The sequence below is a fragment of the Lepidochelys kempii genome, chromosome 5 (assembly GCF_965140285.1).
Source record: "Lepidochelys kempii isolate rLepKem1 chromosome 5, rLepKem1.hap1, whole genome shotgun sequence".
In the NCBI taxonomy this organism is placed as follows: Eukaryota; Metazoa; Chordata; order Testudines; family Cheloniidae; genus Lepidochelys; species Lepidochelys kempii.
The window spans coordinates 22,069,787-22,213,965 of NC_136384.1; the positions used below are offsets into that span (position 1 = coordinate 22,069,787).

Here is a 144,179-nt window from a genome sequence, read left to right on the forward strand (position 1 = left end):
GACTCCATAAATGGCCTTGTGGGGACTTGCATTTATGCACACTCCAGGGTATGCCCTCCCACTGACTTCAGAAATATGCCGGAGGCCACAAAATAGGCAGAATGATATGTGCAGTTGTTTGAGTGACTTACCTCGGTGGGCTCACTGCCTCTAATAGGCAGAAAACAGTGCTACTACTTGCCTCTAACCCCCAGCAGAATAAAAGGATATTCTGTGCTGGAAACCTGATTGGAGATAGATCTGAGCATAGATCCATATGCTGAAGCCACCCAGCGAATACATAGTGACAACATTGAATCAAATGGTTTTATTTAAAAGATCACTGTGAAGACATTAGTGCTACCAAATGTAATACTCTGGCAATCCAGTAGGTGCTGCTGGAGTGGCTCAGTGTAAATCTGGCACTCCCAAACTCCTGAGATTGAAAAATATCATTTGTTTCAAATTATACATCTTCCCCAGTGAGAAATGCCTGTCCTTTCTTTTACTCTCTCCTTTGGTGAGACTTTAGAGTCTTCAGTGTTCTTCCCTTGTCAGAGCAAAGGTGGCTCTCCTTGTCTGGATTTTGCACGGCCATCACTAGGGTTTAAAATGTCTTTCCTACACTGTGGCCTTGCCCCCTTCTTGGGGTGGTGGTAGCAGGGCCCATTCACACAGGGATATGACTATTGGGTTGTTGGACATAAGATCCTGAGGGGAAAAGGATACTGCCAAACTTACCTGGGGGTGGGTCTTTTGCTCATGGTTGGTGTTATGAATCCTGTTTGTGGTGTTTCCCCAATATAATGCCGCATTGTTTCCCTCCTTTATTAAAAGGCTTTTGCTACACTCAGACTCTGAGTTTGTGAGAGGGGAAATATTGCCTCTTAGAGGCGCCCAGGGGGGTGGTATGTAATTGTCCCAGGTCACTGAGTGGGGGCTTGAGCCGGTTTTGCATTGTGTTATTGAAACAGAACCCCTAGAAACAGAACCCCTAGAAACTGAACCCGGCCCTTGTTGCTGCCAACTCTGATGGGCAGAAGGGTTACACAAAGAATGTACACAAAGGCCTGTTTCCCTGAGTGCGATAGAAACAAACAACAGCAGGCAAATTGCTCAGAATTTCCCATGCCTGCCTTTCTAGCACATTCTGTGCCCAAAGAATTTTGTCCCTCTGCTCCCTGTCAGGGCCACACTCACGACTGATTCTCTTGTTGTCTGCTGGCTTTCTGCCTCTCTTACATGCACAGCTTGCCAAACAATCCCCCAACTCCTGTGTTTCAATCAGGGAACCCCTCAGCCCCCATGTTTTAGCCTCTGATCAGGCCTTGTCATGCAGTGCTTTACCTTGGCCAGTGGCTCCTCTTATTTGTAGTGAACTCATATAAAGTAGCTTAATTTTTCCTTCTATTTAGCCTGAAAAAAGGGTGCTTAGCACATTTGTTGGCTTTAACCAATACTGTGATTGTCTATGAACAAAAGACTTGCTTGATGCCAGTCATTAATACCTTTCAGCATAATAGTATGCTAATATCTCTGGTAAGTATTATCACAGTTCAGGGCAACTGCACCTGTTTCCCGCCTCTATGATCCCTCGAGGGCATCACCACTTGAGGCTCCCACTCCTCAGCTGTCACCTCTCTTGGGGTATGTCTAAACTACCCATCGGATCGGCGGGCAGCGATCGATCCACAGGGGTTGATTTATCGTGTCTAGTCTAGGCGGATGCGATAAATCGACCCTGAGCACTCTCCCATCAACTCCTGTACTCCACCGGAGCAAGAGGCTCAGGCAGAGTCGACAGGGGAGCGTTAGCAGTCGACTCACTGCAGTGAAGACACCGTGGTGAGTAGACTTAAGTACGTCGACTTCAGCTACGTTATTCACATTATTCATGTATTCAGTGTAGACCAGGCCTTGGATGGAGATCCACATCTCTCTTTTTCCCGACTGGGGTTTTTTTCCAGGCTGCACAGTTCCCTGCCTACACTGTGATGTCCCCATCAAGCCAGACTGTCTTAACAGGCCAATGTCTATGCTTTGCTGTAATTGCCAACAGTTACGTTACCACACAGTCCTTTGCAAGCAAGAACATTTATATTTAAGGTGAAAGCATTACAGAGAGCATCATAAAAACAATGCAAGTACCTACATGCATGCTAATAAGCTACCCAGAGATCACTCCCTAACTCCAACAAGGGATCTGAAAGAGTCAGTTCTTCAAACCCCACAAAGGATATTTCTTGTGGTTATAAGTTCATAACAGCCTGAGATCAGAACTGGCACCCCCATGAATAGCTTGGTCTTTCTTTTATACAGCTTGAGCCTTTGATGTTCAGATTCCAGGAACAGGTAATCAGCAGGCAGTGGTCCTCTCCTCAGGATGTAGCTTCAAAAGGCTGTGGTTTTGCATAACTGGAGATGAGAAATTTGCCTTCCCCATTCCCTAGAGATTCCCAGGAAAATCACTTAACCCTATTTGTCTCAAAAATCCATTTGTCAAGTTCTCTGGCACAGGGCCAGCTCTAGATTTTTTGCCGCCCCCCCCCAAGCAAAAAATTTGCCGCCCCAAGCTCCAAGAGCGCAACTGCCCAAGCAGAAAAAAAAAAAAAAAAAGAAAAAAGGGTGGCCAGAATGCCGCCCCTGGAATTGTGCCGCCCCAAGTCCTGGTCTGGCACATTGTTTAACATAGTTCTCTGAAGTTCATAACACTTTCCAGGTTTACATCACAACTCTTCGTTCCCCCCCTCCCCATCCCTCCTCCCCTCGGGGAGTTACCTTCGATCCTAGCTCACAATAATACATAAACTTTGCATTTAATACAATGGACTCCAAAGATACTTAAACTTAATTCAATCAGGTTTTTCAGGGATATTGTAGAAAATTGCCATATTTGTCACACGTATACTATGGAAAGCAGAGTTGTTATTGCTTAGGATTCCTTGTAAAGCTGTTTAGTCCTCCATTCTTCATTAACGAAGCATAGTCTCTCAGTGTAATGGCTAGTTTGCACATTCTTCTTAGCAACTAGAACAGAAACATTATTAAGCACAGTCATATCTTACCTGTTTGTACTATACTTGCACTCAGAATATCTTCTACAAGTGCTTCAAAAAACTTCTCCAGAGCCCTCTTGCTCAGGGCTTTTCCTTGTTTTGATGTTTCCAGACTATAATGCTTGAAAATTGGTTGGGTTTCTCATTTCTCAATAGGACAGTTTTCAGGTTACTTTTGATATTGTGGAGCTAGTGATTCTTCTGCAGATGGGAATACTGATTTCTTTTTTAGCCACCAGCCTTTAAGGGAACAAAAAAAACCCAAAGGTTTCTGGAGTTTGCTTGTGACAGTCTTGGGCATTTAAGTCCTATAGCTACAGGCAGTGCTGCTTAGATACAGCTTAGGCAGTGCCTGCACTTCCAGCTACTCACCACTGCCATATCAAGTTTCAGAGGAGCAGCCGTGTTAGTCTGTATTCGCAAAAAGAACAGGAGTACTTGTGGCACCTTAGAGACTAACCAATTTATTTGAGCATAAACTTTTGTGGGCTACAGCTCACTTCATCGGATGCATAGAATGAAACATACAGTACGAAGATATATATTTATACATATAGAGAAGGTGGCAACTTCCACCTTCTCTGCATGTAGTGTGACAAAGTTCCTGCTCTTCCTTGGTGGGTCTTGTGCTTATTGGTGGATTTGCTCACTTTGGAGCTTCACTGCAGCCATCAGCTTGGCCGTTTTTCTGAATTCACAGTCCAGGTCAGCTCCTCCTGTGTCTGACCAGGAGTTGGGAGGTTTGGGGGGAACGCGGGCCCGCCCCCTACTCCGGGTTCCAGCCCAGGGCCCTGTGGAATGCAGCTGTCTAGAGTGCCTCCTGGAACAGCTGTGTGACAGCTACAACTCCCTGGGCTACTTCCCCATGGCCTCCTCCCAACACCTTCTTTATCCTCACCAGAGGACCTTCCTCCTGGTGTCTGATAATGCTTGTACACCTCAGTCCTCCAACAGTCCGCGTTCTCACTCTCAGCTCCGAGTGCCTCTTGCTCCAAGCTCCTCACACGCACACCACAAACTGAAGTGAGCTTCTTTTTAAATCCCAGGTGCCCTGATTAGCCTGCCTTCATTGATTCTAGCAGCTTCTTGATTGGGTAAAGGTGTTCTAATCAGCCTGTCTTAATTGTCTCCAGAAGGTTCCTGATTGTTCTGGAACCTTCCCTGTTGGGAAACGGGATGTCCCTCGCTTGCTCCTTAGCTATTTGCTTTCTATTCTTTCCTAAAGCCCCCTGGCCTGGATTTTTCTTACTTTTTGAGCCTGCCTTAGTTCTCCCCGCCCCCGACCGGGCCAGATGCTTTTTCGTTTCGTTTCATCTTTCTGCCGTTTTCTGCTGCCGTTGAGTGCTGGTCAGCTGCCAACTTGCTGCCAGCACCCCTCCCCCACGCCTGCTCCCGGGCGCAGCTATTTGCCTCAGCTGAAACCCCCGGAGGAGGGGGGGAAGATTGCCAACCCGCTATCTGGAGGGGGGAGTGGAAGCCCCCAGACCCAGCCGTTTTGCTGTCAGCTTATTTCTGCAATTTTTCTCGGCCTGCCGAAAGCTTTGAAACACAGCCAACACAGCTGGAGAAGAAGAAGATAGCAGACAGAAGAAATCACCCAGAGAAGCTACAAATCATCGTGGAGGGGGCCGTAAGACTGAGTAATTTTTTGAATTATACTCTCGTGGGGGGAGTTTGACTGTGGCTTAATTGTGTTTGTGGCGGCACAGGGGGTGTGGCACGGAGCTGCCCCCCGATTCATCGGTGCCCCAGTTATTACAACTGTCACGGCCCCCTGCCATCCGTCCCTGCTGGCAACTTGCCATCTGCCTCGGATCCAGCTGTTTGCTTTGAACTTTGCCTTTTGGACCGGACATAACAGACGACCAAACGAGACTCTTTGGACAAACGTGCATGGGTCCACACCCCTCCCCCCCGGACTGTTTATCCCACAGCTTGCCCCTATCACTGGACCCCGATTCCTGTTTTTCCCCCCCTTCCAGTCCAACCCATTTGGTACCACCACCACCCCCGTCTGCAGCCCAGCAGGGAGGAGCAGTTAATCTGCTTCCCCCTCCTCCTTCCGGTGCCTCCCCATCTCTCCCTGCTCACAATGGCGGGGAATGAGAGGGGCGAGGCCCCTTTACCAATATCAGTTCTTCCTCCCCCCCCACCCAACCACCGAGCCCCACCACCACTGTCAAAATACCTGCCACCGCCCCCGCTGGGGCACCGGCAGCAGGAGGCACCGGGGCGATTACTGCCACTGCTACGTCCATCGCCCCCCCAGATTCTAGGGACTCCCCCCAGCTGGCCGAAAAGGCCAGGGCGGGAAGAAAGGAAAGGGCCCCGCTAAAACCACTAGGCCCTCCATGGCAGGGGCTGCCCCCACCGCTGTGGCCTTGTCATCGACCATGGCGCCCCCCCCCCCCCCCGCTGTTCCCTCCACCAGCTCTGTGAACATCCCTCCCCCGGCCCCCAGGACGTATGCCCGGGCGGTGGCAGGCTCCCCCCTGCCTGCCGCCTCGTCATCTCGCCCACCCACTGCCTCCGCTACCATCACCAGCAGCCGGGGCCCCTTCCCCACCGGTGTCCGTTGCCTCCTGGTGCCCGCCTCGCCCCACGTGGAGACATACGTGCAGGCGTTGGCGAAGGTGGTAGGACCCACGGCTATTGTGGCGGCCTCCAAAATGTATGGGAAGGTCGTTTTTTCCTTAGCTTCGGAGGCTGCCACCCAGGAGGCAGTGGAGAGGGGCCTGGCGGTGTGGGGGGTGTTTGTCCCCCTAGAGCCGCTAGAAGACCTGGGCATTCGCCTCGTCCTCACCTCCGTTCCTCCCTTCTTACCCAATGCTGCCCTGTTACCCGCTCTCTCCACCCTGGGGAAACTTGTCTCTGTCATCAGCCCTCTCCCGTTGGGCTGCAAGGACCCCACCCTCCGTCACATCCTTTCGTTCCGACGGCAAGTGCAGCTTCTACCGCCGGCAGCGGTGCGTGACGGAGAGGCGCTTGAGGGGTCCTTCCTAGTCCCCTACCAACGAGCCCGCTATCGGGTCTTTTACTCCACCGGAGAGGCCCGGTGCTACCTCTGCCGCTCAGCGGGGCATGTCCGCAGAGACTGCCCTTTGGCCCAGGGGGGAGGAGCACCCGAGACCCCCGAGACCCGGCAGGACATCGGCCCCGTCGTTGCCGACGCCCCTGGCCGCCCAGCACCTGAAACCAACCCTCCTCCTACTTGATCCACCGCTGCTCCCGTCCGGGCCCAAGAAACACCTTCCCTACAACGCCCAGGCGAGCAAGGGAGTCCCACCCTTGCTATTACCAATCTGGTAGAGCCTATGGAGGAGGGTGTGGCAAAGATATTACCGGGTATAGGAGAGGGCCCACCCCAAGGAGAACCCCCCGCCCCTCATGCTGCCTTACCGTTACCCCCCCGAACCCCTGAACCCCGAACCCCTGAACCAGCCCCCCAACACGACCCCTGCTAACCAACCCCCAGATGACGCTATGCAGGGCTGGACCCTAGTCCAGGGGAAATGAGGCAAGCGGAAGGCTCGAGTTCCGCTGCACCCATCCGATGCGGAAGCCCCCCGGAAGACCAGGAAGAGAGGCACTGATATCGAGCCTTCCACTAAGGCCATGAGTGAGATCCATCCGCTGGTGTCGGGAGGGGAAGACAGACTGGCATTGGAGGGCAGAATCCCCCCTCCACAAGAGACCCTCCCCTCCGAGACCCCAGAGGAAGCTCCTTTTGCCCGGATACCACCCGAACTCCCCGCGAACCCCGAGGCGACCGTTGAGGCGGGCCTTAGAGGAGAGGCCTCCGGGGTAGCAGGAGTTGGCCTCTCCTCCGTGTATGCAGAGATTGAGGCCCTAGATTTGACCCCGGTCACCCAGGGAGAAGATGATCTACTGCCGGCTGGCCTCGATCTGGGTAGCCTCACCCCAGCCCCCCTTTCCCCATGCTCCCTCCCGCTAATTGCCTTCCCGGGCGAGCGCACCGCAGAAGGTGGTCCACCACCTGATGCCATGGCCGCCAAGACCACCACGGAGCCAGCACCTAGCGTCACTGGGAGCCCCCTCCCTTACCCCTTAACCCTCGAGTCTGCTCAGGAGGCACCTTCTTTTAGCTGCTCGCTTCATGAAGTCCAGAGCCTTACCTCTGCCCCCGCCCCCACCCCGTCCCTGCCCAATTCCCCTCCTCCTGCAATGCTAATGCCGCTCCTGTGGTTATTTCTTTCCCGTCTTTTGCAGATTCCCCCCAGGGAGCAGTCTTTGCACTTTCTAGTCGCGACCCATTAGGAGTTGCAATTTTTTCCCTGCCATCCCCTTCCACCCCAAGGCGTGAAATGAATTTAATAACCCCAGCCTGTCAGACGCCCCGTCGGTGGTCCGCACCCTGTCTACCCGCCTTAGCGGACCACGAGGCTGCATTAAGAGCCCCACCAGGGAATACCCCGGAAATTGTAACCCCACCCCCCCATGAGCTGCGGCATGCACTACGGAAGTTCCTAGAACACACCCGTGGCGCTCGCAATAGGGTACAGCTGGCTCTTCGGCTATGGGGGGACTTTGACCAAATCCTCCAGGCCACAGGGGCCCTTATACAGGAGGGCAGGGGGCAAGGAAAGCGCAGTGCTGCGGCCTACGAGCGAGCCCGCGACTTCCGAAACGATCTACTCATCCACGGGATGGGTCACGGGTTGCTGTGCAACCCGCTGGGGGCCACGAACACCCCCACCAACAAGAAACCCCCACCCCCCCCAGCCCTCCGTATGACGCCTCTTATTATTGCAACCCTGAATACCAGGGGCTGTAGGATGGCTCTCCGCAGGTCCCAGGTGCTCTCTTACCTTCGGGAAGGGGGGTACTCTGTAGTTTTCCTGCAGGAGACCCATACGGGCCCGACCGCCGAGGACAGGTGGCGGCTGGAGTGGGGGGACGGGGTATACTTTAGCCACTTCACGACTTGGCAAGCTGGAGTGGCGACCCTGTTCTCCCCCAACCTACGGCCCGAGGTGCTAGGGGTCACTGAGGCTGTGCCGGGCCACCTGCTGCACCTTCGAGTCCATATGGAGGGGCTCATGGTTAATCTTGTTAACATCTATGCCCCGCAAATGAGCTCCAGGCGGCCACAATTCTATCAGCGGGTGTCTGACTTTCTCGGCACCCTAGATTCGCACGAGTGCCTGGTCCTGGGAGGGGACTTTAACACCACCCTCAAGGAACAGGACCGCTCAGGGGCCGAGCCGAGCCCGGCCGCCGCGAACTTTCTCCGAGGAATAGTCGAACATCACTCCCTAGTGGACGTCTGGCATGACCATCATCCAGATGACACTTCCATGTTCACTTTTGTTCGGGTGGAGGCCCATTGGTCACACCACTCTCGGTTGGACCATATTTACTTATCCCGTTTCCATCTTTCACAGGCCCACTCCTCCGCCATTCGGCCGGCCCCATTCTCCGATCATCATTTAGTCACCGTAACGGTCTCCCTCCGTGCAGAGAGACCGGGGCCGGCCTTTTGGCACTTTAACAACAGCCTGTTGGAGGACGAGAGCTTTGTGATGTCCTTCCGGGAGTTTTGGCTGGCCTGGTGAGAGCAGTGGCGTGCCTTTCCCTCGGTGCGGCGATGGTGGGATCTCGGGAAGGTGCGCGCCAAGCTCTTCTGCCGTGACTACACTCGGGGCACCAGCCGATGGCGAAATGCGGCGATAGAGCAGTTGGAACGGGAGGTCTTAGAGATGGAGAGGCGCCTGGCCGCCGATCCCGAGGACCCGTCCCTCTGCGGAGCGTGCCGGGAGAAGCGGGAGGAGCTCCGGGCCCTCGAGGACCACCGGGCCTGAGGTGCCTTCTTTCGGTCCCACATCCACCTCCTTCGGGAGATGGACCGCGGCTCCCGCTTCTTCTATGCCCTGGAGAAAACGAGGGGGGCCAAGAAACACGTCACCTGCCTTCTTGCGGAAGACGGCACCCCCCTCACGGATCCGGAGAAGATGTGTGGGAGGGCCCGTGACTTCTACACAAGCCTTTTCTCCCCGGACCCGACCGATCCTGACGCTTGCGAGGTGCTCTGGGAGGAACTCCCCACGGTCAGCGTGGGCGACCGAGACCGACTAGAGCTGCCTCTCACCCTGGCCGAGTTCTCGGAAGCCCTCCGTCGCTTGCCCACCAATAAATCTCCGGGCATGGACGGGCTGACCGTGGAGTTTTACCGCGCGTTCTGGGACATTCTCGGCCCAGACCTAGTCACCGTCTGGGCTGAGTCCTTGCAGAGTGGGGTCCTCCCTCTGTCATGAAGGCAAGCGGTGCTCGCCTTGCTGCCGAAGAAGGGGGACCTCCGCGATTTACGAAACTGGCATCCCGTCTCACTCCTTAGCACGGATTACTCCTTAGCACGCAATCTCGCTGCGGCTAGGGTCCGTGATGGCGGACGTGATCCACCCAGACCAGACCTATACTGTCCCGGGTCGCAGCATTTTTGACAACCTATTTCTAGTCCGAGACCTTTTGGAACTCGGGCGGAGAGATGGTCTGTCGTTCGCCCTCCTGTCTCTTGATCAGGAGAAGGCGTTCGATAGAGTAGACCATGGGTACCTCCTGAGCACTCTGCAGGCGTTTGGATTCGGACCTCAGTTTGTGAGTTTTCTCCGGGTGCTGTATGCCTCCGCGGAGTGTTTGGTTAGGCTCAACTGGACCCTGACTGAACCGGTCAGCTTCGGGCGAGGAGTGCGGCAGGGGTGCCCCCTCTCGGGCCAGTTGTACGCTCTGGCGATCGAGCCTTTCCTCTGTCTCCTCCGCAGGAGGATGACAGGGTTGGTGCTGCGGGGAGCCGGAGCTGCGGCTGGTCCTGTCGGCGTACGCCGATGACGTACTCCTCGTGGTCCAGGACCCGGGCAACTTGGCGCGAGTGGAGGCATGCCAGGCCATCTATTCAGCAGCCTCCTCCGCCCAAGTCAACTGGGTCAAGAGCTCTGGCTTGGCGGTGGGGGACTGGTGGCAGGTAAGCTCCCTCCCACCCGCGCTTCAGACCATCCGGTGGAGTGCGGGTCCACTGCTCTATCTCGGTGTTTACCTTTCCGCCACGCACCCTTCCCCGCCGGAGAACTGGCAAAATTTAGAGGGCGGGGTGATAGAGCGGATCCGGAAATGGACGAGGCTACTCCGATGTCTCTCCCTCCGAGGGAGAGCACTGGAGCTTAACCAACTAGTCCTGTCCACGCTCTGGTACCGGCTCAACACCCTGGCCTCAGCCCCCGGTTTCCTGACCCACCTCCGGAGATTGATTCTAGAGTTCTTTTGGTCAGGAATGCACTGGGCCCCTGTTGGAGTTCTTCATTTACCCCTGAAGGAAGGAGGGCAGGTCCGCATTTTCCGCCTCCAGGCCCTGCAGAGGCTCCTTTATAGTGCAGGTAGTTCGACGTGGAGCATATTGGCGCACGCCTTCCTGCGCCGCTTCCAAGGGCTCCGATACGACCGGCAGCTCTTTTATCTTTGTCCGAGAGGTTTTCCGTGAGACCTCTCCGGGCTGCCGGTCTTCTACCAGGACCTCCTCTGGACCTGGAAACTGTTTCTAATGACCAGATCTCCTCACGGAGCCCCTGCTACATAATCCCCAACTCCGTGTGCAGGTGGCGGAGTCCTGCTCGGTGCGCCAAAGTTTGGTCCTGGCGGAAGTCACGAGGGTCGGAGACCTCCTGGACTACGACCGGAGAGACTGGCTGGATCCTCTGACGCTCGCTCGGCGCATGGGGCTCTCCAGCCCTCGTACCTCCCGGCGTGTACTTCAGGAGGTGAAGGCCGCCTTGACCCCCGCTGCTCGGGCTTATGTCAACCGAGCCTTGTGCGACGGTGCACCCCGCCCATCCTCTACCGCAGGCCCGCTGGACCTTTCCATTGGGCCCCTACCCTGCCGATCCCAACAAACCCCTGACCCTTTCACTGCAAGCCGGCTGCATGAACTGCAGCCGGTCAGTTTTCAAATCGCACCACGGAATTATTTATACACACTCACGCTTCACACCCTTCACGCCCACACCCTGGTGTCCCGCCCCAATACAAAGTGGCAGGACCTCCTGCCACCCTTGGAGGGTGAGCAACCTCGGTGGGCCAGCCTGTATTCCACCTTGGTCCCGAGGCCCGTCGGGGACATCAGTTGGCGGCTCCTTCACGGAGCTGTGAGCACGAGCGTGTTTCTGACATGGTTTACCCCCATCCCGGATACTTGCCCTTTTTGTAATGTGAGGGAAACCCTGGAGCACATATATCTAGAGTGTGCCAGATTGCAGCCCCTTTTCCGTCTCCTCACAAATATTCTATTGCGCTTTTGGCTTCATTTCTCCCCGCACCTTTTTATCTATACACTCCCCATCCGTGACCCCACAAAATCACGAGACCTCCTGGTTTACCTCCTCCTAGCCTTGGCTAAAACAGCCATTTATAAAACCAGAGAGGGGAGGTTGGCCCATGAAGCGTCCCGCGATTGTGGGGCCTTTTTCCGATCCTCAGTACATTCACGAATCTGGGCGGAGTTCCTCTGGGCGGCGTCCACCGACTCCCTTGACACCTTGGAGGAGCGGTGGGCGCTGTCCGGGGTTCTCTGCTCGGTGACCCCGTCCGGTTCCCTCCATCTGACCGTTTGATTGAGGGGAAGAGCGAGAGACGCCAGCCCCCACCATTGCCGCTGTGGATACCATCATTACTGTCATCTAGGAGGGGTCCTATAATACATGGGTGTCTACCCCCCGCACCCCTAAACCGCCCACCCCGCAGCCGTGCCCATCTTGCCGGGCACTCTCAGGAGAGGGATAATCGGTGACACTGGGTGCGGCACTAGGTAACTCGAGGGGGTGGAAGACCACTAGTGTTGAGGAAGCCCCCCTGCTCTAGGCCACCAGGTAACTCAGGAGGGTGGAAGACCACGAGTGTCGAGGAAGCCCCCCCGCTCTGGGCCCAGGCTAGCCTGAACACTTCTCCCTCCTGAAAGCTGCTGTGTTATACCTTCTGTTTGCGTTGTTTTGTTGCATAGTTTGTTTTGTTTTCTTTGGTAACTCTTTGCAAGTGTTACACAATAAAATTCTTTTCTGTTTCAAAAAAAAAAAAAACCTTCCCTGTTCCCTTACCCAGGGAAAAGGGACCTACTTAGCCTGCTCTCCTGCTGCTGCCCTCTGACTTGGGCTTTCCTTGCTTTTTGCCCCAGCTTTTGGCTTCCCCCCCGACCGGGCCAGACGCTCTCCCACCTTTCTCTTCTTTTTGTTGTTTTTTTTCTTTTCTCTGCTGTTGGTAGAGTGCGGGCCGGCTGCCGGCTGGCTGTTAGCCGCCCCCCCCCCCCCCCCCGCCACCTGCCCTCGGACACTGCTGCCGCTCCAGCTGAAAACCCCCCCCAAGGGGGGGGGGCTGCTGACCCGCTCCCTGGAGGTGGGGAGTGGAAGGACCCAGCCCCCAGACCCAGCCACTTGCTGTTTGTCTGCAGACCCGTCTTGGGTTGAGAGAATTTCTTATCATCCGCTCCGGCATCCCTGGAGGATGCGAAAAAGAAAGTCCAAAGACAGAGAAATAGCCGTCTACCGGAGGAACATTGCCCGGGGAATCTACAAATTGCCGTGGAGGGGGCCCAAGACTGAGTAACATTCAAACTGTGCTCTTGTGTGTGGGGAGGCCTTGACTGTGTCATGACTGTGTTTGTAGGGACAAAGGGGGTGTGGCACCCGATTCATCTGTGTCCTCCCAACTCCCACACCACTATCCTCATCAGTGCCCCCTCCATCGTCATTGCTGGCTGTTTAACATCTGCCTCTGGACTTAGCTGCTCGCCCTGATTCCACCGTGTGGGCCAGAAGCACCAGCCAACCAAACAGGACTCTCTGGACAAGCGTACGGTGGTTCATATACCCCCCCTCCCCCATGAACTGCCCATCCCACAGCCTGTCCCTTTTTACCTGACCCCAACTCCTGTTAACCACCTGCCACCGCCCCCGCTGGGGCATCGGCAATAGAGGGCACCGGGGTGACCTCCGCCGCTGCCATGCCCACTGCCTCCCCAGACTCTAGGGGAGCCCCCCCAGCCATCGGGAAAGGCCAGGGCAAGAAGAAGGGGAAGCGCCCTGCTAAAACCACCAGGCCCTCCGTGGCAGGGCCCCCCCCACTGCTGTGGCCCTGCCACCGACCATAGCATCCCTCCCTGCTGCCCCCTCCACCGACTCTGCGGGTGTCCCTCCCTCACCCCCCAGGACGTATGCCCGGGTGGCAGCAGCCCCCCCGCCTGCCGCCTCATCATCTCTCCTGCCCACCACCTCTGCCACCATCAACAGCGGCCAGGGCCCCTTCCCCACCATGACAAGGAAGCACGGTGTCCAATGCCTCCTGGTGCCCGCCTTGCCCCACTTGGAGACCTACGTGCAGGCGTTGGCGAGGGTGGTGGGGCCCTCGGCCATTGTGGCGGCCTCCAAAATGTATGGGAAGGTCGTCTAATTCTTAGCATCGGAGGCTGCCGCCCAGGAGGCAGTGGAGAGGGGCCAGGCGGTAGGGGGGGTGTTTGTCCCCCTAGAGCCACTGGAGGACCTGGGCGTCCACCTGGTCCTGACCTCTGTCCCTCCTTTTCTTCCCAATGCTGCCCTGTTACCCGCCCTTTCCACCCTGGGGAAACCTGTTCTGTCATCAGCCCTCTCCCGTTGGGCTGCAAGGACCCCACCCTCCGTCACATCTTTTCCTTCCACCGGCAAGTGCAGCTTCTACTGCCGTCGGCGGCGCATGACAGAGGGGCGCTCGAGGGGTCCTTCCCAGTCCCCCACCAGGGGGCCCGTTACCGGGTGTATTTCTCCACGGGGGAAGCCCGGTGCTACCTCTGCCGGGCATCAGGGCATGTCTGGAGGGTGGGCAAGGAGGGGCACCTGGGATCCCCGAGACCCGGCAGGACATCAGCCCCATCATTGCCGACGCCCCTGGCTGCCCGATACCTGAACCAGCCCCCCCTCCTCTTCGGACCACCGCTTCTCCCGCTCAGGCCCAAGGGGCACCTCCCCTACATCACCCAGACGAGCGGAAAAGCCCCGCCCTCGCTGCTGACAATCTGGCGGGGCCTATGGAGGAGGGTGTGGCAGAGATACCACCAAGCATGGGAGAGAGCCTGCCCCAGGGAGAATCCTCCCTCCCTTATGCTGCCTCGCCGGCACCCCCGCAAGTCCCTGAGCCATTGCCTTTACCCCCTGATACGATCCCTGCTAACCAGCCCCCAGATGATGTCATGGAGGGCTGGGCCCTAGTCCAGGGGAAGCGAGGCAAGTGGAAGGCTTGAACTTCGCCTCATCTACCCGAGGCGGAGGCCCCCCGGAAGACCAGGAAGGGGGGCACCGATGCCGAACCTTCCGCTTTGTCCACGAGTGTGTCCCATCCAGCGGTGTCAGCCGGGAAAGATGTGGTAGCACTGGAAGGTAGTGTCTCCCCTCCACGGGAGACCCTCGAGGAAGCTCCTTCTGTCCTGACACTACCCGAAGCCCCCGTGAACCCTGAGGCAACCGTCTTGGCGGGTGCCAGCGGGGAGAACCCCGAGGTGACGGAAAGTGTCCTCTACTCCATGTTCGAGGAGATCAAGGCCCTAGATCTGACCCCGGTCGCCCAGGGGGAGGACGACCTTTTGTCAGCAAACCTTGATTTGGGTGACCTCACTCCACCCCTCCTTTCCCCATGTTCCCTTCCCCTAACTGCTGCTTTTGCTCCCACCTCCGCGGAGCCCCTGGACTCCTCCATCGACCCGGCCACTGATGGCACCCCACTGACGACCACCGAGCCTGCTTAGGTGACAGCTGGCACCACGCAGCCGGGACACGAGCAGCCAGGGGCACCCCCCATTGGTGCAGAGCAATCGATTTCCTTCCCAGGCGGCGGCCCAACAGAAGATAATCCACCTCCTGATGCTGTGGCCGCTAAATTCACCATAGAGCCCGCGCTCGGTATCACTGAGAGCTCCCTCCTCACCCCCTTAACCCTCAAGCCTGATAGGGAGGCGCCACCATCCAGCTGCTTGCCTCCTGAAACCCAGAACCTCGCCTCTGCCCCTGCCCCTACCCCGCCCCTACCCTATCCAGTCTACCTCCTGTGATGTTATCGCCGCCCCCGGGGCTGTCTCCTTCCCTTTTCCAACCGATGACCCCCAGGGAGCGGCCTTTGCGTTCTCCTGCCCTGACCCATTAGGGGCTGTTATTTTCTCTCCACCGCCCCCTATCGCCCCAGAGCTTGAGGCGGGCCTAGAAGCTCCAGCCCATCAGGCACCCGGTTGGGGGTCCGCACCCTGCTTGCCCATTTTAGTAGGCCACGGGGCTGCACCAAGGGCCCCGCCGGGGAACAACGGGGAAATTGTAACCCCACCCCCCCATGAGCTGCCAGGAGAGCTGCAGAAGTTTTTAGAGGATGTCCGTGGCTCCTGCAACAAGGTACAACTTGCTCTCCAGCGATGTAGGGATTTTTTTCAAATCCTCCGGGCCACAAGGGCCCTCAAGGGGGAAGGTAAAGGGACAGCGAAGCAGGATGCCGTGGCCTACTGGCGGGTCCACGTCTTCCGACACCAATTACTCACCTATGGGATGGGTCAAAGACTGTTGCGCGGCCCGCTGTGGGATGCGAGCGTCCCTGCCAGTGAGGATCCCCCCCGGCCCTCCCCATGACACCTCTCACCATCACAACGTTGAACACCCGGGGCTGTAGGATGGCTCTCTGCAGGTCCCAGGTGCTCTCCTTCCTTCAGGAGGGAGGGTACTCTGTGATTTTCCTGCAAGAGACCCATATGGATCCGACCGCCAAAGATAGTTGGCGGCTGGAGTGGGGGGACAGGGTCTACTTTAGCTATTCCACGATTTGGCAGGCTGGAGTGGGAACCCTGTTCTCCCCGACCTACGGCCCGAGGTGCTAGGGGTTGCCGAGGCCGTGCAGTGTTGCCTGCTGCATCTCCAGGTCCATATAGAGGGGCTCGTGGTTAACCTCATTAATGTCAATGCCCCGACATCGGGCCTGGAGTGGCTGCAATTCTATCAGCAGGCGTCCGCCTTCCTCGGCACCTTAGATTCTCACGAGTGCCTGGTCCTGGGCGGGGATTTTAATACCACCCTCGAGGAGCGAGACCGCTTGGGGACCGAGCAGTGCCCGGCCGCCGCGGACGCCCTCCGGGAGATAGTTGAACATCACTCCCTAGTGGACATCTGGTGTGACCACCACCCGGATGACACTTCCACATTCACCTTTGTCCGGGTGGAAGCCCATCGGTCGAGCCACTCCCAGTTGGACCGCATTTATTTATTACACTTCCATCTCTCATGAGCCCACTCCTCCAGCATTCGGCTGGCCCCATTTCCTGACCATCACCTAGCCACCATGACAGCCTCTCTCTGTGTGGAGAGGCCGGGGCCGGCCTATTGGCGTTTTAACAACAGCCTGTTGGAGGATGAGGGCTTCATGACATCCTTCTGGGAATTCTGGCTGGGCTGGCGAGGGCAGCGGCGTGCCTTTCCCTCAGCGCGGCGATGGTGGGACCTGGGGAAGGTGCGCGCCTGGCTTTTCTGCCGCGACTACACCCGGTGCACCAGCCGACGGAGACATGCGATGACAGAGCAGTTGGAATGGGAGATCTTAGAGCTGGAGAGGTGTCTGGCCACCAGCCCCGAAGACCCGCTCCTTTGCGGAGCGTGCCAGAAGAAGCGGGAGGAGCTCCGGGCCCTCGAGGACCATCGGGCCCGGAGCGCCTTTGTTCGATCCCGCATCCACATCCTTCGGGACATGGATCGCGGCTCCCGCTTCTTCTATGCCCTGGAGAAAGCAAGGTGGACCAAGAAACACGTCACCTGCCTCCTGGCAGAAGACGGCACCCCCCCTCACGGAACCGGCGGAGATGTGCGGGAGGCCCGAGCCTTCTATGCAAGTCTTTTCTCCCCGGATCCGACTGATCCTAGCGCTTGCAGAGTGCGTTGGGAGGAGCTCCCTATGGTCAGCGTGGGCGACCGAGACCGGCTAGAGTTGCCTCTCACTCTGGCCAAGTTCTCGGAAGCCCTCTGTTGTATACCCACTAATAAGTCTCCAGGCATGGACGGGCTGACCGTGGAGATCTACCGCATGTTTTGGGACGTCCTTGGCCCAGACCTAGTCACTGTCTGGGCCGAGTCTCTGCAGAGCGGGGTCCTCCCTCTTTTGTGTAGGCGAGCTGTGCTCGCCTTATTGCCGAAGAAGGGGGACCTCTGCGATTTACGAAATTGGCTTCCCGTCTCGCTCCTCAGCACGGACTACAAAATCATAGCAAAAGCAATCTCGCTGCGGCTAGGGTCTGTGCTGGCGGACGTGATCCACCCAGACCAGACCTACACCGTCCCGGACCGCAGTATCTTTGATAACCTATTTATGGTTCGGGACTTTTTGGAACTCGGGAGTAGAGATGGTCTGTCGTTCGCCCTCCTGTCCCTAGATCAGAAGAAGGCGTTCGATAGGGTGGACCACGGGTACCTCCTGAGCACTCTGCAGGCATTTGGCTTCAGACCCCAGTTTGTGGGTTTTCTCCGGGTGCTGTACACTTCCACAGAGTGTCTGGTTAAGCTCAACTGGACCCTGACTGAACTGGTCATCTTCGGGCGAGGAGTACGGCAGGGGTGCCCCCTCTCGGGCCAACTGTACGCTCTGGCGATCAAACCCTTCCTCTGTCTCCTCTGCAGGAGGTTGACAGGGTTGGAGCTGCGGGAGCCAGAGCTGCAGCTGGTCCTTTCGGCGTACGCTGATGATGTGCTCCTCATGATCCAGGACCCCGGCGACTTGGTGCGGGTGGAGGCTTGCCAGGCCATCTATTCGGCAGCCTCCTCTGCCCGGGTCAACTGGGTCAAGAGCTCTGGCTTGGCGGTAGGAGACTGGCGGCAGGTGAACTCCCTCCCACCCACGGTTCAGACCATCCGGTGGAGCGCGGGTCCGCTGCTTTACCTCGATGTTTACCTTTCTGCCACACACCTTTCCCCGCCGGAAAACTGGGAAAATTTAGAGGGTGGGGTGATAGAGCGGCTCTGGAAATGGACGGGACTACTCTGATGTCTCTCCCTCCGAGGGAGAGCGCTGGTGCTTAATCAACTAGTCCTCTCCATGCTCTGGTACTGGCTCAACACCCTGGTCCTGGTCCCAGGTTTCCTGACCAACCTCCGGACATCAATTCTGGGGTTCTTTTGGTCAGGAACGCACTGGACCCCTGTAGGGGTTCTTCATGTACCCCTGAAGGAAGGAGGACAGGGCCTGAAGTGTCTGCACACTCAGGTCCATGTCTTCCGCCTCCAGGCCCTACAGAGACTCCTCTATGGTGCAGGCAGTTCGGCGTGGAGCACACTGGCACATGCCATCCTTCGCCGCATCCAAGGGCTCTGATATGATCAGCAGCTCTTTTATCTCCGTCCGGGAGGTCTTCCGCGAGACCTCTTGGGGCTGCTGGTCTTCTACCAGGACCTCCTCCGGACTTGGAAACTGTTTTTAACGACCAGGTCCGTGGTAGCCACCGAGGGGGTAGATCTCCTCGCGGAGCCCCTGCTACACAACCCCCAGCTCCATGTGCAGGTGGCGGAGTCCTGCTCGGTGCACCAGAGCTTGATCCTGGCAGAAGTCACGAGAGTCGGAGACCTCCTGGACTATGACCGGGGAGACTGGCTGGATCCCGACGCTCTCCAGACCTCACACCCCCTGGCGCGTACTTCAGGAGGTGAAGGTCGCTTTGCCACCCGCTTCTCGAGCTTATCTCGACCGGGTCCTGCTCAAGGGCACGCCCCGCCCACCCTCTACCCCAGGCCCGCCGGACCTTTTAATTGGACCCCTGCCCCGCAGACCCAATCGACCCCCTCACCCCTTCACTGCGAGCCGGCTGCATGAACTGCAGCCGGTATGCTTCCAAACCACGCCAAGGAAACATCTATACACGCTCATGCTCCACACCCTTCATGCCCTCACCCTAGTGTCCCACCCCGACACAAAGTGGCAAGACCTTCTGCCACCTTTGGAGGGTGAGCAGCCCTGGTGGGCCAGCCTGTGTTCCACCTTGGTTCTGAGATCCGTCGGGGACATCAGTTGGCGGCTCCTTCATGGATCTGTGAGCACGGTCACGTACTTGGCGCGGTTCACCCCCGTCCCAGATACTTGTCCCTTTTGTGGTGTGAGGGAAACCCTGGCGCATGCATATTTGGAGTGCGCCAGGCTGCAGCCCCTGTTCCAGCTCCTCACAAATCTCCTATTACGTTTTTGGTTGCATTTTTCCCCTCACCTTTTTATTTATGCACTCCCCATCCGTGTCCTCACAAAGTCACGGGATCTCCTAGTTAGCCTCCTCCTGGCCCTGGCTAAAATGGCCATCTATAAAACCAGAGAGAGGAGGTTGGCCGATGGAGTTTCCTGTGACCGTGGGGCCGTTTTCCGATTCTCAGTCCGTTCACGTATCCAGGTGGAGTTCCTCTGGGCTGCGTCCATCGACTCCATTGATGCTTTTGAGGAGCGGTAGGTGCTGTCCGAGGTTCTCTGCTCGGTGTCCCCGTTCGAGTCCCTTTGTCTGACCCTTTGATTGGGGGAGAGAGTAAGGGACCCCAGCCCCAGCCATTGCTGCTGCGGACACCACCACCTTAGAGGGGTCCTTTCACACATGGGTGCACGTGCCCCCATCCCGGATTGTCCACCCCACAGCCTGCCCCTCTTGTTGGGTGCTTTCAGAGGAGGGAATTGTTGGTGACACTCGGGCATGGCGCCAGGTAACTCGAAGGGGTGGAAGACCAAGAGAGTCGATGAAGTCCCCTCACTCTGGGCCACCAGGTAACTTGGAAGGGTGGAAGACCACGAGAGACGAGGAAGCCCCCCCGCTCTGGGCCCAGGCAAGCTTGAACACTTCCCTCCCCTGAAGCTAATGAGAAAACAATTGTGATTGGTTGCTGTGTTACACATTGCATATTCTGCTGTTTTTTCTTTGTAAGTGTGTTATGCAAATAAAAAATATCTTTTGCTTCAAAAAAAAAAAATTCTATAACCATCTGGCCTGACCCTGTCACAGTATATATATATCTATCTTCTTATGATATGTTTCATTCTATGCATCCAATGAAGTGGGCTGTAGCCACCTTCTATGTATGTATATTTATATCTTCTTACTATATGTTTTATTCTATGCATCTGATCAAGTGGAAAGCTTGTGCTCTAATAAATTTGTTAGTCTCTAAGATGCCACAAGTACTCCTGTTCTTTTTGCTATATCAAGGTAACTTGAAGAAGAATCCTCTAAGGGATAGAAAGTATTTCTCAACTATCTATCTAATCTATCTATAGTTTGATCACCATGGTATTTAAGTACCAGACAATAAATTAACAAACCAATGAGTGTGCCCTAATGGCTGTATGCTAGAGTGTGTGTGTTGTAATTTTTATTTATTTATTTATTGTGTTTAATTCCTTTCTTCTTGCCTTCTGTGTCTTCCACTCCCATTTGCTACTAGATAGATGTCCTAGGGAAGTGGCTATTACTAGGGAAGGCCTTGTCAAAAGCCAGATCCTCTACTAGCAGAAGTACCTGTTGCTGACAATAGGTTTCAACAACAGCTATTTCAACAATAGGTTCAGCAATGCGCAGGTTAACTGCAAACCCACTTATCATTATTTCAGAAAACTGTGGTTCAGATATTCTCGGTGTTGGTTTTAACTGCAGTTTGTCACCATCTACACTTACATTTAAACTGTATGCAGCCCTTAAACGGTGTTGAGCCTGTTGCTGATACCTTTTGTCAGGAACTGGCCCATCAGAAATGATGGACATGTAAGGCTGGGTATAATCTGCAAACTGAAGACCCTACAATGAGACCACACTTTCCCACTAAGGTCTTGTTTATATCGCTAAAATGGTGTGTTTTGAACCTCAGGGTAACTCTCACATGTGAGCTATCCCACTTTAAGACTATAGCAAGACAAGGCACTTTAGGTTTACTATGAGGTACACTCGCTTAAGTCAGCCCTATACCTCAGGCTGGGGTTTACCTCGCTTCGTTTACTTTGTAGTAAAACTAAAGTGCCTTTTTTTCACTGTGTTTTTACTTTGGGATAGCTCATGAATGTGAGGTAAAAAGCTCACCTTTTTTAGCAGGGAAGCCAAAGCCTATGTCGTCTAATGGCTCAATATACACATGGAACAGGAGAGGTGACATGAATGAGGGAAGCATCAGGGCAGACAAGCAACTGCCCAGTACTACTTTCAGAGATCTCTCCAAAAGAAAGGAATAAAGAAACTCAAGCAACTCTACCTACCTTTACTGTCCACACATGAGTTAATGGTACCTCAACGGTAATGAAGGAAGCTTACAGATAGTTAATTACCAGGAAGTGGTTGTGAACCAACACAATCAGGGTAGTTTCCATGCTATGACCAGGCCTAAAACCAAACTCACTGGTTCTGAAGAGACCAACAATGGCTCCAGCAACTCTAACTGCTTGGTGACTTGATGTCACCAACAAAGAGAGACATGGTTCTGACTCAGGCCTGGTTTACATTAAAAGTTAGGTTGACATAACTATGAAGCTCAGGGGTGTGAAAAATACCTAACCCCTGGTGTAAATGCAGGTAGGTCAATGGAAGAATGTTGACCTAGCTGCTGTCGCTCAGGAAGGATGGAGTTCCGCCAGCGACAGAAAAACCCCTTTCATTGCTGTAGGAAACTTCCACACTATGGTGCTACAGTGGCATAACTACAGCACTGTAATATCTGTAATGTAGACATGGTCTCACTGGTAGCCTGCAACTCTCCATGAATTGGGTACATACAAGGCCAATTTACAGGTGAAGAATAATGTTGCTGAAATGAGCTGCTATTTGCACTGTAAAAAACAAACGAAATAGTATTTCAATTCACATAAGTACGGTAGTGCAATCTCTTACAAATGTAGAATTATGTAAAAAAAAAGTAACAGCATTCAAAAATAAAACAATGTAAAACTTTAGAGCCTACAAGTACACTCAGTCCTACTTCATCCAATCACTCAGACAAACAACTTTGGTTACAATTCGCAGGAGATAATGCTGCCTGCTTCTTGTTTACAATGTCATCTGAAAGTGAGAACAGGTGTTCGCATGGCACTGTTGTAGCTGGCGTTGCAAAATATTTACGTGCCAGATGCGCTAAAGATTCATATGTCCCTTCATGCTTCAAACACCATTCCAGAGGGCATGCATCCATGTTGATAACGGGTTCTGCTCAATAATTATCCAAAGCAGAGTGGACTGACGCATGTTCATTTTCATTATGTGAGTCAGATGCCACCAGCAGAAGGTTGATTTTCTTTTTTGGTGGTTCGGATTCTGTAATTTTCAGATCTGAGTATTGCTTTTTTAAGACTTCTGAGAGCATGCTCCACACCTCGTCTCTCTCAGATTTTGGAAGGCACTTCAGATTCTTAAACCTAGGGTCAAGTGCTATAGCTATGTTTAGAAATCTCACATTGGTACCTTCTTTGCGTTTTGTCAAATCTGCAGTGAAAGTGTTCTTAAAACGAACATGTGCTGGGTCATCATTCGAGACTGCTATATCATGAAATATATATGGCGGAATGCAGGTAAAACAGAGCAGGAGACATACAATTCTCCCCCAAGGAGTTCAGTCACAAATTTAATTAACACATTTTTTTTTAACAAGCATCATCAGCATAGAAGCATGTCCTCTAGAATGGTGGCCAAAGCATGAAGGGGCATATGAATCTTTAGCATATCTGGCATGTAAAATACCTTGCAACGCCGACTACAAAAGCGCAACATGAATGCCTGTTCTCATTTTCAGGTGACGTAAATAAGAAGCAGGCAGCAGTATCTCACGTAAATGTAAACAAACCTGTTTTTCTTAGCAATTGGCTGAACAAGAAGTAGGACTAAGTGGACTTGTAGGCTCTAAAGTTTTGCATTGTTCTGTTTTTGAGTGCAGTTATATAAGACAAAAAATCTACATTTGTAAGTTACACTTTCACGATAAAGAGATTGCAGTACAGTACTTGTATGAGGCGAATGGAAAAATACTATTTCTTTTGTTTATCATTTTACAGTGCAAATATTTGTAATCAAAAATAATAATATAAAGTGAGCACTGTACACTTTGTATTAGGTGTTGTAATAGAAATCAATATATTTGAAAACGTAGGAAAACATCCAAAAATATTTAATAAATTTCAATTGGTATTCTATTATTTAACAGTGAGATTAATCACAATTAATTTTTTAAAGTTAATTGCATGAGTTAACTGCAATTAATCAACAGTCCTAGTTTATTCTTATTACTGTTTGCCAAATTCATTCAAATACTTGCTCTAAAAAGTGCCAAACTCACTATGGATCAATATTGTGCCTGTAATTAATTTATTGTGCTAATCACTTATTATTTTGATTAAGATTATAAGCAAGTTAAGGTCTTGATCCTGCAAACTCACATATATGGGTGGATAATCTGTCCCAAGTGAATGAATCTGAAGAACTAGGGCCTTTGTAAACAAATCTTCTAATAAGAGCATCCTTCCATAAGATGATACTTTAATGTTAATTTGGTATCGCTTATTGCATCTATGCTGTTTTTGTGAGTCTTACGTGGAATGTTACTGTAGCATTCATGATTATCAAGTGTGTATATGACAAATTTCTATATACTTGCAAAAAATGCAGAAGTTCATGCCAAAGTATATAGAGTAAAATAGTAACACCTATTTCAAATGTAATAATGCTATTATTGTGATGTTATAATTAGTCATTCATATGTAAAGCTTCAAAGACGAATTCTGTACAATTGTACAATATGCTGTCCCACTATCAGAGAAAAAGGATCAAACAATGAAATTAATGGCAGGCAGCTTTCCAATGAACAAAAAGCTATTTCTTCATGCAGCCTGTAGTCAGCTCATAGAACTCATGCCACAAGAGATCAGTCATACTATAGAGTAATTTTTTGAAAGAGGTGGGATAATTTTATGATCAATAATATTTGTAGTTAGGGAACAATGAAGTCAATATAGTCAAAAATTATATGTTTTGTTTAAAAAAAAAAGAAGTCAAAAAGCCAAGGGGTTTATAACAGCTAAGATTCAAAACTCTATTGAAAATTGTAAGCACCAGCTTCTATGAGCCAGTCCTTAAGGTTGGATTTAAACATTCTCCTATAACGCAGAAAGTGAGACTGCCAAGAAACAAAAGTGAAACTGTTTTCATTGTCCAGTGTACACAGTAAGTGAAAAGCAAATGATTTGCAATAATGTTAAAAAGCATGTGCAGATATTTTAAGTTTCCTGCTAGTGTATTAATCTACAATGATACTGATAAAAAAAAACACATTTTATTTTACAATATGTAATTTCAACCGCCCACGTCCCTTCATGAGTGGCAAAATAAGTCTAATCAAATCTCATGTTTAGGGTGTAAATTAATTACTGCAGGAGTCAGAAAAAAATAACCCCTTTCTCCCACCTTACAGCAAATAATTATAATTCTTTATTCTTACATAGCATCTTCCGTCTAGGGACGTCAAATAGCTTCACAAAGCTGTAAAGTGTCCCTGTGAGGAAAGGAAATATTGTCCCCATTTTACGGGTGGTGATGAAACTGGTACAAACAAGTTTTTGCTTTGTTTGTGGTTATAGCAAGTCACTGCAAGAGGTGAAAACAAAACCCAGATCTGATTCCTGTCCTGTAAAAACTAGAAGACCCCTCTCTGAGAGTAGAGGCTTTTTAACATAGGTAATGATTGAAGAAAACAGAAAAGATTGTGAAAGGAGGAAACATACTCCCCACCCCAATTTCCTAGTGAAGTCAGTGGGATTTTTCTGTTCTGAATGTCAAACGTCGAGTTCTCAGTTTCCAGCTGTAAAAACCTCTGTGAACATTAAAGAAAAAATCAGATCCTGCTTGTCTCACTGCTCATTTATTTTTAAAATGAGTATCTCTGTAATTGACATTTTAGCCAACACCATTTTCAGTCTTCAATTTGGAAAAACCAAAACCCATGAATCGCAGCTGGTAACCTATATATATATATATACTCTTTGTCTGGGCCTGCTCAATCTGGTTCCTAAAGAACAAGTTTTATTTATTTATTTTTTTAAAGCCCCCGAAATTGCAGATCCCCCGTTAAGCCAGCAGTGCACATGAGCTCCCCTTGTCTGCGATTTAGCCATGTATGGTTGACTTTTAACTCCTTCGCCCTCTCTCTGGCTCTCCTCTGTCCCCCAAGGAGTCCCTGACTGTCAAAGGAAATGCGCCAAACACACCTATAAAAGCCCCTAACCGCCTTCCCAGCAAGGGAGAAGCTTAAAATCGGATCACACGGGAGATCTCTCCCATCTCTCCACAAGCCACAGAGGCACCCCCCCACCCCCACCTTTTCCTCCAGTCCCAGCCAGAGTGTCTCTCTCTCTCTGCCATTATGTTCAACCATCTTTTAACCAGGCCTCTCCGCAGGCTGCAGTGTCCGTGAGAGAGGCCTGAGCCCTGTCTGCCCGAGGCCCCCCCGTGCAGGAGCTGCCCCCCACGGGTGCGGGTCGCTGACCCTGCGGGGCAGCAGCAGGTCTGTTTGCATGGGGGTGCGGCATGTGCATGCAGCGGGTTCGCTTTCTCCCCACGGCCCGGCTGCTGCTGCTGCTGCTGCTGCTGCTCCCACGCGCGCTAGGCCCCGCTGGGCTGTGGCAGAGCGGCCTGGAGTGCGGCAGCCGCGGCTCTCTCCCCGGGCCCCGCGCTCGCCGCCGCCGCGGTAGCCGCCGCCGCCGCCCAGGGGGCTCCCAGGCGGCGCGAGGCCGCCGGGGGGCGGGGGCGGGGGGGGGGAGCGGGGAAGGAGGAAAGGGTGTCCCCTGTCTTCCACCGGCGGGACCCCTCCGCCACGGGGAGGCAGCCGGCGCCAGCGCGCAGGGCCGAGGTCACCCGAGCGCTACAGCTGCCAGGGCTTGAGGGCTGCAAAGTCCAGCACGACAGGGGGGTGGTTAGCGGCTCCCAGCCGCGGGAGGGGTTAAGGTGGGCGCCCAGGGGAGCGCCCTCTCCTCCAGGCAAGGCCCCTGCGGCCCCCAGCACCCTCTGGGGTGGGGTCCCTGAACTGGTCCAGCCCCCACCCAGGCCTCAGCTACGCTCTGAACAGGAAGGGGCTTTAGCTTGGTGCTGGAGACCATGTAGGGATTCTAGTTTGGGAACGGCCTCCCACCAGTGCGGAGGGAGATGGGGACCAGGAGTGCGGAGGGGACTGTGGTTGGGAGCCCCCCAGCGCAGGGAGAGGAGATGGGGACCAGGAGTGCGGAGGGGACTGTGGTTGGGAGCCCCCCAGCGCAGGGAGAGGAGATGGGGACCAGGAGTGAGGAGGAGACTGTTGTTGGGAGCCCCCCAGTGCAGGGAGAGGAGATGGGGACCAGGAGTGTGGAGGAGACTGTGGTTGGGAGCCCCCGCAATGCAGGGAGAGGAGATGGGGACCAGGAGTGCGGAGGAGACTGTGGTTGGGAGCCCCCCCAGCGCAGGGAGAGGAGATGGGGACCAGGAGTGCAGAGGGGACTGTGGTTGGGAGCCCCCCAGCGCAGGGAGAGGAGATGGGGACCAGGAGTGCGGAGGGGACTGTGGTTGGGAGCCCCCCAGCGCAGGGAGAGGAGATGGGGACCAGGAGTGCGGAGGGGACTGTGGTTGGGAGCCCCCCAGCGCAGGGAGAGGAGATGGGGACCAGGAGTGAGGAGGAGACTGTTGTTGGGAGCCCCCCAGTGCAGGGAGAGGAGATGGGGACCAGGAGTGTGGAGGAGACTGTGGTTGGGAGCCCCCCCAATGCAGGGAGAGGAGATGGGGACCAGGAGTGCGGAGGAGACTGTGGTTGGGAGCCCCCCAATGCAGGGAGAGGAGACTGTGGTTGGGAGCCCCCCCAGCGCAGGGAGAGGAGATGGGGACCAGGAGTGCAGAGGGGACTGTGGTTGGGAGCCCCCCAGCGCAGGGAGAGGAGATGGGGACCAGGAGTGAGGAGGAGACTGTTGTTGGGAGCCCCCCAGTGCAGGGAGAGGAGATGGGGACCAGGAGTGTGGAGGAGACTGTGGTTGGGAGCCCCCCCAATGCAGGGAGAGGAGATGGGGACCAGGAGTGCGGAGGAGACTGTGGTTGGGAGCCCCCCAATGCAGGGAGAGGAGACTGTGGTTGGGACCCCCCCAGTGCAGGGAGAGGAGATGGGGACCAGGAGTGCGGAGGAGACTGTGGTTGGGAGCCCCCCAGTGCAGGGAGAGGAGATGGGGACCAGGAGTGCGGAGGAGATTGTGGTTGAGAGCCCCCCAATGCAGGGAGAGGAGACTGTGGTTGGGAGCCCCCCAGCGCAGGGAGAGGAGATGGGGACCAGGAGTGCGGAGGAGATTGTGGTTGAGAGCCCCCCAATGCAGGGAGAGGAGACTGTGGTTGGGAGCCCCCCAATGCAGGGAGAGGAGATGGGGACCAGGAGTGCGGAGGAGACTGTGGTTGGGAGCCCCCCAATGCAGGGAGAGGAGACTGTGGTTGGGACCCCCCCAGTGCAGGGAGAGGAGATGGAGACCAGGAGTGCGGAGGAGACTGTGGTTGGGAGCCCCCCAGTGCAGGGAGAGGAGATGGGGACCAGGAGTGCGGAGGAGATTGTGGTTGAGAGCCCCCCAATGCAGGGAGAGGAGACTGTGGTTGGGAGCCCCCCAGCGCAGGGAGAGGAGATGGGGACCAGGAGTGCGGATGAGATTGTGGTTGAGAGCCCCCCAATGCAGGGAGAGGAGACTGTGGTTGGGAGCCCCTCAATGCAGGGAGAGGAGATGGGGACCAGGAGTGCGGAGGAGACTGGTTGGGAGCCCCCCAGTGCAAGGAGGAAATGGAGACCAGGAGTGCGGAGGAGACTGGTTGGGAGCCTGCCATTTCAGGGAGAAGATGGGGGTCAGGGACGCAGAAGGAACCATGAGAAGGAGAAGGGATGGGGTGAAGGGTGTGGAGGAGACCATGGTTAGGAGCCCCCCACTGTGGCTGTGAGGGATGTGGAGGAGACTGTGACGTGGTTCCGAGCCCCCCAGTGCAGGCAAGGGATGAAGATGACCGGTGTGGAGGAGACTGAGGTTAGGAGCTGCCCCAGTGCATTGAGGGGATGGGGCGAGGGACACAGAGAAGACTGGGGTTAGCAGCTGCCCCAGAGTTGGGAGGAGATGAGTGTAAGGCATGTGGAGAAGACTGTGGCTATGAACCACTTCTGTGTGGGGAGAAGGTGGCATGAGGATCAGAGACAGACAAGACTTTTGTCAGGAGCTGCTTCTTTAAGAGGAAGGGTTGGAGGGAAGAAAGCGCCATTAGTTATACCTCTGGGGGGATTGGTTAGGGTGGTGCAGAGAAAATCATGGTGAGGAGCCACCTCACTGAGAGCATGGGAAAGGGCACAGAAAAGATCAATGGTGGACAGGACAGCAATGGGGGCATAGAAGATCTTGATTTGGAGCCACCCTCAAGTGTGTGTTGAGGAAGCAAGGCCCTGGATTGGAGGATGGCAGAGGAAGCGGGGAACTTGGTTAGGAACTATCCCGGTGCTGAGAGGGGTGGGTGCAGAAAAGGCCTTGATGAGGAGCCATTCTAGACCTTTGGGGAGTTGAGTGGGTTGGGAAGACCTTGATCAGGACAGAGTCACATTTGGGGATGGGGGTTGTGGGAGATGAGAAGACTTTGGTTAGCAGCACCCGCTCCCTGCCCCCTGTGCTTTGTGAAGGTGTGGGGGAAGATCAGACCTTGGTTAACAACTCTTTTCCACCAGAGCCTAAAGAGGATTTAGAGGCAAAAGAAGTCACCACAGTGCTGTTGGGCGTGGGGAGAAGTGATTTCTTGTGGAAGCGGATTGTGGGGTGGGGAGAAAAATCATCTGTGGAGGGGAGAAAGCACTTGTTAGCGTTGCCCCAAATACTGTGAAGAGATGGGAGGATGGGAAGGAGAGGACCTTGGTTAGCTGCCACCCCAGAGCTGCCGGCATGAGGGGGCAGGTATGACGTTAATCGGCAGCCACCCTGTACTGTAGGGAGTGGAGGCAGAGAGGACCTTGGTTAGCAGTCACCCCAGTGCTGCGGCCGAGTCTGCCTTGTGCAGCAAGAGAGATCCTATGAGGATTTTTATTGCAGTCTCTTTGTTAGCTACAGACACACACGCTCACAGCTTTCAGCCAGGTTGTGGGAGGTAAGTGGGGGAGGAGAGGAAGGGAACGTTTATGGGGTGGAGTTGGGGTGTAAGGATGTTTGTATGCAGTGGGGATATGATTGAAATAGGGGGACATGATTGAAATCACCCCCATATCCAAAGAAGAAAAGAGCCCCTGCAATTTTCAGGGACTTGTTGGCAACTCAGCGAGGGTTGCCATAGCTTTTTATGTAGGGTGACCAGAACCGGCTGAAACTGGTTTGAGGCAGATCAGCTCCTGAACACAATGCAGTCACTGAGCTACTACAGTGGGATAGCTTCCTCCCTTCATGGCAGCCAAAAGCAGAGGAGCTTGCAGAAAGATACCATCCCAAAACAGTATGTGAATGCACACTTTAGACACACTGCACTGGTATGTGGCTAATGTAGTCATAAAGGATTCTTTATATAAATTTACATATTTGCAGTAACTGAGATTACTTTAGCTTTTCATTCCTTTTTATGTTTAAAGAATGGGCAAGAGCTGAGATTTATGACCCTTATTCAAATATTTTTGGTTTGCAAGGGTGGGACACTGGTTAAACTAAATAAAAATGGATTGAATGATTTGTAATTGTCGTTATGCTTGTGACTGAAGAATGCTGCTTTGCATGCTGTTTTATTTACAGGGTGTTGTCTTACGGTTTTCTTCGTTATAAGATGTGAAGGGGGGTGCTGTGTCTTTCTTAAAGGCCAAAGGAAACAGTATTGTTGTAGGATTGTGCATAAAAGCATTGCAAAGATGCTGTAAGGCATACTCTTTTTTTTTTTTTTTCTTGTAGGCCTATTGATTGGGGCTGCCTTTAACCCTTTCATATTTGCAGAGGTAATGCATCTCTGACAATAACTGAGCATTGGCTAAAAAATCTTTCAAAGGTCAAGGTTCACAAGGTGAGATATGGTATTTTGAGTATGACTATAACAACAGTATGAAGCTACATGTATACAAAAACTAAATCTGACTTCTGATTGCACACCTGACACATTAGTGAAGAAACAATGGTTTCAATGTAGGTGAAGAAATACTATTAACCTCATCCAAGTTTAATGGGATTAAAGCTATTGTTTGTAAAGACTTACTGATACCCAGGCTAAATACAATATCTTCATTTATATATCTCATAGATGAGGATTTTTTCACTATTCAGTCATACAGAATAGGCCTCTGAGTGACAATCATAAATTGTGGACCACATGGCAGTGAACTATTCTGCATTGCAGTACAGCATTACACATTTTGAATGTTCCATCTAATTATTTATAAATTGATTGCATGGCCAAATCTAGGTAGCCTACTTATTATTTCTGAATTAACAACTTTAATGTAATACTGGTATTTTATATATGTTTTATGTATAGGTGTATAATATATATAAAATATACTAAGTTGATTGTGTTTCTTAAACTGTATTACACCGAGAGGATTTTGCAGCCAAGTGGAAGGATATATTTTAGAGCTTTGATAGCGTTCCAGTGGATTATTAGTGACATAAATTATAATATTGAGCAGTTATGAAATAAGAATAGGAAACCGAATGGGCAGTGCATCAGCTGCTAAGGGATGACTGCTTTTAACCAAAGCTTCACAGCAATGCATAATGGACAGGATTTTTTTGTCATCTAAAAAATAAATGTGTACTTAGATTTGAGCTGGCATTTGCATCTTAAACTGAAAGCTGGAGGCTTCAGAGAGAGGGAGAGGGGGAGAGAGAAGAAAGCAGTAATGATTATAGCAAAGGGAAGAACAAAGGCTGTTAGAGCTTACACACTGGAACACTAAACATTTTGCCTTGGGGATTCTTTTGCTAGAACTGTTACTTCCTAAAACAGGAAATCAGTAACTCTCGAATCTTATCCAGTATGATTTTCACAAAGCTAACCAGTCCTGGCTGTAAGCTGGTTTTATAAATCTACAGTCAAGAAAAATATGGAGGAAAAATATTGAAATATTCTAGTGTGAAATGAGGTTTTTTTCTTTGTGTTCAGCAGAGTAAAGTAGACAGTCTTAAAAGCCTTGAGAATTTTTGGATTGGGTAAGTTGTATGGTGGCTGTTGATAGGCAGGGTGTCTATATCAAAGAGTGACAAATATATAGGAACCTTTTTATTTCTGACTGCAGTAGATTACATAACGTATTTGGAAGTGAATTGTGATACAATGAAAGTGGCATGTTAAATGTTTAGCCAGAAAATATTTTATATAGTTTTATATGTAGGTATAATATATTGTGTTTCTCAAATTTGATAGGGTGAATAGCTTGCATGGTGGAGTAAAATGCCTAACAAATCACTGTGCTATGATTTCTTTTAATAGTTTACATAATTTCTGAGTGCAGAGGTTCTATATTTGACTATAGACATCTGTAACAGAATTATGCTTGCAAACACGAATCCATGTTGCATAATAGGAATAGTATTTATTGCTGATGATGATGCATGCTCTTTTCCAAGTGTCAGCTAAAATTCATATGGTTACATGGGAGCACCTTTCATTTCATTTTTTCCCACCAGAATAGTAAACTATTTTAAAACTGTAGGTACTTGAATTGAACAAAACTCAGTGTATGTGTTTTATTTGGTTTTTGGCACTAGTTCTGCGTTATCCATTTTTTATTTTTATTTTTTGCAACGGATGTCTTATTTACATTTGTGAGGAAGTTTATACTGTAACATGAGAAACCGGAATAGATGCTGGTTTATATGGTACTTCTGGTGGCTTTGTTTTTTCCACGTAGGCCAGCCTTTTCAGTTGAAAATGCTGCTTAATGTTAGAAGGTTTGATCCTCTGTATCAGTAATCCTGAGCTCATCTTGGATTGAAGATTATCTTGGGTATTTGATCTTGAACAGAGGGATAATGATTTATCAGGTTCCAGGTCTCCTTTGAATGAAACAGCTAGGTTTCTGTTTCTTGGAAGTATGACTGTAAGGTAGAACATACATATGCATACTGATTCCTGGAACTGAATGTGAAAATATTGACCCTTATGTTTTCAGGGCCTGTTCTCTTTGCTGGTGTTGCGCAGACAGGCCTTGCCTGATTTGGAGTGCTCTCACTGAGATTCCCTGTAGCTGCTTCATGTTGCTTTTGAGCAAGAATTACCATCCACTTTGGAGAAGAGTGTATTAGTCTGAGTGGAGGAAATAAATGGAAGAAGGAGTAATTAGAATATTATTCCTTTTTTTTTCATTAGATTCAGGATATCCAGAGCTGTTAAGTTACCATTATAAATTCTTATGTTCAGGTGTCTGTAACTTAATGTTCCAGCCCATTTTACATACAAAAGATATCAGAGTAGGAGAGAGCTATTTTTGTAATAATCTTTCAAAACAGCATGCAAAAAAGAGAAGTTTTTGGGATTTAGATGGTTTTGGGGCTTATCTTCAGTTTAAGGAGAAACTATGGCGGCTGACAGACCCAAAACTTGATGTACCGTATTTAATCAAATTTGTTAGCAAAATGTAGGCAATTTTATGTCTGTCATCTTCCTCCACTGTTTTACTGTGGAGGTGGTCTGCTCAGCTTCAGAGGGTGGGGGGAAAGCAGTGCTTTGTAATGGCTTAAACTACAGCACTAATCCCCAGACTGTAGGGCAGGGGGTGCAGAGGACCGTTCGTGGGAGGGCATGGCAGGTCAAGGCTAGCCCTCATTGGGGGGCAGGGAGAGAGTGCAACCCAGCCCCGCCCCACCTCTGCTTTCTCTGCTCCCAGCCCTGTGCTGGCCCCCAGCCTCAGCCCCCTGCAGCAGCTCCAGCCCTGTCCCCGCCCTCAGCCTTGGCCACCAGTCAGGGCTCCGTTCCCAGCCCCAGCCCTTCCCCCAGCTGCAGCCCCATTCTCAGCCCCCTTACTCCTGTTCACGTCCCGTCCCCCCCACCCCTCCCCGGGAGCCATGGCCCCGCTCCTGGCCCCAGCTCCTGGGGATGGTGGTGCAGACAGGGGTACCTTCCCCCAAAATTGGAGACCACTGGCCCAGAGAATAGAGCACTGAACCAGGAGTTAGGATGCCTGAGTTCTGTTCCTGGCTTTGCCGCAGACCTGCTGAATCACTTTGGGCAAGTCACTTCCGGTCTCAGTTCCCCCATCTGTAAAATGGGGATAATGATACTGACTTCCTTTCTAAAGTGCTTTGAGATCTACTGGTAAATGCTGTGTATTATTATCATGTTAGTGAAAAATCTGCTCTCTGGCTGCCAACCAAAGTTTGGCAATAGCAAAGTTTGAAAAGCCGCATTTGGTTCTTTTTGACTAGAAGAATGGGACATGGGCACACAAAGCATATACAGAAGAGAAGAACCAAAATGAGGGATAGGTATTTAGAAATGTGGCACCCTTCCTACTATACTCAGAGGAGGAGGGCTCACCAGCTGGGAAGCCAGTTGGTTAGGTTCTGTGAATATTAACCTGATCCTGAGTAAGTAATGTACAGTGTACTATGTTACTGTTCTGTTGTAACTTTGCCTTAATAAACAGTACAAAAGACAATCCCAACAACAGCAAAAACACAACCAAGAAGTAGGCCATTAGGAGTGAGAACTCCAGATAAAACTCCAGAGAATTCCCCTTCTTCTCCTTTCACTTTCTTCCCCCTCTGTCTCCACCAAGAAGTTAATTCTGCATTAACAGCCCACTTTGTAGACAATTGATGATTGGAGGTGGAAGAAGATTTTCAAGCTTCCAAAGAGTCATAAACCACCAGTGAGATTTTTTTAAAGTAGAAAATATCAGTGTGTGATTTGATTTTTAAAAAAAAAAAATATGGAGGCTTTGTTAGCGTAATTATAACAATTGTGAAAACAAAAACTAACCTTTCAACAAATCAGACATTAAAAAATTCCAAGATATAGTACCCATCATTTAAAAACAAAACAGCAATTGCCAACAGTTAGCTATTATAAGCATAGGAAATTGTTGGCAAGTGGCAAACTACTGAAGTTCTCTTAGAGATCCAAAACAAAACATCGTTTTGTGATAGTGGACCGTTGTTGGCTTGCCAGTGCTTGGTAGTCCATAGCTGTAAAACTCAGCTAAGGTGTATATGCAAATAGTGGTCTTGCCGTACCTTATAGTAAAGATTTCATAGATTTCGTACAAAGATTTCGTACAAAACTTTCGTATTTTTAAGGCCCCAAACCTGAACCCATGAGCAAAGACTGATTGAAAGAGCTTTGTCTCTAGGAACTACAGAAAGCTAGGGGAACATAATGCTGATTTCCAGCTCTCTGCTCAGCCTGTCTGGAGCTGCTGTTGCACCCTATGTGAAGAAATGGATGCAGACCAATGCCTCTTGAGGCACCCAAATTAGTTGTGCGTCCCAGTGGACGCTATTATGCATAGACCTACATCCTTGGCTGTTCTCTCTGTTAAATTATAGAAATACACTATGGATATATTCTGTCTGGCATGGATACCTGTATGTGTCTGGGGTCTCCATAGCTTCACTGTCCCAACTATAGACTTCCGATGCTTTCATTCGTAAAATGTTTTCTTAAAATGGCACATTACTTGAGCTCAAGTCTTCATTATTTTTACAAAATATATCACAGTACACTGTGAAGTATTATAAATAAATAAAACCAAACTACAATTGTCAAAATCAACAAAGTACATTTTGTGATGCATTGTCTTTGTTAATTGTTGGCTTACAGTACTTGCTTATTCACAAAATGTCAGTAATTGACAAATCAGTCTCCCAGGTATTAGTGTGGATTAGCAAGGTTCTGCTGTACTTCAGAAATAGGGTAATACAGATATGAGTTAAAAAGAGAGAATATTAAATTTTTGTTAAAGCAATTTTTATCCCATCATATATATTTGATAGTTTGCTTTTAGCGTTGCCTTTAGTTTACAATGCCACACAATAATAATCTGGGAGTATAATGTAGTCAAATCTCATTCCAGGGGAAGGTTAGTGATAGAAAGGTAAGAGAGGTGTCATTTGATTTGTAAACTCTACAGAAGCATAATTTCAGTGGTGTCACCCTCCGCAGCATGGCAGGAGAGATTTTCTGTCTCCCCTGGCTCTCAGCTCCATGTCTCTGGTTGCTGGAAATTTTGGTAATACAATGTCGTGAGAAGTGGGTCGAGTTTGGTATTATTCAAAAGCCATATCTCCAGTGCAGTGGTTTTCAAGCAGGGGTCCGGGGCTCCCTAGGGGGTCACAAGCAGGTTTCAGGGGCCTGGGCAGCCTGTGACTCCTCTATTTGGGGAAGCTGTGGCCCCATCCCGAGGCCCACTCCTGCTCAGCCTCTTCCCCTGGAAGCCCTGCCCATGCTCCACCCCTAGCCCCGCTCAGCCCCCTTGCCTGCCTCTTGCGCCTGATTGTCCCCTCCCCAAGACCTCCTCCTGCCGCTCGCATCTCTTTGCCCCCTCTCCCAGACACCCCCCCCCTGCCAGCCAGCCAGCTAGCTGAGCCAGTCGGCTGGCCACTCACGCAGGCTCCCCTCTCTCCCCCAGTCTCCCCTGCCCACCAAAAGAGCCAGGCGGTTGCCTGTTCATTCGCCTCTTTTCCCCCTCCCCTAGGGGCTCCTCGCTGGTCGAGACAGCTAGCCAGCCACTCATGCACCTCTTTGCCCCCTCACTCAGAGCCCTCCCCCAGCCTGGTCACAAACATGCGCGTGTGTGCCTCTTTGCCCCATCTCCCCAGCTGCCGGCCAGCCAGCTAGCTGGCCACTCATGTGCGTGCTCCTCTTCTCCCCCAGTGCCCTCCAGCCAGCTGTCCACTCATGCACTTCTTCGCCCCTGCTGGCCAGTTGAGCCAGCCAGCCTCTTCACCCCCTCCCGCAAGACTCTCATGCAGGTGGAGCTGAGATGGGAAGAGGACAAGTGGGACTGGGGCCTTGGGGGGAAGCCCATGAGGGACTGCAGGCGGGGCGCCCACCCTTTCAGTGGCGGTGTGCTCCAAAGGTGGCGGGCAGGCTGTTTGGGGAGGCTTAGCCTCCCTTGGCCTTTTATATCTGCCGCCTATGTTCAAGGGTCCACCAAGCATGACTAACGTTAGACTTGCTAGGGTCCAGGGCAGACAGCCTAAGCCTTACTGAATGGGACTGCAGCCTGGGGCACCGAGCTCCACCAACAGGGATTGAAGCCAAAGCCTGAGCAATGTAGCATCAGAGTGCCCCCTGTGGTGTGGGGCTCTGGGCAGTTCCCCTGCTTGCTACTCTCTAAAGCTGGCCTTGTCTTTTATATGCAGAAAAAAGGTTGATGGAGAGTGGTGAAACACTGGAATGCATTACCTAGGGAGGTGGTGGAATCTCCTTCCTCAGAAGTTTTTAAGGTCAGGCTTGACAAAGCCCTGGCTGGGATGATTTAGTTGGGGATTGGTCCTGCTTTGAGCAGGGGGTTGGACTAGATGACCTCCTGAGGTCCCTTCCAACCCTGATATTCTATGATTTTGTGTGGCACAGGTGGGCTGTGAAGTTTTTATAACATGTTGGGGAGAGTCTCAGAAAGAGGTTGAGAACCCCTGCTCTGGGGAACACAGTGGTACCAGACATGACAAACCAAGAACAATGATGTAGTTATATATCTGAGAAAATGTTATGTTACACTTTAACACAGGGATACATTGCTTACATAAAAAAGACACTGATCTTTGATGATCCTAGGGAAGTTAGCCTTGACATGTAGGACTGAACACATTTATTCATTAAAGTCAACTTCGGTATTGTCTCCATATAGGGCACCACTGCTAGACATGTTGTCACACTGATACTCGTCCGAGCCCCACTTGTACATCTCTGTACAAGGCAGGCTGCTGACCAAACATTAGCAGGGGTGGTGAGCATCTGGTGTTTGCACACAAACACTTGATTAGCTTAAGGATTGATTCGGAAGCACGTGGTATTTTGCACATAACTGGTGTGATCAGTCCATCCTCCAAGACACATCAATGGCCAATAGGGGAGGGTAGTTTTGGATGCGCTTGATTATCCTGGAGCTATTCCATTACTTGATGATTTGCCTCCCCTTGTTGACGGCAATTTTTCTCTTTTTGTCTGCTTCTTGGAAAACATCCACCAGTGTAGCTCCGCAAGTGTCATAATATTGGTCTTCAAATGGTAAACTCAGCAGATGAACATCTCCGTAGCATTTATGACCTCATCAGTGACTGTCGTAGCCATTCCGAGCATGTTTGGAGTGAAGAGAGAATCTCTGGAGGCTGAATCAAATGCTTTCTAGTAAGATAATTCAGTCTTTCCAACAGCACTTGTAGTCGTAGATTATACACCAATGCACCCAGTTGTCGTGGAAACCTCTTTTTCACTCAAGCACTGGTACATGAGGTTCTGTGATAAAATGACAGCCTTGGCTCCATTTGCTTGCTGTCATACTTGGTGGTGCTGAAGTCACTGCAGCTACTGGTGTACCACCTAAAGAAGAACTACAAGTCATGCAATATTATTTTTTTGAGGTTTGGCATCAGCTGTGGATCCCTGAAACTCATACGTACCGCAGGACAAAATGCTTTTCCATAAAAATTTAGCAGCTGCAAACAGAGTCTGCATATAACTGTTGACGTCAGCACTTTCTTCCGCTTTTCATAGCACCATGTCTTTTGTGGCTTTTAAGGATAAGCGCTGTGATTCATTTCTGTGGATAGGGTCGCTAAAAGCTATATCCATATCCCATAGTTCATCTTCAATAAGTGCTTTAAGAGCCTTTCTGCTAAGCATCTGTTCCTCTTCAATCCAGCTCAAACCACATATTTCTCTGTACTTAGCTTCTGCATCAGCTATTGCTATCACTTTTCCATCCATTAGAGACTCTGTGAGGCAATTTTTGAACTCCAGCTGAGTCGCACAGTTTGCAGTAGTAAAATCAGCAATTGTTTCTGTTGAATTTTGCCTTTTGACACATCACATTACATACATTCTTGATATCATACTCGATGTGATACGCACTGTCCTAGGCGTGGACACCTTTTGGGTCAGTGCACTCACTTTACTTTCCATGCAACATTCTCCCTAAGAGTGATTTCACCAGCGTCACATGTTGAAACCGTGTTTAATGGAGGTCTTTGGGCTTTCGGCTTACTGCAAAAGAAACAGGTGTTCTTCTCAAAACACGTGCCCTGGGACGTTGTATAAGATGAGTCTCGCCAATAGCAGGCACTTTCTATGTCATCTTCAACTTTTTCTTGAAGCTCGATATATTGCCTCTCCAACTGTACCAAATTCAGTTTGTGTGCGCTGCTTGTAGCATGTAAGGTGCCACCAAACAATGTGTTTAACCTGGTCTGCTGCAGTGGTATTCTCCAAAGATTCAGCTACTAGTTGGTATTCTCCAGCTCCCCATTGACTCCTAAAAATAGTCAAGGCCAAAGTAAAAACAAGAATTTTGTAATCAGTTACTTTGGGATTGTAATTAATTATGTCAGATATGTTATGTAACTATGTGCATGCTATTTGTGGATGGATTCCCATAATTTATGGCTGGCTGCTGATGTCTTAACCAGTGCCTCATTACAACTCTTTTGGCATAATAAACAAAGCTGATAATCAGTACCACTGAACCATTTCTATTTTGCCCATGATGGCTGTGACCTGGCGTGCCTGGGGCTGACCTCATTGAAAATGCCAAGGTCAGGGCAGGCTGCAATAAGTAGAGCAGATTCTCACTAAACTTGTGATTAACATTGCAGTTACTAACTCACTAACTAGTCACAAACTGTACTCCTGATCTCCCACACGGGTTATCAAGAAGCTGAAAGAAATCACACAGCCTCCTTTATTGCATTCCAGTTCTCTGACTCCCAATCAGCACAAAGGTCCAGTACATTGAGAAGTTATTTAAAAACTTTGCTCACAATACAAAATGTTCTTCTGACCGCAAAGGGTCAATTGCGTTACCAGGTCAATATTAGTTCGGATCTTACCCAAAATACTACACTGCCAGCCAATCCTTTAGTGTTTAGAACTAAAGAAGAAAAAAAGAACAAAAAGAGAGTTGTTAAGTAGTAAAGCAATCAAAATACATACATAAGACTTCAAAGTCCATATATTAGGTTCTTAGCAGCATTGGTGAGTTTGCAGGCTTGAAAGTCCCTCTGGAATACATCCACAGCGTGGATGGGTCATTCAGTCCTCTGTTCAGAGCTTCAGTATGTAGAAAAGTTACTCCAGAGGTAAGAAGCAGGAATGAAGACAAAATGGAGACGATCCAGCTGCCTTTTATAGTCCTTTGCCATGCGGCTTGTATGTCCTTTGTCCCAAACACAAGCTGCCCAGCAAATGGCATGGAAAAGCTTTAAAATTCTCTGTCCACAGGCATACCATATGCAGCAGACTGGATTAGATGAACTCTCAAAGTCCCTTCCAGTCCTACAATTCTATGTCTTACAGGATATTTATTCATAAAGAGTAACATATTTGGTATCTACAGAAAGCTTGTAACTTGTCAATATTCATAGTCATTGTGAGATGATTGTATGGGTAACATTTAAGGAATAATGTCTTTATACTGAAAGTATGTTTTATGGACTTAGAGTAGAAATTAGTCACCAGGAGATGTGTCTTGGTGGTGGCCCATACTGGCAAGGGAGAGGTGTCACCCCCTTCCATCTGGCCAGTGATCCAGTGCCAGACTCAATTGTTTAGCCTTGCAAAATACTAAGATTTTGAATAGGAAACCATCAGAGGAAACGACAAACAATCAAAATTACTTAAAGGTATAAGAGAAAAATTACAAGAAGACAGAGGTTCGCCCTGTTTGTGAATAGAAACAAAAGGCTGTTTTCAGTATAACAGGAGAAACACATTGTGAAGTGGGGATTCTTTCATAAACATTTGGATCCTGGTTCTTGAGAAACCAGACAGCTCTGCAACAGATTGAACTTTGAGGGGGGAAATATTCTTTATCAGATATCAATAGTTACCTTTCCTAAGCTTAGCCCCTAGTTCCCATGTTATGATTTTGTTGTGTATTGTAACAATTTGTTTCCACCACTCTTCTCTTGTTTCTCGTTAAATCTTTATTTTTTCTTAGATAAACCTACTTTTGTTTTATCATAAATGTTCACAAGTGCTGTATGGTTTACAGGAGCAGTGGTTTAAAGTAAACTTGGTAAACACTGCCCCTTTGGGTGCACAGAATCTGGAATGTATATGCATAGCCAGTGTCAAGGGCTGAACATCACAGGGGAATGATTGAAAGGGACTCAGGGATTTGGGTGTACCTATTGTTAATCTGCAAGGCGAAATTAGGGCTAGCATAGCCTAGAGGAGATGGCTTGAGAGGTTGAAAGGCAGATGGTGTCAGGGAGCTGACATCAAACTATTCCAAGAAAGACTCCCTCCAGCTAGAGAAAGGGCATAACAAGGCAATAGGTAACAAGGTGACACACACTCCTGGGTGCCCCAAGAACCACCATACCTCTTTCCCCATGAATCTAACCACGTTACACAGCAGGATGGATAAAAATCAATGATTTTTACTTTTTTTTATTTAAATTGGATTTTTTTTGATAAAATACTTTTTGAGGAAAAAAACTTATCTAAAGATAGTTTTAATTAAGGTACATTATAGCTCAAAGATATCTCATCATGGAATAGGGATTATAAATTCTAATTCTATAGTATGAGACAATATATTAATGTAATGTTTAAGAAAAGTTTTGTAAATGAGTTCTAATAGTTCATGGATTAACGACCCAATCTTGTGGGGTTCCACAGGTTTCTGTATAGATTATTTAGGTTAATCTTTCTATCTACCCAATGGAACTCAGTGCTCAGTCTAGAAGATACCATCAGAGATGCTTAATTTTGCAGTTCTCAAACTGTGGATTTGTGTCTCCAGAGGTAACATGCTTGTTAACAGCAAAAATGTTTTAAATAAATAAATAATATATAGAGCTGAGAAATAACAGACCTCAACTCTATTGTCCCTCTGCAAATCTGTGTAGATAGAGTCAATCCCTTACTTCTCTCTAAAAGTGCAAAGTTTCAAAAAGTTCAATGAATAGAAGATTGTTGGGGGCGGAATAGATTTGGACAAGGAGAAGAAGTCAAGGTAAATGTGAGAAGCGAGGGACATATGCTTGTTTTTTTTAAATATTATATGTTTACTGTTGAAGAAAAAAATCCAGAATATTTAACGTTGTTGTTTTAGTTAAATAAAACAATTTAAATGTCTCTCTAGTGATGTTCTCCTCCTAGTACAGCATGGCAAGAAAATCCTCCAAATATTAATGATTAACCTGTTGAATTGGAGATATTTATGAAGTCATTGGGAGGTGAACTATCTGCTTCAGTTACCTTTGGTAAATGAAATAACCAAACAATCATTCATTTTCTGATATTGCTGTAAAACTAATCTGAAAAGTTTTCAAAATAAATCACTGTTTAAAAATGGATAGTGTGTACCTTCTAAAAATTAAACCTATATCTATCTCTGAGTTGTGAAGAATATGTATTAAGGTTATAACAAACAACAAGAATGCACTTTTATATAGAAAATCATGATTAAATCGAGTCTTCCTGACTAGTGATTTAAATCAAATCCTCCGTGTTACACAGTCTCTCAATCCTTCTTCTGGCTCCCTCTTTTCTGCTCCATGAAGTATATCTTGTCTTCACCTTCCATGCCCTACATAGCTCTGCCAATACCTACATTGTAACCCCATCTCCTTATTCAAATACCTCTTCAATCTGCATATCTTTTGCAATTCCCACAAGAAGTGAGTCTACAATTGTTATGGTAGAGAAAACGGCTTGAGGCATTCAAAATGTGCATATGCCTACACCAATTTTTTTTTTCAAATTTGTAACTCTTACCTTTATCCCCTTCCTCACCTGTTTCTCTCCTTAACAGTTGTTCTCCAAATTCATATTATGTCTAGAACTATGCTGCTAATTATTTAGGGCAGAAACCACGTTTTTCTATTTGATCTGTAAAGCAACTCAGCACCAGTTTGAGTATTGTAAAAATAATAAATAGTAGTAGTGTGCAGAGAGCTTACCAGTGGCTAGCTTGAAGTGTTGTCAAATTGGGAAATTTCCCAGCATAGCTATGCCAAATAAGTTATTTTAGTGTAAGTATACAAGTATAAGTACCCATGTGGACATTCTACTCTGGAATAAATTCAGTTTTATCAAATGTCCCCACAAAGAGCTAGAACAATGTACCTTCAACAGAATAACTATTCCCATGTAGCTGTGTCGGGAAATTTCCCCACATAGACGTGCCCTATCTCCCAGTTAGATCATCAATAATGGATATCACTTCTTAACACCAGCCTAAACAAAAGCAAATATGTTACCAGTGACAGCTGATCAATAGTTCTGATGATTTGCTGTGAAAGGCAAGTACATTAAGGCAAACAAAAGCAGTACGCTAGTTTTCATGAGCTATCAGCTAGCATAACTTCTCCAGGAAATAGGAGTAACCACAACTCAAACTGTGATTCAGCGTGGTTTGAAATACTCAGAAGGCAACTAGGATATGGAAGAGGCCACTTTAACCTCAATCAGTAATACCTCTCATCCCTGCATAACACACAAGCTCCTTCTGGCTTATCAAAAATCCCACAATTTGATACTATGGGACAGCCAGAAGAGACAGGTTTCAGAGTAACAGCCGTGTTAGTCTGTATTCGCAAAAAGAAAAGGAATACTTGTGGCACCTTAGAGACTAACCAATTTATTTGAGCATAAGCTTTTGTGAGCTACAGCTCACTTCAGAAGAAACACTGCTTCAGAAATGCAGCTATTACAATAAGCAGGATTTTTGCTCTCTCTCCTAATAAAAGTTATTTACCCTACCCATAGTACCAATAAAGTGATGAAGTCAGTTTCCTTAATATTTTTGCTGAAGTGCTAGTGTGTCTCAGCTTCAGACGAATTTGCACCAAGCAACAGAACCTAATATAATTCAACATAATAAACAATTATTAAACTTAAAAAACAAAAAATCAAGTTTGTCTGTATGCATAAATTGCAATGAGTAGAAGAAACTTTAAAATCAGCCTCTCAATTTGCACACGTTTTTCAAAAACTTCTGTTTTTCTTTAGAAAACAGAAATCTCAGCAAGATACTTCTGGCAAAATCTTCCCAATATTAAAACTTTTAAATTAATGCTCACTGCAAAGAAAATCATGAATTACATTTATGAACTATAACTACCTAATAGTTGATTATTGCCTAAAACAGTTTAAAAATGTATCATGCCACTCAAAAAAATTTGTTAAGGATATTCAGCTATATTTCCTGAATCACTAAAAATCAAAAACATTACCAGTTGTTTAAAAGTGTATTCTCTATGCCATTATCTAAATCACTGATGACGATACTGGACAGAACTGGACCCAGAACTGATCCCTGCTGGACTCCACTTGATATGCCCTTCCAGTTTGACTGTGAACCAGTGATAACTATGCTCTGGGAATGGTTTTGTAACCAGTTATGCACCCACCTGATAGTAGCTCCATCTAGGTTGTATTTCCCTAGTTTGTTAATGAGAAGGTCATGTGAGACAGTATCAAAAGCCTTACTAAAGTCAAGATATACCACATCTACTGCTTTTCTCCAATCACAAAGCTTGTTACCCTGTCAAAGAAAGCTATTAGGTTGGCTTGGCACAATTTGTTCTTGACAAATCCATGCTGTTACTTATCACCTTATTATCTTCTAGATAGACACAAACTGATTGCTTAATTATTTGTTGCATTATCTTTCCAGGTACTGAAGTTAAAATGACTGGTCTGTAATTCCCGGGTTGTCCTTATTCCCCTTTTTATAGATTGGCACTATATTTGCCCTTTCCCAGTCCTCTGGAATCTCTCCCGTCTTCTGTGACTTTTCGAAGATAATCGCTAATGGCTCAGATATTTCCTCAGTCAGCTCCTTGAGTATTCTAGGGTGTATTTAATCAGGCCCTGGTGACTTGAAGACGTCTAAGTAATTTTTAACTTGTTCTTTACATATTTTAGCCTCTGATCCTACCTCATTTTCACTGGCATTCACTATATTAGACATCCAATTGCTACTAACCTTTTTGGTGAAAACTAAACCAAGAGTCATTTAATGCTTCTGCTGTTTCCACATTTTCTGTTATTGCCCCCCTCCGCCCCCATTGAGTTACAGGGCTACCCTGTCATTCATCTTCCTCTTGCTTCTAATGTATTTGTAGAATGTTTTCTTGTTCCCCTTTATGTCTTTAGCTAGTTTAATTTTGTTCTGTGCCTTGGCCTTTCTAATTTTGCCCCTACGTCCTTGTGTTATTTGTTTATATACATCCTTTGTAATTTGACCTAGATTCCACTTTCTGAAATGTGTTTGGTCTTGTGGGTTTGTCACATCTGAGGTGAGAGACATTTGCAAAGAATAGGGGACCCTTTGCCAATGATTTTTATGTCACGGGGGCTAGTTTTAGCAACTGTTTTAGATGGACAGGAAAGAGAGAAGATGACGTGGATATGAAAGAGACTGGAGAGGAGGAAGTTGCAGTAATTTAGATGGGAGCAGATCAAGGAATAAAGGTAATTTTAGCTGTTGGGATAGAGAGAGAAATGTTCAAAATGTGGAGGGGGAAATGCAAACTTTGTACTCAGTTTGGATGAGAGGACAGAATGAAGGGCAGGAGATGAAGATCACACAGAGATTTCAAGTCTAAGTGACAGGGAGGATGGTGGTGATAATAAGGAAGGAAAATGGGGTAAGTGAAGAGGGTTTAGGAGAAAATGAGCTTTATTTTTGACCATGTTACACTTAAGTGGTTAGGAAAATATCTTGAAGGGAGGTTGCTGAGGCAGCCTAAAATTCGAAGTGGAAACACAACACAAGTCAGGAGTGGAAAAGGTAAATTTGCAAGTCATCTTCATAGAATGGTAACTGAAATTGGGTGAGCAAATAATGTTGCTCAACTATAAGGTTTAGAGGGAGAAGAAGGGGCCCTGAACCCATGTAGGTCCCACAAAGTGGAGAGGGGCGAAGGCACTGAAAAAGCAGTTGGTGGTAAGAAGAAAACTAAAGAAAGGACAGTTTTACAAAGGCTAGATAAAAGGACAGGATATCAAGGAGGGAAGAAGATGATCAGCTGTATCAACAATAGTGGAGGAATGAAGGAGAATAGGGACTGAGCATATAGGGCCCAAGATGTAATCAAGAAGTGATTCTTAGAGACTATTCTTATTGAATAGTAATTTGAGAAACACTGAAAGAATTGGAAAAGAAAAAAGGTTGTTTAGCATAACCAGGTTCACAGAAGTTGCAATCAGTCGTGTCTGCTTGTAAATGAGAGGGCAGAACCAGACCTCTGAGCTACAAGTATAGAGCTAAACCCATCCACTGAGGAGGCTGCTAGGTTATTCTGTTTCCATACATTGGGCTGACAGATCTCCTACAAAGCATCAGGCTGTTTTATACCGATTGCTTCAGTTTTCCTCTTTACAGATCAAAACAAAACCAAAAAAAAACCTTTTCAGTTTCAACGTTAATTTATAGTAGCTTGGCCTCATTCCTGGAAGACTGTTTTCCCCCAGTCTCCTGTCTGAGGCACTGCACCAGTACTGTCGCTCCAGCTCTAAGTGAAATCTGAGACAAATAAAAAAGCTAGGACACAACAATGCTTTTTTTGTTCCTTTCCCCTGCTCGAGTGTTTGAAAGGATAGTTTTGTTTGTTTTGCTCTTAGGACTAGAGTCCCTCCAACTCAAACCAGTCCAGCCACAGAGCTTAGGGAGGAGTGATGGAGAATCCCTTTAGTAAATTCAAAATGCCTTCATTAACCCCTCAGCATGGAACCCCCACACCAGGGAAAGAGCTACTGCTACTAAACCGCCTGAGAGTGTTTCAACATGGAATATGTGAACTTCCTCCACTTCAGATCCACAACAGCTGTGATAAATCAACATTTCAACACAGGTTCTAGGAAACCAGGGCAGTAGTGGTAAGGGCCCCCAGTCATAGATTTCCTGCTGCAGCAACTTTCTTCCCATACCAAGAGTCAGCATGGTTTTCTGCCTTTCTATCTTAGCAGCCATGTAGGGGGGGCCCCAGAGGATCCAAAGAAATGGAGTGTTTCCAGTGGCAAACCAGTGAATTCTTGCCCAGGTTCCCACTTTCCGTTTCTATAGATAGCTCGCTGGGGCTTGCTATCTTCTTTTGATGCTACACTCATACCAGAGATTTGCTTCAATGGAACTTGTGTGATGAACTGAGTTAAAATGATAAACAGGAAGAAAATAAAGAGGCAATGAAACAGCAAGGCAGTATTTTCCCTTCAGCTCAGAAATTGACCCTTTTCATGCTGTTCTCTGGATGTAATTACTTCAGATCAGGCACTTTCAAAGAAACAATGTGAACAGTCATGAACATTTACTACATACATAGAAGCAAAGGAGATTTCCTTTTTCTCCCAGAACGTGATGCTGAAGATTAAACATTGGTAAAAGATATGAAGGCCCACAAAAGGGACTTTCTACCAAAGAGCCTGTTGATAGGTGAGTGGACTCTTCCCTGAAAATAAAGAAGCAGTGAGAGGCAAAAAGGCATTCGTTAAAAAGTGGAAGTTAAATCCTAATGGGGAAAATAGAAAGGAGCATAAACCATGGCAAATGAAGTGTAAAAATATAATTAGGAACGCCAAAAAAAAATTGAAGAACAGCTAGCCAAAGACTCAAAAAGTAATAGCAAAAAAATGTTTAAGTACATCAGAAGCAGGAAGCCTGCTAAACACCCAGTGGGGCCACTGGACGATCGAGATGATAAAGGAACACTCAAGATTATAAGGTCATTGCAGAGAAACTAAATGAATTCTTTGCATTGGTCTTCACAGTTGAGGATGTGAGGGAGATTCCCAAACCTGAGCCATTCTTTTTAGGTGACAAATCGGAGGAACTGTCCCAGATTGAGGTGTCATTAGAGGAGGTTTTAGAACAAACTGATAAATTAACAGTAATAAGTCACCAGGACCAGATGGTATTCACCCAAGAGTTCTGAAGAAACTCAAATGTAAAATTGCAGGACTACTAACTGTCGGCTGTAACCTATCATTTAAATCAGCTTCTCCCAAATGACTGGAGGATAGCTAATGTGATACCAATTTTTCAATAGGGCTCCAGAGGTGACCCCAGCAATTCAGGCCGATAAGCCTGACTTCAGTACCAGGCAAACTGGTTGAAACTATAGCAAAGAACAAAATTGTCAGACACATAGATGAACATAATTTGTTGGGAAATAGTCAACATGGTTTTTGTAAAGGGAAATCATGCCTTACCAATCTACTAAAATTCTTTGAGGGGGGTCAACAAGCATGTGGACAAAGGGGATCCACTGGATACAGTGTATTTAGATTTTCAGAAAGCTTTTGACAAGGTCCCTCAGCAAAGACTCTTAAGAAAAGTAAGCCGTCATGGCATAAGAGAAAATTGGTTACATGGATTGGTAACTGGTTAAAAGATAGGAAACAAAGGGTAGGAATAAATGGTTAGTTTTCAGAATGGAGAGAGTTAAATAGTGGTGTCCCCTGGGGTATGTACTGGGCCCAGTCCTTTTCAACATATTCATAAATGATCTGGAAAAAGGGGTAAATAGTGAGGTGGCAAAATTTGCAGAAGATCCAAAACTGCTCAAGATAGTTAAGTCCCGGGCAGACTGCGAAGAGCTACAAAAGGATCTCTCAAAACTGGGTGACTGGGCAACAAAGTGGCAGATGAAATTCAGTGTTGATAAATGCAAAGTAATGCACGTTGGAAAACATAATCCCAACTATACATATAAAATGATGGGGTCTAAATTAGCTGTTACCACTCAAGAAAGAGATCTTGGAGTCATTGTGGATAGTTCTCTGAAAACATCCACTTGATGTGCAGTAGCAGTCAACAAAACGAACAGAATGGTGGGCATCATTAAGAAAGGGATAGATAATAAGACAGAAAATATCATATTGCTTCTCTATAAATCCATGGCATGCCCACATCTTGACTACTGTGTGCAGATGTGGTCGCCCCATCTCAAAAAAGATATATTGGACTTGGAAAAGGTTCAGAAAAAGGCAACAAAAATGATTAGGGGTATGGATTGGCTGCCATATGTTGAGAGATTAATAAGACTGGGACTTTTCAGCTTGGAAAAGAGACAACTAAGAGGGGATATGTTAGAGGTCTATAAAATTATTACTGGTGTGAAGAAAGTAAATAAGGAAGTGTTATTTACTCCTTCTCATAACACAAGAACTAGGGGCCACCAAATGAAATTAATAGGCAGCAGGTTTAAAACAAACAAAAGGAAGTATTTTTTCACATAGTGCACTTAAACTGTGGAACTCCTTGCCAAAGTTATTGTGAAGGCATAGATTATAACAGGGTTCAAAAAAGAACTACATAAATTCATTGAGAAATAGGCCCATCAATGGCTAATTAGCCAGGATGGGCAGGGGTGTTTTCCGTACCCTCTGTTTGCCAGAAGCTGGGAATGGTTGACAGGGGATGGATCACTTGATGATTATTTGTTCTGTTCATTCCCTCTGGGGCACCTGGCATTGCCCACTGTCGGAAGACAGGATACTGGGCTAGATGGACCTTTGGTCTGACCCAGTATGGCCGTTCTTATATCCCCGGGGCCTTCAGCGTCTTCTACCTTTTTTTCCCTGAGATCCTAGAATGGGGAGATTCCCTGTGAGAGGTCTCACCACACACTGTCAGAAAAGCAAGCTTAATTCATATTATCCACTTCACTGGTGTTACTCTCTGTTACGCAGTGGTCTCTTGAAAGCATGCAGGCACTCTACTAGAAGATCAGTATCCAGGCTTAAAGAACTCCTCCATTCTTTGGAAAACTTCTGAGGGAAAATATTTGAGCGATCACTAGACAAAGTAGTGGCTGAATTTTGAGAAGGTGATAAAATGCTTCTCATAATTCAAGTAGTATGAAAGGGACTTTAAGTCCTTTTACAAAAGCAGGAAGTCCTTTGCTGGGTAGTCAGAAAAGACAACCAGTACAAAAGAGGGAAATCAAACATGTCTAGAGGAGGTAGGACTAGGAGAGATCTCATTCTGTATCACCCCCTCTGAAGTGAGACAGTCCCTGATCTGAACACTAAATGGCCTGTCAGCACTTTGGACAGGTGGGTTCAGTAAATAAACAAGAATGGATATGCTATAAAATTAAATCAGTATCTCCAAACACATGTTGTATTTATATACTGCACCCCAAAATCTGTGGAGAGCAGACATGAAGGAAGTTGCATTTCAGGGGAATAGTCCTCCATTCTAAGACTGGGCAGAAATGAGTGGTCTTGAATTTCAAACTTTTTCTCTTCTGTTAATCTGAGATACATATCAGTGTTTGCACACCATGCAGAATATATTGCAGATTTAAATATTTTTAAATATATTCAAATATTTTACATTCTAGGTGCTTCCACTTGCTCTCTCAGATGCACTACGAGTCTTTACCAAAGCACTTGTAGCCTTAGTGGCGGCCCTCAGGCTTTTACCTGTCTCCTAATTTGGGCTCCATTCATGGATAAAGTGAAGGCAGATATTCTGTGAATAATCCAGTTCTTGGGAGATCATGGTTTCCTGACAAATCAGGAAGTCACTTCATCCCTATTGTAATGAACATTGCAAACTGCACATCAGGGCAGGGCAGAAGTAGAAGTCAGTGGTCTGGCCTGCAGGCAGATTGTTGTTGATTTTATCCTAGAACACCTACCAGAAATCATGCTTGGAGGTAGAGCTCTCCATGATGAAGGAATCAGGAAGGGACCTTGAGATAAAAGGGAAGAATCAGGGTTCAAATGCCTGGCTGCTGTGATAGGGGCAAGATGTAATTTAAGCTGGGAAGGTATTGGTCCCAGATGCCTGAGAACAACAGTCTGCCTCAGAGAGGGAGGAGCAGGAGCAGTGCTTTTTTCCTGAGGTGAAGGGAAGCTACAAACTTTTCATCCACTCAGCAAGTGAGACTACTGGCCATTTGCATGTATGTGGGTTTTTCCCATCTGAGCTGCGTTCATAGATTGTTTGAAAGTCCAGTGAATGGGAAAGACCCATAGTAGGAAAGGGTGAGCCTGAATGTGAGATACAAAGTAAACTTTGTTTTGCCTGATGTTTTTCACTAAGCATTCAGGCTCACCATTCCTTCCCACCTATACTGGGAATTGATCTACCTTCTTTTGATAGACATTTAGAACTATGCATTATGTACTCTTTTGGTGAAGTTTAAACATTTAACCTTAACCATGCCTAATGTTACAGCATGCAAGTTCTTTTGAGCTATTTTTCAGCTTCAGAAGCAAACTTAACTGAGTTCTTAGTGAGGGAAGAACAAAATTCCTGTTTTGATCTGAGTCTTACACAGTATTTTATCTGAGAACTTTTAAATGGCTTTTACTTATTACGCTGCTATTGTCATATGTAAAAAGTTCAAAACATATAATTAAAAGAAAATCATAAACTAAGCAGATTTTAACTTTGTAGTTTCTTTGACAAGCATAAAAATAAAAATCTGACTTGGATACATTTACAAATATAGTGTAATTTACAGTAAATTGAGTTATGGAAAACTCAAAGGTAAGGTTGATTTTTTTTCGTGATGCTGTATATGGGTGTTGTTTTACACTGATTTCTGCAGCCTTTTATGTTAAATCTTTAAAAACAATGTTCTTAGTAAACTGATATTTTTCTACTGCATCTTGGATAACTAAATTCCCAAGGATATTAATAAAATGCCTTTACTCCATTGGACAGTATGTCTGCGTGGTATCTCAGAAGTACAGTATTTAGTTTTAATCCAGCTGGGCTGTACTTCTAATACATCATTCATTTTCTTTATCCTAAAATAAATCACTATATATTGTGACAAAGTTCCTCCTCTACCTTGGTGGGGTCTTGCGCTTATTGACAGATTTGCTCGCGTTGGAGCTTCACGGCAGCCCTCAGTTTGGCTGTTTTTATGAACCCACAGTCCAGTCAACTCCTCCTGTGTCTGACCAGGAGCTGGGAGGTTTGGGGGGAACGTGGGCCTGCCCTCTACTCCAGGTTCCAGCCCAGAGCCCTGTGGAATGCAGCTGTTTAGAGTGCCTCCTGGAACAGCTGTTCGACAGCTACAACTCCCTGGGCTACTTCCCCATGGCCTCCACCCAACATCTTCTTTATCCTCACCAGAGGACCTTCCTCCTGGTGTCTGATAATGCTCGTACTCCTCAGTCCTCCAACAGTCCGGGTTCTCACTCTCAGCTCCTAGCGCCTCTTGCTCCCAGCTCCTTACACACATGCCACAAACTGAAGTGACCTCCTTTTTAAACCCAGGTGCCCTGATTAGCCTGCCTTAATTGATTCTAGCAGCCAATTAGCCTGTCTGTCTTAATTGTCTCCAGAATGTTCCTGATTATTCTGGAACCTTCCCTGTTACCTTACCCAGGGAAAAGGGACCTAGTTAACCTGGGGCTAATATATCTGCCTTCTATTACTCTTCTGTAGCCATCCGGCCCAATCCTGTCATAATATTTTAACACTGAATTGTTATCCAAAACATTTTAAATGGTTCTCTTTGTAGAAGCAAAAAGGTCTGTGTTTGTGAAATTGTGCATAAGATATTTTGTGCCTATAGTCTTCTTACCAGTGGTTTTGATAATCTGCATCATAAAATCAAAAACACGGGAGATGGAAAAAGAACTGCTGGATACTTAGCAGTGAAATTTTGTTGCTTATGATGTAGTCAATAGTACTTTCTTCATTTAAACCACATCTTCTGTTCCTAAAGTGGATTCTGTGTCTGGGGGTCAAAATCAGAGCAGTCACTCTTTTTAGTTTGGGGTGAGTATTGCATCCTTGATTCCCTTGCCAGATTGTATCTCCAAAGCCAGAATCTTGTTGGTTCCTGACTTTTCATACTGCTTAACATTTTTACCTCCCCCTCCCCCTCCAACCTTCCCCAAATCAGTTAAATGGATATTTTCTTAAATTTCTAAAATTTTTGAGGGGTTAGCTAGTAATTGGTGTCTCTCCTTATGTATTCTCTTTGAGGAACATCAGTATTGTTCTTCTGGTAAGGCAAGTTTGAATCATGGCTGACAATACATAGCACAAAGTTAAGGGGCCTAAGCAGCATGACAGTTTCCTTCTAGTCATGTACTAAAAGCGAGTTCTCCATTAACATGTTGTCCCTCCCTTTGGTGGTGCCAGCCAGGGCAGACTCCATGCTAATTGGCAGTTCAGTAAAGACCTTGCAGATCAGAAATGTAACTGAGTGCCGGTCTACGAAGGGAGTTCACGGAGTTGAAGCGCACTAACAGATCCACTATACATAAGCAGAAGTAATAGCTTGCAGATATCTTTAGTTCTCAAAGTCTCAAGGATCTGCTATAGTGGATGTTTTAGTAGCTTTTTTGTCCCCTGCCTCCTTTACGGATGATGAAGAGAAGGTCTATATTTAGCATTAAGGAAAGGAAGCAGTGTAGCTGTTTGGGGCAGGGACTGTCTTTTTATTCTGTGTGTACAGCACCTTGCACAATGGGATCCTGGTCCTTGACAGGAGTTCCAAGGCCCTATGATTATACTATTAATAAGTTACTCAAGGCTTCAGTTATTTTCCTTTTGCTTCCTGCTGATGTATGGTAAATGATTATTCTAATTTATTATTTTCATCCATGGACATTTTACATATGGCTTTGTGTTCCAGAATTGTTAAACTGGCTGTGTTTGCCAAGGAAGAAGTAGATTTTTAAGGCCAGGTGGGACTGTTTAACTGTTCTGTTAATCTAGGCTGAACTCCTGCATGATGCTGGCCAAAGAACCTCACCCAATAATTACTATTTCAATCCAATAACTTCTGTTTGAGCTCTAGCGTATCTTTAAAAAAAATCCAGTCTTGATTTAAATAGGTAGGATTTGTGCTAATGAAGATTTCATTCCTCCCCTTCCCCTAATTCCTCCTCTCTAATCTCTGCGGTCCATTCTGCAATAGCTTTCTTGACCAAGCCTATACAGATACCAACTGCTGCCTCAAAGGTAGAATTGCTGCAGATGCAAATCTCCAACTCCCATCTCTGATTCTTAAAGAAACAGTCTAAGGCCAAGAAAACAGAAGACCGGATGAAAAACAAAAATGTCCTAAGTGATTTGGATGAACTTTTAAAATTGTCTATTTTCATTTATAATTTAAGAGCCTATCCTTGGCTCTAGGCACTTTTAACTTTTAAATAGAACAATATATAAAATTCACATTATCACATTCGACACAGTCAGTGCCTATGAACCTGTAATAACTCCCACATACATTGTGACTTCATTCTCTCCCTCAACTAGCTCCCTTCCCAAATGTCTGTGAGCATTTATGGACTTTTCAGCCTGGATAATCAACAATGTTGGGATCTGAGAGACCGAGTGGAGCAAGTTCTTGAGTCTAGGATGCTTCCGGAAAAAAATTACCTGCTAGAAAGCCCCACCAATTTTTTTAAAACAAAGTGGGCATGAGTATCTCCACTGATCTAAAATGCAGAGGTTTATTCTAGTCAGAGAAATTATCTCAGATAGGAGGTTCCCAAATTCTTTAGGGTTTTAAGTTTTTTGAAAAGTCCTTTAAAGTCCACTCTGAAATCAACAGCCAGCCAGAACACCTCTGGGAGCCTTGATACTATGTGCTCTTAGTGAGAAACACAGCCAATAAGTGGGTTGCCACATTCTGCGCTAGCTTCAGTTTCTAGATCAGAGGTAGGTAAACTACAGCCCGTGAGACACATCCGGCCTGCGGGACCCAGCTGCCCGGCCCCTGAGCTCCTGGCCGGGGAGGCTAGCTCCCGGCCCCTTCCCTGCTGTCCCCGCTCCCCCGCAGCCTCACCTCGCCCCCAGCGCAATTCTCTGGGCAGCAGGGCTGTGAGCTCCGGGGGCAGTGCAGCTGCAGAGCTCGGCCTGACCCGGTGCTCTGTGCTGCATGGTGGTGGAGGTGGCGTGGCCGGTGCTCCAGGCAGCGCAGTAAGGGAGCAGGGGGGGTTGGATAGAGGGCAGGGGAGGGTGGGGGTGTGGATAGGGGTCAGGGCGGAAACAGGGGGTTGAATGGGGGCAGTCAGGAAGGAGGGGAGGGTTGGATGGGGTGGCGGGGGGCAGTTAGGTGCACGGGTCCGGGGGTGGTCAGGGGACAGGGAGCGGGGTGTCTGTGGATGGGGCAGGAGTCTCGGGGGAGGGTGGCACGACCCCCTCCCCTAACCAGCCCTCCATACAATTTCCGAAACCCGATGTGGCCCTCAGGCCAAAAAGTTTGCTCGCCCCTGTTCTAGATGGTCTCAAAATGTACCTCTGTGTAGAGCACAGCCTGTTAATATAGTCTTGAGGTGGCAAAGGCATGTATTGCCTTAGCAAGGTCCTCAAATGAAAGAAAGTCAGTCATCTTACCATAACAGATGGAAAATATGGCTACAGCTCCTAACTGAATAGCCAAGGATCTAGCAAGATCGTTACATTGCGAATGTTCATGCAATCTTCAGGTTTTTATGGCTGTCTCTTGCATCTACCAGCGTTAGGTTTATCTGGATTGAACATCAGTCTGTTAGCTCTCCTCTAAGCCCCAATTTTATGCAAGCAGTAGGAAATGTATACAGAAAATTCTCTCTGGAACATCAATTGCTAGGAGTGAGAGACATGGTTAAGGTAGAGAAAAATTATTTTGGTGTCCATGATAGTTGATCTTGGCCCAACTCTGCATTTCTGTTTGCAGTATTTTCATGGTAGTGTCTAAGCTGTTTATTCTTTCTGACTATCATCATTTTTGTTCTGTGAACTTTTTTTGTATCTTCCTGGTAATGAGGGTCCAGTACTGAATTAATATTCGAGACATTGCTGTATCAAAGCAATACTGAGACTACTAACATTCCTGGTTTTTTACATGAAGGCTTTATGTCTATATCTGCAAGATAAGGGTGTGATTCCGCGGTTCGTGTACACATACACTAGGTCTTACGAAGCTAGTACAAGTATAAATAGCAGTGTAGCTGCAGTAGGACTGGTAGCAGCAGTGGAGGCATGGTTGAGCCGTGCTGAATACATACCCACCTGAGTGGGTATATACTTGGCACCGCTGAGCTGTGCCTTTGCTGTTGCTGCCAGTGCTACTGTGGCTACATTGCTATTTGTACTTGTGCTAGCTCAATGAGAGGTAGGGTAAGTATCTGTACACGAGCAGGGAAATTACACTCCTATATTCCAATGTAGACATAGCCTACAACATAAAGATGCATTGTCCTCTTTTGCTACCAAATCACATTGCAAAACCAAGATTAATTTGCAGTCCAGTGTTGACCCTCAGGGTACGTCTACACTGCAATGTAAGCCCAGGGTTAGTCTATGAACCTTGGGTTTGCAAGCCCAGGCCTTGAGCGTCCACACTACATATTGATTCTAGGTTTAGAATTTCTGGAGCTGGGCCTCAAACCTAGGGCTCCAGCTTCCGAAGTGCAGTACTGAATCAGACCTGAGTCAAACCACTCTATCCCAGGCTTCCTAGCACCCTCTCCAGATGTGGCTGCTTTAGGCTTTGGTTTATTGCTCAGCATGGGAAAACCTGGCTGTCCACCAGGCATGTACAAGAAATTCCCAACAGATCCTGCCAAGTTGTCTTTTGGGTCTGCATTCCCCGGCAACAGGAGCCAGTAACATTGGGAGGAGCCACCATTTGAAGAGCTTCTCTTGCTTACGCTTTCACTCCTGTTTCAGCAAATGGGCAGAGCATCCATTAGATGCCATTGGACGTTCTGGCAGCAGATTATGGTGGAGGAGGAGGATGACAGACATGGAAAAATGGAACTGGCTGATGCTGTTTGTGGCTCTTGGTGTAGCTGTTGATGTCTGTGTAGATAAGCATTCCTGGAGCCCAGCCTCAAGCACAGATTAATGGGATCACATCATCATACAGAGTGACCAACAATGGAATGACCAACAATGGGTCCAGAACTTCCTCATGAAGAAAGTTACATTTCTGGAGCTTTGTGAGCAGCTTGCCCTCCAGCATCACAACGCATGCATGATGGCGGTCATACCAGTCAAGAAGCAGGTTTCTGTAACAGTCTGAAAGCTGCCTTATACTTCAGACTACTACAGGTCCATCACTAACAAGTTTGGCCTTGGAAAGTCATCTATGGGTAAAGTGTTCATGGAGGTTTCAGAGCGAATCAGGTGTGTGATTTACGCAAACAGGCCAAAACAATATTCCTGAAGTAACTGGTGGTTTTGAGAGAATGGGGTTTCCAAACTGCACCAGGGCCATTGGCTGGACTCGTGTGCTCATTGTTTGCCCTATTCAAGGAACACGTGAGTACATAAGCTGCAGAGGGTTCTACGTTATGAACCAGGCCCTTGTGGACCACAGGCCAACTTATGGATGCCAGTGTGGGCTGCCCTGGAAAAGTTCATGATGCCAGCGTTTTCCGATGGTCAGGAGTCCTTAATGGACAGACTGGGATACTGTTCCCACCAAATGGCATTGTCATAAATGGAGTCACTGTTATCCTGGGGGACCCCACATATCCCCTTTTGCCTTGGCTATGAAACCATATCCTGATCTCAGAGAGACCAGCAAAGGAGCATTCCGTTACATTCTTAGCAGATGCAGATTGGTGGTTAAACGTGCATTTGGAAGACTGAAATCCCACTGGCACTGTTCACAGACACATTTGGAAGCCTGTGTCATGAATGCTGTCCATATTATTGTGGCTTGCTGTACTCTTCAGAATACTTGTGAAGCCTTTTGAAGCCAAAGGTGAGCCATGCACCCGTCAATGGAGCTATTATAGTAATGGATTGCTGAACTGGTACACTCAACCAGAAAGTTCACTTATCACAGCTAGGACAGGATGCATCTAGGCACACACATCAGGGATGTTCGGTGCTCACACATCATGGACTCACGGGCTAATGGAAGAGGGAGTATAGTACATTTATGAATGTGCTTGTACAGTCTTTACATCTTGCAGTGAAATGTATGTGGGAGGTTGATTGCCGTGCATTGTAGTTATGAATATCATGACAGCTTATGAAGTGGCAGGAACTGGATTTTAGATTATGGCTTGATGTAGAGAAATTTATTGAGAAATAATGATTGCATACGACTTCCCAGTTGTGCCTTTTCATGTGATAAGCTTTTATTTGAAGTACACGTTACATGATACAATGCAGTGATGCCAATAACATTTCTTAATAAAATAAACTTTTTATTTTTTGAAGATTTATTAGAAACACACAATATTAAACCATTGCCAGACAGACCAGTTGATATTAACACACCAAAACACCAGCAATAAATCAACAGCAAAACCTTAAACATGAATAGTGCAAATTTTTTGGAACTGGTTCCACTGTCAGCTCTTACTGTTGAGTTTCCTTGGCCCCCTGTTCTCCTTTGCCTTTCTTCCGCGTGTAGTGTGCACTTGGCGGCACAGCAGGTGGGTGGAGCTGTTCACATGGGCAGAGGTCAGCAAGTGGTTGTATGTATGCAAGGAGGAGGGGGCCAGCATGGGCTGGAGAGCTGCATGGCCCAGCCAACCACAGAAATGTCCAAAGTGTTCCTGGTCTGCAGCACATGGAACCGCGGAGGGGGACTCCAGCCATGGTGCAGGTGCAGCAGGAGGCTGAATTCTGATGGCTATAAGCATAAGCAGCCTCTCAAACAGGTCTTTCGGCTGAGCTCTATCTTTCTTCCTCAGCTGATATTCCTGCTCCAGAAATGCTGCAAACCTCCCATATGTGCTGAAACTCTGTCCTCTCACTCTGCAGTCTGTCTGTGCCTTTCCATTTGCCGCACATCTTTCTCCCTCTGGTATTGCACCTGCTTGTTGGCCCTGTCCAGAATGTCCACCATAAGTTCATCACAGAAACACATCTGCTTGGACCAGTCTGTGACAGTTCTGCATCCCAGGGGCGTGCTAGAGTAGGCCCATGCTGCTGAGGTGGTAGGACCATCAGAGATTGAAGGACCATCAGAGCCTGAAGGGTTTAAAAGCAGATATCAGACTGCATTATTGTTTGTGCTTCCTAGAGAGGTTCAGTGCCTCGTGAAACACCAAGCTAATACTTTTGTAAACTGAGCTTCTATAGATTCTGAGAGGAATGCCTCAGCTCCCAGAAGCTTCTTAGACAAAGTTCAGTTAATCACAGTGAAAAGACTGCGCAGACAATGGTAAGTTACAATTTACTATAATTTTTGTTTTAAAATTACAGACCTGCTTGGCCTTTTGGGGATTGTTGAAGGGCTGGTGTAGCTTTCTACATAAACCTTCTCTATGCTTTCAGGCATTCCACATTCTTGAGGACATCAACAATCCTAGAGGTCCCAGAATGGCGAAGGGGGATTTTATTCCAAGCTGCTGGTGGCAAGACAGCTGTGTATAAGACAGAGGTGTTCCTTGACAGAGGAGCATATGGATGAGTGGAGTGGGCTGATGACCTACAGAGGAGGGCCTAGGAAATATACCCTTCCCTGAAATTTGTCTGCCTATCTGGAGTCCCTACTACGGGGGAAAATAGCTTCTTCAGTGCCCAGGATTGGATCAGAATTCATGAGGGAATCAACGGGATGCTACGCAAGTGTCCACATGGATAATTGTCTCCCTACAGCTCTGTACAGCACTCGTAGGCTACTCTGAATGCATCTACTCAGGAACTACATGCAAACACACCTGATAATATGGATTCTCAGAGAACTACACAGTTATTCCCTCCTCCCCCATCTTCTTGGCACATTTCAGGACTACGTACAACCTCCTGGTTGTACTCCAGACATTGATTTTTGTCACCCATGGACTACACTTAACCTCCCTCACAGCAGTCAATTTTTTGTTTACAGGCAGCTCGTTATGATGTGGCATGCCTGATTTGCACAGTGTGGTGTATTAAAAGGGAAAGCAGTATACAGTTCTTATTTTACACACCACGGCACATCTCTGTAAGCATGTGCGAGTTTCTAGTAAACATTTAGTTTTAAGTGCTTGTTTCGCTGTTCTTTGCGCTTCCTTGAATTCCACGTGGTGTGTGTCTAGATGGGCTTATGCTGCTGCCTACGGCTTGCAATACATTTTGTACTGGGTTATAAATAGGAAATTCCTCCCTTCCCTATGTTAATAACAACAAACATGGAGCCAGAAACTTAACAGGCTCAGGGGCTATTTCTCCCTTTTGCATTTCTGATGCTGGTTCCATGGCAGGCAGCTCCTCCAGGGAAGCATTAAAAAGCTTCTCCACATAGGGACCCAGAATGTGTTGCAGCTACTCCAGCAGCAGAGCCTCCTTGGCGACCATTTTGCTCACAAATCACTTTGGCAGCCTCATCTGGCACTTGCCGGCTCCCCTCTGGTCCTATACTGGAGTTAGGGATTAGAAGGTTGCTGTCCTGGCTGACCAGGCTGTCTGAAGTGTTCATGTCTCAGTGCAATACCCACCACCTGCTGATCTGTGTCAAGCTCTAGTTGAATAGAAATTCAGATCAATTAAAAATGCATAACACCAGTATTTTAAGTATTTTTGTTAAATAAAACTACCTTAAATATGCTGCATACATAACAAAAAAAATTATGAAAAATGTCTTTGCATTGTAAGCTAACTGATTTATTAAACAAAGAAGGTATTGTCTATAGTTAATGAATTGAACTGATTGTTTCTGGTCATCATGTCTTTCAAGATTTTAAAAAGAGTAGATCTCATCCTCTCACACCTTTTTTTTTTCTTCCATAGATTGGAAGAGGAAAATAAATCCCAATTGGTTTCTTAACTTTGAATGAAATAATCATTGAATTTAACTATTTGAATAAACAAATTATTTTCTGTGCTCCTGCAGAAGAGGCTACTACTGTCAAAAGTTGATTTAGCACTTCAACAATGTGATCCCAGGTGCTTAGCCAGTGACTTCCTCCAGTTCAGTGCTGAATGCTAATTTTTTGTATTTAATTTACACAATTTTAATATTAGAAGCTTAGGCCATAAATAGGTTGTCGGTTGCAAATTAATTTTAAATAAGTTTTTAAATTTAAAAACATTTATTTTAAATAAAAATCCAGAATTGATTTTTTTTAAAAGCTTGATTTTTATCCACCCTGTTTTCACTCTAATTCCTGCTTTTTATTCATAGTAGGCCTGTCAAGCGATTAAAAAAATTAATTGTGATTAATCGTGCGATTAAAAAAATTAATCGTGTGATTAATCGCACTGTTAATAATAGAATACCATTTATTTAAATATTTTTGGATGTTTTGTACATTTTCAAATATAGTGATTTCAATTATAACAGAATACAAAGTGCACAGTGCTCACTTTATATTTATTTAAATATATTTAGTGTTCATTACAAGTATGTTAAGCATATCTGGCATGTAAATACCTTGCAAGGCCGGCTACAAATGTCCCATGAGAATGCCTGTTCTCACTATCTAGCGACATTGTAAATAAGTAGGCAGCATTATCTCCCGTAAATGTAAACAAACTTGTTTGTCTTAGCGAATGGCTGAACGGGAAGTAGAGCCTACAGGTCCACTCAGTCCTAAAGTTTTGCATTGTTTTGTTTCTGAGTGCAGCTATGTAACAAAAAAAAAATACATTTGTAATATTGTACTCACAATAAAGAGATTGCACTACAGTACTTGTAAGAGGTAAATTGAAAAATACTGTTTATTTTGTTTATCATTTTTACAGTGCAAATATTTGTAATAAAAAGTAATATAAACTGAGCACTGTACACTTTGTATTCTGTGTTGTAACTGAAATCAATATATTTGAAAATGTAGACAAACATCCGAAAATATTTAATACATTTCAGTTGGCATTCTATTGTTTAACAATGCAATTAAAACCGCGATTAATTTTTTTTAGTTAATCGTATGAGTTAACTGTGATTAATTGACAGCTCTAATTCATAGGTATTTTTACAACCTTTTTATTATTCCCTAATTGTCCAAACTTTCTTTCTGTTAAAGACAGATGTTAAAACTGAGTTCACATGCCTTGCCATTTTTAGTCGTCGTCATTGCATTTGGTTGTTTTTTCTCATTAGAAGTATTCTCCCTCCTCTGCTATATTTGTGAAAACCCTTTTAATTCTTATCTCCTGTAGCTATTGGCAACTTGTTCTTCTTTCTCTGGTGTCACTGCCCTCATCACATGACATCTGTCCTACAAAGAGAACCATTTCTTCTCTCTACCCAGTTTTCTCTATTGTCACCTCTGTCATTCCCCATTCCTTTTTTTGAGGACACCGTTAATTCTGAAAATTAGAGCCATCATACCACTCTTGGCCTCCACCCATCCCCAAGTTAACGATGTGTAACTTACTCTTTCTCAATACAGGACAGGAAATAGTGATCTTATCTCTTTAATGACGTCATTTCCTACCACCTCCTCAATCCAATATCTCCTGCCTCTTCCTTAGCACTGAAACTACAATCCTTACTGTGGTCATCCACTCCCCCCCACTGTTCTGATCTTGGCTCCCTTACACTTCATTATTTTCCTGTTTGACCTCAGTGCAGTGTTTGACATTATTGGTACATCCTCCTATGTTTTAAACATGATGCTGGTATCTGATATTCTTTTGTCTTTCTAATAGCTATTGGAACATGGACTATAGGTTCGCTAAAGGCTATCCTTGAAAATTCCAGCTATGTTCACTTCTTTGTGTACTGTTTCCAACATGGATGTCCAGAGTCTCTTCTGTCAGAGCACAAAGGATTTCTGAAATCCTATGCTGCGACTATGAAGAAAAGATTATTTACCTCCACAGTAGCACTTGCAAAGTCCATGGCAACTGAACTGATCTGAGGTGGCAGGCTAGTAAACGTAACGTGGTGATGGCTGAGCTTATTTAGTAGTGAGGAGTTTCACTGTTACTCTTTTTAAAAAGAGTTTTGTCAGGGTTTGTGTATAAAATAAAAATTATTGCTTAGATTAAATAATTGCAACATTTAACATGAAAATTCTACTTTATATTAAAACTTTCCTTTAAACCCCTTGGAAAGTCTCCAGCCTCTCTCATTTGTTTGTCTGCTGAGGAACCAATTCCACTGTCACAGATATCAGCCATTTCTTGCCATGGAATGGCTAGTTGTTGGCTCACCAAGAGTGATGTACAGTGAAAGTGCTGATGCTCCCTGGCTACCCAAACCCTTGTAGAGCCCTATTACAAGTAGACTTGCAGATGTGTTTCTCAGATGACTGCCTGCCACATGAGATCTAAATTCCTGGGCTGTACAAGATTGTCTCCTGATTTTCATAGCACATAGGGTTTTCCATGTTAGATCAAACCAAAGATACCTCAGACCCAGTAGTATCCTGTCTCCAGAAATGGCCTATGCTTGATGTTTCAGTGGAATGTAAATACCCAAGCATCAGTAAGATATCTGGACATAGATATCTTGGATCTTGCAGTCTTGGATTCAGTGTGGGTGGGCTGGTGGGTAGAAACTTCCTTCCTGATACTTGTAGCTATCAGCTGAATGGTAGAAATGTGGGTTTCCAAAAGTGGCAGGATTGGACCCTCAAGTCACTGTACAGACAAGATGGCAATTTTCCTGGTCTTTAGATTTTTATATTATCTGCCTGCCTTTTGAAGGTGTCCTTCACTAGTGTATCGGGGCACCAAACCCAGCTATTAGATATGCATTATTTTGTTCCCAAACACTTGTTTGGGAACTTACTATAACAAGACTGTAGCCCATCTCAGGATGGACGGTCAGTTCATCTATAAAAATCACATCTCAACTCATCTTAAAAACTTTTAAGGGAGCCCAGTCATGTGGTGACATAAAATGAGTTACAGAAACTGAACACACATGTTTAAATGTCACAAGCAAATAATTCTGTTGCATCTCGGCCTTGATTATCTGAAATGTAGTCCTGTCCCCCACCCCCGTCATCTTTTCTAACTGTGGTCTGGGGAGCCTTCTGTGTGATCCATGGAACATAATCTGTCATATTAGTGAAGCCTCTGTCACTCTTCAAAGTAGTGATGATTTCTTCCAGATGTGGCCCAAGACAAGACTTGTAGGGCTGTTCTACATGGGGGACATTTTTCTAAAATTCTACTCTCTGTTTCTAAAACTAGTTAAGCCAAACAGATTTTAATGGTGGCTGAAGCCTTAGTATAGATTCATTTTTAGATCCTGAACCATTTTTACTGGTGTCAAAAAGCAGATTTTGAATTAAGTGTCAAATTTAAGGTGAAGAGCAGAATTCTCAGCTTTTGCAGTTAAATAGCTGAAGAGAACTGTATAGCAGTGAGTAGCATCAGTACATCTGAAACAAGTATGGGGGCCTAAGGTCTCTGTTACAAACTTTTAAAAGTCTTGCCCTGTTTTATGTTTTTATTGCTGTACATATACCTAAGCGCTCTCTTGTGGTAAGTTTGAGAAAGATAGTGGAGGGTTGACTTCATTGGAGCTACACTGATTTACATCACCTAAGGCTCAGACCTTTGAATCTTCCTCGTATACCAGTAATGGAAGATATAGGCATGGGCTAGCTCAGCTGGCTGATTATGTGGAGAATAAAGTGCTGAGGATAAAGGCATGAAACAACGTTTTGGATATTTCAGTACAGATGGAAGAACCAGAGAGGCAGGAAGGCTACTGAATAGTCACAGAGCTGCATGCTGTAGTTCCTGTATGCAGAATTATTGTTTTAAAATAAGAAGAAGAAAAAACCTATTCAAGCAGTCCTATCCCATTTTTCGCCTTCAGAAACAAACAAACAAACGAGTCCCCCAAACAAAAAGGAAAACCCCACCACCGCCACCACAATAGCCTGGTAAATTTGTTTTTATTTTATTTTTGTTTAATAACTTATTTATTTTACTTGTATCATGTCCTGAGTTGTGCTTCAGTAAACCTAATCTGAGCAGCTGGCTAGTGATATCTCTCCATGAGGGGATTAAGATATTGTAAATTCCACTGGAAACCAAAATCTGTGTATATGGTCTGTAGGAGATCCTATGAATTTGTGGCCCAGCATCCTGTATTTCTCTGGTTGGGTTGTCAGTGGAATAGTTGAGAACTACTGTGTCCTTCCCACAGAAACATCTTCCAGTTGACTTTTAGCCATCTGTGATGTAGTATTTTGTTCAGGGTTAACACTAACAAAGCTGGAGCCCCTGCAAAGCCATTTTATTGTTTCCCTTTGCATACAAGGCCCAGAATTTAATAAGCAAGCTCTTTCCACCCCATGCTGTGACCATGGCCTGATATGGGGTGGGGGAAGGGAAGTCTAGGTATTATGTTTAGACTAGGTATATGTATTTGTGGGAGGAGTTAAATGAGTAGTGAGTGAAGATTTCTGGTTCAGAGGAATGTGTGATTTCCCCTAGTGATAAATGGATGATACTCACTAATAGTGCCCTCGTTCTATAAGTAGCACCTTGTTCTCCACACCATGTATCCATCAAAGCACTGATTCACAAGCAATAAACATGTCACTAGTACTTCATTCTGTCTCAGGTGGGAACCCATGCCCTGACCCCTCCTGCAGATGTGGCAGCATTGTCTGAACCATCCCTGGTCTTGTTAACTATATGTAACAGGACCAAGTACTCCCTTTTAATTGTATCCTGTCAAACAGCTGGTTTAATGGTAGCAAGCAGAGCCCTCTGCGTATCTTGCACAGGAAGTAAGCATGCCACTAAGTTCAAGCTCCTGACCCTTTCTTATCAGGTTTTCAGAGAGTTAGGACTTGTGTGCATGGGGAAATTGACAGGCAGCTATAATGGAAAATCCCTGCATAGACTTACTGTTCTGAAATAAATATGACTTTATTCTGAAGTAACTACTCTGCTTTGGAAACAGAGTAGTTATTCCAGGCTAAAATCATTTTTATTCTGGAATAGAGTGTCTACATGGGTGAGTTATTCTAGAATAGTTAAATTGTAGTGGACTAGCAGTAGCAGAATAACTATTTCAGAATAGTCGTGCTGGTAATTTTTCCTGAATAGACAAGGCCTTTGCAAAGATTCTTCCCAGATGCTTATGAATTTGCACAAGGCAGATCTCCTATCTCAAGCACTAGGTATTCTAAAGGCTGTAGTTGAACTTTTGTCCATCTGAAGCTCCTAGGACAAACCCTGAGATTAGTTTTTGCTGCTTTGTTACAATCTGAGGGTCTGCTTCCTTATAGACAAAAATGTTCCATTTTCATTAAGGAAAACTGGCTTGTCTGCCCAGTGTAGACCAGATATCATTACTTTACAAATGAGGTCAATATGGTATTTTAGTCTAGGGTGTGTTTGTTTAAAGACCATCTGAAAAATGTTTCTGCATTACATTCACTGGTCAGGCAAATAGTGTTGGTATGCTATGTGTTTAAAAGCAGCTCAATTAACAGGATTTTAACCCTAGAGTAGAGGGGGGCAAAAGGACCTTTACAGGTACTCCTCATACTCTAACCTTGTGAAAATGTTCTGGGGGCAGTTAATTAATAATCCACCCTTTTGTAAACTCAAAGGAATTTCAATCTGCCTAGTTTTTGCAGAGAAAAAGGAAAGATTGCAGGGCAGTGTCACAGTTAACAAAGGGCAACCACCATAACAAAAGTACTTAACAGTCAATGGGACTACTCACAGTACATAAATTTAAGCATGTGTGTAAATCTTTGCAGGATCGGGGCCATAGTGGATGACTGAAAATAGTCTGGAAAATAGCTTACTGAGGTTAACTGTTTACTGTGAAGACAGTTCAAATGTCCAGTACTGCAAAGACCTCATGACCTTAATTGATTCAGTCACTAGATATGCTCTGTTGCTGTAGCCATGTTGGTCCCAAGGTATTAGAGAAACAAGGTGGGTGAGGTAATATCTTTTATTGGACCAGCTTCTGTTGGTGACAGAGACTAGCTTTCGAGCTACACAGAGCTCTTCCTCAGGTCTGGGAAAGGTACTCAAGAGGGTCACCGATAGTTTGATCTTGTATTTAGCTGTGACACAGTTGAGTACCATTCCCAGACCTGAAGAAGAGCACTGTGTAGCTCAAAAGCTTGTTTCTCATTAACAGAAGTTGGTCCAGTAAAAGATACGACATCACCCATCTTGTCTCAGTCAGTAGATGTCAAATAATGGGCAACACTCCTCACTCTCTACTCCTTTGCCTATTTAATTGGAGTTGAATTTATCAACCTAAATATACTAAATTGGAATTAATCCTGATGGAACCTCTTTCATAGCTGTAATGAAAAGTGAGTATTCTGGACATTCACGTCATATAGAAGATAGTGTGATGGAACAATGCCATTTTTTAAGAGTGCATTTGATCTACAGTCTTTGGGTATGTTCAGTGGTTTGACTAACAGTGAAAAGTACAAATGTGCAAGAGATCTAGGTTTTTAAGTTCCATAATGTAGAGGTGTCTGGCTTTAAGCACAGGAGTAGGGTGCTTTTGAAAGTAAAGTGTAAATCTAAAATAAAAGGGAAAATTATAATCCCCAAAGGCTTCTTTTGTGCTGGTCTCACAGTGTAATCATTTGGCATGTTCGCTTCGACCTGGACAGCTACTGGATAATTTCTAACCTCTGAAAAGAAATTGTGATTTATAACATTTCTATACATTCATGGATGAAATAAGTGTGGTAACACTTCGCAAAAACATTTACAAACTACGTATAGGGGCATTATTTTTATTTATAGATAGATAGATAGATAGATATAGATATATAGTATTAAAATATGGTTTTGATGTTTAAGGTACTGATATAAAGATTCTGTGCTCTTTTTACAGATTTGCTTCCAGACAAATACATGACCATGGGGGATATGAAGACCCCCGACTTCGACGACCTTCTTGCAGCCTTTGACATCCCAGACATGGTCGATCCTAAAGCAGCTATTGAGTCTGGACATGATGATCATGAAAACCACATAAAACAGAATGCTCATACAGATGAAGATTCTCATGTGCCATCATCATCAGATGTTGGTGTGAGCGTCATTGTGAAAAATGTACGTAATATTGAGTCTTCTGAAGGAGTGGATAAGGATGGCCACCATTCCACAGGCAATGGCTTACATAATGGTTTTCTAACAGCATCTGCTCTTGAAAGTTATGGTAAAGATGAAGGGAAGTGTCTGAAAGAGGAGGGGTCAGCTTCTGAGGCTACTCTGAAAGAGTCAGCTTTCAACCAGTTTAGCCCAATCTCAAGTGCTGAAGAATTTGATGATGATGAAAAAATAGAGGTGGATGATCCTCCAGATAAAGAAGAGATGCGTGCAAATTTCAGAGCAAATGTGTTAACAGGATCAGTTTCTCAGCAGGAATATGACAAACTAAAGATGCTTGGAGGGGAAAACTTGATTAAACCTGGAATTCCAGCTTCAAGTAATATAGATAAAAACAAAGGTGTTAAAAGAGAAACAGAAACAAACTCTGTGAATGTAAGTGTCTATGAACCATTCAAAGCCCGAAAAATAGAGGACAAATTGATGAAAGACAATTCTGAAAAGCTGCTTGAAAACAGGGTACTTGATGGAAAACTAGGTGCTGAAAAAGGTGAAACAAATCTTGCCAGCATTTCACAGTCCAAAGCAAAGTCATCAGCAAAGCTTTCTTCATGCATTGCTGCAATTGCAGCACTGAGTGCTAAAAAGGCAGCTACAGATACCAGTAACGAATTACAGTCTACTTCAAGAGAATCTTCTCCATTACCAAAAGACATGAATGAAAGTCCCCGGGCTATTGAGAAATCACCTGAATCTCAGAGTCTTATTGATGGTGCTAAAAAACCATCTATAAAACAACCCGATAGTCCCAGAAGTGTATCAAGTGAAAACAGCAGCAAAGGGTCTCCATCTTCTCCTGCAGGGTCAACGCCAGCCATTCCAAAAGTTCGCATAAAAACCATCAAAACTTCTTCTGGGGAAATCAAGAGAACAGTTACAAGGGTGTTGCCAGAAGTTGATTTGGACTCTGGTAAAAAGCCAGAGCCAACTGCTTCCATGGTAGCTTCCATGACATCTCTCCTATCCTCTCCAACTTCTGCTGCTGTTCTTTCTTCTCCTCCTAGGACACCTCTCCAGTCAGCAGTTGTCACCAATGCTGTTGCATCTGCAGAACTTGCGCCAAAGCAGGTCACTATTAAACCTGTGGCTACTGCTTTTCTCCCAGTTTCAGCAGTTAAAACAGCAGGATCACAAGTGATTAATCTGAAGCTTGCTAACAATACTACGGTGAAAGCCACTGTAATATCTGCTGCTTCTGTGCAAAGTGCCAGTAGTGCCATTATTAAAGCTGCAAATGCTATACAGCAGCAGACTGTTGTGGTGCCAGCATCAAGCCTTGCCAGCGCTAAACTTGTGCCAAAGACAGTCCATCTTGCCAACCTTAATCTTCTGCCTCAAGGTGCTCAAACCACCTCTGAACTCCGCCAAGTGCTAACAAAACCTCAGCAACAAATAAAGCAGGCAATAATTTCTGCAGCAGCCTCACAGCCTTCTAAAAAAGTGTCACGTGTCCAGGTGGTGTCATCTCTGCAGAGTTCTGTAGTGGAAGCATTCAATAAGGTGCTGAGCAGTGTTAATCCTGTCCCAGTTTACGTCCCAAACCTCAGTCCTCCTGCCAATGCAGGTATAACATTACCAACACGTGGTTACAAGTGTTTGGAATGTGGTGATTCGTTTGCTCTCGAAAAGAGTCTGACACAGCATTATGATAGGAGGAGTGTGCGAATTGAAGTGACATGTAACCATTGTACAAAAAATTTAGTTTTCTACAATAAATGCAGTCTTCTTTCTCATGCGCGTGGACATAAGGAAAAAGGAGTTGTAATGCAGTGCTCACATTTGATTTTAAAACCAGTCCCAGCAGATCAAATGATAGCGTCTCCTTCAAGCAATACTGCTGCATCTTCTACTCTTCAAAGCCCAATGGGAGTTGGCACACATACTGTAACCAAGATACAGTCTGGCATAACTGGAACAGTAATATCAGCCCCAGCAAGTACACCTATCATTCCAGCTATGCCTCTAGATGAAGACCCATCAAAACTCTGTAGACATAGTCTAAAGTGTTTGGAGTGCAATGAAGTTTTCCAAGATGAGACATCTCTTGCTACACATTTCCAGCAGGCTGCAGACACAAGTGGACAAGTAGAGTATCTTATGTTTAAATTCCAGTGTTTCAGCAATAAGAATAGGAGATCTGAATGTGTTTTTTGCTTTCACTTAAACATTCATACCTCATTTGAGAGAAGTAATAAATGCTTGAAAGAATATTTTAAAAATAGGAAAAAAACCTGCAAGCACAAAATAGTGAATGTCATTGTTTTCAGAATTAGAGTGTACTTTGTTGGAAAAATCTGATTTGATCCAGGTCTTAAAGTTTACATCTGTAAGGGTGGTGGAGGTTTTTAAAATTAAGATTTAGCGAAGTTTCCAGGACTTTGGAGTGGAGCCCGCGAAGCAGCTCCGGAGCAGTGGAGCTGCAGGTTTTTGTCTGGAGCCAGAGTGGAGCCGGAGCACAGCTCCAAAGCCCTGGAAGATTCTGAGAACTGTGCCCTGAGATACTGAAATCGGTAATGATATTCACTGAGAACTTGTAGTGATCCTTTTTTATGCTTTGGAATTTAAATATACAATGGAATCCACTTAATTGGCACCCTCCTTAACAGCACACGCACTTAATGGGAACGATTGTCTTATGGTTGATTGTGTCTTTGATTTGATTTCAATTTCTATTACTTATAGTGCCGTAAGTGTGCTAGGCGCTTATTTGGGTGCTACAGTGACTCTAGGCAATGAATAAATGGCACACAAACTCTATTTAAATGATGTGCCTGCTGTGCAGGCCTTCTGAAAATAGGAGTGAAAAGTGGTGTTTGCTAGCATATATTTCCAGCTGTGTGCCCATTTGTTTTCTTGTTACTGCTTTCTTTCTCTCTTATGATTGCTAAAATGAGTCAAATTTATCTTAATATAGTATTTTTAAAATGTTGTGTACATTGCATAATTTACATAAACTTATTAAATAAAAGTGAAATAAACCAATGCACAGTGTAGTCTATAAGCCTCTGATAATTGAGACCATTGCTTAATTGGCATATTTGGATTTTCCCTGGGGTGTGCCAATTAAAAAGGATTCTACTGTATTTCAAAGCATGTGGCTGGCTTTCGTGTTGCAACTTCCTGTTATGTGTGAATGGAAAGCCAGTAAATACACTCAGATCGCCAGAGACAGGAGTGTGGGTATAACATTCTTCCTCTTATGGGCAATGGCAGGGATAGACTTGCTGAGCTTTTGCACTTAGTAAGAAATCCTCTGATACAGTACAGAGTACAGGACAGTACAGACGCAGGTGGCTTTTACAAGGGCCTCCATATTACTTAAGACACATTGTGGGACTGTGCTGGTAGGATGTCTGTGAAGCAACACTTTGTACACATCACCTGAAGTAGCCCTGCATATAAAGGTAGATGAGTGTGGAAACACTGAATCCAGGATTGCGTGAATTATATGACACAGTAGCAGATGCTATTCCAGCTATTAGCTGGGATAATAGTTACAAAGAGCCTGCAGTGAAATCTCATGGCCTTACTGTGGCTTGATATGTGTGGATTCCCACCCTTGGAATGCTATAGCGATCCCTGCATAAAGTCTGATTATTTAGGCTTTGGGCGAAGAAGATGGAATGGTGAATTTTCACCCTTTGCTCCCACTATAATTTTGAACCAAGTGTTGAACCAGTTATTGGCATGGTTGACTCTAAATATATTTTGTGCCCATGCGCAACATAATTAAAACTCCGTAACTGGTCAGCTAACCCTGTCAGAGGCCTAGGCTGGCGTACAGTTGGCTTTTTTGTAACTAATCCATTACTATTATTTATATTATGGTAGTGCCTAGGAACCCCAACCAAGGCCCCATTGGGCTTGGCACTGTAAAAGCAAGTAAGAAAGAAGACATTCCCTGCCCCAGAGAGCTCAGAAGCTACATATCAGACAGGACATGTGGAGTGCGGGTGGGCTGGGAAGATGAGGTAAGGATAAAATGAACAGAGTTGAGCAGAAAAGCATGAAAAAAAATGCTGGTCCATCATGCCGGGTTTTTGTTGGTGGTTTTTGCCAGGGTGGGCAAAGAAACCAAATCATGTTTGTATAATCGGCATGGCTTGTGCTGTTTCCTCCCAGTTGTCCCTAAACTAGGATGTTCTCGCCTAATGTGCTGCTATTCTGTGCTGTGTGCATGTCTTTTGGACACATTTTCCTCTGCTGAGGCCTATGGGACAGCTGCCCAGATTTCCCCAGAATGTATTAATATAAACATGAGTAAGCAGAATCAGAAGTGTGGACATTCAAATACAGTTATGAAGGCAGAAAAGCTGCTATAGGGACACAAACTAGACTGTATTGCATATAACCTGTGAACAACTTGGCTGTCTCTAACTGGTAACAAAACCTCTAAAAGTTTAAGTGTTGACAAGGCCTTAGTGTCTGGCCATGTGATGTTCTGTTTTCAAAGAAAAAAAATCTAAGCATTTTAGCTACATCGGTCTCCATTATTTCAGTAAGCCACTGCAAGGGCAGAAAGTTTTAATTTTAATTCTTTTTTTTTTTTAAAGGACACTGATAATAAATAGCTTTTAAATATTATAAATCTCTGTTGTTTGCAAAATCCTCTTTAAAAAAAATGAATTATTTTTCCTATTTATTGTAGTCTTTTTCCTTTGTCAGACATGGTTGCAACCTCTCTGACCACTTTTTTATATGTGTGCATTATTACATTCAGTAGTATTACAACTGAGATGGAATGCCCAACATGAAAGCAGCTTAAAAGAACACTACCACTTCAGCAACAACAGTATATCACATTTTTCTGACAAGATATGTTTTTGTGCTCTATCATCAATCAGTGTAAGCATTGTTGTCGGAATAGTGTTTGTTGCAGAAGGACATTGTCTAGGTATTTATTAATCATTTTTGAATTTTTCTCTCTCATTATAATATCCCTTTAGAAACTTGAAAGAGAAATATTATTTCTTTATTGACTTTTGATCTTCCTTTTACCTAGCACTGGCTTGTTATTGTAAAGTTGCTCAAGAATGTGGGTTGCTAGACTGACTTGTTTCTTGGGGCAGTGGGGGGGGTGGAGAGGAGGTCAGAAAAGGTGGATTGATTTGGGGGGAGCCGGGAAGAACATGTGGAATTATTTGGATTTTGCAAACAAATAGAAAGCACAGTAACTCCTATTTGGGGGTTACCAATCTTCACAGTGTGCTTTTAACTGTTCTTGCAGTGCAGTTAGCACAAATGTTGTGTTTTGGTTTAGTCTAGATAACAATTTTTTCTTTTTAAAAATATTTCTCGGAAACAGGTTAGAAGGTTTCTTTTAAAAACTATCCAAAAAAATCCACCGGTCTAACGGTTTGAACATGGAGGTCCTTCTCCACATATTATAGGAACTCTTCCTTATTATTTTGTGAAAGATCCACCCAAACCACCACGGAAACGGACTATGTGTCTAATACTGTAGATGAATACGTGAATAAGGGCTTATCTACATGGCAGTATAGCACTACGTCAGTTTGAAGTAGGTACCATTTAGAGCATGCCAGCAGGGCCTATGTGGAGCATTTAGAGTGCTTCACAAATTACACCCGCTTAGAGTTATTTGCCACAGTGTGTAGACAAGGCCTAACTTTACTCATGTAAGTAGTCCCATTGAACTCAATGGGCCCACTCATGTGTAAGTGCAGGATTGAGTCAGTGCGCTGTATGGAGAAGATAGTGAACCTGAAGTAATAAAATGTTCAGGTAAGATAGGCTTAGAGGTATAACTGCATAGCGCTCATGGAAACTATGTAGCCCACCCCTTAATATGACTTAACTGGTCTTGTGGGTTTTTATTTCTCCTCACCACCATTTTCCCCCCAAGCCTCTTCCTCCTTACTCCTAGATCCGAATGCTTGTAATGCTTGTCACACTGAGAAAAACATGGTTTGCTCTTATGTGGGTTGGAATGATAGATGTGGAAATTCAGGCTCACCTTAAGCCCAACGTAAAGTGTTAAGCAGAAGTGTTGGCTTGTAGAATTCCCTGGTAGTGTCTTCTTGTAAGCAGCTACAATTACACATATTTTCTACACTTGTTAAAGTAGTAAACTGCCTACTTTGACAACTAGTATTGCTGGAGTTTCGTGACATTCTGGAGTGTTAGTGTTGTAGACTAATTATGCAAACTGCTTGCTGGCACTTCTGAAATTGAGGAATACTTAGTGGGATTGGTAACGGTGTATGGCTTTTCTGTGGCGTAACATCCGGGTTTTCTTTTGTAGTGCTGCAAACAAAGATACTTTGGAAGGAATATGAAAAATCCATATATTTCTATTATTGGAATAAGAAGTTTTGTTTTGCCATTTTCTTATGTAATCAAAGAATACTCCAGATTCTCCACTGTTGTATTACTGCTTGTTAATACGTAGATGGCAAAAGATAAATTGTGGCAGTGGTACTGAAGCTCAATAAATGTGGTAAGAACATTTTAAATAGAGTTATGGTTAGTCAGGCTTTTGCCCTGAAGCCTGTGATGAACACAAAATTAAAACCCCACGTTAGTTCTATTAGTAATGGAAGTCATAATTCAGTGTTTCAGGAATTATTTACTGGGACAATTAAGAACAAATATTTGGCTTTTTAAAGTGTGTGTGTGTTTGTGTGTGTGTGTGCGTGTGTGTGTAAAATGAGGACATTTTGTGGCACATGCTTAGAACAAGGCCATGTTCCAACATATAGGGCCATCAGGATTATAAAGTAAAGTTTAAGAGTGAGCTGCATGAAATTAAACTCCCTAATTCAGTGTAGAGTTCAAGATACTTCATTTTAACATTCTTCTTTAAAATAAAACTATATGTAATTTTTTTCTGGGTTTGCATGGGTCCTCAAAACCATTTAGACTGAGATCCTGCATTATGAAAGGAATAAAAATGAACTTTGTCTCTTGTCAGGTTTCTAAAATTAGAGAGTAGTACAAAATAGCATCTTTAAAAAAGAATTCCTTTACAGGTGAAATACTGGCCTCATTGAAGTCAAAGGCAAAATTCCCATTAGCGTCAATGAAACCAGGATTTCATCTTATATATTTAGGGTCTGATCCTGCAATCCTACTCAGAGAAGCAATCCTTATTGGAACATGCCTGTGACCCTGGTGGAGAATCACCATAATATTAATAAAAAGTATATTCCATGTTAGAATAAGCATAACATTCTCAAACTGTTAAATTGTTTGAGGGATTACTTTGGTTCATGGTATTTACTAATATTCTTTTAAAAAACAAATTAACCCCTTTATGTTATTTTTCACAGTAACTATTAAGGGCCTGTTCTTGTAGTTAGTATCAAAACTCTGACTTAAGTGGGAGCAGGTTTAGGCCCTAACTTTACATGGGTGCATAGACTCAATTGCCAATAATGATGAGTCAGCACCACATTTAAGCTACTTATAACTAGGGCCCTACGAAATTCATGGTCCATTTTGGTCAATTTCACGGTCATAGGATTTTAAAAATTGTAAATTTCATGATTTCACATATTTAAATCTGAAATTTCACAGTGTTTTAATTGTAGGGGTCCTGACCCAAAAAGAAGTTGTTGGAGGGTCGCAAGGTTATTGTAGAGGGGGTTGCGGTACTGCTACCCTTACTTATGCGCTGCTGCTGCTGGCGGCGGCCCTGTCTCCAGAGCTGGGTGGCTGGAGAACGGCATCCGCGGCCCAGGAGCCCAGCTCCGAAGGCAGCGCTGCCGCCAGCAGCAGCACAGAAGTAAAGATGGCCTGGTGTGGTATTGCCACCCTTATTTCAGAGCTGGGCCGCCACTTTCCAGCCACCCACCTCTGAAGGCAACGGCGCAGCGTGGTATGATATGGCCACCCTTACTTCTGTGCTGCTGCTGGCGGGGCACTGCCTTCAGAGTTGAGCACCCGGCCAACAACTGCCACTCTCTGGCCACCCAGCTCTGAAGGCAGCGCAGAAATAAATGTGGCAACACCTCAACCCCCCTAAAATAACCTTGCAACCCCCCACAACCCCCTTTTGGGTCAGGAACCCCAGTTTAGAAACGCTGGTCTTCCCCCGTGAAATCTGTACACAAAAGACCCTGATGTGTTTTTCATGGCTGTGAATTTGGTAGGGTCCTACTTATAACATTCTACTATTGTGCTTACAATTGCAAGTTTGATTCTGCTGTTATGACTAGAATTGCAACATACCGTGAGGGAGCAGCTTTGGACTTTACTATGAAACACAGAATTATTCAAAGGAAAATGGTCCAGAATTAGAGGAGATGGTCATTTTCATATTATGCCTACCATTTGCGGGGGACAGACTCTTTTACAGCAAGAATAAACACACTGTGTTGTATTATTTCATAATTACAATTTTGTTTAATCAGTAGTTCAATAAGTCTGTCTTTAATACAAATTGACAGAGGATTTTTTGTTTTGCGTTTTAGTTCATTACTTTAAGGGTAAAGTTTTCAAAAGTCTTATTTTCAAAAGCGCCTACATCACTTAGGAGACTCGATTTTATTTTCAGAAGTGCCTAAGTCCCTCAAGAGTATAAGTCCCACTGAAAGTCAAGGGGCACTTTTGACAATTTGACCCTAGAATCCATTACAGTAGAAATTGAACATTTTAAAAGTTATACTTTCTCACGGACGATGACCTCCTTACTCTAATTTTTTTTCGTGAAGAAAAAATAGAAATACCAAAAAGCACCAGAAGCCCTGTACATTAGCTATCCATTATTTATGTATATTATAGCTTGGTTTAAAGTGTAGGACGTAAGAGATTTACTGGTTTTGGTTTTTAGTTTAATTTCAGGCTTCAGCTTGGGGCTTGTAGCTTTCTGCCTTGGGTCAATCACTTATTAATTACTTTTTATTATTTTATTATAACCATCTTGTTATTAAAAAACAAACAAAGTATTAAAAAGAAGAATTAGGGATCCTGTTCTGCAAAGACTTAACATCCAGTACTTAACTTTAAGCATGTGAATAGTTCAGTTGAAGTCATTGGAACTATTCATGTGCTTAAAGTCAAGCACAGAGCATAAATCTGTCCAGGATTGTAGCCTAGCTATTTAGAGATGCTTTTTTGCATTTATGTAACTAAAACCTATATGGGCCAGATTCACAGGTACCCTTCAGCCTCTTTGTGCCTCTTCAGTGATGGAAAGGAGCTGTAAATCCAATTTAAATCTGTGTTTACATCCGATTTACATCATTTGCATTCCATCACTGGAATGGCACAAAGCAGCCAAAAAGTGCTCATGATTCTGACTTAACAAGTGATCAATCATGTACTAAAGGATTTTAGTTAATTAGTTACTTTGAAAACCAAAAATAATTGCTTGAGATTGGGAAAGTGGCTATTGCACTTACAGAGACTCCTTTAAAAAAAAAAAAGCTTTAGAAATGTTTTACATAAATTTAATTCTTATTTACATGTGCAATACTTACAATGCATACACAATACTCTGGTCTTGTGGGTAAATATATTTAAAACCACCTTTTTAAAAAAAATTAACACCCCCCCCATTAAGTGGTACTCTGAATGTTACAATTAAAAAACCAACATAAGCAAGGAGATCTAAAAGTAAAGATAACACACCATATTTAAGTTTATTTTGGTGGCGTAGATTTTTCTGTGGTGCTCTGAGTTAAGAGCATAAATATAGTTCACATGGACCTTTAGGCTCTTTCACAGTGCCAGAGTGGTGTGTAAAGGGGACTTTATATCAGGCCCAGAATGTCCAATTTAGAGGCCTCTGTTTTACAAAGGGATCCAGGAGTAGGGCCTTCATTTGAATTTGCCTGCTCTTGTTGGTTTATATCACAACCATAACACAGGGTTTTTTTAAAATGTGCTGTAATGTTTGACAGAAGAAAGCATATCATTGAACCAAACCATTTGTTTTATCTATTTTGGTTTATCATTTAGAAGACTTGCAATATCTGCCAGATGCTGCTTCCTAACCAGTGCAGTTTTGCATCACACCAGAGAATTCATCAGCATAAATCTCCATATACGTGTCCTGAATGTGGAGCAATCTGCAGATCGGTCCACTTCCAGACCCACGTCACTAAGAACTGCCTACATTACACACGAAGAGTTGGTTTTCGGTCAGTATGATTACACACGTGTAACTAAAATATGTTGTCAGTTTATATATATGTATATATATATGTAATGGGTTTCTTTTATGTTTTTCAAACTTAAACTGAAATAGTTTCTCTTTATTGTGACAGTTGCTTGCAAGATGCTGCTTTATTATTTTAAAGTTGTCATGGCTACAGTACTATTTGTATTACACATTTTGGGATAAAAATTCTTGCTGGGTGTCAGCTATGAATTTGGGCATGTGCTTATGTATGGTACTCAATCAGAATACTACTAATTTCATGCAGCCATGAGATGTCATATTAAGGCATACAGTTTCTAAGCTAATGAATTCAGACGTTTTACCAATTTAGTTTCTTTAAAAAAAGACGTAAGCTGACTTTTAGATAGTCTTGGTAAAATAATGATAATCTTTTCCGTATTTACTGCTAGACTGTATCTTTAAAGCACTGATGGGTGTACTCCACCTGTCTATCAGATACAGGAGGCAACTTTATTGAAGTCTTTCTGCCTCTCTTGTTCTCACTCTTTTTCCCCAGTTGGGGAAGTCCAGGTTCCCGCTGCTGGATTTACCATTACATTATATTTTAAACCAGTTCACATTGTCCATCAGAGAGTGCAACAGTCTGCTACTTTGGCTCTTTGTTGAGAGTCTTTAATTCCTGTTTCAGAGTGGTAGCCCTGTTAATCTGTATCAGCAAAAAGAACAAGGAGTACTTGTTTCTAAGGTGCCACAAGTACTCCTCGTTCTTTTTAATTCCTGTGTTTCCCCTACATTTTCTGCTGGGAAGCAACTGTCAGTGGAGTAACAAGAATTGGAGGAGTATCAAGGAAACCTCTAGCCTTTCACTGACCAGCCTTGAAACTCTGTCAGTCCCTAGATTTCCACCAACACTCAGAGCAGCACCAAGCCAACAGCTCAGAATAGCCTCTCTTTTCCCAGCTCCTACAGCAGGCCTCTGCATAGCACTTCAATATAGTCTTGCAGTCGGTCTTAACTGGCTTCCTAAAGATAGAGTGGTGTGATTTAGAATCCCACCAGCCGATAGTATGTCTTCCCCTCAAGCAAACACAGTTCAGTTATCAGGATGGCTGAAAAGTTTTCTGTTAAGGTTACTCTGAGGGGAGGATGAAGCCCTTTTACTGCATCTAGGCAGATGTTGTGGCAGGATCTTTCTGGTTTTGGTGACCTGGGTAGGTCAGGCCAAAGATTCAACTCTCATCTGCCCCAAAGTATCTTTGGATTATTCTCTCTCTCCTTCTTCCCCGTCTCCTGAATAAGCAGGGGGTGTTCGGAAGAAGGGGAAGGTTTTTGACGTGTCTTCCATCCCCAGCCCATTCCCTTCCTATACCTCAGTCACCTGTGGGACTCAGATGCAACGTCTTCCTCAGAGACACCTGGCCTCTACCCATATGGCCGTTGCAACGAGAAGACCCCCTCATAGTCAAAAATCTACTTTCCACAATGAATCAGGACAATGGTGCTAGATTATCCAGGATTTCTCTTCAAAACCCTATGAGAAACTGTGTGAACCCTTCACCACAATCTGCGTCAAAGTTCCTTTTCTCCTCTCCATCCAATGATCCTAAAACAAAAATATCTAAGACAATCAAGAATCCATCTTCTCCTCATTAGAACCCTCAGAATCAACACCAAACTTGCTCTTGAGGAAGGATGTATTTCCTCCTGCCTTTCCAAACAGTGTCCAATAATTTAAGGAAGCTGTTTGATGCCAGTGATCTAGACTAGCTGATTGAGCTAATTAAATTGAGGAAATTCAGCTCACTTGACTCAAGCTGGATTCTCTCAAACTGAGGGGAAAAAAGCTGCTGCAACAGTGAGTCCAGGAGGGGGGACCTGGACCTGAGGGGGACCCAGATCTTCAGCAGAGCTACTTTTGTATTCAGGCAGACATGCAGACTGTAGTCAGCAGTGGATGCTTATAGTTGTGGATTATTTTATTTATAAGGAAAAAAACTCATGGAAAGAAAAAAAACCCTCTTGAATGTGATATCACTAGTACATTAGAAGTAGAACTAATATGGAGTTAAATGTAAAAAGATGATGATACTTAAAACTTAGTGTTGTGGAGAGTTGTGTGTCTGTAGTTAAGATGGAAGGTCGTTTTCATTTATAAGTTTCATTTGAGCCCCTCCCATCTTTAACAGATTTAAGCCAAATCACCTGAAATTTCACGTATATGTTGTTATGCTGAAGTAGAGGTTTTTTAGAAATTTGGAGGTATCTCAGAGACAATGTGTTTGTGAGATAAGAGGGCTCAAAAATTGTGCTTTCCTTTTCAAAAAAAGTTTCCTAATTCTTTTGGCTTGCCGTATCTGAAAAATGGCATATGTTTCCTATATCATCATGCTATCTCTCTTCCATAAGATCACCGTATCTCTAAAAGGATATAACAGACATAGAAGGAGTTCAGAGATGGGTAACGAAAATAATTAGAGGCATGGAAAATCTTCCATAAGAAGAGAGATTTAAAAGGTAGGAACTGTTTAGTTTAGAGAAGATACGAACAGGTAGATACAAAATAATAAATGATATAGTGAAGGTAAATTGAGTGAATTTACCCTTTCTCTCCTAATATGAAAAGAAGGGGACAGTTAATGAAATTGGAAGCAAATTTAAAACCAATAAAAGGATATTTTTAAATGCAATGCATAATTGGCCTGTGGAACTCGTTGCCAACAGATTAGTGGGTGTCAAAAGGATTGGACATTTATATGGCTAACGAGAAGTTCCATAATTATATTAGATAGAAATAAAGTTTGGAAGGGATATAAACCTTCATTCTTCAAAGTGAACTTCCAAAAGATTGGGGTTAGTAAGAAACTTCCCCTATAAGCAAGTTATTCCATAATTGTCCACTACAGGGTATTTTTGGAACTTCTTGGAAGCAGCTAATACTGGAGAGAGGACACTGGACTAAATGGGCCATTGACTTGATCTAGTATGGAAATTCCTGTGGTCTTATATTAACTCAATTTATGTTACTTGCTTTGCTGTAGATTGAATTGGGGGAAGGTGTCAGAGACACTAAGATTTCAAAGGCATATTTTAGAAAAATATTTTCAGAATTCCAACCTGATGTTTAGAAAGGATTGTAAAGCTCCTGCGTAGTCACCCTGAATTTAAGTTTACTCTTCTCTGTCCAAATATTGATTTGACTATGTACAGAGAAAAATCACTCAGTTAAGAAAACATTTTCATTAAAATTAAACCTGAATAAATATAGTAAAGTTGTTATTCTTGTTGTATTTCATTTTTGGTAGCTTCTAGATTGCAATATGGTTCTTCATACAATCTACTACTCCTGATAAAAATGTGTTTTCTAGGGCCTATAGGGTCTAAAAAGTTCTTATTTATAATCAGCAGATGGAATAGATTCCACTGGCCATTCTGTCTATTGCTGGCATAACGCTATTATCAAATCTTGTCCTCTGGCTTTAGATCTTGCAAATTAATTATTATCTTTTTTTCTTTTTTAGGTCTATAACCACTTTGTTTCTGTTGGATCTTAATGTGTGATTTGTACTTTCCAGTATTACTGTAGCCGTGTCGGTCCCAGGATAGTAGAGAGACAAGGTGGCTGAGGTAATATCTTTTATTGGAACAATTGTCTCTCTCACCAGCAGAAGTTGGTCTAGTAAAAGCTATTATCTCACCCACCTTATCTCTCTGATTTGTACTTTGTTAACCAATCAAATCATATTATTGTATCAGATTGAATACATAATCCTCCCTCCTCCACCTGCCTAAAACCCAGTTTTGATTCCACTTATTTTAGTACACTTTTGTGTTATGTTAGATTGACTCTTTTCCTCTTCTCTTACAGCTGTGTACATTGCAATGTTGTGTACTCTGATGTGGCTGCACTCAAGTCTCACATTCAAGGTTCCCACTGTGAAGTCTTCTACAAGTGTCCTATCTGTCCCATGGCATTTAAATCTGCACCCAGCACACATTCCCATGCCTATACACAACACCCTGGTATCAAGATAGGAGAACCAAAGTAAGCAATATTAATCTTTTGCTCTTACTCTAATGCTATATTTTAATAACCAGTACAATTACATTCTCTGTTGTATTTATAATGTTAAAAGTCACATACTGCATAACCCACCATTTATCATACTATTGATAATGTGTGGAGTACGTCACATTTTCTAGTCATTTATTTGGCAAGGATAAGATTTCCATGAACATAACAATAAGATTTTTTTAACCATAGCACAGAAAACTTGATACACTGCAGCCAAGAAACTACCTGTATTCAGTCTTGCTCAGTGGTTTTTTTTTCATTGTTAAACTAAATGATTTTAAATCAGCTGCATTTTTTATCATGAACTAGAGTAACAGTAGTGACAGTCGAAACGATTAACGTATTTGCTGTTTTTGAAGTGTGTTGAGACATTTATAATTCTAACAGAGTACTGTTTCCATCTAATGTTCTATTTGCAGGCATAAACCTACAATCTGGGGAAAACATGATGGTCACTGACATTTATTTCACAACATAACACAAGAACTAGGGATCACCAAATTAAATTAATAGGCAGCAGTTTTAAAACAAATAAAAGGAAGCATTTCTTCATGCAACACAGAGTCAACCTGTGGAACTCCTTGCCAGAGGATGTTGTGAAGGCCAAGACCATAACAGGGTTCAAAAAAGAACTAGATAAATTCATGGAGGATAGGTCCATCAATGGCTATTAGCAAGGGTGGGCAGGAATGGTGTCCTTAGCCTCCGTTTGCCAGAAGCTGGGAATGAGCAACAAGGGATGGATCACTTCATGATTACCTGTTCTGTCCATTTCCTCTGAGGCACCTGGCGCTGGCCACTGTCGGAAGACAGGATACTGGGCTAGATGGACCTTTGGTCTGACCCAGTAGGGCCGTTCTTATGTTCTTATACTATTATTCATTAATTAGTAAAATAATTGCAGGTTTATGCTGTGATATAATAAAGGTATTTTCATAACTTTTTACAGTGCAATAATATTATTGATAAATTGACATAACAATCATCAGTGTCTGACTTGATTCTGATGTAAAACTTAGAATACAATGTACAGGTGAATCAGCAAGTATTTTGCTTACAGTGATAAGTCATCCATATTACAATTGCTTTGCAGGACAAAAGTGTAATATTATGGTTTTGTGGAAATGGTCTCTAATTTAGGATGAAGAAAAGGAGTACTTCTGGCACCTTAGCGACTAACCAATTTATTTGAGCATAAGCTTTCGTGAGCTACAGCTCACTTCATCGGATGCATACTGTGGAAACTGCAGAAGACATTATATACACAGAGACCATGAAACAATACCTCCTCCCATCCCACTCTCCTGCTGGTAATAGCTTATCTAAAGTGATCACTCTCCTTACAATGTGTATGTGTATGTGTATGATGATCAAGTTGGGCCATTTCCAGCACAAATCCAGGTTTTCTCACCCCCCACCCCCATACACACACAAACTCACTCTCCTGCTGGTAATAGTTCATCCAAAGTGACCACTCTCCCTACAACGTGCATGATAATCAAGGTGGGCCATTTCCAGCACAAATTCAGGTTTTCTCACACACACACACACAAACTCACTCTCCTGCTGGCAATAGCTCATCCAAACTGACCACTCTCCTTACAATGTGTATGATAATCAAGGTGGGCCATTTCCAGCATAAATCCAAGTTTAACCAGAACGTCGGGGGGAGGGGGCGGGGGTAGGAAAAAACAAGGGGAAATAGGCTACCTTGCATAATGACTTAGCCACTCCCAGTCTCTATTTAAGCCTAAATTAATAGTATCCAATTTGCAAATGAATTCCAATTCAGCAGTTTCTCGCTGGAGTCTGGATTTGAAGTTTTTTTGTTTTAAGATAGCGACCTTCATGTCTGTAATTGCGTGACCAGAGAGATTGAAGTGTTCTCCGACTGGTTTATGAATGTTATACTTCTTGACATCTGATTTGTGTCCATTTATTCTTTTACGTAGAGACTGTCCAGTTTGACCAATGTACATGGCAGAGGGGCATTGCTGGCACATGATGGCATATATCACATTGGTGGATGTGCAGGTGAACGAGCCTCTGATAGTGTGGCTGATGTTATTAGGCCCTGTGATGGTGTCCCCTGAATAGATATGTGGGCACAGTTGGCAACGGGCTTTGTTGCTAGGATAGTTTCATGGTCTCTGTGTATATAATGTCTTCTGCAGTTTCCACAGTATGCATCCGATGAAGTGAGCTGTAGCTTATGCTCAAATAAATTGGTTAGTCTCTAAGGTGCCACAAGTACTCCTTTTCTTTTTGCGAATACAGACTAACACGGCTGTTACTCTGAAACCTGTAATTTAGGATGCAAACACCACGAGCCTTAAACAAATTAGAAACTAGTATGATGTCTCTCTGATTATGTTAAATTTGGTCCACACTTTCTCGACTGTCAACCATGTCAACCAGCATTCAGAGGTACTAGAGAAATTGGAGTAATTTTTTACATACATCTAGTCCCTCAGTTCTTCTCTCCCAAGCTCCTCTATATAGCTCTGCCTTTCAAACTGAACAGAAAAAGCCCTTGCTTTCCACACCTTCTAGAATGCACTCTAGTTAATATAGCTTTTCCATTTAGTGTAGCTTAATAATCATTAATATTCCTCAGCACTGTTATTGCACTTTTCTCCTTCATAATGCTTGCCTGACAAACCAGAAAAGATACGGATAGTGTTTGGTAAATGCTTAACGTATTGCAGAGCAGTTGACTCAAGAGAGCTTGTTTCTTTCAGTCACTTTTGCTCGCAGGGCTGTCAATAGTCACTTTTGGCAGTCTCAGAAATACTAGGTAGTCTCAGTTCATTGGTTTCATGCTGTTCTGTCAGGGAAGAATTGTCTATGGCCTAAAGTTCTCCCAGGTAGGCCATTTCATGACAAGATGTGTTTTTTCTCCAGGAGATGTTGTCCCCCATCAGTCTTTTCTACCTGGCTTGTCTTCACTACTAGCCACAACCTTTGGGAGTGCTGAGCTAGGCTTGCACCTTCACAAGACCCACATGTCATCAAGAAAAAGAGAATTCCAACTGCAGTTAAGTGAGAGAGGCCCACCATTAAACAGTCTCCAACCTTGCCTGCCAAGGTCAAGGCAGATGCACCTTGGTCTGTCTCTGCACGTGCCTTTTTTGATGCATAACAACTCCTCTGTTAAATGGGGAAGCATTATTTCCAGTTTACTACAGAGGGGCTTAGAGAGAGATTAAGTGATTTACCCAAGGGCTGTGGGAGAGTTAGGATTTGAGCCTCAGGATCCTGTTTTTAGAAATATGAGAGTAAGCTCCAGCTGAACTCAGTGGAATCTACATACCTCCTAAATCCCAACCCAGTGCCTTTGCCACAAAGCTGTCATTCCTCTCCCTGCTTTCTCCATTGTTAGGTAGGGTATTAAAATATTCAAGAATTCTGCGCTATCTTACCGCTCTGAAACGCAGAGAGCATGGCTCTATATTTCAATATCTTGCATGCTCAAAAAAACCTCAAGGCAGCAGAGTAAAAGAACAGTGCAGCATCCATCGTTATGTTTAATTTTAAGCCTTTTAAACTTGACACTGTCCTGTTTAATATTCCAAAGTATATTTTTATTCTTCAGATTGTTCAAACCTATATTGAAGCAGAATTTAAACTAATGTATGGGCTCTGACCCTGAATTCCCATGTTTCCGTTGCTGCGAATTATGTTCCTTTTTAGCAAGATGGCATCTCTGACAGTAGGCTCAGAAATGCCAACATTTAATTCAGAAACTTTTAGATTGCTGTGCTGAACAGTAAGGAAACAGTTTTTAGTTATGTGATTGATTTTCTTTTTTTTTTTTTCGTAGTAGTAGTAGTAAAAGCCAGTGTGACAGAGTGCTAAGCAAGAACAGCTGATCCAGCACTCTGGTCATAGCAGCTCTAATCAAATAATGCAGAATGGGGCTGGTTAAACAGAGCTGTGCCTAATTTGTGGTGGAGGAAAGCTGGAAGGCTAATTAAGGTATTAGGCACAGGAAGGAAGTAGAGGGGAGAAAGCAGGTAACAGGGAGAAGAGAGAGATTTCCCATCCCTGCTTGGTTTAGCAGTTGGGGGCTCCATAGGACTGTTGAAGCAGAGCTGTATATAGTATGAAGGTATGGGGAACCCACATTGTAAATAAACTACACAAGATGTTTGACTAGCACAAGGGTCTCTGAGCAGTTTGTAAGCTGGAGCAGAGGCTGGAGCCAGAGGGCCTTCTCACAGCCAGCAAAAAAACCCTAAGATCAGAAATTACAAATGACTGTTTCACATTGAAGGAGTTCAAAAGATTTCTTGAATTAATCTTGACCGTATTGAGCTGTATCAGGTCATGTTCACAGGTTAATTCTTTTGAGCTGGCTCCCCTATTTGTGGATATGAAATGACATGCTTCTTCTGAGTATGAACTGGTGTATCATTAGAGCCATATGCAGAAGGAAGAACATGCATTTTTGTGGAATACATTTGTAGAGCCCTGTACAGAAACAAAATTTGATATCCGATCTGCAAACATGGTTCGTGGATATAAAGTGGATCTCCACAGATTTGCAAAGCTCTAGATATAAAATTTGGATCCGTGTCTATCCGTGATCCGTAAACATGGTTTGTGGATATAAAGCAGGTATCCGCGGATTTGCAGGGCTCTATACATTTTTGTATTATAGCAAATTATTTTAAGAATTAACAGTTGGATTTTCTTAAAGTGCTAAGCTTTTTCCCCTCTAAACGGACCCTTCACAAACACCTGCAGATGATATGTTATCACTAAGGCTATGTTTTAATCACGGGTATTTTTAGTAAAACTCATGGATGGGTCATGGGCAGTAAACAAAAATTCACGGCCTGTGACCTGTCCATGACTTGTACTTTACACCCCTGACTAAATCTTGGGGTTAGGGGTCGGCCCAGGCCTGCTGCGGGTGCTGGAGGGGGGCAGCCCAGGGGCACGCAGCCTGGGAGCCCCGCTGGTGCTGGGGTAGGGGGGGAATTGGCTCCCTACCTGGCTCCGCACCTCCCCAATAGTGGCGACATCCCCTTCCCTCAGTTCCTAGGTGGAAGGGCAGCCAACCAGCTCTGCCGTTCCTGTTGGTTGGGAACTGTGGCCTGCAATTCCTCTGGGAGTTGTGTGTGCTCAGCACTGCAGAAAATAAGGTGTGATGGATGGACTGGTCAGGAAGGATTTATAGATCTGTCCTGAAGACAAGGGCTGGAGCCACCCCTGAAACACCTGTCCAGGAATGAATGAAGGACCCTCCTCTGGCTGAAGTGGAAAACAGGCTTCAGGCCTGGGCTCTCCTGACACAGGGTTTTGTGTGTCAGAGGGAAAGTCTGATAGGCAAGGGCCTGTCCAAACTGAACTAGGAACACTGGGAGCAGCCCAGCCTGGACAGAAGTGGACTTACAGTTAGTTGCCTTATTGTTCCTCCGTTTGTTACAAAAGTGAAACCCTAGGATGGAGGTGAGTTTAGAACCTACGCAGGGATGTGTACCATGTTTGCAGCTGTGGCAGTCACCGGCTCATGCAGTCTGTTTTGTTTGCAGGAACTAATGGAGATAGAGCATTAAGTAAGACACTGTATGCCCTTGGCATTTAGTGAAATTGCATGATTTATAATTGTATTACTAATGTCTGTTTATCAGAACAGATGCAGCAAATAAGATATGATTTCACTTCTTAAATTTAATTTTAACCTGTTTTATGAAAAACCACATTAGGTAGAATGGCTTTCAATAGGTACAAATGAGATTATTTTAATATGGGGAGAAGGAAGGCTTTTTCAATTTTAATTCTCCACACACACACACACATCAGTCTCATCAGGGATAGCTTAATTTATTTTATGGGCTAAAGAAGCTCCTCTGTGACTTTTTCTTTGTAGCTAGTATGAGCTCTTAGGAGTAGCAGTAAGATTTTTTTTATTGGTAATCTCCTTTTAAAGCTTGGAGAAATTAATATGTATGGAACCAATTTATTAATAACATTAGACTGTTGGTACACAATATAGGACATTATTGCACAAATTATCATGTATATAGACATATAAATTATTGGAAGGAGAAATGCCATATCCTAGTAGAGGATTGTCTTTTAATGTGATGTTCAGGTATCTGCCTGTAGATTCCATGTTTATGTGTTCTACGGAAAATTTTAAAATTTCTATTGGCCAGATTTTCACAGATTGAAATAAGTGCATTTCCCACATACAGTTGTTGGTGCATAATATTTGTGAGGAAATATTTAGCATGTGCATGCATATTCACTGACCTCAACTAGACTACTCATGAGCTTTAACTAAGGCATGTGTTTCAGTATTTTGTTGAATTGGGGCTACAGTAATTTAAGTCATGATCGAGCATAGCCCTTAAATATATGCTTTAGTACTTTGTTTTGATCATGGCCTTAGCTAGACACATTTGGTATTGACTCACATTATTTGTTTGATTCACAAATGTATGTGCTCAGTTGCATATACCTAACTTTGAAAATGCGGCTGAAAGAAATATTTTGTAATGAATTGGATCCATGTGTCTACCATGATACAGCATACCATACAGAATATCTGTATCAATTTAAATTAGTAGAGTTTATTCTGAAAATAGATGACTTGGGAATTTGGACTCCTATCAAGAAGATTTTGAACTTCTGCGAAAGCGGAGCAACTTTAACTTAACTTAAATGTTTATTTAAAATGTGAATATTAAGAATCTGATGTTTTTAAAGAGGTGTAATAGTCTCAGTAGCAGATTTATTTTCTCCTATCAATATTAGCTGGTTTTGCTAATGAGCACTGTGTTGCTCCATTACACATGAAGTGATTACTCAAGGATTAATTTACTTTAAATACAATGAAAAGATCAGAAAGCAAAGCAAATTAAAAAGTACTAACATAATATGCCACCATTTGACAATATATATAATCCTGTAGTCGCAAATGTATAGATTAGGGGCCTGAAACAGACTTCCACTCAAGTCACTGGCTATGGAACTGTACCCTAGATCAGTGGTTCTCAAAGCTGGTCCGCCGCTTGTTCAGGGAAAGCCCCTGGCGGGCTGGACCGGTTTGTTTACCTGCCAAGTCCGCAGGTTCGGCCGATCGCGGCTCCCACTGGCCGCGGTTCGCCACTCCAGGCCAACGGGGGGCTGCGGGAAGCGGCGCCAGCCAAGGGAGTTAGTGATGGGTATCAGGAGTCAGGATTCTAATGTTCTGTCTAGTGTGCTGCCATGGGTGACAATCATTTGGAGGGTCAGTGCCGTGGTGTATAACCTTGTTCAAGTCTCTTAACCTTCCTGTGCCTCAGTTTCCAAACCTGGTTATAATTATTAATTAGCTTTGTAAAACCACTTCATCAGAGATGAGTCCCATCACAAAATATGGATATCTGATACATGCCATCTATTATTGATGGAAATACACATCTTCTTTACAAAATGTATGAATAAATGAAAATTACAAATACTCTTGCTAGTGAGTTGTTCTTTATATTCTCACATTAAAATGAAGAATGCTGAGAATAAAATATTACCATTTTAAACTGCTTTTCGCTGTTGCATTTCTGCTGAGCGAGGCCATCACCGGGAGTGTGCACCCCCTATAAAGTATAGAGCTACACAGTAGCTCCCGGTGTGCCCAACGGTGGAGGGTGAACACATTGCCATGTGAATCCTTGGGTTCTCCCCATTCCCTATGGATGCATTATGGGCACAGGTGCTACTGCATCCTTAAGACTTAAGTGATGCGCATGGAACATGTCCAAAATAGCTCTGTGGCCGGGGAAAGATTCCTTTGCTCTGCATCTCTCCAGCATTCTGCTGAGGTGCTCTGACTGGGCACTGAGCTGAGATTTTACTTTAACAGAGTTAGCTCTTCCAGTAGTTTAGGGACAAAATACAACCAGTACCAGTAAGATTCAACTGAATATTTATTAACATTGGAAAATTATTATTAACATTTTAAAAGTAAATTTTAGAAGCGTTGATGATGAAAAAATGTCAGGGGACTCTAGATACTTATACTTTTCTGTAAAGTGGCTACTACTGCCACTGTCAGAGGATATTAGATTAGTTGGACCACTGGTCTGATTAAATATGGCAATTCCTATGCTTGTTTGTTATTTTTCCCTTTCAAATGCCATTTGCTTTCTATTCTTTTTCTAAATAAAAATTACAACAGTTCTGAAGAAATAAAGGGTATTACATGGGCTTTATAAACAGATATATGAAAAAGAGGATAAATTTTGGACCTACCAATCTTAACAGTGTTTTTTTATTTAAAAATTACAATAATTTCTTATAGAGCCAAACATGTAAAACAAACAAACAAAAAATCATGAAAAGAAAACCTGTGCATAACATCCCATGTTGTTTGAAGAATCATTGGCAAAATGCAACCAGCCTCAAACCATTATTATGTAGTATTAGTTCTTTCACTTAGACCAGAGGGTTACCCTCTCAGTGAACTGACTTGATCTCTCCATTTCATTAGCACATCCTAGTTTCATTCTGGTTTATTAATTATTGGTAGGGACCTTGACAGAGTCAGAATTCTGCTGAAATGATACCCATTTCAAGATTAATTCATAATTTTTCCTTCATTTTGGGAAACATTTTTATGCTGTCATTTTAACTCACCTTCAGAGACTGCTGTTACAATGTCCTTTACTAATTCAGCCTGTTTTGGTCCTTATTAATTACTATCTTAGATTCTTCACCATTCTTTTTATAAAGTCTGGATGAATTTATGCATTACTTAATCATCAGCTGACTCATCATAACGTGCTTTTGTTGCTAGTTAACATCTTTATGAGAATATTGTAATACAGGAAGGAAGTTGATTCACTTGCTATTAAAATTACACAATTGGCTTTTCCTGTTTCCAGCAGTCCTGCATCAGCAGTGCTAGAAGCTGTGCTTTGGTCATTTCTGTACAATGCTTTGAAATAGGTAGCCGATGAAAAATTTTAAATTGCCAAATAGAAAGGCTGCGTTCCAGTGAAATTTCAGCTTCAGCGAGACACTGGAGGGATTGGACTAATAGTTTAAGAAGTGGAGAAGACTCATCTAAGCCAAAAGTGAACCCTACTTTAAACATGTTAACATTTTTGATCAAATCAGTAACCCCTTCAAATTTGTGCGTTTGAATTCCAAAGTCAGGTAGATCAACAGCCCTTTTGTTTTAAATGTGAATTAGAGATCTAAAGATATATACGTTGGGAAAATCTTGTCAGAAGCATTTACTGGTTTTATATATAACGGTTATAAATAGATGTAAATGTGCCGTTGGTTTTGGATTTTAATACTGTTTTTCTTGAATGCTGCTTTACTTTCCATTTTGAGGATTATTCTTGAATTAGTTGTATCATTTTCATTTTTGATTTTCCACAACAGACCAATATGTTCATGTATACATACATTTGGTCTCACCTGTGATGAGAAGAAATTTAACAGTGATTCCTGCTGATAAATGATCAGGATGACTGACTTTTATTTACTGAACTTCTTCTATTTTTAGAATAATATATAAATGTTCCATGTGTGACACTGTGTTTACCCTGCAACCCTTGCTGTATCGCCACTTTGATCAACACATTGAAAACCAGAAGGTGTCTGTTTTCAAGTGTCCGGACTGTTCTCTTTTATATGCACAGAAGCAACTTATGATGGATCATATCAAGGTGTGTGGGCATCTCCTTTCATTTGAATCCTTGTACAGCATTTGTCATGTTTAAAGCATTACACATAATCATCTCAGAAAAGCACAAAATTATGAGAAAACCACAGAAAGTAATAGGTGGTAGTTATTCCTAAAGAGTAATTTGCAGTTAATATCTCTATGCAGTTAAAATATAGAGTCTATATGTTCTAGTCACTAACTAGATTTCTCTGTGTGAATGTTAGTATTTTATATATTGCCTGTGAGTGTGTGTACTGCATGCAAGATGATATATTATAAAAATACTGGTTACAGCGAGATTTATGGCCCCAATCCTGCTAAGTGTTGGCATCTCCTACAGTGTGAGCTAAGTATCATCAGCTCTTGTTGAAGTCCGTTGGGAGTTGATGGTGCTCAGCTCATTACAGAATCAAGCTTTCTGTACTCAGAACTCACTGATTAGAGAAGCATTGTGTTACTTGTATGGATGCAGAAATACATATACCCTTAGAAGGTAAAATAAAACAGAATATCTCATAACTGTATTTTCATAATAAGATGATTTATTGGAGAACTCTGGCTATTATCCTTCCAACCTGTGTTATTAAGAGACAATAACTCCCCCCCACCACACCCACCCGGCTGCAACTTGTTAGCCATTTATTTTAAATATATTGCTTTACCTTATTTTTAAAGTACTGGAGGCCTTAGCGACTCTTAGATTCCTTAAACCACAAGGGTGTGATTCATCATTGCCCTGTACCTTGTGTCATCGTTTATGCCATTGTAAAGTGGTGTGAACCAGAACAGTGGCATTTGACATCCACTTTGCGTTTCCTTTACGCTAACATAAATGACTTAACAAGGTGCAGGGCAATGGAGAGTCAGACTCATAGTCTTTGCTGAAATCAGCACGGTGAATGTCAGCCTGAGCTATGGCACGTACTACCTGGGAAGTGGCTGAGATTTGTGCTGAAGGCGAGAACAGCAATTCTGAGAAACCAACTCTTTTAAAAATACACAATATACCCTAAAGTTCTTTCTCGTCTACACCCAGGTAGGGGAGGAGACTAGAAATTATTTTTTTCTTTAAATTCCTGTTTTTTCTGCTGAGAATATGGTGCCATAAGCAACTGGATCCCAGTGAGACAATTGTATTCCAGAAGAACTGTTTTCAAATATTGTGATTAATTATTATCACTCTGATAGCTAACATTGTCTTAAGTTAAAAATGTGCAGAATACTTCAAAGTGAGCAACCATTTTTACACCTTTCCTCCACACGCCAGAAATTCTTTTTTTTCATTACCTTTCATAGAGTTTTTGTCAACTTGTAGTGGGAATAGATTTCATTATATTAGCTAGTACTTTATTTAGACATGCTAAAAAGAGTTAACCTTTCTTCTTTTTGGATGTCAGATGGGTGAAATGAAAGTACCTTATCTTTTTAGTCACCGTTTTTTAATGAAACGTTTTGGTTTTGAAAGTAAATGGCATTAATTTCTGTAGAGACCACTTAAACAGAAAGACAGTTCTGTTCCACAGCACAGCTGAGTATGACATTTGCGAAGTACCTGGCAAACAGTCCATGGGAATCATCTGATTATCCTACAAAGAAGAGCCTGATACTGAGATAGTTTGGCTTTGCTAAAGTATCAGATTTATATCCCAGTATCAGTTTCCTCTGGTTCAACAACGTATTGAATGGTTTTGGCTGCTGGGACTACTTGCTCAGCCCAGCTATAAGATAGGATGATTATATTTGGAGTGGCTGGACATGCAAACCAGCAAGGCAAAGGTAATGGACAGCGTAAGAGACCCTGAGAACACTAGCAATTGGAAGGCAAGGCTTTCATATGTGAAGGTAATCTCCTGATTAGCAAATTCACGGTTCAAAGGGATTATTAACTGGGTTATCTAATCTTTCAAAAGCCATCTTTACTTGTATCTTTTTCCCAATATTGCTGTCCAAACTCTGTCAATGCAAACACGTTTTGAATTGTTTACAGGAAACAATAAGCTAGGTTATATATCAGGTGATCCACATTAGGGAAGACTGACCCACTTTATTGTGCAAGTAAAATGAAAAATTAGAGTTAATCAGGATAAAGAAGGCCTTTTTAGAAAGCTCCCCCCCCCCCACAAAAAAGCAAGTTAAACCTCTCACTCACACAGCTTCACTTAATGTAACTGTAGGCAGCCATTGAAGATAACTACACTTTGTCTATGGATTTTTATGTTGCTTGTTTGTATTACAACCTTGTTTTTATTTAAACATTGTTTTGAGTGTCCTTATATTACAAGTGATCTAATAAATAGATTTCTATCATGAGGGGTAGAATGAGGTAAAGCCTTTAGTCAGATCATTTTTTACATTTTAGCCACACCAACAGCAAACTTGTGTAACATTTTTATTTTTTATATTTTAGTCTATGCATGGAACATTGAAAAGTGTTGAGGGGCCACCAAACTTGGGTATAAATTTGCTCCTAAGCACTAAACCCACAACTCAAAACTCAGCCAGTCACAACAAAGAGGATTCAAAATCCATCAACGGAACAGAAAAGCTGGAGAAGAAATCTCCCTCTCCTGTAAAGAAAGCAGAGCCCAAAAAAGTAACCAACCCTGGCTGGACGTGCTGGGAATGCGATCGACTCTTCACTCAGAGAGATGTGTACATATCCCACATGAGGAAAGAGCATGGAAAGGTAAATTACTGTAGCTTCCAAATTAAATGAATTAATGCTAAAATAGCAACAGTTACTTTTTTTCAAATTCAATAGACCTTTATAAATAGAGGGATAATGTTTCTGATTATTTCATTTTTGTGCTCTATTTTTTTTCTTCCCTGTTCTCATATCCATTTCCTTTTATGTTGCTTAGCTTTTTAAATTTCTACTGAAAGACTCTCATCGCCCTCAGTTAATTGTAGGGTTATTTAGTCAATACCAAAGGTTGTTCAAGAACAGATGGAATAACTGAAAAAAGTTCCTATGAAATTTTTCTGAGTCAGCTAAACTAATTTCTGATTCTCTTTCCATTCCCCTCACAATTCTTTAACAGTTTGGTTCCAGAGGACATAATTTTTTTTGTTTTTGTTTGGCCAGATGAGTGTGGTTGTTGTAAATTACAGACTTACGTTACATGTTGCATTCCTCATGCATCTTTGACTGCCTCTTCTAGATCTAATAACCTTTAGAGCTAGTCAAAAAAACAAGAAAAAATCCACCAAAAAAACCCCATTTTTCTTCTTCGAGTAGCGTCCCTATGGGTGCTCCTCTTCAGGTGCCCATGCACCTCTTGAGCCTTTGATCAGAGATTTTCCGTTAGCAGTGTCCATTTGGCCTGAACATTCTCCGAATGCTTCCTCATGCCAGATACCGAGAATATACAGGGATGTGTGGTTGAACCCCTGTCAGTTATTTCTCAGCCACCTTGGCCTGAGATAGAGCCTCAGAGGGTCCGCCTTGAACACGCCTCTGTTATCTTGTATGCAGTTTTTTCCTATCGTTGTTTGTTTAGTTAGTACAGGTTAGTTATTAGTGATAGTTTTAGTTAGAGATATGTAATGGAAGGATTATTTTGTTCCTCTCCTTCCCCTCAGGGAGCCTTATTCTCCAGACAGGGCATGCCTGGCTCACCAAGTTTTATACTCCGCAGAGAGGCTCTACCTGTTAGTGACAGCCATTCTAAGTGTGTCCATTGCTTGGGTGAGTGCCATATCTCCCAGAAGCGAAGCTTCTGCCTGGCTCTCAAATCCAGGTTAAGGAAGGAAAGGGAGATTAAACTCAGACTGTTGAGGATGGAACGCTCCCTTTGACAGCTTTTGAATCAGGCTAGAAAAACCTCCCATACATCTGTCTCTGGACAGATCCAGCTCTCCTTCAATCTCCACAAATACTTCCCCTTGGAAAAGGGAATATTTTGGAGGCTTCAGCTAAGGTTTCTAAAAAGAGGAGTGCAGACTCTCATCTTAAAAAGCCAGCTCCAAAAAAGCCCAGATCTTGTTCGAGGTCTATGGTCTCCAGAGCCTCAACCTCTTGGCTTAGTACTGTTGAGTTGAAGAACTCCTCCTCCAGTACTGGTGGAGCTGGAAAGTCCCAGAGCTTGAAGGAGAGACATGGCTCCGACAGGGCCACAGCACAAGAAGAGCATGCATAAGCATTCCAAACTGACACTATTGGGCTCAGCCCTCCACCAGTACCTACCCATTCAGCACCCTCGGAACCAAGCAAGCAATGGCTCCAAACACCATTGATGCCTACGTTGTTAGGGCCCTCCTCCACCATAAGCTTTGGCTACTGCATCCTCAGTACCGTGTCAGTACCATTCCCCTACTTGGTACCACAAGAGTTCAGAGTCCCCGCTTTCTACAACCCTAAATTAATCTCTAAATCTAGTGCTTTATGTAATCCCATTATGAAAATGTAACTAATACTAAGTGTAAACAAAGCAGTTTTTTAAATAGAAAATCTCGCAAAGTAGTACTAACTGTTTTTTCCAGGGGCAGTAAAAAACATGATTTACCTGGTAAAAACTACCTCTGGTAAATACCATGCCATTCTTGCCACCCCAACCTGAGACCTCAACCTGGTACTCAGTTACCTTATGAGACCTCCATTTGAACCAATGGCAACCTGTTCACTGCTCCATTTATCTGTGAAGGAAGCCTTTTTAATAGCCATCATGTCAGCCTGTAGGATCAGAGAGATTGGAGCCTTGATGGCAGATCACCCCTTTATGGTGTTCAAGCATAAGGTATATTTATGTCCACACCCTAAATTTTTACCTAAGGGTACTGTTGGAATTCCACCTTAACTAATCATAGAATCATAGAATATCAGGGTTGGAAGGGACCTCATGGAGATCATCTAGTCCAACCCCCTGCTCAAAGCAGGACCAGTCCCCAACTAAATCATCCCAGGCAGGGCTTTGTCAAGCCTGACCTTAAAAATATCTAAGGAAGGAGATTCCACCACCTCCCTAGGTAACGCATGCCAGTGTTTCACCACCCTCCTAGTGAAAAAGTTTTTCCTAATATCCAACCTAAACCTCCCCCACTGCAACTTGAGACCATTACTCCTTGTTCTGTCATCAGCTACCACTGAGAACAGTCTAGATCCGTCCTCTTTGGAACCCCCTTTCAGGTAGTTGAAAGCAGCTATCAAATCCCCCCTCATTCTTCTCCTCCACAGACTAAACAATCCCAGTTCCCTCAGCCTCTCCTCATAAGTCATGTGTTCCAGTCCCCTAATCATTTTTGTTCCCCTCCGCTGGACTCTTTCCAATTTTTCCACATCCTTCTTGTAGTGTGGGGCCCAAAACTGGACACAGTACTCCAGATGAGGCCTCACCAATGTCGAATAGAGGGGAACGATCACATCCCTCAATCTGCTGGCAATGCCCCTACTTATACATCCCAAAATGCCATTGGCCTTCTTGGCAACAAGGGCACACTGTTGACTCATATCCAGCTTCTCGTCCACTGTAGCCCCTAGGTCCTTTTCTGCAGAACTGCTGCTGAGCCATTCGGTCCCTAGTCTGTAGCGACGCATGGGATTCTTCCGTCCTAAGTGCAGGACTCTGCACTTCTCCTTGTTGAACCTCATCAGATTTCTTTTTGGCCCAATCCTCTAATTTGTCTAGGTCCCTCTCTATCCTATCCCTACCCTCCAGCATATCTACCTCTCCTCCCAGTTTAGTGTCATCTGCAAACTTGCTGAGGGTGCAATCCACACCATCCTCCAGATCATTTATGAAGATATTGAACAAAACCAGCCCCAGGACTGACCCTTGGGGCACTCCACTTGATACCAGCTGCCAACTAGACATGGAGCCATTGATCACTACCCGTTGAGCCCGACAATCTAGCCAACTTTCTATCCACCTTATAGACCATTCATCTAGCCCATACTTCTTTAACTTGCTGGCAAGAATACTGTGGGAGACCGTGTCAAAAGCTTTGCTAAAGTCAAGGAACAATATGTCCACTGCTTTCCCCTCATCCACCAAGCCAGTTATCTTGTCATAGAAGGCAATTAGATTAGTCAGGCATGACTTGCTCTTGGTGAATCCATGCTGACTGTTCCTGATCACTTTCCTCTCCTCTAAGTGCTTCAGAATTGATTCCTTGAGGACCTGCTCCATAATCCGTTCATCTACCAGTGTTTAGTCCAAAACTGCATAGCTCTTTGCAGATGACCTGTTCTCATGTCTTGGATGTTAGGAGGGGGTTGGGTTTGTATTTAGATAGGACCAAACAATTTAGAAATGTCACCTAGATTGTTCATCTCCTTCACAGATAGTCTCTGTGCACAGATCATGGATCTATCAAGATGGATATCTGGGTGTATTATCACTAGTTTTGGTACTGCGGACATTCAACCCCTGCAAAGGGTGATAACGCATTCTACCAGATCACAAGCAACATCCACAACATTACTTAAGAATGTGTCAGTATCTGAGGTATGAGGGCTGCAACATGGGCTTCATTATATACATTTTCTAAACATTACATTTTGATCCATGCCGCTAGATCCGATGTGGCACTTGCTAATGAAGTACTGTCTTCAGTTCTGGACTCAATTCCAAAACTTCCTCTTCCCTCTGGGAGTACTGCTCGGAAGTCACCTGAAGTGAACACCCATAGGGCACTACTTAAGGAAAAACAGATTACTCATCTTGTGCGGTAACTACCGTTTTTCAAGATGTTTCCTCCTTGGGTGCTCCACTACCCGCCCTCCTTCCCCTTTGCTTTGGACTGTTCTCTATGGAACGTGTGGGAGGAGAAGGAACTGGGGGCAGTTTGCCTGCACGTCCCTATATAGCCTCGGTGTCCAGCACAATGAGATATAGGGAGCATGCGCGGGCTGAACAGACACAGTTAATGGAAAATCTCTGATCAAGGGCTTGAGAGATGCATACACACATGAAGTGGATCATCCATAAGGACATACTTTTCGAAGACCCACAGTTACTGCACAAGTGCACAATCTCTTCTTCTTCAAAGTTACCAACATTTTCTGACTTGTTCTACTGACATTTCAAACACTGGAACAGCTTGTAACAGACATTTACAAAAGAAACAAAATATGCTAGAGAAATGTTTCCTTTTTCCCCAGTTGTGGAAATTCCTGAAAATTATAATGTCCTGCAGTGCAGTTACTCTATGTTGCACTAGTCTCAGGTTCATATCTCATGACCAAAGAGGGCTAGATATAGGACCTTTTTGTGGAAATATATATATATGGAATTTTCTATCTGTATATTTGGAAAAGGAAAGAATTCTAGCTTCCCAACAAGACATGTCCCTTCCTTCTAAGTCTAGCATTCCTAAGATATAAAATCATGACATTATTATGTATAGAAAACTACTTTAGGTAGTTTTTACAGATTTCTAAAATCTGTAGGACTTGTTGAAAAATTCCAAAATTCAAAATTTTAATGACTTTTTTTTTTCAAAATGTCAGCACAGAAAAAAGACTAAATTTTTGTGAAACAATGAAAATGAATTTCCCATTTTTCAAAAATGTATTTGTTGTTTTTCTCTCCCAGGAAGGCCTGTATAGTTGGATTCATGGTACTAATGAAGCCTGGCTTTACAGGTGGAGGGTATGAAAAATAGTACCAATAAAAACAATTAAGTTCTCCGAAAAAAGCTTTTTTTCCTCTGAAATAGGCTGAGTAAAGAGAATACATGGGGGTGTAATGTGGTATAATGTTTTTGGATGGCCCCTATAACACGCTTGTGGCTTCATCATGAGACGCAGTCATACATAGCTCTTGCCAAACTTTAAAGCATACCACCAGGCATTTATATATTGTAAAAATGTGGTTTCAGACTGTCTTCAGCTCATGTCCCTCCAGATGTCTTTTCTTTTAGAAACATGTACAAGGGATTTATACCTGAAGAAGCATGGTACTTAAGAAACATAAGAACGGCCATACTGGGTCTGACCAATGGTCCATCTAGCCTAGTATCCTGTCTTCCAACAGTGGCCAGTGCCAGCTGCTTCAAGCAGAATGAACAGAACAGGGCAATTATGGAGTGCTTAACTGTAAGCTTGTGAGTAGTCCCATAAGCTTCAGTGGGGCTTCTTACATGCTTACATGGTTTCATTTTTTTTTCAACTGGCCTAAGGAGTCACTATTTTAAAGATTAAATATAAAATGGAGGTTGGGGTCAGAGAGGACTGTGTCTGTAAAAACTTCTAATTTAGGATTAACCCCATTTGATATATTTTTCCCATTATCTGTGAGAGGTCCTGCAGCCATTCCTAAGCAGTGTAACCATTAGGGAGGATGTGCACACCAACTAACAATCTGGCATTCAAAACTATAGAGATGAAATAACTGTCCCTAAAATCATCTTCAGTTCCTCTTAATTCTGTCAGCACAAACAATCTGGAAACATTCCCTTTTGTCTTCAGCCTGTTGTATGGTTAGGTTGGGCAGATCTGGAGAGGTGCTCTGCATTCAAGACATGTACCTCCTGTGATATTGAAATGCCTGAGATCAACATATGAGCTTAAGAGTTGTTTAAAAATTGGCATTTATGTAGGGGCTATTTGGCTTCAAGGGATAGGAATGAATGGAGCCAGAAACTGAATGTCATCCTCCTGGAAAAGTCCTTGCTGCTCATTCCTTTGAATCTGTTGGCTAGGAATAGATGGATTCACCTCTGGAGTCTCATTCCCAAGCATTGATCCAAGAACTCGGCTCAGAAGTCCCAAATGGAATACTGGGAGACTCTGATTTACCTGGCCAGTGCCCATGAAAAAAAGAGGAAGGAGATGAAGTTTGAGTCACTTTGGAGGAAAGGTGTGTTCTCTATCAGAAAAGGAAGAAATGATCCTAGATATCAGATATTTCTTCTTCTAGGCACCAGGCAGACTCTGGATCAGACTATGTCTCTTTGCCATCCTTTCACTTGAACCTGAATGGAAAGTATAAGCCATCCTCAAATCAAAGCACTTCAGCTCAGTGTCTGAGTGATCTGGATTTCCTTCTATGGGCACAGCACTCCTAGCTAGGGTCCAACCCAGTTCTTGCAGATCTGTTGCATATTCAGACGCAAAGAGTCCTCGGATCTGACAGTCTTCTAGTTGGGAGGGGATAGTTTGAGTGAACCAGGAGCCTGGTTCTAATTAACTCAGAAGGATCATCTAAGTCAAAGTGATCTACATTAGATCAGTCAGCTTTTTTTTGTCTTTTTCTTTCAATCCTCTGTTCCAGGTCTTTATCGAACTGGCCTAAGAAGTCAGTGTTTTGAAACAGAAAGATATAGTTCAGGGTTTAGAAAATCCACTTGCCTGGAAGCAAGAAAGCTTTAACTGGTGACTGTGGGGGACTGACTTATCAATTTCTGAAGTGTTTAAGCTGTCAATACGATTAAATTATGGCTGCGACGATAAACTTCTAATTGTAAACCTTCTAGTCTCCTGAGTGTGCAATGAGTGTGCAGTGTCTTTGCTGCAAGCTCAAGGTGATAGACCTGCTGTTTAAGGGACTGACTTGCTGAGTTCTTGGATTGGTGATATGCTAAATCAGTTATAGGGGACATTAACTATGGCTTGTTCTTTGAGCTTTTGCAGCTGGGAAGAAGTGGGAAGAAGTGCTCTTCAGATACTAGAGACCCTCTGGCCATTCACGTTAGGAGTACCATCACTAGAGATGATTCCATTAATCTTTCTCTTTTAGAGAAACTCAACACAATAGAGGGCTTCTATGCTGGCACCTGCAGCTGCGTCTATTTCAAGCAAGTACAATTTTGAAAAAAATCTCCTGAGAGCTCCGAATGAATGACATAAATTGTTCTGCTTCATTCCTTCCTTTTTGGGATTTTTTTCCCACCTTCTTCCACATGGTCATCTATAATATAAAACCATTAGATCCTCGAAATTATGAAGAAGGCTTATGTCCTACAATGGAATGCCATGCTATACCCCATCTTTCTGCATGCCTTTTCAGGGATCTTTCCTATGAGTCGAAGTTGTGAGATGAAATCACCATCCTTCACATTTGGCAAAGCAGTGCTTCAGTCTATTTTCAATTAGGTATCCCTCACCCTTCCTCCTGCAGTTGTCTGCTCCTTGCTAATCTACCAGAGTGAAGATCTGAAGAGGCAATTTGGCAATGGAGAAAGGGTTATTTAATAGTAACTAGAGTTATCTGAAAACATTGCTTATGTAAATTCAAACTGATCCTCCCTTTTTCCCCTTCCATCTTTGGTGGCAGAGAAGAACTGAAAAGAGGGCAAGGTCATCTCTTTTTTTCACTACAGTTTACAATGCAGGTAGGCGTGTGCATGCCTCTTAATGGTCACACAGTTTAGAAACTGTTCTGGGACCAGTGACTCCTACAATGTTGTCCTAGAGAGGCAGTGTCCTCGAAGAATAAAGGATCTGGGTAAGTAACCTTACTTTGTTATTTTTAAAAGATTGAGAATATATACTGCCTTTGATTACCTTGCTACTTAATATTTTCTTCTTTTTCCCTTCTTTAAAGCAAATGAAGAAACATCCTTGTCGACAATGTGACAAATCTTTCAGTTCATCCCATAGTCTATGTCGCCACAATCGTATCAAACACAAAGGCATTAGGAAAGTTTATACCTGCTCGTAAGTTCTACTTTTAATGTTCTTTAAGATCAATGGAGACAAAGGTAAAGAGAAAAGTAGAGGCTGTTGTCAGTTTATCTGCACTTCTTGTTTATGCAAAACCAAACATCTAATTAATTCAGTTAGATCAGTTTGTTTATTATATGAATGCATGGATCAACTCTGAATTTGAATGACAACCAGAGTTTCTGGGCTGTCCCACTTGTGTATAATATAGCACAGTGGTTCTCAACCAGAGGTCTTCCAGTGGGTACATCAACTCATCTAGATATTTGCCTAGTTTTACTACACGCTACATAAAAACCACTAGCGAAGTCAGGTACAAACTAAAATTTCATACAGACAATGACTTGTTTATACTGCTCTATATACTGTACACAGAAATGTAGGTACAATATTTATATTCCAATTGATTTATTTTATAATTATATGGTAAAAATGAGAAAGTCAGCAATTTTTCAGTAATAGTGTGCTGTGACACTTTTGTATTTTTTATGTCTGATTTTATAAGCAAGTAGTTTTTAAGTGAGGTGAAACTTGGAACATGCAAGACAAATCAGACTTCTGAAAGGGGTACAGTAGTCTGGAAAGGTTGAGAACCGCTGATCTAGCATATTGCTTTATGCTTCCTTAGAAGTTTTTAAGGTCAGGCTTGGCAAAGCCCTGGCTGGGATGATTTAATTGGGGATTGGTCCTGCCTTGAGGAGGGGGTTGGACTAGATGACCTCCTGAGATCCCTTCCAACCCTGATATTCTATGATTCTATGACTACTTCATATGTGTCTTTTTTTTTAAAAGATTGTTTATAAAAAAGGTAAACATTTGACCATATGTATGTCTGCTTTGCACTTATACAGGCACTGCCCAGATTCAAGACGCACTTTTACTAAACGACTGATGTTAGAAAAACATATTCAGTTGATGCATGGCATTAAAGACCCTGATGTGAAAGAAATGACAGAATCAACCAATATAGAAGAAAGTGAAGTAAAAGAAGACACAAAGGTAAACACTTTAGGAGAACCTCTTTCAACAATGAATTATTTGGTCCCTTCTTGTTTGTGTGAAGTTAGACCTTTTTATAGATGCATAGATTTTAGCGCCAGAAGGGACCATGATGATTGTCTAATCTGATCTCCTGTAAAACATAGGCCTGCATCAGGTCAATAGCTTGTGGTTGAACTAAGACATGTTTATTAGAAAGACATCTAGTCTTGACTTAAAGACTTCAAGTGAGAGAGAATTCAGCCTCTCTCTTGATGAGTTGTTTCCATAGCACCTCTTTAAAGGTGCTCTGTTGGAAGCTTTGCAAACCAAAATCCTTTATCAACCAAACAGCTACAGCTTAGCTAGAAGCTATGTTTGTTGGCAAACTGGCACCACCAAACTCATTTCACATAGGACGCTGAACAACCATGACATAGTAATAATACCAATTTAGGCTTAGTTTAAAGTTGTAACTTAAAGTAATCCATAGAATAAGGCAGTCCTCCTGCAGTGCCGGATGAGTGAGTGGTGTTGACTAACACTGAACAATCCTCCTTGGCCAGAGGAACACTGATCCAAAAACAGAGCTTGGAATGTTCATGGTATATATTAAGTATCTTGGTTTTATTGAGACAGGCCTCGTTTTCCATTCAATGCCTGGGAATTTCTTTCAGGACACCTGGAATTTTCCCATTTTTTTTCCCATTACATCAATCAAATATTTGAATTTTTTTATCAAAATTTATTTCCATACTAAGTAAAATGTTGTCTGTGTTTACCAGAAATAAATGGTAGAGTGGAATTAGTGTTCAGTGTGATGAAGAATGGTAGGAGTGAAGAGAAAACTAAAATGGCTATAGGGTGCTATCAGAGTTGTTGAGTTGCCCAGGGTGAATGTTAATGACCCTTGTTCAGTGTTTTATGATCAACTCATTCTGTACCCTAAGAAATACACGTCTTTGAGTCAGAGGCTGATAGTGGTGACACCAGCACACATTTTTTAAAAAGGGAATTTATGTGTGACTGTTTCACTACCCTAAAAAATGTTGCCATGAAATTGTCCCCGCTTTCTAAAAACATTTTTGAAAATAGGGTCATGTTAGGTATACAATCTTGAAATATAACGTGGATTCTCTGAGCCAAACAGGTAAGTGAAGGATTTTTGAAAAATATGCCTCTTGCACAATAAAATGAAGAAACAGATTGGTAGTAATTAAAAATTGTACTCTGTGATTCATCTTTCTCCAGTATCTCCTTTTGGCCACAAACAGTCAGGAGGTGATCTACGGTCATCATCGTCATGCATGGAATAAAATCAAATCCAGTTAAGATTGAGATTTCTGAGTAAGCACTAAAGTGCTGATAGAAAGATATTCTAAATATGTCCATCATTACTGTATCATTGAATATTATATTTTAAAACAGTAATACTGGAAAACATTTATTCATGTTTGTACAATGCACCAAATGCTGTTACTTAGCTAGCAAAATCAATCTCTTGTACAATATATTAAGGAACTGATTCTTGTTAACATAGATGGTTGTTTTTACTATTTCAGAGATTGGATTTAGCAGGGGGGTTTTGGAACATACCCATGGAAGGTTTTTAAGTCCACAAGTGGTGAATATTCATGAGAACTGTGTATTTATACCTGCATAAATACACTTTTGTTGTTTTTTAGGTTCCCAGTCCAAAGCGTAAGTTGGAAGAACCTATACTGGAATTCAGGCCTCCCAGAGGAGCAATCACACAGCCATTGAAGAAGTTGAAGATAAATGTTTTTAAAGTCCACAAATGTGCTGTGTGTGGCTTTACAACAGAAAATCTTCTTCAATTTCATGAACATATCCCTCAGCACAAATCTGATGGCTCTTCGTATCAGTGCAGGGAATGTGGCCTCTGCTATACCTCTCATGTATCTCTCTCCAGGCATCTCTTCATTGTACATAAGCTGAAGGAGCCTCAGCCAGTATCGAAACAGAACGGGTCTGGGGAGGATAATCAACAAGAAAATAAAGCCAATCATGAAGATGAATCATCTGACAACATGGTATCAGACCGAAAATGCAAAGTGTGTGCAAAGACATTTGAAACTGAAGCGGCCTTAAATACTCATATGAGAACACATGGCATGGCCTTCATTAAATCTAAAAGATTGAGTTCAGCTGAAAAGTGATCAGATATTTGAGAAGCAAAAATCCGTCTCCACATTGGAATATAAATGACATTTTTGTTACAGAAAGTTCTCCATATAATCGTGTTAACAGTACAGTTCAGGCTGTTGCAATATATTCTACATAAATGTATCCTCTTCACCTCATTGTCTATATGCTCAATAAGCATCAAAACAGTATTTGAGTTGAAAAGAGTTTGTATATATTTAAACTAACAATTTTTATACTCTTTGTTACGTGTTTGTATTGCTATTTAGTGGAAAATCCGTTTTTTGTTTTGTTTGTTTTGTAGTAAGTTTCTTTAAAACAGAGTTCTTAACACAGGGGTAGTTCCTTCGGTTCCGTTAAACTGTTTTATATATGAAATGCTTCTGAAAGAAAGTTTAGTTAATGAAACTGCACCAGAAAACAGTGATTTTATGTATAGGGAAGATTTTGAAGATCAATGGGACTCGTGCTTCTAAATCTTTCAGGTGGTTTTGAAAATCTTTCTGTAAGGAATAGTCACTGCATCTATAAAGAATACAGTGTTTAGGCAGTAACACCAGAAATACCAGGTGTTTACTATTCAGAGTGCATACTCCTTAGAACGTCATTGCACTTTTGAAAAAATGTTACTGCACAACTGGGCATCACTACATCATTTGTTTAGGCCCTGCAAGGAGGTCTTTAAGGTCACACAAAGTTAAAATTGTTACAGAAAGGCTGGGCTGCTGTGGATTAAACAAATAAGATGTAATTAGATAAATACGTTTTATAATTATGGTGGGGTTTGTCATATAATTTATTTAACATTATACAGAAGCGAGTACACAGCATTGTGTATTTTCCTTTCTTCTGGCTCTTGAAAGAAAATAGTTTAATTCCTTGGCTGTGAGAGTTGGTATTTCCCAGCTCTGTATGCTAATGCCAAGTATTCTGGTGCTCAGTGTTCTGTCCAACCACAACTGTTAAGAAGGTAATACACCAGCCTATTTCAGTAGAAGTTGGCCTTTCGACATTAGCACAGACCATCTGAAACTAGTTCAGTCATTTCAAAAAGTATACCTAATATTACTGGTTATGCATTCTTGAAGTACAGAAAAGGTACCATACTGTCCCTTTCATATATAGTTCTCTGTGAGAGTTATATTTTTGTTTGTTTGCTTTTGCATTTTATACCTTGTATGGATCCCTAAACAAATTTTGTACCTTTTTTAAAAAAAATTGTGTATATATAGATATCCGCATGATATACTGTAGTAACTGTTCGGTTCTTTAAAAGTCTTGCTGCTCTCAAATGTTACTATACACTATGTCCATTATAACTGTATTAAGTACATTTCATATGTAAATAAATGTGGCGCATTTTGCCCCTAAAGATTTGTGAGATTCTGTTATTTATCATTAAATTCTAACAGCGTTAGAAACCTGAGCTTCTATGTAAAAATTCTTCTTGCCATTCTGTGTTGTATATCAGAAACTTTAGCTCTACCTTTTCTCTCCATCCATGTTCCTAATTTGGTTGATTAGTAGATGCTTGTTATCCCCTTTATACACTACTCAAGTATTAGGTGGTTATGCAGTACTTCTGTATGCTAAAGCTTATAGCTGAAGTTGCAGGTTCCTGGTATGTTTTTGTCAGTTATGTGCACTGGCTATCATTGCCCTTTTGTTAAGTGTATACCTCTTTAACACTTGTTTGTTGATGAGCACTGTCAACTGTACAGCAAATAAGTTATCACTATGCAGCAATGGTGTTTTGTATACAGTGAACAGATAATAAAGGTTAAATTTGCACAGGCATTATTAATACTTTTTGTTGTCTGTTCCCTTTCCATTATTGTACACCTACAAAGGAGAAAGCCTGAACTAATGGTTTTATGTCACTACATACAGGGCAAAAAACTGCCAAGTTAGCAGACACTCCAAGATTTTAGGTAGGCTATGTGAAATGCGTTTGGTGGTCACAGTCCAGTTTCCAAGTGCGCATGTGTCAAAGAATCTGCCACAAATTGTTCCCTTAGGGATTTCATTTGCCAATCCGTTAAGTGGGTGGAACTCAGATATTTGGTAATGGGCATTAGTTAAAACCCCAGGTTGGCAGAATTGTCATTCCTTGATAGTAATTTCAGCAGAGGTTTAATGGAAGACAGGGATTGAACAAGCTCCTAATTCCTAGAAGCATTTCTTCTAGATTTGGGTTTATAGACATTGCTAGGAAAGCATATGGAAATACAACCTGTCACTGTCGGTAACAGACCTGCTATGTAAATAAATAGGACTTTGATTTTCCATAAGCCCTGAATATACACACACACACACACCCCTTTTAAGAAGAGATAGAGAGAATACCCTAATAGCTGCAACACCTTCCCATCTCTGTGTATCATCCTACTTCTCAAAACAGTTCTCCCGTTCTCTCTCTCTCTCTCTTTTTTTTTTTTTTCTTCTTTTCCCTTCCATCGCCAAGAAGAAGGCTAGAAAAGTGGCCAGCCTTTTTCAGGTGGAAATATGCTAGACGACATTCTATTAAGAGCATTCTTAGCACAAGCTAAGTGTGTGGGCGGGGGGGGCTCCTTACTGACAGGAAAATACCTCCATCTCAGGATGGTTACCTACACCAAAGTAGAGAAAGCTTTCATATCTCAGGACATACAGCCCTCCAGGATGTTGTGTTCCCCAAGTGCAGTTTCATGGAGGTGTTTCCTGTGGTGATCATGGCCACCTTCTGCAGTCTTGATCCACCAAGCCAGGCAATTCTTAAGTCTTCTAGTCACTTATTCTGAGAAAATGGCATCAGCTCTCTTCTCTGTCAGATATATTTCCTTCCCCAGTCAAACATGCACTCCTACAATAGGCCTATGATGCAAAAGCACTCCCTGGCACACTGGAAAGTTGGCGCCTGTAGCTCCAGCCCTGGAGTCGGTGCCTATACAAGGAGCCGCAGATTAACTTCTGAAGAGCCACAGGTTGGCCACCCCAGTCTAATGCATAAATGTGCTGGAGAGAAATATCCAGAACGCTTCCATTATTGTTGTTATTACTATTAGCTATGCCAGATATAAGCATGGTCCGAATGAGCTCTCCCTTGACATCTAGTGATGAGCTAGGGGACAAGACTTCAGGAACCGACCGGGGTGGGGAGGACACCAGGCCAGGGTGGGGGGCTCCAGGGACTACTAAGGGGCGGGGGCATGAGGCCAGGGTGAGGGAGAGATTGGGACCACTCGGGTGGGGGGCATGAGGCTGGTGTGTGATGATTGGGGGCGCAGAGGGGGAAGGGCTATGCCACTCTCACTGCCCCAGCACAAGGGGCTGCTGCAGGACTCCATCAGGCACTTACCAGCAGGGTTGCCTGGTCAGGCCTGGGGCCCACAAGTCACAACTCCATGGCCCAGCTATCTCCACGGCAAGTAGAAAAGAATTTGAATTAGGGCCCCTACAGCGCTGCCCTCTTATTAGTCTGCAGAGTGAGCACATGACATGTCATCACTCCCTGATTGGAGGGGCAGGTTGTAGTGGAGACACATTAGGCTCCCCGTGGGGTGGAGACATCCCCCTCAAACATCGCTGCTACCACCCCACGTCCCTGCACTGCTGCCAATGGGGCGGCAGCTGCACAAGCCACTGCCCGGGGACATGACATGGCGTTGGCAGGGGGACCAAGAAAGAGATTCTTTAAATAGGCCATATGGATGTTGGGTATGGAAAACTGCCATTCCTGAATAGTGTTTTAGTCTTGTTTGTCACTAGTATCTGAATGCACTTCTTCAGTGTGATGTCACATCCGTGGTGATTATATGCATATTTGTTAAAATATAAGCTGCTAAAAAAATTTGCCTCGCTACACTCCTCAACTTACATTTTCAGTCTTGGCTACTTTGCTGTGGTCCCATCCCTGTGCACCCCTGGATTTGGTTCACAAAATATGGTCACCTTACAGTAAACATACATTTTAAAAGAGTCCAAAGGCCCTTGATCCTCAGGGCTTTTGTCTCTGTTTACCTCCCTTGTCCCTCCAAGGAGGTTAATAGTCTTTCAGAGGCAGTCTGCTGCTAATTCCGCTGGCTGGGAGAAAATTACTGCTTCTTAGCAGTCCCAAGCTCTTTCCTGTTCCTTCCTCTGCATAGTTGGGCTTTTCCCCACTAGTCACGACAGCTGTGAGTGTGGATCCATAATTGGCATTTCTCACAGCTGAGCTGGGGTGTGGCTAGGTTTGGTGTCTGCAGACAGGTAGGGTTCTTAACTGCCTGTATTTTGTGGGGAGGGGTTGTAGACCTCATCACATACACCTACTGGAGCTCAGAGATATTCAACCAGCATTTGCGGGATTGGAAGCTTCCCTGAGATGCCATCGTGTCCTGGCAGATTCTTAGATTCCAACCAGAAGGGACCATTGTGATCATCCAAGCTAACCTCATGTATAACACAGACCATATAGAATTTCCCCAAAATAATTTCTAGAGTGTAGCTTAAAAATAGCCAATCTGGATTTTAAAATTGCCAGTGATGGATAATCCATCCATTCCAATGGTTAATTACCCTCATTGTTAAAAATTTACAGCTTATTTCTAGTCTGAATTTCTCTAATTTCACTTCCAACTATTGGATTGCATTGTATTCTGCTAGATTGAAGAGCCCATTATCAAATAATTGTTCTCCATGTAGGTATGTATAGATTGTAACCAAGTCACCCTTTAACCTTCTCCTTCTTAGACTAAATAGCTTGAGCTACGGATTGGGCCATAGCCCCTATTTAACCCAGAGGAGGAAACAAGAAGTTGTCTGTACAACTGGGCTTCACCTTGCCATGAATCGCATTTATCTGTTCCTGTCTTCCGAGCCTGACCTGGTATCCTGACTCTTGGTAACTGCCTCCTGGTTCCTGCCCTCTGGTTCCATCATCTGACCCTGATCTCCTGGTATCCTGACTTGGCCTGACTCTTGGTCCCTGCCCTTTGGTTCATTCTATCCCAGCCTGATTCCTGGTAATTGGCTCCTGGACCCTTGGCCTGTGCCTGATACTAACCCCTAGGCCAGACCACACATGCCCCGGCCCTGACACCGCCTGCCCCAACTTACCAACGAGCACTGCTGCACTCTCTCACAAAAACTCAGTCACTGATGCTGACTCGACCACTGGTACCGACTCAACTACCAGTAAGTGATACCCTTAGCCCCTTCATGACACATCCTCGGAATCAGACATCTCTGCCCAAGATTGCACCACCTTCGCATTCCAACCTCCCTCCCCAGTGATGTACCCAGAGGACAAGTTGCTAGGAACTAGTTGATGCCTAACTTGTAAACCATGTCTGGAACACCCTTGGGGTCCTTCTTTTCCCAATGCCTCACCTCACTGGGCTTTCTGGGACCCTTGGGTCCCCTACAGTGACCAATTTTATAGCGTGCCCTCAAGTAAGAGGACCAGCCACTGGTTCCATGGAAACTCCTCCCCAGGAAGTCCCTGTTCCTCACAGATATCTTTCAGAGGATCAAGCGCTAAGAGATGAGGAGGAAGCACCTCCTTCCAATAAATCCTCTTTCTCTCCAGACAAGGCAGTTATTCCCCTTTCCCCGTTCTATGCAGATGATTTCAAAGTCTTTCAAGAACTGAAGAGGAAGGGTGTCTGAGACTTTGCAAATTCCCCTAGAGAAGATACAGGAGATTCAGCTCTTTCTAGTGGATATCCTGCATACTACGTCTCAAGGAATGATAGCCTGCCTATTAATGATGCCCTCTTGTCATCAGTCCATACGACATGGCAGACATCTGTTACCATCCCCCCCACATACAAGAGGGCTGACAAAAAGTATTGTGTCAGCCAAAGGCTCAGAATAGCTTTTTTCCCACCCCATAACTCCCTGGTGGTCAACCCAGTTAATGAAAGAAATGGACAACAAAAGTCAATATTTATTCCTCATCATAGAGAGCTCAAGTGCCTGGCCCTTCTGAGCCACAAGAGCTACTCTTTGGCTGAGCTACAAATCAGGGTCACCAACTATCATGCCTTGCTGGTGAAGTATAACTTATGCCAGTAACATCAAGTTCTCCCAATTTATTGACCACCCCCACAGGACCACAAGGACAATGTTCAAGCCCTCATTTTATACATCAGGCGATTGCCAAAGCATATTTGCAAGCTGTGATGCTTCCCGGGGGTGCCCGGGTTTGTGAGGTGTTAGGATATAGATATTCAGGCCTGTCTGCAAAGGCCTATGTTCTAATTTAGGTGTATTCTTATCACTTAGCTAGTTACAGAGGTATAAAAAGAATCAAAATCACTGTCTGCCGGTGTAAGGGCCTTCTCTTACTGTGACAGTCTGAGGCCCTGTTCTTAGGCTAAGGCCTCTGGCTAAGCAGCAGAGGCATCCATAAGCTGGGAAGCGACCCGTCACATCCTGACATTCCAAACCAGTCACATTGAAAGAAGGTGCTATTGGGCTGTTAGGAATACAATCCTGTCCTGATAATGCCTGTCACCTCCAGAGAAAGGGAAGTGCCTAGAAGATGTAAAAGGAAACTTAGTTTGATAGCATCCTATCTGGCAAGAACTCACTTGTCAATAGCTGGGATGTGAAATCCTCATTTCTTTGTTGTTCTATCACTGTAGTCCCCATTTCCCTTTTGTTTGTCTGTATAATCTCTGTCTGGTTGTAGAGTAGCAGCCGTGTTAGTCTGTCTTCGCAAAAAGAAAAGGAGTACTTGTGGCACCTTAGAGACTAACCAATTTATTTGAGCATAAGCTTTCGAGAGCTACAGCTCACTTCATTGGATGCGTTCAGTGGTTCTGTGATTGTTTCTGTCTGCTGTATAATTAATTTTATTCTCAGGTAATAGCTGAGACACAGCTTCAGATTTTAGAATTGTACGTACACACACCTTAGGGTTAACCTGTTCCCCTTATTTTCAAGCTTCCATCCAATGTGACTGCACAGAGTTGCACTTACAGTTACATTTATGTAACTGGGTTTTATCATTAAACAAAAACTTCCTTCTTGTAACACCACAACTGTTACTCTTTTAACATCTTCACAACAGTTACCTTTTACCATTTCCACAACTCTTCAGCAGCCCTTGCTGAAGCAGCACCAAACTTGAAAGATTACTGGCAGCTTCCCATAATGCTGCCCTTACTTCAAACCTCTCACAAGCGGACTGAAGTGCCTCCTTTCCCTGGAAGGCATACAGTCCCCATGGGCAGGGACCCTCTTCCACTACCCATATACCAAGGAGGGGGGGCTCCTGTCATAAATATAAAGGGAAGGGTAAACCCCTTTAAAATCCCTCCTGGCCAGAGAAAAAAATCCTCTCACCTGCAAAGGAATACAGAAGCTAAAGGTAACCTCGCTGGCACCTGACCAAAATGACCAATGAGCAGACAAGATACTTTCAAAAGCTGGGAGGAGGGAGAGAAACTGTGGGTTTGTCTATATGCTGCTTTGCTGGGGATAGACCAGGAATGGAGTCTTAGAACTTTTAGTAAGTAATCTAGCTAGGTATGTGTTAGATTGGCTGAGAAAAGAATTGTGCTGAATAGAATAACTATTTCTGTCTGTGTATCTTTTTTGTGACTTAAGGTTTTGCCTAGAGGGGTTCTCTATGTTTTGAATCTAATTACCCTGTAAGGTATCTACCATCCTGATTTTACAGGGGGGATTTCTTTATTTCTATTTACTTCTATTTCTTTTAAAAGTTTTCTTGTAAGAAAACTGAATGAATGTTTTTTCATTGTTCTCAAATCCAAGGGTTTGGATCTGTGGTCACCTATGCAAATTGGTGAGGCTTTTTATCCAACATCCCCCCAGGAAAGGGGGGGGGTGCAAGTGTTGGGAGGATTGTTCATTGTTCTTAACATTGTTCTTCTGCGTCTGGGTCTGTAGTCACCTAGGCAAACTGGTAAAGCTTTTTACCAAACCTTGTCCAGAAAGTGGGGTGCAAGGTTTTGGGAAGTATTTTGGGGGGAAAGACATGTCCAAACAGCTCTTCCCCAGTAACCAGTATTTGTTTGGTGGTGGTAGCGGCCAGTCCAAGGACAAAGGGTGGAATATTTTGTACCTTGGGGAAGTTTTGACCTAAGCTAGTAAAGAGAAGCTGAGGAGGTTTTTCATGCAGGTCCCCACATCTGTACCCTAGAGTTCAGAGTGGGGAAGGAACCTTGACAGCTCCTCAGCCACCCCCCATTCCTCTGGGTCCCCTAACACTTCCTCCATTTCCTTTTTAATCCCATCCCAGGTTGACCCCTGCACCTGGTATGGGCCCTGGTTCTTCCTTATCCATTTATCCAAAAAATCCTTTACCCTGGCTTGTCAAAACCCACAACTAGCGATACCCCCTCCAAGCAGCTGTGCAGACTGTTGGGGAGGGGGATTTACAGGCTGCCACTCATCTATCCAGTGCAATTCATCCAAGATGTTAGGGGTCTTATTCCTTCACCCACTTACTTCCCTGGTCCTTCTTGCATTAACAGAGAGCAACAATACCCAAAGTCCAAGGGTGCAAACAATTCAATGTTTATTGGGGTGAACTTCCAGCAAGCGTGATTCCAGTTTCCTTCCTTAGTGTCCCCCTTCCCAGCTCTGACACCACAGAGCCTTACACCTGTATCCCTGTTCCCATTCCTACCCTTAACCAAACATGATTCCAATTTCCCCAACCCCATTCCCTGTTCCCATTCCCCCTTAGCAAAACATGATTCTCATTCCCTGTTCCCATTTCCCCCCTTACTTCCTGATTGACTGCAGACTATATAGTAAAACTTGAGTTCCGCTTAGCTCTACCTTAACCAATCATTTTCCTGAAATTTAACTAACCAATCCTAATGTATTGTAACATGATTATTTAACCAATTCTATCCCAACACCTTAATTAGTTTACACCCAGCAAAATTAACTATCCAGCAGACAGAAACAATCACAGAACCAGACAGAGATTATACAGACAAACAAAAGGGAAATGGGGACTACACTGATAGAAGAACAAAGAAATGAGGATTTCACATCTCAGCTATTGATAAGTGAGTTCTTGCCAGACAGGATGCTATCAAACTAAGTTTCCTTTTACATTTTCTAGGCACTTCCCTTTCTCTGGAGGTGATAGGCACTATCAGGACAGGATTGAATTCCTAACAGCCCAATAGCACCTTCTTTCAATGTGACTGGTTTGGAATGTGAGGAGGTGACTGGTTGCTTCCTAGCTTATGGCTGCCTCTGCTGCTTAGCCAAAGATCTTAGCCTCAGACTGTCATAGTAAGAGAAGGATCTTCCACTGGCAGACAGTGATTCTGATTCTTTTTATACCTCTATAACTAGCTAAGTGATAAGAATACACCTAAATTAGAATATAGGCCTTCACAGACAGGCCTGAATATCTATATCCTATCATGAGGCATCACACAACGACCTGCCCTTAGCATGAGGGTGCCTTGTTTGTCCCATATGCAACTTTTGTTGCTCCATGAGCAAATATCTCAATTCCTCAATGCTTTTCCCTTCAATATCTAATTTCTGAGCTGTGCACGGCTGCTCCAACTGCTGCTTATCTAGTGTGGCATACGTTTCTTGTTTACGCACTCGTTTTATTTCCTTTACCCGAACTAAACAAGCTGAAAATAACAAACCATAAGCTTTTTCTTTTTCTGTTTCCAACCTCCTCACCTTTGAATCTCTTAGTATCTGGTATATAAGTGCCTGGAGAGAGCCTTTAGTTAACCAGCAGCTGTGACATTTCCTGGTAATACCCAGGGTTGTGAGGCCCCCTCGCCCTGAGCGTGCGGGAGCCTTATCTGTGCCTATCGGGGGTCAGTTCCCTGACTCCACTAGTCATGGGCAACACACGCACGCTCCTCAATCAACCCAGGCTCCTCTCTCCTGCAAATTAGCTATAGGAAAGCTCCAACCCCAAGCCTTCTGGGCATCCCCCTGTTGTGCTCAACCCCTGTTCCACTAGAAATTCACCATATTTACATATGCTCTGTTCCCAAAGGAACACTACACCCAGCTTGCCAGTTTCACCTCAGGATTACCACTCTGCTTAATTTACAACACTTAGATTTGTTGAAAGTGAAAATAAGTATATATTTCTTTGTTAAATACATATTTAGCTTCAATAATAACAAGTAGGTAGAAATATTGGAAACAATTGACTACATCTGAAACAAAGTCATAATAGGCCTTCTAGAGTCTAGACATAATGAACAAGACGCTCTTCTGTTCCATAAAGGTTATCTTACCCAACGTGTTTTTCCCAGTGATTAACAACCAGGTCAGCTTGTCCCCTAGCTGAAGCACTGGCAGCTAGTCCCCTAGCTGAAGGATACTGGGTCTCTCTCTGCAGTCTCCTGATATACCAGAGTAATTCTTTGAGCTTAGTCATAATCAGGACGCCCTTCCCACCCTTACTGTGTGCTCCTTCCTTTAGATTTTGTGATCTCTTGTCGACTTCGCAATCTTGATTAGCTGGTGGCTCCATATACAAATAGACTTACCTTGTAAGACTCAATGGTCAGCTCGAGAGCAAGAAGTGTCTCCAACAGCCTGTCTGAACAGAACATGTTTATCTCCTTCAGGTGACCCGTCTTAACTTAAGACCATAGTTTTCATTATAGAGACATACCTCCTTAAATGTCATCTGTACATACATCTCACAATGATTAGGACAACCAGTACATTACTGGCTGTTGGTGGTGACCTCACATGCCACCCTTTCACACATTATTATGTAGGCATAAACTCCTAGGCACTGCCCCCTTATGCCCTCTGCCAATTGGCACCAAGGGGTCACCCAAGCCTCCCTTGATGCTGCTGACACAGTCTCTTGCTCTATGGCTACAGCCATACTTATATGCTGAGCTTTCTGGCTGCAGTTCTCTGGTCTCCTTAGAGAAGTGCAGAATACGGTGGAAGATCTTCCCTTCAAAGGTCTCAAGCTTTTCAGTGATGCAGGGGATAAGTCCCTGCACTGTTTCAAGGACTCCAGGGCAACCCTGAAATCCTTGAATATTTACATCCCTGCAACAAAAAGGAAATTTAGCAAGTCCTAGAAAGCCCATCGTCTTGCCCAGTGCAGTACTTCACCTCCCATGGACCGACCAAATCACCCAAGAGCAGATCTAGATTCCCCAAGAAGGAACCATCTTCTACTGTTACCTCCTAGTCAGCGACCTCGTCCCAATGGCCATTTTGACCTGTTGGTCAAGGGTCACAAATCACCCACCCCACTGTGTGAATCCTATGATGGACCATACTGTCTTCCACCCATCATATGGGGACCATCGCTCCCATTTTCTACCCTCCTCGGAGCTCATTATGTCAGACAGATGGACACCGTAAATAGTTTTATCAGGCTACACCACACCTTTCAACTCCATCCCCCCCATTGACCCTCCTCCCCACCTTTCTTCAGGGCCACTTCTCATGAGGGCTGCTTAAGGCAGGACATTCAATCTCTCCGGCTAGTGGTGGTGATCGAACGTCCAGAATTCACTACAAGGGGGTTCTACTTCAGGTGTTTCCTGGCTCCCAGGAAGAAAGAGGAATGGAGACCAATCCTGGACCCCAGGGCTCTGAACACTTTCAGAGATTCAGGATAATAACCCTGGCAGTGATAGTACCATCATAAGCTCTAGGGGACTGGTGTGTGTCCCTCAGCCTCCATGATGCATACTGCCATGTAGTCCATGCACAGATGTTTCCTACAGTTTATTGTTGGTGACAACTACTACCAGTTCCAGGTTCTTCTCTTGCATTTCAATTGCCCCGAGAGACTTCACAAAGTTCCTCTCAGTGGTCTCCGTCATCTCTGACAGATGGAAATAGTTGTCTTCCCCTACCTGTATGACTGGCTCCTCAAGGGTTGTTCCATTCTCTGAGGTTTAGTCTGCCACCAACCAGGCCTAGCTCTCTTCCACCCCTTGGGCCTTCAGCTCAGTATAGAGAACTCCACTTTAACATCTGTCCAACACACAGACTTCATTGGAGCCATCCTGGATTCCACAATCAGCAGGGCATACCTACCTACAGCCAGGTTTGTCACAATGTCCAGTCTCATTTAAATCTGCAGCAGAGAACTCAGACCACACCAAGGTCTTGTCTGCAACTTCTAGGTCATAGGGCAGCCCCACACCAGGCTTCGCTCTCAATGTCTCCAAGCCTGATTCTGAATCATCTATATTCCCAGCAAGCACAGCCTGTCCAAACATGTGGCTGGTTCCCAGAGTCCTTGACTGCCTCAAGTGATGTAAGGACCCACACAGCTGGACATAGAGAGTGAGAGAGATTTACTCAGTTACCCTATGGTTATGGTACTCAGCTGGGATGTGGGACAGTTTGGGTCAAGTTCCTACTCTGAATTGGACAAAGCAGGGATTTGAACTTGGGTCTTTGACATACAAGGTGAGTGCCCTGACCACCAAGCTATAAACTATTCTGGGATGGGTTTTTTGTGAATTTTTTTGAAAGATCTCACTGTCATGCTGTATCAGAACAAAAACAAATGTTGAAATCTTCATATTTTTGCAAAATGGAATTGTTTTCCAACCAGCCCTACTCCTCTCCCTTCCAGAAGCTGTGGGCATGAGATGGGAGGCTTCAAACATCAGAGGCATCTGCTACCAGAGGCTGGTGTGAAAGATGGAGCACTCCCCCCCCCCCCCAGGGTCTAGAGAAGTCACCCTGATAGGAATCCAACACATGCTAGAACATGTGGGAAATTTTTGGTATATTTTCCCAGTGTACACAAGTCTCAAGGGTCTGTTCCTGTATGCTCACTTACTACTGCATTGTGTTTCATAAGAAACAGAATTGTGAGGGGTGAGGGACACATTTTGTCCAAATGGAAAATTAAACTGGTAGAAAAGAGCGTATTTTCAAGATCTTAATATGATATTATAAATGGTAGCAATTTTAAAGGATTTTGACAGTGTCCCTTCACTTTGCTATGCTCTTCTCCACCACTCATGATTGGCATGCAAATTGTATCATTTTATCCTGTTTCTAAAGAAAATCTGCAAGCATCAAAATACTGTGTCATCCCTAATTTTCCTATGACAGCTACAAACAAAAGGGTACAATCCAGCAGACAAGTTTCCCTTCCTGCCTTGGGCAGTTCCCCTTCCATTTTTTCAGTTGCATGTGTGAAGCATGTTCATACTGCTATAAGGAACACAGTGGGATCAGAGTATATTGTACCTTCCCACCACCCTTCTATTTCGTCCTGGAAATTAAAACACAACCACTAAAATCCTTTGGCTTATCCTCATTGTATAGTTTGAGGACATGATAACCAGACAAGCAACTAAGTTCAGATGATCTTAATTTTCTTTTTTAGTCTCCTTAAAGGCCAGTTCCTGCACCCATTGCAATCAATGGCAAAACACTCAGGGACTCCAGGAGGATCAGGATCAAAACTGAAGGGTTTATACTTGGCGCTACTGCTGTGTAGTACATATAGACAGACTCAATAAAATGTGTTATCCACAGAACAAGTACTGTATGTGTGGTGACCGCGTAAGTAATCAAACACTGCCTGGAAAATGTTCTCTGACCTGCAGGGAGCACCCTTAGGTTTGAAGGAAAATTTCAGTCTTCATGTCCATTCGGACCCTGGCATCTCTGGGTATGTCTACATTGCATACTAAGGCCAGGTTCTGACTCAGGTTTGAGTCCAGCACCCCTTCTGTCCACACACAAATCAGTCTGAATTAGGTCAGCAAGCACTCAGGACCTGGGTCCTCGGACCCTGCAAGACTGGTGGGTCAGAGTCCCAGTCCTGCTGACTTGGGTCTAATCCTCATCATTCTGCAGTGGGGCTGCAGCTCAAGTGGCAGACCTGAGACAGACGGTCTGAGTAGTGCAGTATGGATGTGTTAGCATGGCTGGGCGATCCAGGCCCAGCAATTGGATGTCCAAAAGCAGGCTTGGAAACACCAAGTCAGCAGGCCCACAGTGCAGTATAGACATACCCTCTGAAGCTGCGTTAAGGTTGTCAATCAATGTTAGTTTGTTGTGGTGGTTCTGTGATGTAGACACTTGTCCACTAGGAATTAGGCTGGGATTCCCAAACATATTACCCACATCCAGCAACAACTTTAGCTCACTACAGCTTGGGTCCAGTTTAAGCCAGTGAAAAAAGCTCTCTGTTTAAGACCCCCACAGGTCTGGAAACCAGGCCTGCAAAGCCACCAGGCTCCTGACAGCACCATACTGCCACCTAGTGACAGCTATAACTACCTTGCGTTCCATGGCCCACTCTGGACACAGACCATGGGAAGTCCCACCTCAAGGGGTCTGACTAGGGTTACCATACGTCTGTATTTTCCCAGACACGTCCGGCTTTTGGGTTCTTAAATCGCCATCAGGGAGGAATTTTTAAATATCTAAAAACATCTGGGATTTTGCCATTACTATTTTTCCCCAAAGAAGAGTTGATTATTCAAGAAAGAGAGAATGTTGATCTCTCAAGAGCGTGCCCGCTTTTTCCCCCTAGCTCCCAGTGCTTGCGCTGTGAAACAGCTGTTTTGCATGGCTGGGAGGGAGGGGGGACCAGGGGGAATGCAGCGCGCTCAGGGGAGGAGGCGAGGTCGGCGTGGGGATTTGGGGAAGGAGTCCAGTGGGGCAGTGAGGGGGTGGGGACTTTGGGGAAGGGGTTGGAATGGGGGTGGGGAAGGGGCAGGGGCCACGAGCAAATCCCACCCCGTGGAGTGTCCTCTTTTTTGAATGTTCACATATGGTAACTCTAGGCCTGACAGGCAACAGCCTCATGTCTTTTCATTGGCTCCCCACCCTATATTACTCCCTGGGGCATTCTGGGAAGTGTCTAGGCAACAGTGTGGGTCTTCTGTAGCTACCATGACCATCTTTGTTCCTGAACTCCTGGCTTTGACCTTGGCTTGACTTGGACTTTGCCTCCTGATCGGGATCCTGAAATCTGACTCTGTGGTATTGACCCTGGCCTGACTATGAACTCCTCCACTACTCCCAGCCTCTGGTTTGCCCCTGCTCTGACTCTTGGTCCTGACTGGCCTTGTTGGGATCTTGATAGGATGTCCAGTTATCAAGCTCCTAATCAATCCAATCCCTTACGCTTTCCTCACTATAGATTTTATGTACCTAACACAGTTTTACTGGTAATATTTATTCTATGCTTATGTGACAACAATAACTCTAACCATAAAAGGTAAAAAAAAGAATAAAGAGATCCTCAATGAGCAGTTATGGATTTTACATTTCATGAGGAAACACTTTGGAGTTCATCATGCCTGTCACTGTGACTTTTTCTTTATGGCCATGATGCATGGGCTTTATAACCTTTGGGAGCAATATGTTCTGACATTAAGGTCCCTTTTACTTATTACGCTTATTTATACCCAATAGATATAGTATGAAAATGCTCTGTAGATATCGGAACATTTTTCAAGCTTTCTACTGCTATACAGGCCCCTGAACCATTGCCCCATGGACTGGGGAAGCAGGAACTGTGGGATTTAATGAAGTCTCAGAGCTGTACTATCAGTAATGGGGATGTAGTACCATTGCTGCTTTCTGGCCTGGTAGGAGATTTCCCCCACAGAAACCCATAGACCAAGACCACCATATACTGTGGTTAAGAACATAAGAATGGCCATACTGGGTCAGACCAATGGCCCATCTACCCCAGTATCCTGTTTTCTGGCAGTTAGAGTCTTAGGGACACCCAGAGCAATGGGTTACATCCCTGACCATCCTGCCTAATAGCCACTGATGGATCTATCCTCCATGAACTTATCTAATTCTATTTTGAACCCAGATATTATTTTGGCCTTCGCAACATCCCCTGGCCATCAATTCCACAGGTTGACTGTGCTTTGTGTGAAGAAGTATTTTCTTACATTGGTTTTAAACCTTGTGCCTATTAATTTCATTGGGTGTACCATGGTTCTTGTGTTATGTGAAGGGGTAAATAACATTTCCTTATTCACTTTCTCCACATCATTTATGATTTTATAGACCTCTGTTATCCCCCTCTTTAGTCATCTCTTTTTCTAAAATGAACAGTCTGTCTTTTTAATTTCTCCCCATATGAAATATGGAATTTGTTCCATACCACTATTAATTATTTTTTTGCCCTTCTCCATACTTTTTCCAAGTCTGATGTGTCCTTTTTTTTTTAGATAGGATGACCAGAACTGCATGTAGTATCCCAGGAGTGGGTTTACCATGGATTTATATAGAGGCATTATGATATTTACTGTATTATCTATCCCTTTCCTTATGGTTCCTAAAATTCTGTTAACATTGTTGATTGCCACTACACATTGAGTAGACGTTTTCAGAGAACTATCCATCATGACTCCAAGATCTCTTTCTTGCATAGTAACAGCTACTTTAGATCACATCATTTCATGTGCGTGGTTGGCATTATGTTTTCCAATGTGCATTACTTTGCACTTATCAACACTGAATTTCATCTGCCATTTTCTTGCCCAGTCACCCAGCTTTGTGAGATCCCATTGTAACTCTTCAGTCTGCTTGGGTCTTAACTATCTTGAGTAATTTTGTATCATCTCCAAACTTTGCCACTTAACTGTTTACCCCCTTTTCCAGATTGTGAGAATGAAACTGATTAGTTAATTTACATTGTTCAATAAGTGAAATGCAAAATGAAAGCAAAGAATATAAGTGGTTGAAAGCAAATTCAATTTGAAATATAATTTTTCAGTTTCAGTGAGTTAATCTATGTTGTGAGTAACCAAGGTAAGAACATTTTGTTTGGTTTCTAAATGTGTCTGTTGTCAAAAATGACTAGTGATGATATGTAGCATCTTGAAGGAGCTTGATTTTTCAAAAAGTGCTCACCCACCCTCTGAAAACCAGGTCTTTCTAAGGGGTCAGAAGTGGGGCACCCACAAATTGAAGCACCCAAAAATCACAGAGACCAAGGGACTTTTGAATTCCAGTCCCACCTGACACCAGCTCCCTCTCTAGCTTTACTCAAGTCACTTACCCATCTTATGCTCATTTGGTTCCCCCATCTGTAAAATGGGGCTAATATTACTTACCTACCACAACAGAGTTGTTGAAACTATTAAGTAAAGTTTGTAAAGATTTATGTAAGTGCTAATGCACACAACTCTCCAGAAACCGGGGAGAGCCTCAGATGCTCTACCTGATTTGCACAATGGCCTGTTGCAAAACTTTTTTATTTCATGTATTTATTTAGATTTAAACTACCCATAAATGCCTGTACATAAAGCTTTAGCTGCTCTAACAATTAAACATACAGTTGCAGAATGATAACCCCACCTAGTAGGACTAACTAATCACATGAGATAACATGCTAACTCAGCCAGCAACATTAAATCTTCATATGCAAGTAACACAGTTTTGGATGTTTTCATTTATGTATGGTCCCCTGTGTATAGATGCAGGTTTCTACTTGTCCTTTAGCAGCAGATTCAGGGTACTGTGTGTCGGGACTTCTACAAACTCACCTGTCCAACACATTTTGCACAAATTGCTGATGTGAAGCCTGACTCCTAAAATGATGTTGAAATGCTAATTTCAGTTAATTAGCCACATCTTTTGGGTTAGGAAATGAGAGCATTGCAATCTGATCATAACTCATGCAAAGCATTAAGACCAAGCTAAATACAAAGATGAAGGATGGTTTAGTTAGGGCACTAGCCTGAAATTTGGATTCAAGTCCTTGCTCTGTCACAGGTTTCTTGTGTGACTTGAGCAAGTCACTTAGTCTCTCTCTATGCTCTAGTCCTTCATCTGTAAATATGGGGATATTTCCCTACCTCAAATGAAGATGTTGTGAGGATAAATACATTACAGACTATGAGGAGCTCAGATACTATGGTAATGGGGGACATATAAGTTCCCTAGATAGAGACAGGCCCAGATTCTCACAGGTATGTAGGCATCTAACTCCTATCTTCGAAGATCTGGGCCAAATTCTCGAGCACTGTCACTTCAGCACACTGTAAGCACAGTCTGAATGAGCTCTCCCCTGACATCTAGTGGCACACTGGGGAAAAAGACCATGTTTGCATAGACACCGCCTGGGTGTGCAGCATGGTGGAGCTGCTTTGCCAAAATGATCAATTCTGGCTGGCTTTGAATTACAAATCACTCTAGTATTTGAATACAGGGGTAATGAAATGTTGTTATCCTTATTGTACAAGTAAAGGGTAGCAGAACAGTGCTTAGCATGTCCTGATTGAGGGGGTCACCCTCAGCTGAACCTCTCTTACTAAGCAGACGGTAGGGATGCCAAATATCAGGGAAGAAGAGAGTGGGTGAGAATAGGCATTTTTACCTGGTGGTGTGGCTGCTGGCTGAAGAGTCACTTTAGATTTTAGTCACTATTTGACCTGTCCCTTTCCAACATTTAATGACAGAGCTGATTAGGCTTGATTAAGAGTTCTTGTTTCCAGTTAGTGGTTGCTAGCACTGTTCTCACTGCTGAACAAGTCTAGGGGCTAAGCCTTTGACCTTGTGTGAGAAGGACAACATGAACTGCACTGGCAGTGGGGTTCCCCGCTATCTGCTGAAATCACCGAGAGCTGGGTTATGTGGTGGAACCTCAGAACGTGATTTCACAGCAGCAGCTAGTGATGGCAGCAGAGAGTGGTGCCAACGAGACAGCAGCAAGCCATGGCAGAGAGAGGGCGGTGGCAGGGAGACAGTGGCAGCTATGAGCCAGTTGCACAAGCAGCAGCAGAGGCATTGCTCAATGCCACTTCCTTCTTCCCCCAGGGTGGGAGGTGAACCCTGTGAATGCATCTCTGGATTCTGGGTCTTCACTAACTAAGGATCACCAGCTGCAAGTGGGGTGCAGCAGAGGGAGAGGGGAGTGATGTGTTAAAGGGACATCGTTCATTGGACTTTCCCACTGCAAATGGGAAACTGAGGCAAAGGATGCTGATTAATGCACTATGAGGTTGGGTTTGCTTATGGTCACATGCTTTCAAATGGGGTTGTGGTTTTTGCCCAAATTAATGCTGGGTTCCCTTTTAATAAAAGCTCTTTTTTGTTATACACTAGTCTCAGTGAGTGTGAGTGGGGAAGTATGGCCTTTTAGAGGCACCCAAAGGTGGTGGTGGTAAATTTTCCCAGATTACCGGATGGGGGCTCGAACTGCTTCTGTTTCTTATTGTTAAGAGGAACCGCTAGATATTGAACCCAGCACTTTCTGCTGCCGACCCTACCTCATAGGAGGGTTACATTAGTGAGCACTAAATTGGCACCATTAAAGTGTGTGTGTGTGCGTGTGCAAAAAGAGACACACACACACACACACACACACAAAGAACATGATTAAAAGCAGTATCCAGGCTGAACATCCGTTTTGATCCGCATAGCTAATGGATGGCAGGTGGCTGGAAGGTCACAGGAAACTGGAGAGCTATTTTATTCAACAAAAAGTAGGTGCATAAATAGTTTTTCACGCTTGTACATTTCTGTCGCTACGCAGCTGTTTTGGAAAGCATGTCGTGTCTATGCATATTAAGAAGAAGGAAGTATCACATTTTCCTCTGACCTATGTGAAATTACTAGTGTCCCTTACACATACCGTGTGAAATATTTAAGGGACACAAGTGAAGAGCCTAGGGAAAACAGAGGTAGAGAAATGTCGGTCTCCTTGTTAATGCTCCTTCTGATGCCTCTAATACATTATGCTTCTCCTGTAAGAAATGTTTCTCTAAGGTGTTTGGAAGACACAAATCAATTTCTTTCTGATCTGAATGCAGTGGAACCAAAAGCGTATGCAATAATGAGTAAGTACATTTTTCTACCTCTGGTATGTTTACAAGGGTGAAATTGGGCTATGCCACCTAATGACCACACTACAAAACTTAGGAGCAGAGGTGGAAAGGCTGATCTTTTTCTGTATGTAGAACCCACAGATGCAATTTTGGTCTCAGATATAAATGGTGAGGCATATAGAATCCAAGAGGTAGGAATTTAACTGTGATCTGTCTACCTATGGTAATTATATGGCCCCTATTACCATACTATTTGAACATCTCACAACCATAAAAGTACCTATCCTCACAACACTTCTGTGAGGTGGAGATGTATCTCCCATTTTCCCAAAGCTATTCCCATTTTACAGACAGGGGCACTGAAGAACAGAGAGACTAAGTCACACAGGAACTCTGTGGTGGAGCAGGGAATTCGGTTCTCCTAAGTCTCAGGCTAGTGCCCCCACGGTTGGACCATCCTTTCCAGGGATTAGTAGTACTATAGCAAGGAATGTCTTTAATGGGAAACTCTGCTTTCAGCCTTCCTTTAAACAGTTCAGTTTAGGATCAAATCTTGTTTGCTATCCTCAGATGGGCATCCTAGTGAAGTCACTTGTATCGCTAAAGCTTTAATCCTGCAGTTCGATGTATTAGCACAGACTCTAACATTCAGTTTCACAGAGCTCCGGGGTTGGGGGGGGAGTCTGTACTAGCATATTCAATTATAGGAGCGAGCTCTAAGAAGGTAACATGAGGGCAGATGAAATACATTATTTTGCAGTTGTCTATGATGTATGTTAGAAGCACCTTGCAAACTTGCAGAGGGCATTTCTCCTCATTTCAATGGATTAATCCTAGCTTCTCAGTGGTGGAGATGCACAGAAATTTCTTTTAGCCCTGAAATGTTCTGTGATATTGGGCTTTAAAGATGTAATTTTATTTTAAGCTATTTTAGGTTGGGCTTCTGCTAACTGACCACCCACCCCCCCCCTCCGGCTTTATGGACAGAGAGATACAACAGTTCAGACTGGGGCGTGGACATGATCTTTTCCCCCCGATAACGCTGTTTGAGAAACAAAATTCTGGTTGCCACAGAGTTTATTTCATAATTTTAATGAAACTGGGTCAAGACTAAATTTTAGTTCAAGTGCAAGACAGTGGTCAGGTTGGTACTATACTTTGTATTATCAAAGAGTTCTCTGATTGGACAGCCTGTGTCAATTTCCTATGGGATGCATGGCAGGCAACATACCTCTTAAACTGGCTTGAGCTTCCAGCTTTGTCTAAGGACCTTTATTTACTCAGTATATTTGTTTTCAAATTTCAGTGTATGATTCTTTGGGAAAACTTGGTAGCAATATCCTTGGTGGAAATACAGACAGACTGGGATCCTACACTGAATGTCTGTCTGCCAAGGTGCCTTCAGGTAAATTCCAAGGACAATACTGCAAATTGCAAGTGCAGCAGGTATACTCTTTTCAAGTATTATATTATTTTGATTGATGTTATACTGGTGTGCTACAGTTGACTAAAACTTGCGTAAATGCTTAGGTGCCGATCCTGTAGTCAGTTATGAAACCAAACCCCTGCTAACATCAACTGAGTATGCAAGGAATATAGAATCAGGCCCTTCAGTATGCAAAAATAATGACTGGAATTGAATTTCAGGAAATTATTTATGATTTGAATTGTGGTGGTACCCAGGAGCCCCAGTCATGAATCAGGACCTCATTATGCTAAGCTCTAGACCTACATAGAACAAAAAAGACAGTTCCTGTCTCACAGAGTTTACAATCTGAACTATAAAACCATAAATTCTGCCAAAATAGATTTTGTCTGAGAATTCACGATCACAATAATTTTAAGTCAACTGCCCCCTCAGCCTTCATCTGATAGTTTATTGACATAAAATAATTGACTAAATTTTCATAATAACTCATCTTCATTCCTACGCTTCTTTTGAAAATTGCTACTTTTCTGATTAGGAATCCTGGAGTTGCAAAGGATTGATACAGTGGATTCTACATGCAAAAAAAGGCTTCCAAATTTAAGTTCATTTTCAACCAAGCTAAAATGTAAAAGATTATGCAATGTGATGCATTATGTGATGTATGATGATGTCTTTGTTTGCCATTATTTACGTATTACAGTAGTGAGCAGGAATCCCAATGAAGACAGAATGCCTTATTGTGCTAAGTACTGTACAAAGAAGTAACAAAGAGGATAGTCCCTACTCCAGAGAGTCACAGTATAGGTGTTAGACAGGTTTACCAAATTGACAAATGGAGATGGGGTAGCAGAAAGGATGAAGTAACAGTAAAATGAACAATGTGGAATTCCTCTTGGCTTCAATGGGAGTTCATGAGCAGTATCAGACCTTACATTTGAAAATATCTCACTTCCAAGAACACTAGAGGCACTGAAATCTCATCCTTAAGTCACAAATACTTTTAGGGATTGCTATAAGGTAAATCAGCCTCCACTCTGTTACTTGCATGTAGAGATATTCCACCAGCACTGTTTGTCAACATGATAAGTTTCAAATGTGTTATATTAGGTAACTAACTAACTAAAAATACTTTTTCTGATCAACATAAGAAACACAGTAAAGGTAAGAAAATTCTATCTCTTTTCAATATTTTTTAAGTTCAAATATGACCCAAAATGAACATAAAAATGGCCATACTGGGTCAGACCAAAGGTCCATCTAGCCCAGTATCCTGTCTTCCGACAGTGGCTAATGCCAGGTGCCCCAGAGGTAATGAACAGAACAGGTAATCATCAAGTGATCCATTTCCTGTAACTCATCCTCAGCTTCTGGCAAACAGAGGCTAGGGACACCATCCTTGCCCCTCCTGGCTAGTAGCCATTGATGGACCTATCCTCCATGAATTTATCTAGTTCTTTTTTTAACCCTGTTATAGTTGGATTCATAAATTTTAAATGCAGGAGAAAGCAAATTTATCATCAAAGCCTCATCAGTTGATGGAGACCCATTGAATTATTCTTTTTTAATAAGCAACAAATACACTATTAATATCTCATGTCTTCAATCAGATAAGTGGTTTTTGAAGGAAAACAAAATGTCAGGGTTAAATACTAGCCAAACTCCATGTTTAATAGAAATATCCCTCAATTTGCATGGACAAGAGAATTATTTTATTTATTCTTATTGTCATAAATGATTAAGAAAATATTTGAATACAATTTTGCTCTTTGTCTGACATTTGCATGGTTTGTTTTTAATTATTATTGTGAACCTGGTAGTGCATTATAATGATTGTGTTAATACTTTGCTTTTCTACAGCACTTTTCCTCAGAGGAGCTAACATTAGTTAGCTAAGCCTCACAAAAATCCATTTGAGGCAGGCAAGGATCACTTGACCCATCCCTGAGATGCAGTCACTGCTTTGGTAGCATCCAGCACATCAAGTCTACACAACAGTTTAGAACAGGAAATACTAACTAAACTGGCAGGAAGAATTTAGTTTGGCCAAATGTAGCCACCTACTTTGGAATCTGGCTATCACAGTGGAGTTAACATTAGGCCAGTGAAGAGTGTTTGGTAAGAACATTGAACTCACCCACAACCAACGATGGGATCAGATTTTAGTAAATCTGAACATCAGGCCAGGTCCATAGCAAGAACAGGAGAAAAATCAGCCAGCTTGAGCTGTGGCGGTTCCCTTCCAGGCTGTGGGACAGCCTGCTCCAAAACTTTACTTTTGCTATACTCTGTTCTTGGTGAATGGGCAATTGTCTAGTGAGTCCCCTCCCGCTACCTGCTGAACCCCAGTGCCTCACACCCAGGCCCTTTTGGGGAGGTGAGATGGCTCTAGGGTGACCAGATGTCCCAATTTTATAGGGACCGTCCCAATATTTGGGGCTTTGTCTTGTACAGGGGCTTATTACTCGCCCCTCCCCAGCCCCGACCTGATTTTTCACCCTTGCTATCTGGTCATCCTAGATGGCTGCTGCCTCATTTTGCTTTTTATTCTGGGGAGCGTCACCAGCTACAAAGACTCCCACTCAATCCCTTCGGCCCTTCAAAGGGATAGGAAATCACCTCACCCTTTCCCCTTAGGGCAGATACACTAACACCTCCTGGAGTGTCACAGTGCTCAGGGAAGCATTACCCCTTCTCCACCTTTTCCTGGGTACCACATGCATTCCCCTCCATTGCTGGCCAGCACCACTAGCCAGTTACAGTGAGGGACAGGGCTATCGTTATGCCTTTTCCTTGGCCCCTTTGGGGTGGCTGGTACTCTGGGTGGTGCTGGCCTGGAATGCATTTGGACCAGGCCCCTGAACAGTGGTGGTGTTTGGAGGCTCCTTGTGCCCTTTTCATGTGCATACCAAAGCAAGGACTAAACACAATCATATGAGGAACTAATTCTCCACAGACATCTTGTAAATATTGACAAAGGAGCACTCAAATTCCATTGAAACTCTATGGGTTTAGAGAATTTAACTCCCTTAGGGTCCATCTTCTGCCTAGGCCTCTACCTCTCAGCCTAGGTTGTTTGTAAACATTTTGGGCAAAGAGTGCTAAGGAGAGTTATGTCTTCTAGGAAGGGTTTGATTACAGTATTGGTATATGTGTTCCTGACTCCTGCCACGAGGAAGACATTACAACGTTCGCAATATTAGGTAAGAAAAGCATGTTTTTATCAACTTTTAAAAAGCAAAAAGTTGAGGTTAAGAGTTTGTTTTGGTGGAGTCCAGCCGGCATGCAGAAACAATATTCTTCTTTCTTTACAAAAAATTACAAAAATCCCAAATGTTAAATTCAGAGATTTTCAAAACTACCTATGTGATTTTGACACTCAGTTTGCATTAATTTTAATGGGGATTTTGTGTCCAGATATCATAGGCAGCTTTTCAAATCTCATCCAATGGCCTCTGAGAACAAAGAGTGAAAGGATCCAGACAGATCCCTACTGCCATATGATCCCTCCTCACTCACTATAACCCTAACCAGCTTTAACTGCCTATCTAACTTTAATCGCGCCCCTACAATTTGTAATGTCATATGCAGCAGGCAAAATAATGAATTACTAATGAGTATCATCTCCCCACGCTGTTTAACACTTTTTCCAGTTTGCCTACCAAACACTGACGGTGGCTAGATAGCTGGTGTGCTGTGACCACTAGATAGCTGGTGTGCTGTGATCATAATGATTTCATTGTAACCCTGTGCCATTCCCCACCATTCACTCTTGTCATATGGTTAAGTTGTAATCTCTTTGAGTTACTGCCCATCTTTGTGTTACGTATGTACAGTGCCTAACGCAGAAGGGCCTCAATAATGATGGGGCCTCCAGGCACTATCATACTACAAATAATTATTAGCAAATGTTACCGACTCCTATTTTCTAGTCAAGACATCTCTTGCCAGTATACTGCCACACTACCATGCTATAACAATACTCTGCAAAGAGTTTGAGCCAGATCCTCAGCTGGTATAAATTGGTATGGACAATGGAGTTATGTGATTTATACCAGCTGAGGACCTGGCCCTACATATGTTAGCTTCTACTTAGTCTATGCAAGCGGGGGAATAGTCCCGCTATTGTGGGGAACTTTCCCGGTGAAGTGGGCTAGCGAAAGGATCCGAGTCCTCGCTCCCACTTCCTTTACCCAGTGGCCTCCCTGCCCTTGAGGACTCCCCTTCCACTCTCCTGTCTGGCAGAGTCCTCGTAACCCCAACAAGGCGAGGCCAGGATTCCTGGGGGGCTCGACCCCCAACCCTGCTGTGGTCACCTAGGACAGGGGCTAGGGTGTCCCCACTCCAGGGTACTCTCTCTGCACTGGGCACTTCTCTGACCCACTGACCATTACAATTTAAAGCAAATGCAAGTTATTTAATCAACAATTAATTTTAAAAAGAATAAGGAAAAATGGGAAAGGTTAAAGGAAACACATCAACTCGCTCTGTGGCAGGGAACATCACAAACAGTGTCTCTGGAAGGTCAGGGCAGTTCACAGTCTGTTCCTTGTAAGTCCCAGGCCTTCTGCTCAGGCCCTGGCTGTGCTGCAGGGATGCTGTGGGTTGGACACTTGCTCTGGTGGTGGCCACACGCTCTCAGGCCCTAAGTGGTAGGACCCTTCTTTCCAGTGTTGCCCCTGCCCTGTCGGGGTTACGATCCAAGCCTGGCCTGCACAGCCTCTTAGCTGAGGCATCTCCCTGTGCTGGGCCCGCTGCCCAGGGTCCCCCTCACTCTCCCCAGCTGCTCACTGCACCCAGCTCCGGACTGCTCCAGCTCCACCACTCTGTCTCAGCACCGCTGCTGCTGCTCTGCCCCAGCTCCCTGGGCTGCTTCTTTGGCCCCTGTGGCTCTGGGTTGCTACAGCTCTGCTCCCAGGACAGGTCTGCTCTGCAGGCTGCTTCTGTGACTCTGCTCCCAGCACTGACCTGCTTCCTGGGCTGCTTTTCTGGCCCCTCTGGCTCTGGTTGCTGCAGCTCTGCTCCCAGGGCAAGTCTGGTCTCTCTGGGCTGCTTTTCTGGTCCCTCTGGATCTGGCCCAGCTCTGCTCCCCAGCTCAGCTTGGGCCCCTGCTTTCTCCTTAGCTCGGCCCCACTCTGTCTGACCCAGGCAAATCCAGCTCACAGGGAGGACAGGACCTCCCTGGCCTCCTGACTCCCTGATTAGCCTGCACGCCCTGTCATTCAGGCTGACCAGGAGCATTGGCCTCTCCCCATTGTTCTTAGGGGCTGTCAGTCTCAGGGTCCTGATTCCCCATCGACCCTTCCCCCTTTTTAGTACTGGGAGCTAGCATCTAAAACACCCCCACTGAATGTTAGTAAGGGGGCAACAGTCCCCTTACATCTAGTTAAAAATACAAACTTTCCGGAGCTAAATACACTGGCTACTGCACCCTATAATCTACACGTTTCATGCCAAACAGATTACCTATTCAGCTTCTGCCAGAAGAGGATGGGCTAGATAACCTAATAGGCCTTTCTTGTGTTTAATTGTACTTTTCTACTGATAGTTACTGAATTTCCATATTCATAGAAAATGAACACTTTATACATATCAAGCTGTGCTGCCATTCTGTACACTTGGGCCACTTTTCTATCATTATGGAGAATTATCACTGGAACATGCTGTTAAAAGATTTAAAGAGAAACTATACAGAGAAGGTGGGGGAGGTCATATCTTTTATTGTACCAGCTTCTGCTGGTGAGAGACAAGCTTTCAAGCTACACAGAGATCTTCTTCTGGGCAGACACGACTACAACAACACTGCATTTAAAGAAGAACTAGACATTTATATTGATAACAAGAATATCCAGGGTTATAACAGCAAAAATTAAACCAAAGCCAACACAAGCATTTTGGAAGGAATGCAAACCCTCCTGACATAATCCACCCTTTAGCTACTGGGGATAGAAGGGAATTTTTCAGGGGCAGTAGGGCAGATTATTTCATTATTGCTTATTGCTCTGAAGCAGCTGATACTGACCACTGTCAGAGACAGCACTAGATGGGTCCACTGGCCTGATCCAGTCTGACAATTCCTTTCTTCTTAAAAAATTATTAATAATAGTACTTTTTTTGGAGGAAAACAACCTTCTGGAGGTAAAGGCCTGCTCTGGCCTCCACCGGGGCCACCTGGCAGTACAGCGTGTTGAAAATGTTTTGATTTTCCAAAAATTTCCTTGACATTTTAAAAAAAAACCAACCCAACCTTCTAAAAACACTATTTTAAATATTTGCTTTTTTTTTTTTGTTCCTGTTTTTTCTAGCTGTATTTTCACTGGCTTGCCTGCTATGCTGTGACTGCCACCCCAGCTTAACTAGGCCCAGGAAATACCCCTGCTGGCCGGTGTTCCAGACAGTAATGGAGTAGGCCTCTGCTGTGAGGGACAGAGAGGTTGGGGGCGAATGGAAGGGGTGTGGCTCAGCCACAGAGCATTCAGATTATTTTGAGCCAGCAGACCAGCAATGGGAGGCCACCAGAAATTACCGCAGCCTCCACCAACTCCTTCTGAGCTGTATCTCCTGAATTGGGGCCAATATGGCTAACTCAGAGTTTAAATATATATTCTTCCCACAGCTAAAATTTCCTGTGTTCCTCCAATGGGGAGGCCATGTCTACGCATGCTGGATGAATGATAATTCCCTAATAAATTTCCTGACCCTCTGTGGTACTCTGGGAGAGTACTATGCAGGAGGATCAAATCACATGGCAGGAAGTGGGAGGGGAGTCTTACACTTGTTTTATGTTTTTCATAAACATAGTCTCTTATTTACTAGGGATCTGATTTTCCTCCCATTGAAGCCAATGGGAATTTTGCCAGTGACTTCAGTGGTAGCAGGGTTGGACCTTTAGAGCATGTCTACACTGCAATAAAATGCTCGCAGCTGGCCAGGGTCAGCTGACTCGGGCTCCTGGGGCTCAGGTTGTGGGGCTATAAAATTGCAGTGTAGACACTGGGGCTTGGGTTGGAGCCTGGGCTCTGGGACCCTTCCCCCTTGTGGGGTCTCAGAGCCCAGGCTCCAGCCCTAGTCTGAATATCTACACTGCAATTTTATACCTCCTCAGCCTGAGCCTCACAAGCCCGAGTTAGCTGACCCAGGCCAGCCGCGAGTGTTTTACTGCAGTGTGGACATACCCTAAGAGTCCAAAACTGAGATTTTCTAAGTAGTTTAAGAGAGTCAGGCACCCAGCTCATGCTGAATTTGGGGGTACTCCCTTAGGTGCCTTAAAAAATCTGAGCCAAATGTGTTATATATAGTATCAGGAGTAACACAAATAATAATATTAAATAATAAAATCAGATGCAACCCCACACGTTTTGGGGGCAGGGGAAAAAATGACAGTGCTTGGAATGTAGTGAAGGCCTATAAAAATGCAATGCCTAGGATCTTGTCATACTCAAGAATCCAAGCTAAGGGTCCAAACTCTACAAGCCAAAACACAAGTAGGCCAAAAAACGTGACCATGCTCCTCTGAAAGGACAGCTCTATGAGTGGGAACTAATAAGTAAAGATGGAGTATCCTTTTCAGGTTTCACTCACCTCCTTCAGCGAACCCCTCAAAAAGGGCCAGATACTCATCTTGAACCCTGCCTGCCTGCCCCAGACCTTTGTCTATGATAAGTATCAGTAAATAATTGCTGAAAGTTTAATATTCTTGGAAGAGAAAATTTGTTTACAGCTTGGACTTACAGATGAACAGTTGTTTAATAAAACTGTACTAAACAGAAATACAGTCTGGGCCTTAAGGAACAAATCTTTCCATTTACTTTCTTGAACAAGCTGCTAAGATCTATAATCAAAAAAGCTGCCTTATCTGGGATTGTAATATTAATTCATTCTTTTTTGATAGATATATTTAAATTCAAGACCATCTCTTTTGTATCACCTTTCCCATCTCTCTTCACTTTGAATTCTACAGTCTCATCTGTGAGTGTAGCCAGATGTGCTAAAGGCCTTTTTTCTATTGATGCGTTTGCTGCTATTTGTTTGTGAGTATGGGAGGGTTTGGGATATCAGTTTTAAAAGCGTGTCCTATAAAAGTGATTGTCACTCTGCAGTAATGAACTTTATTTCCTCCAGGTTTGTTAGCATTTTGTTTATTGTCTTACCAATCACTGGAACTGTTTATGCTGCCGCTGTGAGGTGGGAAGTGAAATTTGATGAATCACCATCAGATAGTTTACCTTCTGCAAATTATGGGAGCACATCTTCAAATGAGAAAGATAAGAGTGAATCAAAGGGAGATATCAGACGGAATCATTATAAAATGAATTCGGTGCTGCCAGTTGTTTCTGATGATGTCTGCTACACAAAGAAAAGTAAGTATTTTCTCTGTATGAAGATCACAAACATGTCAAGTCATACTTTACATAGTACACATTTGGGAAATAATAGATACAATGCTCTACTGTAACAAAATACAAGATTGGTTTTAGATATCGCCTGGAGATATCTCTTTTAAAGAGCACATCAAACATGTATCATAAATGTACCAGTGCTTCAATATTGGTTTCCATATTTTATATTTTATATTACAAGAAATGACTGTGGCTTAAAACAATCCTGTGCAAGGTTTGGATACATAGCAAAAAAATCCTGTTGGACCTTAGAATGTGGATCCCTAAACGCTATTATATTTTAACTATTAGTCATTTTATTGCCAGAGTCAAATCAAATGTTTTGGTGATGTCAAAGGCAAAGGTACATACATAAATCTGAGCCAAATGTGTTATATATGGTATCAGGAGTAACACAAATAATAACAATATTAAATAATAAAATCAGATTCAACCCCACACGTTTTGGGGGCAGGGGAAAAAAATGACAGTGCTTGGAATGCAGTGAAGGCCTATAAAAATTCAACGCCTAGGATCTTGTCATACTCAAGAATCCAAGCTAAGGGTCCATATTAGCTCTACAAGCCAAAACACAGGTAGGCTAAAAAACATGACCACGCTCCTCTGAAAGGACAGCTCTATGAGTGGGAACTAATAAGTAAAGATGGAGTATCCTTTTCAGGTTTCACTCACCTCCTTCAGAGAACCCCTGATATAATAGATATTAGTTTGAAAAGAAGTTCAATGTCCAAATATTAAAAAGAAATGAAAAGCAGAAGAGGCCTGATCCAAAGTCCATTAAAGTCAATAGAAAAACTCTCAGTCTTTTCAATGGGCTTTGGATTGGGCCCACGTTATAAAAATCAAGGAAAATAAATGAGGACCCAATCCTCCAAACTTTGCTCAAATGATGAATCCTTATTCACATGAGTTGTCCCAATGGAGTAAATGGAACTGCTTAGGTGACTAAAGTGATTAATTCTGGTGAATAGTGGCTGCAGAATCAGGCTCCGAGTTAGGTGGTCCAAGTGTGGTTCTAGTGGACATGTGATTACATCTCAAAAACCATACTAGACACAGGAATATATAACTTGAAAGCCGTGTGCTGTGTGTATCAGAGCTAAAACCGTTTGTGAAATATGTAGGGTTTTTTCCCCCCGGGAATATTATTGTTCACTGAATGTACATAGTATATGGCTAGTGGAATATTTGTATAAATCAACTGGTCACTTGCATAATTTTTAATACTTAATAGTTTTTTGTTCAATTGTTATATAATTTGTATGAGGGCATGTTAATCCCTGGATTAGTCTTGACTATAAATTATCTACGTTGGAATACCACATATAAAGGGTGTATGGGGGAAAAATACTGATTATGATCTATATAAATTGAGAGTGAAACAAGATCTCACTGAAACTGCTCATTGACAATATTGAAACTGTTCAATTATTATTATAATTTGCAATATTTGGGGCTAAATCTATCTTTAAGGAAAAGTGTATCCAATTTTCTTTGATAATTTGAAAAATAGATTCCGTATTTGAAAGGTTTTCTATAAATTCTTTCTTTGTTGTTTTTGATTATTTCTATGTTGGATTTTACAATGCCAAATTAAATTATTTACATGATTTATGTGTTACCAAACTGTTACAACTTGAATTGTCACTAAATATCACCTCCCTGATGTTGTGGGGCCCAATCCTCCACTCGCTAAGGAGTGTGATCCAAATCCCTTCTGAGTCTTTCTATTGATTTTCATGGTTTTGGGATCAGGATTCAAGACAATGGCAAAACACTCATTAATTCTATGGAAATAAGATGGAGCCCTTGGGGAAAAAAAGAGACGCCATTTTTACGTTAATGATACGAAATTCATTGGTTAAAAATTCCGGGGTGAATTCATCTTTGTTGTTCTAGCTTTTTTAGGTGCCTTGGACAGCACTCTAAAATGCTTTTCCCTGCAAAAGAATCTTCCAGCTATATGGACAATGAAATCCTCTAAAGTTGTCTGCTCTGCACTAAATGGTATCCGAGTTTTGAGTCTTGTATGGATAATTTCTGGACACACCAGTCAGATGGCAGCCTGGCAGAATTTAGGTATGGGGGATGTGACAAATTAGCATACATTATTGGGTTTAAAGAAAGACCAGTGTTTGTTTTTTGTGTTCACAATCAAATCGCAGTTTTGTAACATACTTGGAAGTCTGGTACATACTCCATAGACCAGAAGTGGGCAAAGTACAGCCCACGGGCCACATCCAGTCTGCAGGACCGTCCAGCACTCTGGGCAGTGGGGTTGCGCGCTCATGCAGGGCAGCGTGGCAGCGTGTCTGGCTCCAGCCGGGCAGTGCGGCTGCCAGACATGCGGCTCTGAGCGACATGGTAAGGGGGCTGGGGGCGGATGCCAGGGGGTTGGATAAGGGACAGGGAGTCCCGGGGAGCAGTCCGCGGACAGGGAGCAGGGGGCAGTTGGATGGGGCGGGCGGAGGTTCTGGGCAGTCAGGGGACGGGGAACAAGGGGTGGTTGGATAGGGCAGAGGTTCTGGGGGGGGGGCAAGGGATGGGGAACAGGAGTGGAGGGCTTAGATAGGGGATGGGGTCCTGGGGGGCAGTTAGAGTGGGGGTCCTGGGACAGGGTGGTCAGGGGACAAGGAGCGGGGGGGGGGGGCGGTTGGATGGGTGGGAGTCCTGAGGGGGGCAGGCAGGGGGCAGGAAGTGGGAGGGGTCGGATAGGGGGCAGGGGCCAGGATGTTTGAGGAGGCACAGCCTTCCCTACCCGGCCCTCCATACAGTTTCACACACTGATGTAGCCCTTGGGCCAAAAAATTTGCCCACCCCTGCCATAGACTGTAAACATCCCCAAGGGGAAGAAGCAGGGTAATTTGTTGCCAGCAGATTGTTTGTTTTTAGGGGTCCTAAATAATTATGAGAAAGTAGTATGGGCAAGAGGAATCACTATGAGGCTATACACTCTGTAGTAAAAAAGTAAAGAGTTTGTTTAAAGGAAGAAATAAAGATGATGCCCAACAGAAAATCTACAGATCTTCTAGACTAGCGGGGTGCAAAGAGGTCCATCAAAGAGATCATAGAGAAACTGAAGTTTCTTTTCCACATTTGTCTCCATGACAGAGGATTATGGAGAAAGCCTTATATTCTTGTTAGGAGTAATTCAGGTAGAAAACTGTCACGGATAAACTTATCCAAAAGGGAAAAAGAAAAAAAAAAAAAGAGAGAGAGAGAAAATAGATGGAGAAACTTGAGAAATGTAATTGAAATTGTTATGTAGGACTGGATGGTATTAAAACAAGAATTCCTAGGGAAATAAATAGTAATTTGTTAGAAGTAATTTGGTATTTAGACACTATGGTGATGGAGGCATAGACAAACCTAAGAGGAGGATGATAATAAGGCTTAGCACTTAACATAGTGCTTTTTGTCCTTGGCTTTCAAAGTTTTTTTTACAGAAGACGATAAGCATTATTGTCCCCATTTCATCTATGGGAAAACGGAGGCCCAGGGTGGTTACTTGTCCAACATCACACAGCATGTCAATAACAGAGCAGGGGATAAGACCCTGGAATCCTAACTCCCACCCTCGTGCTTTCTCTATCTACTAGACAACATTGCCTTCCCTGTGTGACGTTATATGTTATCAAAACACATCATCTTATGTTTCTTTCTTTTTTACTATATATTTTATATTTCACTATAGATAATGTATTGGAATGGAAAGCACGAGTACTAAAAAATCCCATATATGTTTATTCTCGGAGTGGACCTTTTTATTTAGGTGTTGATACATTTTTTCTGATCAGGTAATAAGATTAAATTATCTGGGTTTATTTAAACTCTGACTGTTTGCATTCTATTGGGTTGATAAAGGTTGCTTTGACATTTAAACTACTAGCAACTATGGTTTATTGCTCTGTAAACATTGTGGGCCCAATTCTTCACTGCCTTGCACCCTCAGTAGTCAGTTACTTCTGTGCAAAGTGAATGCAGATGGCACCACTGGTGTAAGTGAGTGGCAAAGTCTGATTTGGTAGAAATTCAGATCCACTCTGCACAATGCAGATAACTACACAAGGCAATGGTGAATCAGGCCCTGTGTTTCCCATATCCCTTGTGTCATAAATATAAAGGGAAGGGTAAACCCCTTTAAAATCCCTCCTGGCCAGAGGAAAACTCCTCTCACCTGTAAAGGGTTAAGAAGCTAAAGGTAACCTCGCTGGCACCTGACCAAAATGACCAATGAGGAGACAAGATACTTTCAAAAGCTGGGAGGAGGGAGAGAAACAAAGGGTCTGTGTGTCTGTCTTTATGCTGCCTTTGCCAGGGATAGACCAGGAATGAAGTCTTAGAACTTTTAGTAAATAATCTAGCTAGGTATGTGTTAGATTATGATTTCTTTAAATGGCTGAGAAAAGAATTGTGCTGAATAGAATGACTATTTCTGTCTGTGTGTCTTTTTTGTAACTTAAGTTTTTGCCTAGAGGGATTCTCTATGTTTTGAATTTAATTACCCTGGAAGGTATCTACCATTCTGATTTTACAGAGGTGATTTCTTTACTTCTATTTACTTCTATTTCTATTAAAAGTCTTCTTGTAAGAAAACTGAATGCTTTTTCATTGTTCTCAGATCCAAGGGTTTGGGTCTGTGATCACCTATGCAAATTGGTGAGGCTTTTTATCCAACATTTCCCAGGAAAGGGGGGGTGCAAGTGTTGGGAGGATTGTTCATTGTTCTTAAGATCCAAGGGTCTGGGTCTGTAGTCACCTAGGCAAATTGGTGAGGCTTTTTACCAAACCTTGTCCAGGAAGTGGAGTGCAAGGTTTTGGGAAGTATTTTGGGGGGAAAGATGTTTCCAAACAGCTCTTCCCCAGTAACCAGTATTTGTTTGGTGGTGGTAGCGGCCAATCCAAGGACAAAGGGGGGAATATTTTGTACCTTGGGGAAGTTTTGACCTAAGCTGGTAAAGATAAGCTTAGGAGGTTTTTCATGCAGGTCCCCACATTTGTACCCTAGCGTTCAGAGTGGGGAAGGAACCTTGACACCTTGCTTTTGTATTAGTGAACGGTCTCGTCTATTTACACCGCTTTCTTTAACTGGATGGTCTCAGAATTGCTCAACTGTATGTCAGAGGCCTATGCTGCTAAAACTGAGAGAGAGTCTGGTTTCATTCAGGTGCTAGGATCATGTGGTTTGGAGCTAACAGATCTGAGTTCTATCATTTTCATCATAAAGCTCTGAGTCACCAACATAACTTAGTCAAATATAGCCGAGGCATAAGATTTCAATTAATTTTAACTGCATGAAAAATTTGAAGTGCCTGTATTATTCCATTGTTAAGATAATTTGGGACAAAAAAAAAAAAAAAAAAAAAGACTGACACACATGCAAAATTTCTGAAAGGATCCAGGCCCAGATTCTCAAAGGTGTTTAGGCTCTTAACTTTCATTAAAATCAATGGAAGCTGGGGGGAGACAAATTGCCTTGAGGATCTGGGTCCAAGTTTTTAATTAATTGCAAGTCATAAACTAATAAACAGATTTACTTGTAAATTCTCAGCAAATTCATTCTGTACTCTCAGAATAAGTGCTGTATTGGGGAGGATATTCTGTTTTTCACACAAAAGAGGTTGATTCCCTGCTCTAAGTGCAAAACAGAACGCATCCTTAAGTATGGAGTTGTATCCAATGCCTCCATAATAATCTCTATCTGAAAGAAAACATATTTGAATTTTATTTTTTAAAAACACCTACTGGCTGTTTGGCCTATATACAATGGATTGGTGTTCTCGGTCTAATTCCTGGTGGGTAGGTGTCCAAATCTGACACACACAAAGACACTACTTTAATTGACAGAAGCCTAGGATCGGGTGGCATGGAGAATCTAGTCATGTCTGTGCCCCATGACACAATGGTGGGGCAATAGAACAAAACTTCTACCTACTTGTACCTATGGACACAGGACATCCTATTCTGGTGCTATCAATCTAACACTTTCACAAGAAACCTATTAATCGGGACAGTCTCCAAAGTTGGGGAAATATTAAACATAATATTAATTTGTTTCCAGTGGCTGGTTGAGTTCCAGGTCACTTCTAAACATGGTTCATCACTCAGAAAAAGGAATCACTCTGAAAGTCACACTGAAATATCTTTGTAATCGACTAGCCAGGTATGTTTAACAATATTTTCTCTTACAATTGTTGGTAGAAAGGTTCACAGTTTAGAAATTAAAAGCAAAAAAAGACGTGTAAAACGAAAACAAAAAAAAAAGTGATGTTAGTCTTATAGAGAGGATGTTTTGCTTCCTTTCTTAAAAATTATTTAAGGGCTTATCTGCAGCATGAGATATTAATGGTAACAACAGAAATAAGTGTTAACAGCTGGATTTTGCAAGGTACTGTGTCCCTTTAATTCTTCATGAAGTCAGTTGGTCTGATTCTTATTTACACTGAGGCCTCTTTGCCCTGAAAGTGTGTGTAAATGTCTGAAATGCCTGAGTAGTGTAAATGGGCCTGAATGTGAATGCACATCAGGCTCAATGAGTATTGAGGGTGTTGAGCACCTCACAGGATCAAGCCCCACTCCCGCACCCCCACCCCCCGTGGTTGTGTAGCCTGAACATTCTGCTACGGCCGTTTTGTTCAACATGGCCTTAACCCAGCCAGAGATTCCCAGGTGTGGATCCTTCTGTGCTGGTGTAGAGATGGTGTAGACAGCATGGCCACCTTGTACATCAGCCACCAGTCCCCCTAACATAAGACAAAGGAAGCGGGCATGTGGGACTGGGGCAAGAGGCTATGCCCAGATCTCCGATGGTGTAAGGGATTTTATACAATCAGCATCAGACGTGTAAATCAGAACAGGTCCCCACAGCTCTGAATCGGAGAGCCACATCTGGCTCCATGAGGCCATCCTTCTCCACTATGTCCAAGCACAGCTTGGATGTAGTAGAGACTTAGGGTCTCTAAGTCTTTTGAAGATGCTATCTAGATTCAACTGTAGTTTTCCTTCTGGGTCTGTACAATGTTGGTGGAGCTGGGGAAGTGCCCCTCTTGCTTCCTGCCCCATATCACCGGAGAGACTTATTGCAGTATGTTGGTCTCTGCACACTTTTTTAACTTTCTTGCAGATCTAGTAAAACCGCATTTTAGGGATTCATCATTGGAGCTGGGTGGGTTGTGTTTCCAGTCAACTCATGGTTAAAGTTGGGACCAAACATCTGTAGATCACGTTCCCCACCAATAACTGCTCCTTAGTGCCTATGCCAAGGCCTAAACGCAGCTGAGGACCCAATTCCATACTCCTTGTGAAAGAAAATCTCCCACTGAAGTCCATGGCAAGTCTGTTACCCCCTCACCCCCCATGTTCATTTATACATAAAGTTAACAGCACCCATGGTAATAAGATAGAGACCTGGAAAGTTCTTGGCATCACCGTAAAATGCAAAAAACCCTGGGGATTACAGAGTTATTCCAAACAAGTTCATCCACCATGTATACATTTTAATGAATCTCTTTTGATTGTATTATATTTACAAACATACAATAATATAATTATATAGCAGAGTCTGCCTTGAAAATGAAAGCACTTTAAAACTGTGGAAACTCCTACCTAAATCATGGATACAGAACCTTTATAAAACCTAATCAACTCTCTTCTTGCTGTGTTTTCAGACTTCAGCCACTCCATATGTATTCCATATGTCTTTTAGTTGGGCTTTACTCTGTTATTCCCTGGGGATCGGTATGGGAGATCTCCAAATTTCATCTGGATAACTGCAGAAGGGTTTGGTGGTCCAATCTTTTTTTCCTAAACAACTTCATTTCTGTAACAGAATCAGTAAGTCTAAACAAAGAAATATTTTTTCACGCATCATTTATTTAACCAAATTAATTCACTAGCACAAGAAGTCGAATGCTGTAGCTGGGTAATTTTATGATGAATAACTGCAATTGTAGTCATATATGCTAAGATAGTGGTAACCAAATCTCCTCTTTTGGTCTAATGGATGATATCTACACAGTAAAGAAGAAATAAACCCATTTTACTACTGGCTAGGAGAATTATGGAATTGTTGTTAGTTACCTCTGAAGCATCGAGTATTCACAATTGTTAAAGGATATCAAACTTGATGGTATGATTTACTATAACAAATCATACAGGTCAAATCTGATGTCCTTTCTTAGGCAAAACTCCCATTGATGTCTTTGGGTGGTGTCACGCTGTCTAGAGTGGCTCACGAATGTGAGTGTCTACCTTTTCCTTCCCCAGTCAGGGCATTATTCTGAGCTGCAACCCTCTCTTGGTTCAGAGATGGGTCAGCTTGCTGAACCTTCACAAACTCCTTTGAGTTTCACTTAAATTCAGAGCAGACTCTGAAGGATTTTCAAATTCCCCCTCAGAAGCTAAATTGCAACTGTCAACAGACTGAGGGCACTTCCCTCCCCTTTGCCACCTTCCCTGCTGTCCATGGACAAAATAGGTAGATCTCTTCGGGGCAGTATTATAACACTAGCCTGCTTAGATATGGCTAAAATGTTATTTCCTATTAATAGCAAATTTCTGATGCCTACAATAACATCACCCTTAAATCTTCCTCCTTACGGTGGACTTTAGCCAGGGCACAGTCACAGAAATTTCAGCCAAAGCTAAAATATTTAGACTTTTTTGCCAGGAAGTCTGTCCCCTTACCAAACTTTCCTTAAGCAAAATGATTTGTGATGCCTCATCTCTCCACTCAGCACATTCAATGCCATTCATTCTAGCACTCTTAACAAATTCTTCACTACCTTCCCAAGACTCAGTCCTAATATACTTAATGAGGTCATTGTCTTCCCCTACAATTTCCTCTGAGATCAAGGTGGTAGCATTGGCACGCCCAGTGGGGGAAGTGGGTGCAGATTGGGGGTGACCTTAAGTTTTAGGCAATTTAGTTTTATGTGGCCAGGCACCCCACAGTGATGGCAGACTACCTGCCTTCCCTTAGGATAAGAGGTTTCAAAATCTGGGCTCCCTTGAGGTTTTTTTAATGAAGTTGGTCTTAGGTTTATTCCTAGACCCCCTCATCCCTCTTAACCTGGGGAACAGGAGGATTTCCCTTCCCCTGGAGTTTGAACCCCTCATGAGCCCTTCACTCAGTGTATTCACCAGCAATTTCTGCTGTCTCCAAAAATGTGGAAGGCTTTTTGTCAGATGGCCACTTTTACCTCATCAGTGACTGTCCCCAGTAATTGCTCTTTTGCCACCAGATCAAACAGTTCTTCATAGCTACTTTCAGCCCCTGCTCCTACCACCCATTTTTCATATAGTTAAATATCTCCTGCATATATTCCACATGAGTGACATTGTCAGACATTTTAAGATTTCTATACTTCGATCAATAGGGGTAATCTTAAACCTTTTCAGTACATATTCATTAAATTTCTTATACACCTTAGTATCACCCTCCTCTGTATCATTAAAAACTTGTCCGGGGGGCGGGGGGGCAAAGGGAAGAGGGGGAGGATGGTTCCCATGCCTGGATTCACAAGTTCAGAGCAAACATTTTCAAAGTTATGAAGCAAATCTTTACATATTTTCTTATAGCATGGAATACAGACATAACAAGTGAGATTAATGCAGGCAGCAATTTAAATAATATTTCACAGAGTCTAAACACTAATTACATTCTTATAAGAGTAATGCCTACTTTGAGAAAATTAACATACAGGTAAACTGATCTGGTTTGTTAGTTATGAGTTTGTTAGTTCTTAGCTAATGCCTGCAGCCTGGGCAAGAGTGGGCACTTGGCCTGCCAGCGTCACAGAATTATAGATTAAGACATCAAAGGGAATTTTACTTAAGTAAAGAGTAAAAATTCAGTAAGGACTTCAAGCTTTGACTCTATATTTGCAGTTAGTGAACATAACTTTGCACTATAAGAGCACTGTCA

General features: G+C 43.8%; 1 protein-coding gene across 6 annotated transcripts; it reads left to right on the plus strand.

Moving 5' to 3' along the window:
• The first annotated feature begins 25,436 nt into the window (after positions 1-25,436).
• On the plus strand, positions 25,437-106,475 carry ZNF532 (zinc finger protein 532). 6 transcript variants are annotated; one of them, XM_073343648.2, is made up of 10 exons: positions 25,437-25,570; positions 29,958-30,066; positions 66,831-69,193; positions 77,033-77,214; positions 81,061-81,237; positions 90,776-90,938; positions 93,345-93,623; positions 101,422-101,534; positions 102,392-102,539; positions 104,204-106,475. In XM_073343648.2, the coding sequence occupies exons 3-10, from the start codon at positions 66,851-66,853 to the stop codon at positions 104,696-104,698; spliced, it is 3,900 nt and encodes a 1,299-aa protein (XP_073199749.2). In that variant the 5' UTR covers positions 25,437-25,570; positions 29,958-30,066; positions 66,831-66,850; the 3' UTR covers positions 104,699-106,475. The 6 variants fall into 6 exon arrangements, with proteins under 6 accessions (XP_073199749.2, XP_073199751.2, XP_073199744.2 ...); XM_073343647.2 differs by lacking the exon at positions 25,437-25,570 and adding an exon at positions 29,453-29,514; XM_073343646.2 differs by lacking the exon at positions 25,437-25,570 and adding an exon at positions 29,466-29,548.
• Positions 106,476-144,179: the final 37,704 nt, after the last annotated feature.

Bases quoted from the DNA above. Each gene is read 5' to 3' on its own strand.
- ZNF532 (XM_073343643.2), top strand. From the start codon at position 29,466: ATGGCAGCCAAAAGCAGAGGAGCTTGCAGAAAGATACCATCCCAAAAC. The intron at 93,624-101,421 runs GTAAATTACTGT...CCTTCTTTAAAG, and splicing joins TGAGGAAAGAGCATGGAAAG to CAAATGAAGAAACATCCTTG. The intron at 102,540-104,203 runs GTAAACACTTTA...GTTGTTTTTTAG, and splicing joins AAGTAAAAGAAGACACAAAG to GTTCCCAGTCCAAAGCGTAA.